This window comes from Podarcis raffonei, chromosome 6, assembly GCF_027172205.1.
Source record: "Podarcis raffonei isolate rPodRaf1 chromosome 6, rPodRaf1.pri, whole genome shotgun sequence".
Taxonomy (NCBI): Eukaryota; Metazoa; Chordata; class Lepidosauria; order Squamata; family Lacertidae; genus Podarcis; species Podarcis raffonei.
The window spans coordinates 66,350,310-66,494,488 of record NC_070607.1 but is presented as its reverse complement, the minus strand read 5'-3'; the positions used below and the strand labels follow the sequence as shown (position 1 = coordinate 66,494,488).

General features: G+C 42.7%; 3 protein-coding genes across 55 annotated transcripts; 1 reads left to right on the top strand and 2 right to left on the bottom strand.

The window, feature by feature from the left end:
• Nucleotides 1–4,921: 4,921 nt before the first annotated feature.
• IGFN1 (immunoglobulin like and fibronectin type III domain containing 1) lies at nucleotides 4,922–49,181 on the bottom strand. 50 transcript variants are annotated; one of them, XM_053393635.1, is made up of 31 exons: nucleotides 48,910–49,175; nucleotides 34,091–34,160; nucleotides 33,278–33,400; nucleotides 32,558–32,697; nucleotides 31,433–31,532; nucleotides 30,308–30,355; nucleotides 30,119–30,164; nucleotides 28,930–29,107; nucleotides 28,208–28,324; nucleotides 26,162–26,333; nucleotides 23,964–24,236; nucleotides 22,124–23,173; nucleotides 21,752–21,955; nucleotides 20,960–21,574; nucleotides 20,432–20,893; nucleotides 20,174–20,215; nucleotides 20,054–20,083; nucleotides 19,925–19,981; nucleotides 18,956–19,846; nucleotides 18,353–18,477; nucleotides 17,921–18,062; nucleotides 16,471–16,767; nucleotides 14,868–15,167; nucleotides 14,487–14,660; nucleotides 13,260–13,388; nucleotides 12,143–12,445; nucleotides 10,760–10,848; nucleotides 9,540–9,735; nucleotides 8,153–8,452; nucleotides 7,027–7,353; nucleotides 4,922–5,905 (listed from the first exon to the last, which is right to left on the bottom strand). In XM_053393635.1, the coding sequence occupies exons 2-31, from the start codon at nucleotides 34,107–34,109 to the stop codon at nucleotides 5,892–5,894; spliced, it is 6,963 nt and encodes a 2,320-aa protein (XP_053249610.1). In that variant the 5' UTR covers nucleotides 34,110–34,160; nucleotides 48,910–49,175; the 3' UTR covers nucleotides 4,922–5,891. The 50 variants fall into 50 exon arrangements, with proteins under 50 accessions (XP_053249610.1, XP_053249606.1, XP_053249622.1 ...); XM_053393631.1 differs by having other exon boundaries at nucleotides 20,054–20,425; nucleotides 20,624–20,893; nucleotides 48,910–49,177; XM_053393647.1 differs by adding an exon at nucleotides 21,575–21,604 and having other exon boundaries at nucleotides 20,054–20,902; nucleotides 21,407–21,439; nucleotides 21,806–21,955; nucleotides 48,910–49,177.
• A 6,496-nt stretch (nucleotides 49,182–55,677) lies between these two features.
• Nucleotides 55,678–89,563, bottom strand: LOC128416223 (uncharacterized). Of its 2 annotated transcripts, XM_053393602.1 has the most exons (6): nucleotides 89,350–89,562; nucleotides 62,722–62,839; nucleotides 60,166–60,225; nucleotides 57,775–57,936; nucleotides 56,726–56,810; nucleotides 55,678–56,071 (listed from the first exon to the last, which is right to left on the bottom strand). In XM_053393602.1, exons 1-6 carry the CDS (start codon nucleotides 89,508–89,510, stop codon nucleotides 55,815–55,817), a joined length of 843 nt encoding a protein of 280 aa, XP_053249577.1. In that variant the 5' UTR covers nucleotides 89,511–89,562; the 3' UTR covers nucleotides 55,678–55,814. The 2 variants fall into 2 exon arrangements, with proteins under 2 accessions (XP_053249577.1, XP_053249578.1); XM_053393603.1 differs by lacking the exon at nucleotides 60,166–60,225 and having other exon boundaries at nucleotides 89,350–89,563.
• A 51-nt stretch (nucleotides 89,564–89,614) lies between these two features.
• TMEM9 (transmembrane protein 9) lies at nucleotides 89,615–136,281 on the top strand. 3 transcript variants are annotated; one of them, XR_008331172.1, is made up of 7 exons: nucleotides 89,615–89,708; nucleotides 93,112–93,214; nucleotides 94,131–94,222; nucleotides 95,311–95,419; nucleotides 96,386–96,517; nucleotides 97,224–97,430; nucleotides 134,856–136,281. XR_008331172.1 is itself a non-coding variant. In XM_053393601.1 (7 exons), the coding sequence occupies exons 3-7, from the start codon at nucleotides 93,149–93,151 to the stop codon at nucleotides 97,371–97,373; spliced, it is 549 nt and encodes a 182-aa protein (XP_053249576.1). In that variant the 5' UTR covers nucleotides 89,693–89,708; nucleotides 90,742–90,896; nucleotides 93,112–93,148; the 3' UTR covers nucleotides 97,374–99,607. The 3 variants fall into 3 exon arrangements, 2 of the variants coding, with proteins under 2 accessions (XP_053249575.1, XP_053249576.1); XM_053393601.1 differs by lacking the exon at nucleotides 134,856–136,281 and adding an exon at nucleotides 90,742–90,896 and having other exon boundaries at nucleotides 89,693–89,708; nucleotides 97,224–99,607; XM_053393600.1 differs by lacking the exon at nucleotides 134,856–136,281 and having other exon boundaries at nucleotides 89,616–89,708; nucleotides 97,224–99,607.
• Nucleotides 136,282–144,179: the final 7,898 nt, after the last annotated feature.

Genomic DNA, 144,179 nt, shown 5'->3' with positions numbered 1-144,179 from the left:
CTATCAGACTTTAACATTATGCTAACTTGATAATATATCACACCATATATTGTTATGGCATATAATATCACTGAGTGTTGAAAATATTTGAACAATAAACAAGCAGGCAGGGTGGACCCTTCATGTATAGCTTTGGTCCTTAATATTCTAAAGCAGCATCTTGAGTCTCACATTGGTGGAAACAGGGGAGCTGGATCCTCCAATCAGGCATGGCCACCTGGGACTGGGCACACTTCTAGAGGAAGAGTTTTGACCCCAGCCCCATGGCATGTCTGTATGTGAGCAGAAGGCTACTGGCTCCTTTCAACAATCCAAGATGTTGTAAGCAAAAGGTCAGAACTGGGAGAGGTTTCCAATCTACTCCTGGTAGATTGAAAGGGGAGTGTTCTGTCTGGGAGCATAAAGAATATTTGAATGTGGCAGATAAAAAATGGAGAAGTTACATAGTATTTTTTAATTTTATTTTTTTGAAGAAGATTATGAAGAAGAAGGTGCTTTATTCCCAGGCTGTTCTCCACACTAGCCTCCCAAGTCAAGGTAGTGACAGGCTGAAAGGTGTGGGGAGGGGCCGAGAAACAAGGCTGGGTTTGCAATAATGAGCGCCAACGCCCAGCTTCTGAGCTGGAATGTTGGCATGAATGCCAAGAGCAATATTTTCCCCTCTCCCATAGGAATAACATATTGGTCTCGCTTTCGGGATGTGCTCCTTTTCAAAAGGAACTGGGGAAATTCCCAGAATGTGTTCCTCTGCTTTCTGTAACTAGCCTCAGAGACCCAACCGTTTAGGGTGGAAGCTGAGCGCGAGAATTGTTCCGAGAACTGCTGCAACAATTGTTTTCCCCTCCGCCCAAACCAAAGTGTTTGTAGGGAAGAGTTCTGCTGCTTCTCTCCTTGTGGCTGGCTTCCTCTTGCCTGGCTGAGCATGTCCTGATTCAGGGTGAAACAGAACTCACGTGGCTGCCTTGTGACACAACCTCTTGCCGATTTTATAGGATTGGCATTAGAACTTTAATTAGCTGTTTGCAAAGTGCTTGGGAATGGCCAGATGAAAAGGCAGTGTTCTGTATCCATCAAGCAGAGTGTTTTGGCTGATGAGATCAAAGATGGGAAGGAAAGTGGTGTCAGAAGGGAGTTGCTCCTGAAGCAGGCTTTTGTCTTGCAGTGTTGCATGGATGGAAGAAACTAGAGGACTCATAGATGCATCTTGGGTGGAGAATTAATTAGGAAGAATGAGGAAATTAAGCAGTCCAAGGTGGCTGTGCTGGATAACCAGCTAGCAACTGCCTAGTTCTATCTCTTGAAAATCCTCTCTTTTCTCAAATAAAAGCACTAACCCCAAGTCCAGCCTTTTACAACCTGGTGCCTTTTAGGTGTTTTGTACTATGGTTCCCACCTGCATGGGGCAGCATGGCTAATGATCAAGGGTGATGGGTGTTGTAGTAGTCCACGCCATCTGGAGGGCACCAGGTTGGGGATAACTGCTGTAGTCCAAACACCGGGTTTAGCACATCTTTTCCTCGCGGTCCTCACTTGCCCGTCAACATCACAGAGATGAGAAATTAGTGCACTGGTTTCATGTTATACAAACGAGAGAGTAAAAATAGAACAGAAAGCAAGCTGACTGCATGACTTGCTTGCGGGAGATCTTGTAGTATATCCTGAATTAAGACTTTTGGAAATATTAACTTGAATATGCAGGCAACCCCAGACCAGAGCAGCTGCTACCTTTCATGGCTTTTAAGAAGCTGAAATGGTCATATGATTGCGTGGAGGCTCTCCAGTATAAAGGGAAAGGACCTGGCATAGATCTGGAGCAGCTATGTTCTCTCTTTAAACCATAACTTTACAGATTTGCAAATGGGAATATTAAGATCATTTACTGACAATTTTGTACAACATAGCAAATGTTACATTTGATCCAGCTTATATAGACTGAAGCTGGTGTAAAGGACCATTTTGCATATTCCATGGTGGCAAACCTGTCTTTGCCTCCTAAAGGCTCAATTATTGGGAATCTGTGGTGAAACCCAACTGCATGCATAAGGGGGAATGCATAAAATACATGCATTTCTTAGTCAGGGTTCCTACTTCACTCCAGCAAGGCTATTTTTGCAAGACTATTTGCCTTTCTAACTAAATGTTAAAAGTTGCAGTTTAATTGGCTGGATATATTCAGTGTATTTTGCAAATTGAGCCTATGCAGTCAGAAGTAAGCACCACTGAGTTTAACGGAGCTTACACTCTCGGGAAACTTTGCACAGGGCTATAGTTTTACTGAACCTTTTAAATTGGGTATTATGCTATATACTCCCCCTCCACGCTCTGTGTGGAATCCACAAAGCTGTCTGCATTTTTGGACTCCTTTTTTGGCTATGGGAGCATTTGGCTATGGGAGAATTTACCACTACTGCACTGGCCAGTTTGGGTGAGTGATAAAAAGGGAGCTTTTCCTTTCCTCCTTGAAAGATGAGAAGGACCAAGTTCTGTCAGAGCAGGGTAAGTAATAAGCACAAACACATTTGGTTGATTTTTATTGCTGTGGCTCATTGCTGGTCAAGTTAAAATGGGTAAATTGTCATTTAATTAAATGAATTGACATGCAAACAACAGGCAGCAAGTTAGCCAGTGTATAATCAACGGCTAAGGAATTTTAATTTTTCATCTCTGAGAAAGACAGTATTTCTAGTACATAGCCATCACACTTTTAGCAAAAAATGACTGCTCCCTGTGGAACTGTGTGGATACTGCTGCCAGCAATGTGACCAATTTGCACGTACTTCTGCTACACCAAACCCACAGAGACAGACATGATATAATGCAAATTTGCTTGTTAAGGGGTATTAATTTCTGATAGCATGCTCACCAATACTATCACAACAAAAAGAACACCTGCAGCTGCTCCAGAAGTGTAATTGTGGTATTTTTATTAAACAAAATGGGTGGAAATGACTTCTACACATGTGTGCCTGTGTTATGTTGCAGAAACACTAAACATGAAAAACCACAGGCTGTAATGTAATAGATGTGCAGATGTAGCCTGAGTTCATCCCTTCCTGTTTTTGCTAACACCTGCACCAGGGTCCTTGCATTTTTCTCATTCACATCCACTGGTTAATAATTTAAAGACAAGAAAGCCTCCAGGAGAAAAGACATTTGCTTATGATCTCAACCATATAGTTTTTCTTCCCCACACCAAGTTTATTGAAGTCAGTTTTGACATTTCATGTTGATTCCAGTCTTACAAAAACTTTATTATGACCATCTAAAGTTGGTTACAGTGCACACCTGATTTAAAATAAATAAATAAATTGGTGCCCTAGCTGAAGTTTTTCATCTGTTTATGCATCCAGGAACAGGCTTTCCCTTCCCACTTAAAAAAAAAAAATGAACAGGAGAAGCAAACCGCTGTCATGCCTTACTCATTTTTTCAGTGAGAGAAAACAACTAACATCAGAAACGCCAGTTTCTGGCTGCTGCATATAGCCAGTAATACTGCACTTAGAATGAGTCCCCCTAGTGGGGAAATTTGGATTCTTTTCCTTCCTGGTTACATCTCTGCTAGGGATGCCCAAGGTTGGATGTTTTAACTTTTCAGATACATGACTGCCTTTTAGTCACTTTGAATTTATCGTATGTATTTTGCATACTTTTGTTGTACTGATGTGACACCTTCAGACCCTTCTGGTGTAAGGAATCAAAATAATAACACAGCCTGGGTTACGTTTTGAAGCAGGAAGATTTAAAATCAGTCCTACCTTTTCTAAAAACACTTGGGAGTCTGCATGTTTTAGTTCTGTTAGTGAAACTGAAGTGCTCAGATACAACAACGATGAGCTGATAAACTAATGTACTAATACGCTGAATGGGCATAATGGGCAGAGAAGCAGCACTGAGACACTCAGGCTTTGTGCAATACCATATTGACCCACCTATGGTCCACACTGCTCCCCCCCCCAAAAAAAAAACCCCTGGCTTGTATGAAATATGTGTGCAGCTTATATTTGCATCAATATGGTAACTATTATTAAGAAGAACCATAGCTCAGTGGTTTATAGGGTCCCAAGTCCACTCCTTGAGATCTCCAGTTAAAGGGTTTTAGGTAGTTGTGTTGGGAAAGATCCCTCCCTCCATGACGGCTGCTGCCAGTCCAAGTACTCAGTACAGGGCTAGAAAAGATGATCCAGCAGTTTGATTCAGGTTCAAAGGTTTCTGACGATGCTGGTCGTTTATTTAGGTCGTGTTTATTCAGGTTCAGTATTAAGTTTTCACTTGCCTTTGGCCCATAAAGTGCAGTTCCTTGGTAGGGAAAATGCTGAAACAAATGAAAACCTTGCACACAGACTCTTGCACACAAGACAGCAATAGTCTAAGGCCACAATAGCCCCCCACCTTCTCCCTGCCCCCACCCAGGCGATCCAATATTATCACTTAGCAATACAATTAGCATTAAGGATCCAATGTGATACCTGTGTATATTCATCACCTCGTATCTGCTTTTCGAACATCAATCATTCAGTGTGCTTTCACTAGACTTTGGTGGATTCTGACATCTCATAGAAAATCCACTAAAACAATGGAAATTCTGTCTTGGAGACTGGTAGAAATTCAGCAACAGATATGTCCTTGGTTAATTCTGAGTGCAGACAAAGATTTGGATATTATTCCCTAGAGATGTCTTGTGACATTTCAGTTAAATCTCTCACTACAATATTTTTGCTAAAGAGTCCATCTGCTGCTGAACTTGCATTTGACTTATATTTGCATTTGACATTTTCTGGACTTTCCTTATATTGCCTTACTAAACATCTTTTGCTGTTCTTGATTAGGAAACTGTTAACTGAATACTTTTTTAAAAATAATAATAGCAAGCTATTTTTCATAGCGTAAGTGAAAAACACAGAGGGCAGATATCTTTGGCAGAGGGCCTCATTTCATTGAGACATTTTGAAAAGTATGAGGCTGAAACTCAGGGTTGAGCAAACACAAAAGTATAGTCTTGCTTTGATTCTTGTTGATGAGGCAATTGCTGTAGGCCCAGGAAAAAAACTTATCTTAAAACAAACTTTTCTGTTTCAAGGTTAAGCTAATCTTGTTCAAGCATCCATCTTCAAACCTGTGAATACTAAATAGGTGGCATTGTCCCACTTCAATTCTTTGTTAAGCTTTCTAAAATTAGAGTTGGTTAAAACCCAAATGATGCTTGAAATTAGTAAGACATCTCATACATAAAATTTGGTGTTCTTGACAGAAGGATCCCAACTAGTTATAAACTCTTTTACTCCCAATACATTCATAAAGCTCATGTTTTATTACAGCCACTGTGGGCACAGCCAAGCTATTTGAAATTCATTTGCCATGGAGCTGGTTCCAAGTATTTTCTCTCACAATATCTTTATCCTACAAATAAACAATCTCAGCTACAGCCCAGTGGATATGAATATAAAATCCATTATTATTGCAGGACTATCTTTCCTTGTCATGACTTTCAGAGGGGTTGCCATGTTAGCCAGATGCAGCAGAAACAAAACAGAAAGTCCTGTGGTACCTTAAAGACCAATAAATTCATTGTGAGGATGATGACTGTGGTGGCTCACAACTTACTTCCATTAAAGTTATCATATTTCCATTAAAGTCTCAGATAAGTATACTGGGATTCTGCTCTTTGAAGGACCGTTGGACAGAATTGCATACATGTTTTCAAAGGGCTTTCCTGTTATGGAAAACTGTAAAGAAAAGAACAGTTGCTGTTTTGACCTCACTTGCCTCACCAGATAGAATCTTCAGGCTGCTTAACAGAACAGTAAATACATATTTTTGAGTAACTGTGTCTGTCTTACAGGAAAACGTTGTCACGCCACAGACTGTGCAAAGCTGGTTCCATGCAGGCCATTCTAAAAAGCAGGTTCTTCCACAGGAAAAAAGAGGAGAGAGAAAGAGACACATTACTTGACATTTCTAGATTTTATATGATTAAAAGTGGAAAGTGCACAGAAAGGAATTGCATAGATTAGTTAAAGTCCACTGATTTGTTTTTTAAAAAATAGGATGTAGCCTATAAATTGCCTTAACATAAGACATATACACTGATCATCCTAGGAATTAGGACACATACACAAGCAAATATGTTTGGTATGTATGGGGTTGGGGAGGGGCACAAGTATACGAAGACGATTCCATGCATTATTGACTTGGAGGTGCAGGAACTTTATCTTGTATTTTGCAGCTGTAAGCAACCAAAAGAACAGTCTGCATTATTGGGGGAAGTCAAAAGGAACTATGAAGGCTCAGAATGAAGAAAGAAAACACTGCATTGAATCCAATGAAGTCACTTCCCCTTCCTGAATGCAACCTCACCTTAAATGCTTTGGAGAGTTGGGGTAGCCCTGAGCAGATTTAGGGGGTAATGGGGGCATATGGGAGAGGAGAGGGAGGGAGAGTGCTATTGCCTAGGTAGAAGTTGTTCTGCTCACACAATGGCTTCATTGGAATGGTGCCCATTGTGACCTTCATGTCTTGGTTTGAAAAATATTCCAATTTCCTACTTATGTTCTAGTCTCAGCTGTCATCCACTCCCCGTCTCCTGCTATTATTGGGTGAAATCTAATTTCTGCAGGACTGTGGCACAATTCTCAGAAAGAGTCATGATGAGGGAAGGTCACAGGCTGTCATCAAAGGACCTTTTGTCTCATGGGAAGTTTCACTGTGAGGCAATCAACCAAGCAGAGACAGAACAGCAATTGAACAAAACTAATTGCTGAAGCTGGATAGTTTCCTATTGTTGGGTCAGGATTTGCCAGGGTGCTTTTAAACACCCTGTCCACACCTTAAAAAGTATTGCCACCATAGAATTAATAGCTGAAATCAGGGAAGGGCTCTAGTTTGGACCAATAATATACAGTACCAATATGTAGGGTGGCAAAATGCCCTAAGGCCAGACATTAAATGCTTATTTGCTTCATGGAGGTATACCGAGTGACTGGGATATGGGCTAACCATGCCACACCCCACCCACTCTTTAGTCTTTACCTTTTATGGTGACTTCAGCTTTGCTGACTGCTTGGCCTAGTTCATTGATGGCCACCACCTTGTACTGGCCTCCATCTGATGCTGTAACTCCTAGGATCACAAGAGAGCAGACCCCAAAGTCATTTTTGCTGAAGAAGGTAGGATCCTGAGAGATATTCTTGCCATCTTTATACCACATTACTTGAGGGACTGGATATCCAGTCACAGCACAACTCATGTGACAGTCAAATCCTAGAGTTACCACATGAGGTTTCAATGGGACAAGGAATCTTGGAGGCTGACTTTGGTTGACCCCCTTGTATTTTGGGCTTCTGACTGCAAATTTACCTGTAAGATGCACAAAATGTAGAGTTAAGGGAATGACCATCACACAGTATACTTAACATTCATGTCTCATATGCAACTGGCAATATTGGCTAAAAACGGTGAGGATGCAGTAGTTTCTTTGGCAAAGTTCTGAGGTTCTACCAATAAAAAGTCAATAGGTTTGTTGACACTTTCTGCATGGTATGCAGAACACAATGACCAGGAACTCCCCCAAATGACCTCAGACACATGGAGATGCCATTATTTGACCATGCCTACAGTTCAGGTCTGCACGTTTCCATTTGGCCTTAGTGTATAGCAACTTAGAAAGCTGCCTAATACTGAGACAGGTCATTGTTCCATCTGTTCCATATTGTCTCCATTGCCTTGCAGTAGCTCTCTAGAGCAGGAATAGCCAACTTGGTGCCCTCCAGATATTGTGGTCTACAACTGCCTGGCCAGTGGAAATGCTGGATGGGGATGATGGGACTGAGAGTCTGAAACATCTGGAGTGAAAAATGCTGGCTCTGGAGTTTCAGGCAAGAGTCATTGCCAGCCCTAGTATGTCAGAGATTGAAGCTGAGAGCTTCTGCCTTCAAAGCAGGGCTTTTTTTTTTCATCGGAAACTCACTGGAACCAATTTCTGGCACCTCTCAGGTGAATGCCATTGCCATTATAAAAGAACAAGGTGAGTTCTGACACCTCTTTTTCTAGAAAAAGCTTCAAATGCTTCAAAGCATCATTTGATTTCTTTATATGATACAGTGGATACACAGAGAGTGAACCAACAAGTACTGGTTTACTTTCAAAGCCTGTTTACCCTTTTCCCTGTGGATGATCCAGGGTTGCACTGTTTCAGAGGGCTCGCTGATTCCCATGCAATTCTTTGCCTGAACTCTGAAGTAGTATTCCCGGCCTGGGACAAAATTTGAGACAGTGCACTTGTTGGTGTAAATCAGGTCAGACACCAGTTGCCAAGATCCTTTGTAGGAGTCACGTCTCATGACCATGTAATTCAGGGTGCCCTCTCTCTTCTCTGTTGGTGAGGGCTCCCAAATCAGAGTCACCGTGTCAGGGACCTTCTCAATTAGCTGTATAGGACCAGGAGATTCTGGGACATCTGCAAAGTGAAAATAAATAAAATCAGAAGGCAGAGCCAGAATTTTAAGATGGTGCGGTATAGTAAGATACAAGAGTATTGAAAAGAGGAAATCATGCCCATAGAATTTAGTCACTCATGCTGATGGCCGTCCCTGATACAGTTAAGTGAAGAAAAATGTGTATTGCGAACCTCATTTTAAGGCTTGATATCTGCTGCAATTATACTGCTGAAATGGATAAAGTGGATGGAGACGGGTAACCAAGAGCTCATTTTTGTATAGATGGACTATAAAGTCCATTCAGTTCTGGTGCTCAAAACAAATTCCTGAGCTTAAAATTCTTTCCTTGAAGTACTGTGTGTCTTTTACACCAGGCTCTAGTTTGGATTCTAGTAAAAAAGAAAGAAAGAAAGAAAGGAGATCCCGCAATCCTGAAGTCTGTCCAAATCTACCCTAGTTTTTTCCAGGCCAGTTTGCCTATGTAGTCTAGCTGACAAACTACCTTTAGATGACCTAAACTATTGGCTACAACCAGCTACTGTCATCATCTTGTTGTTGTTTGTTAGTTAGTTAATGGCCAGCCTTGTTAAAAGTGAGGCATATAATTACCTCAAAGTTTTCACAATGCTATTGTTAGTCTTAATATTCTGCCCACCTTGAGCTGCAGAGGTAAGGAGGGCTTGGCATTTCATTTAAAAGGAATAAAAGCCAGGCAACACTAGCTTGGAGCTTGCTTGTGGAAGGAAGCCAGCTTTCACCCTCTTTGTCTCCCAGACAGAAATGCCCGTTGACAGTTGGTACAGCCATTTTTGTAAACTGTAAATGGAGGGGCTGACAGACTGTGATGCTTGCAGCTGGTGTCTTATTCCATTGCTGACAGTTGCCCATAAAGGACTCCTATGACATGTGATCCATGGTCCTTTTTTGGCATTGCTAAATATGCTGACTTGTGACCTTTCAATGCCCCCATGGTCTGTATCTCCCCTCATGGACAATAGACACCTGTCTAGCTGAAGGATTATAGAGAGTATAGTATTGAATGGATTTTCCAAAAAAGGGAATTCGAATGCAGATTGCGCAGTTGGAAACGCCTTGCATGGTCTTTACCTAGAACTTGGACTAGAAAGCTGAAAGTCTCTTTATTTCCACGCTCAGTTTGGAGGGTGATGCTATAATGGCCACTGTCAGAAAAGTCAGCTCCTGGGATGATGAGTTGGCTCAGGCCTTCTCTGGTAGCTATTGTGGCTTTTGCGGGCAGAGTAAGACCATCCTTTAGCCAAACCACTTCAAGAGGTGGGGAAGCCTGGTGAACGGAAAAGAGATAGTAAAACTTTTGTAACTGGGCTGTGGAAGAAAGTTTCAGTTTTTGCAAATTCTGGTATAAACTAACCAGACACAAACCTCCTGGACTAATGTGCAGGTCAGAACATCGTTATTTTTCAGATTATGTGCTAAACTGAATTTTGCAATTTACTTTTTGGCTCAAAAATGTATCAAAATCCATTTGAAATGGATATTTTGAGATAAAATACATCTAGAAATGTGTATTGTGTGAGAAAATGCATTCAAATATACAAATTTAAATATGTATTTAAGATGTGAATTTTCATGTAGATTTAAAAAAAACAAATCAATGGGAGAATGGGAGGAAACAGATTTATGAACAAACACATGCAAACATGACATAGATGAGAAACAGCCTGAGCCATTATCCCTATTTTTCAGCTTCTGTTTTGACTTGAAACGTTCATTTCGGGCTTCTCAGAAGTACGTAAAGGGAAGAAGCACTGGGGGGAATGAAAGGTGCCGGAACTGCACTCCGGCTGAAAAACGTAGAAGCACTGAGTAACAAAATACTGTATACATAGGACAGCGATGGACAACTTCTGTATTTCCAGAGACTACTTTATTTGCCATACAAAGATCTGAGGGCTACACAAACTCATCATTTCATAATGAAGCTACTGTCCATCCAGTAGTAAGAATCTCAAAGCAGTGGACAACACATAGACATAGAATATATTATACAGTGCTATATTACATATTTCTGGCACACAAAATCAAAAAGAAAGATGCAATATTAAACTGTATCTCTTGTTTCTTACAACTTGAACACTACCCCCCTTGAATGAACCTGTAAGCTATATATTTATGAAAAGATGAATGTAAAGTCACACACACACACACACACACACACACACACACACAATGGTCCATGTTTGTTTAGCAAAATCTAGAATGCATCTTGTGCTCTTAGGTTTTTGACAAAAAAAGTGCATGGGAATGGATCTTGTGAATGCTGTACTTCTCAGAAAGGCTATACTTACTTCAAAGGGAATGCGCACACGAATGGCATCCCCTGCTTTTACAATCATGAAGCTTTTGGTGGTGTCCTTTACCAAGAGTTTGGGAGGAACTAAAATGGGGAAAAATACATAAGTTAAAGACTTCACCTTGGATTATGAAATATGTTTGGCACTTTGCAAAAATATTGAATGCCTAGTAACACCATCCGCTGTAAGTACTTTTGAGAAGCCCTACCCGAGAAGCCCTACTTGACCTGAGAATTTTGTTTCTGTGACAGCAGGATCAGCTTCTACAAGTGATTTAACAACTGATTCTTGAGATACTTTTAAGGTATGATATATTGTGGAAGAACTGCAACTAAATAGATGGCACTTTTGTGCCTGCCAATTATTGAAGGGTTGTGTCTTTTCGCCACAATTTGATTCAGCCATCTGCAATGGCCTCTTTAGGCATGAAGCTCGATCCAAGCTTTCTCAGGTAGTGTCCTTCACTTTCTCTTTTCATGAAATGCAGGAAGAGCTGCAGTTCAGGAGCAGAGCTTCTGCTTTGCATACAGAAGGTCCCAGGTTCAGTCCCCAGCATCTCCAGATAGTGAAGACAATACTGAGCTAGATAGATCCATGGTCTGAGACAGTATAAAGTAGCTTCCTGTGTCCCTATGAACTGTCACTCCCCAGTCCTCACCACATCTTCTGGTACTCGGCTTTCTTTTTTCTTTGGGCTTCGTGTTCATTCTTATAATCTCAGCAGTTCCTCAGAATGTCTCCACTCCTATTACAGCTTTTGGTTTCTGTTTATAGTACAGTGGTACCTCGGTTTTTGAACATAATCCATTCCAGAAGACCATTCGACTTCTGAAACGCTCAAAAACTGAAGCATGCATTTCCAGAAGCATTTATGTCCAGAAAACTCAATACAGAAGCAGTGTGGCAAGTTTGGCTTCCGAAAAGGGTTCAAAAACCAAAGCAGTTACTTCCGGGTTTTTGGCATTCAAAAGCCGAAATGTTCGACTTCTGAGACATTCGAAAACTGAGGTACCACTGTATACCCTCTCAAGTTGCTGCTAGGGTCATTTCCTCAAATTCACACTCCCTGATAGATTACAAACACAAGACAACCAGCAATCACAATAGTGAATAGCAAAATTCAATTCTGTTTTTCTCTCCCCTCACACTTTTATTTTTGTTTGTTTCTGAATTCTATTCATCGCCTTTTATTGCTTCCCTGGCCATCCCTCTAGTATTTCACCATGCAACCCTTCCTCGATCTGCCATCTGTTCCCTATGGTTCATTCTCTACTGCTTTTCGCTGTCCCTAGTCTTCTACTCCTTGGGGAAATCCTACAGATTTTAGTCTCTGTATACCATCAATTACCAAAGCGAAAGCTGGACATTATGACTCACCTGTGGGAGGTACAGCTTGGACACAAGTGTCCAGTTCGACGGGCTCGCCAAAACCACCGTCATTGACTGCTCTCACTCGTAGGAAGTACATCTCCCTGGCTTTTAGCCCTCTAACTGTGTATGTAGTTATTGGGATTGGGAGGGAATTACACTGGGTCCACTTCAGAGTGTCAGTGTGCCGCATCTCTATAATGTAGCCTTTGGCATGACTTTCTTCCTCTGCTTCTGGCTTCGTCCATGACAAAGAGATGCTGCAGTAGTCAGTACTGATCACTTTAAGATCTCTCACTGCACCTGGTGGTTCTGGAAAGGGGATGATTCAAAATTCCAATCAGTTTATTTTGTCCTTGTTGTTCAATTCTGCCTCCCTTGGTTTATCTTTGCTCCCTTTACTTTTTGTAATGTGTTAGTGCAGAAGCATAATGTCATGACAAACCCCAGCCCTCTTTCTGGTAACTCTGGCAATCATTCCCTACCCTGTACCCAGTTCACTGGAAATTCTATACCATGCACTTTGTAACAAACAGTAGAATTTGAGTATCAAATATATATTTATATACCAGCATCAAGAGTGGCTTGTTCTCCCTGCAGCGGTACTGCTGCTTATCTTGAGAGTACAGAGAAGGAACAGAGATTGGAGCAGGTGCACCAGCAGAAATGCTAGGTCTTGGTTGCATTGTTGCTGTCCTGGCCCCATCATAGGGAGCAACAGTGACATCACTGCCAGGCGACTACCTTACCCTGCTGGCCATGCCTGATTAGAACCCATACAGTTTTTATAAGATAACAAGTAGAAATGTCATTATTTGGCCTGCTGTGTCCACCCTCCATATATTTACTCATGGCCATTCCCTAGTGAATGTGGAGCTAGTGATTACTGCTGTCATTTGGGCTTTTCTCAAGCAAAGGGGCACATTTTCCATTACTGAGAGGAGTAATTGAGTACCGCTGCCTGAAACCCATATCCCAATTTAAACATGAATGATGGCACTCGGCAAATGATTTGTTGAGTGGATGAACACATTGAAACATTTTGTGCAACTCTTCTCTCTCTCCCCACCTTCCCCACCTCTGGTTTTCCTGCGCCATGCCCAGTAGGATAGACTGAATCACTTACTCATGGGATCCCGAGCAAAAGCAGCTTCCGACGGTGCACTAACGTCACCCGCCCCTGCAGCATTAATGGCAGCCACACGGAATTCATACAGCAGACCCTCCTTCAGGTCAGTCACTGTGTACTTCCTGTCTGCAGAATTGAATAACATAATGAGAAATAATTAACCTGCTTTGAGTTTTGTAGTCAACAGATACAGGAGAAAAATGAAACTGAATGTTATTCCTACTCAAAGTGGTCCCACTGAAATTAATGGCCACGACTAACTTCAAGCCGTTAATTTCAGCGTGTGAGAAAAACAAAGTTGACTATATCCCAATGAACGTTGTCATGCACTCTTTTTTTTTTTAACAGAATGTAGTCCTCTATTAGAAAGAGACTTCTGTTTACACAATCCTGAAATAAAGTCGCATTATGTACTGACTGAGCTGTCCTGCACTTAGGGGACAATGAAGCTGCCAATAACAGTCATCTATGGGGTTTTTTTAAAACTGTGTGTTGAGAGGGTGGGATTGTTTTTGTTTGTAACTATGGTATGCATTTTTGTGGTTTTATATTGCAAACTGCCCTATGATCCTTGGATGGAGACATAGAAATTTAAAAAAAAAAATGATCCCAAATCCATTCAGGAAATCATATAGTGAGCATGGTGATGCCACAATATGGAGTCAGTCAACACTGGCTCCGTGTTTGCATTACTGAGAGCAAGGATAATAACGAGACCTTAACCCATAGTACATTCTTCTAACTAATTTACCTAATTATTTCCCCTACTATAAAAAAAGAAAATAGGTATAGAGATTGATGAGAACATTTGTGGTTAAGTTCAGAAGGGAATTCTAATCAACAAAACTATCCGGTGAGAAAGGTTACTTAATTTAGTAACGTATTTTAGGCAGGAGGTTAAAAGCCTTCACAAGGCAGTGAACAAAACATTTAAAATGCAAAACAGTTCATAAAATTAGAATAAAACCAAGCAGCTATTTGAGACACCATAAACGGTCAGCAGAAAAGGGCTTATTATAACCCTGCAAATATATTTTAAAATAGTTTCTACAGCATCATCCTAAAAGCATGAAGACCAGTGCCTTATTTTCCATAACACATATACTCATTTTTACTTATTCATCGCTTGCTTTACCAGAGCTAAATTGGCAACCAAAGAATACATCTCAATGTTCCAGTTCCTATTGTAATGCCCTTTAGCGACTTTGCTCTATGACTGCTTACCTGTAATGGGCACATCAGTGACAGGTGTCCAGCTGTTGCTGCCCTTCTTGCACTTCTCAATCCTGTAGCCCAAGATGCGGGAGTTGCCGGTCTTATGTGGTGCTGCCCATGAGAGTGTGACAGCACCCTTGCTGGTACTGACAATTTTGGGAGGAGCAGGAGGACCAGGAAATGCTGGGGGGACATGCAGTTGCTCATTATTTAAACATTTATACTGCCTGTTAAGACAAGAATAATTTCTAATCATAATTTCTAATTCAGCTAACAAGTACCACTAGCAGATGTCCATGCAATTTAGTTACACATCATTGGGGATCTGGTGGGATGTTGAATGTTGGCATGGCAAGCTGACAAACAAACATGCAGAAGGGTCCCTGTTACCTTTGGTAGCAGCCATCACTTCATCAGACTCCAGTGCCTCACTGGTACCTTCGGCATTCACTGCTCTCACTTTGAAGTAGTAACTTTTGTCATGTTCCACTTTGTTGGTGGTGAAGACAGTGCTGCTTCCATCGGTCTTACCCAAGGTCACCCAGGTCTTTCTGCCAACCTGCTGCCTCTCAATAATATAACTCTGGATTGGTTTGCCACCATCGTCTTTGGGGGGCTTCCACTGGATAGTTATACTATTTGTGGAGCAGTCCACAACTTCGATGGGTCCCATTGGTGGTTGAGGCTTATCTGCATGGAGGAGCAAAACAGAGCTTATGGAAAAAGGTCTTTTGTGTCTGCTTGGTATTGGCATGGTTGCCATATCTTTTGAGTTAAGTGGACAAGATAAATGCAAGGATTCACGTTTTGTGGATAGAAGTTTTAGGTTGAGACAGATGCAATATCAAAAGAGAGCTCACAATGACTTCTAGTTTGTGTGATGGCTATATCTTACTTCCGGGATGATAGGTAGCATGCCTCTGAATACCAGTTCCTGGGAAACAAAAGTAGGAGAGGGTTATTGCCCTCATGTCCTGCTTCTGAGCTTCCCAGAGGTACCTGACGCTAGCTGGCCACTGTGGGAAGTGGGATAACAAATCTGATCCAGCAAGGCTCTTCTTATGCAGTGCTAGAAAAATGATCTGTCAGCACTTTTTCTTATACTATTTATCAGTAGCATACTAATGTTAATATATCGTTCTTGTCCCTGTCCACACATTACTGCTGCTACCACTTCTGGTTTCACATGGGAAATGGAGTGCTCTGCAGCCATGGTGCTTGAATGGGAGGATGCTGGGCTGCTTCCATCTCAACGAACCTGCAGTAGGCACTGTGATTTCCAACAGGAGGAGGCAGCAGTAATAATCAAGTAAGAGAGCAAGCAGGGAGGGGCAAAAATGTTTTATTTTCTGATATGCTAGAGACAAGCATTATTATCAAAAGGCACTTTCTGTGCTATGAGCAACCTCTCTCTCTCTCTCTCTCTCTCTCTCTGTGTCTGTCTGTCTGTCTTCAACCTTAATCAAAATTGGTGCATGCCCTGCGCTGCAACTACCTGCTTATAGACACAATGTACCAATAAATAGGGATGCGGGTGGTGCTGTGGTCTAAACTACAGAGCCTAGGGCTTGCCGATCAGAAGGTCAGCGGTTCGAATCCCCGTGATGGGGTGAGCTCCCATTGCTCAGTCCCAGCTCCTGACAACCTAGCAGTTCGAAACCACATCAAAGTGCAAGTAGATTAATAGGTGCCGTTCCGGTGGGAAGGTAAATGGTGTTTCCGTGCACTGCTCTGGTTCGCCAGAAGTGGCTTTGTCATGCTGGCCACATGACCCGGAAACTGTATGCCGGCTCCCTTGGCCAGTAAAGCAAGATGTGTGCCACAACCCCAGAGTCGTCTGCGACTGGACCTAATGGTCAGGGGTCCCTTTATCTTTACCAAAAAATATGCTCTCTATGCTTCAGCTTCCAAATGTGTGACACCACATGCAGGCCTTAAAGGCCCCCATAAAGTTGTCTTATGCCTCATCGCTAAAATACTTGGGGTCTCTCACCTAGAACTACCAGCTTGAGAGTAGCTTCAGTGCTTCCACTCTCATTCTTCAGTTTCACTTTATAATCACCACAGTCCTTCCGATTAGCACTGGATATGGAGAGTCGGGTGAAGTTGTCTGAATAGTCAGTGCTGATCCTGGCATCATCCAGAAGTTCTCCTTCATCCTTTAGCCAAGTTGATCTGACTGGCTTCCGGCCTTCAAATGGGATCTTCACTATGGCATTCTTTCCTGCCTTTACTACTATAGGTTCCTTCTTCAGTTTTTCCAGAAGAGCAGAGTCAACATTTGGAGGGTCTGCACATAGAAATAAGAGGTATATGAACTAGCCCCAAAATATGGATGCTCTGCGCTTATTATTCTTTTAAATAACCCACGAGCCCACAGGAAATAGTGACGCCTAATATTTTGCCAATGAAGAAGAAGAAGAAGAGTTTGGATTTCATATCCCACTTTATCACTACCCGAAGGAGTCTCAAAGTGGCTAACATTCTCCTTTCCCTTCCTCCCCCACAACAAACACTCTGTGAGGTGAGTGGGGCTGAGAGACTTCAAAGAAGTGTGACTGGCCCAAGGTCACCCAGCAGCTGCATGTGGAGGAGCGGAGATGCGAACCCGGTTCGCCAAATTACAAGTCTACCACTCTTAACCACTACCTCAGAATTCACAGAATTCTTACTCTTTCAAAGTGCACCTCACTGAAAACTTACTGACAACGAAAGTCATTTGTCACTAATGCAAGTATTTGATGTTTTACTGCTGATAGTGTGCTTAGTACAAGTGATGCAGTCTTCACACAGAGGACATACAAACAAACTGTAATAGATCCCAGGGATGGGGAACAGGGTCAGAAGCTAAGTGGTAGCTAAGGTAGCAGGCAGCACTGCAACTGTAATGTAGGGAGTAAAGAAACAGAGGAATAGCAAGCAATGAGCCTAGTCTGATTATTATTTTTAAGTGTTAAAAATATGAATTCTCAGAAGGTATCTAAGTGAGTCAAGATTACAGAGCTGCTGCAAGTGCTGTACAACAATGTGGAAGAAGGTACAGAGGTCAATGAGGGAAAGAGAAATAAAAAAGGAAGGGAAAGTAAACATTTGGACAGCAGGTGGCATGGGAAGAAGTGCCATAGAAATGATGGAAAAGTCATGGGAGAAAAAGGGGAAGAACTAGATGTGATAGAGAGCCACTGTAGGGAAGTAAGGAGGAAGGGTAATTCGCAATCAAAGCAACTGGGGAGGATTAGTTTAGCAGAGCCATTCTGAAATGACCAAGGTTCTCTCTCTCTGCTTTTGAGACAATGAGATCTGGTTTATGTGGATTGTTAATTCAGACACTTCATCATGTTTTCCAGCACTATATGTCCCACAAAATCATATAATACTAAGAGCATAATTCAACCAGTAGCAATTTTAGCACCATTTTCTCTACTAGGCTTGATTAGACTTGCCTTCAACAAAAATAGATGCTTCTGTTCGGACTCCTCCAGCTTCGAATTTGTATTTTCCAGCATGGCTATCTTGTACTTCATCTATTAATAGTTTGTGGACTGGGCCCTCCTTCTCAATGGAGATTCCATCCTGGCCTGTTATCTTGTGGGGAGGTAGACAGAAGGTAAAGAAATATTCTCTCTCAGAAATTACATGGACCATTACAGCAAACAGAGAGAGAGAGAGTCATAAAGTCAGCTATTTTTTTCTAAACTGGTTTTAGACATGACCCATCTTTGGTTGATAACAACAAGAGGCAAAGTTAGGCATTGTGTTCCTCCTGCTTGTTGTCTGCATTATGGAAGCTTTATTTCAAGATAAAAAATTAAAGTGAAAAAGATGAGTATAAGACTAAAAATACATTCTTGAGAAGTTTACTGCTTTCAAGTTACCTTGAACCCATCTTTAAACCAAGTTCCCTCAAGCTGGTCATTGTTGAGGCTGCAAGTTAACACAGCTGGTTTTCCTTTTGGTGCATGGAGGTCAAATAACCCTTGGTTGAAACGGGGATGTGATTCTGTGCAAACAAAAGAGATAGAAGAGACTATTAAAGAAAACATCTTTAAAAACATGAGAAATGTTATAAACACAAATAAATGAAACAGGGACACAATAAATTACAGTAAGCCTGCAACTTACATGAAGGTCCGGCAAAAACACATAAAGCCAGGAATTCTCAGATGACCCTCCACTCACTCTCAGACCACATTTGCTTGCTCTCTGTGCCCTATCTCATTATCTGGTTCTCTAACTCCAACTCTCTAAAGACGCTCAAACACTCTCCCAGGGTGAGTACAAAGGCTGATGGGATTGCCAACTGTTGTTCCCTGCTCTCTTGCTTTTTTCTGAATTTTTTAAAAAAGCGTATTTGAATTCCCCCCACATTTTTCCAATTTACATATATATTTTTGATCTCCTGCATAAGGTTGTGGTCACGTAAAAAAAAGAAGTGAGCAAAAGTTGTGGGCTTACTGTGTTCATAAATATATAAATACCTCTCACATCCTCTTCAAGAAGACTTCCTCCTCTCCCTTTCCTGTCCCTGGTTCTTGAAATATCAGATGAAGTAAGTTGACTGGCATCTAAGTTAGACAGCTGTCTTCTTCTGTCACCAGCATGGGTTCCAGCGTCAGAAAGGCCAGAAGACTGTCCATAGCCTAGGAACTCTTCACCAGGAATGCCTGACATATTCTCATACAGGGATCCATCAACACCTCTAACTCCTGGACCAACACCAAATCCACCTAGCCTACCATCCCTACCATCCAACCATCCTTCACCACTAAGACCACCAGCACCAGTTCCACTAACCCTGCCATCCTTACCTATCCCTCCTTCACCATAACCCTCACCTGATACACCATACTTGGTGCCAGCTCCGCCAGTTCGATCCATCATGCCACCCATGCCTCCTAATTCAGTGCCAGCACCACCACCCTCAGTTCCATGTAAAGTACTTGCCTGACCATAAAGGTCACCGGTGCTCCCTACACCTCTTAACCCAACACCACCAACCCCAGGAAGCACACCATCCTTACCATGATGACCTCTCATACCTTCTGCACCAGAAACACCAGTACTGTCAAGCAGCCTGTCTGTGCCACCAGCACCACCAAGTCCACCAATGCCTGGTCGACTTGGCATTCCATCCTTACCATAGAGCCCACCAATGCCGCCAGCACCACCAGGTCCGCCAGCACCAGCTCCACCTAACATACCATCCTTGCCATAAAGTCCACCTACTCCACCAGCACCACCAGCACCACCAAGTCCGCCAGCACCAGCTCCACCTAGCATCCCATCCTTGCCATAAAGTCCCCCTACTCCACCAGCACCACCAACCCCACCAGCACCGCCAGGTCCGCCAGCTCCAGCTCCAGCTCCAGCTCCAGCTAACATACCATCCTTACCATAAAGTCCACCTACTCCCCCAGCACTGCCGGCTCCCCCAGCACCAGCTCCACTTAGCACCCCATCCTTGCCGTAGAGTCCACCTACTCCACCAGCACCACCAGCTCCACCTAACACACCATCCTGACCATAAAGTCCACCTACTCCCCCAGCACCGCCAGTTACCCCAGCACCGGCTCCACCTAGCATCCCATCCTTGCCATAGAGTCCACCTACTCCACCAGCACCGCCAGCTCCACCAGCACCACCAGGTCCGCCAGCAGCAGTTCCAGCTAACATACCATCCTTGCCATGAAGTCCACCTACTCCACCAGCACCACCAGGTCCACCAGCACCAGCTCCACCTAAAACACCATCCTTATCATAAAGTCCACCTACTCCACCAGTACCACCAAGTCCACCAGCACCAGCTCCACCTAACACACCATCCTGACCATATAGTCCCCCTACTCCACCAGTACCACCAGGTCCGCCAGCACCAGCACCAGCACCAGCACCAGCTCCACCTAAAACACCATCCTTACCATAAAGTCCCCCTACTCCACCAGCACCAGCTCCACCTAACACACCATCCTTGCCATAAAGTCCCCCTACTCCACCAGCACCACCAGGTCCGCCAGCACCAGCTCCATCTAGCATTCCATCCTTGCCATAAAGTCCACCTACTCCACCAGTACCACCAGGTCCGCCAATACCAGCTCCACCTAGCATTCCATCCTTCCCATAAAGTCCCCCTACTCCACCAGCACCACCAGGTCCACCAGCACCAGCTCCACCTAGCATTCCATCCTTCCCATAAAGTCCCCCTACTCCACCAGCACCACCTACTCTGCCAGCACCAGCTCCACCTAGCATTCCATCCTTCCCATAAAGTCCCCCTACTCCACCAGCACCACCAGGTCCACCAGCACCAGCTCCACCTAGCATTCCATCCTTCCCATAAAGTCCCCCTACTCCACCAGCACCACCAGGTCCACCAGCACCAGCTCCACCTAGCATTCCATCCTTGCCATAAAGTCCCCCTATTCCACCTGCACCACCAGGTCCACCAGCACCAGCTAACATACCATCCTGGCCATAAAGTCCACCTACTCCACCAGCACCACCTACTCCACCTACTCCACCAATCCCACCAGGTCCGCCAGCTCCAGCTCCACCTAGCATCCCATCCTTGCCGTAGAGTCCACCTACTCCACCAGCACCACCAGGTCCGTCAGGTCCAGTTCTGCCTAGCATTCCATCCTTACCATAAGGACCTCCTACACCACCAGCACCACCCATTCCACCAGCACCACCACTGCCTAAGAAACCATCCTTCCCATACAGTCCACCTACTCCACCAGCACCACCAAGTTGACCAGCTCCAATTGGCAGACCGTCTTTGCCACAAAGTCCACCTACTCCACCAGCACCATCAAGTCCACCAGCTCCACCTAGAAAACCATCTTTCCCGTAAAGTCCACCCACTCCACCAGCACCCTCAGTGCCAGCTCCACCTAACATACCATCCTTACCATAAGTTCCCCCTACTCCACCAGCACCACCAGGTCCACCAGCACCAGCTCCACCTAGCATCCCATCCTTGCCATAAAGTCCCCCTACTCCACCAGCACCGGTGGCTCCACCAGCACCAGCTCCACCTAACATACCATCCTTGCCATAAAGTCCCCCAAATCCACCAGCACCACCAGCACCAGCTCCACCTAACATACCATCCTTACCATAAAGTCCACCTACTCCACCAGCACTGCCAGGTCCACCAGCACCACCTAACATACCATCCTGGCCATAATGTCCCCCAAATCCACCAGGACAACCAGCTCCACCAGCCCCAGCTCCACCTAGCACCCCATCCTTGCCATGAAGTCCACCAGCACCACCAGCTCCACCAGCACCAGCACCACCTAACATACCATCCTTACCATAAAATCCACCTACACCAGCACCACCAGCTCCCCCAGCTCCAGCTCCAGCTAGCATCCCATCCTTGCCATAGAGTCCACCTGCTCCACCAGCACCAGCTCCACCTAGCATCCCATCCTTGCCGTAGAGTCCACCTGCTCCACCAGCACCACCAGCTCCACCTAACATACCATCCTTCCCATAAAGTCCACCTACTCCACCAGCACTGCCAGGTCCACCAGCACCACCTAACATACCATCCTGGCCATAATGTCCCCCAAATCCACCAGGACAACCAGCTCCACCAGCCCCAGCTCCACCTAGCACCCCATCCTTGCCATGAAGTCCACCAGCACCACCAGCTCCACCAGCACCAGCACCACCTAACATACCATCCTTACCATAAAATCCACCTACACCAGCACCACCAGCTCCCCCAGCTCCAGCTCCAGCTAGCATCCCATCCTTGCCATAGAGTCCACCTGCTCCACCAGCACCAGCTCCACCTAGCATCCCATCCTTGCCGTAGAGTCCACCTGCTCCACCAGCACCACCAGCTCCACCTAACATACCATCCTTCCCATAAAGTCCACCTACTCCCCCAGCACCGCCAGCTCCCCCAGCACCAGCTCCACCTAGCATCCCATCCTTGCCGTAGAGTCCACCTACTCCACCAGCACCAGCTCCCCCTAGCATCCCATCCTTGCCATAAAGTCCCCCTACTCCACCAGCACCACCACCTCCACCAAGCATGCCATCCTTACCATAAAGTCCACCTTCTCTGCCAGCACTGCCAGCTCCCCCAGCACCAGCTCCACCTAGCATCCCATCCTTGCCGTAGAGTCCACCTACTCCACCAGCACCAGCTCCACCTACCATCCCATCCTTGCCATAGAGGCCACCTACTCCACCAGCACCACCAAACCCAGCTCCTGGCCCACTTGCTCCATTAAGTGTGGAACCACCTGAAGTTTGCAGTCCACCTGCACCTCCAGATCCAGTTCCTGTGCCACCTAACATAGCATCTTTACCATGCAGTGAACCCATGCCACCCAAACCACCCATTCCTCCACCAGCACCATTTCCAGTATGTCCCATATGTTCACTACTACCACCAGCAAATCCAGAGAACTCATGCCCTCCTCCCATGTCTGTCCCCACCCCAGCAAACTGTCCCATCTTCCCATCTCTGTTGGCTCCTCCTCTTCCCAAAGATCCATCTTTTCCTAAGGAACCATAAGATTCTCCTTCGCCAGCTTGGCCATTCTTATACTGGCCATCCTGCTCATCACGGCCTTGTCCTTGACGAAGTTTCTTTGCGCGGTCTTCATCTAGCTGTTTCTTCCGCCATCCAGTTATATCATCACTATCTCCTTCAGTCTGTTTTCTCTTTCCTTTAGCTGCATTGTAAACATATTGCTAGTCAGCTTAAACTAGTTCACAGCCATGTACAAGAAATAAATGAGAAAACAAGGGGGAAACTAATGTAGTGCAAAATAATTTTGTTTTAATCAGAACCATATTAAGGAAATAGATATGATGCCACCGATGGTGTGTGTGGCATTTTATTCTCCATCATGATCAATATTATACATGAATTTTGTTAGTTAGTTTGTTTTAAGTGAAGGAAATCGCCTCTTATTTCCAAATAGTTACTGGCATTAACAAAAACAACCAAAATGGCATTATAGGCCACAAATCAAAGTCATGCCCACTAGATTGACTCATATCTTTAACAATGGTATGGACAAGTGAATAAAGGTTAGGGACTATCAATGAATATTGGCTATGGCAACTAAAATGGGTCCTTTATATCTCTTTCTGCTAGTGTTGGAGACAGTGTGCTGGTATAGATGAACTGTTGGCGTTTTTACAATTTAACAAAGTTTTCTACAGAACTCCTTTCCTTTAAAACAATGACATTTCTAATACATGTTAAACATGCTAGACAGGAAAGCACAAACACAATTAAAGGATTGCTATTTAAAGTTATTGGTGTAAGAAATAATGACAATAGGCCCTAAGGTTTCTTCCAATATCTATCCCATTTAGATCAGCCTGCACTCCATAGTTGGGCGCTTAACAATCAGTTTTTGGATGTAGAACCCTGAAGTGCTGCTGTGAGGGAATGGGGTACCCCACTTCACAATAGATTATAGTGTGAGAAATCAAGATTAGATCACCACTCACATTCAACCTCAAGCCAGGCACTTGAAGAGCGGTCTCCAATATCAATGGTGTACGTCCCCTTGTCAGAGGCCTGGGTGTTTTTGATGATTAGGCGATGAGTTAGGCCATCTTCCGAGACCGAAATTTCATACTTGTCATTGGACTCTAGAATACGGTCTCTGTGCAGCCACGTAGCGTTGGAGCAGGGTTCGTAGAGAGTGCACTGAAAGACAGCATTTCCTTGCTCGTGGCATCTCACCTCACCAAGAGGATAGCGAAAACTTACTGGGATGGCTGCAATACCAAATTGATGTTAAACAGACATGCAACAGATTCTGACCACAGGGCAGCTTTGGAAGAGCAGTGAGATGGATGGAACGTGGGGAAACCCAATTCCATTCAGCAGCGAGTGAGGGCTTAGTATCTGCCTTCCAAAATTACCCAAACAAATGCTAAAACCTGAACAGAACTTCCAGCCCTGATTTGGCAACAAAGCACCCTGATAGCCTGATAAGGACTGCATGTGAAAACCTCCGAGAAATTTATCTGCCCTTATTTATGCAGCAATTTTTAACCCTCAGAGTATACATTAAAGCTTGGGAGATGCTCTAATGTCAGCTGGGGCTCCATATCTAGACTGTAGCTAGGTGCTATCATGTTTTTGTTTTTTGGTATAATGAGGTCTTAAAACCTCATGTTCGATAAAATATGCACAATTATGCAATTAGAAATCAGCCCGTTCTGCCTTCTAATCAAGTTCTCAGCCTACATAGCATCTTTCTATTAAAGCTGAGCTCAGTCACAAAAGTGAGAGCTGCTTCACATCTTATGAGACATTTGATCCAACATGGGTATAAATCCCTGGCGTGTGTGTTTATGTACTATGTACATCAAAAAGACACAACTGATACATGTTATAGCCTTAAAAAGACTAACGCGTGAAGAAGCCCTGAGGCCTTAGTTTGAACATTTGTTTTATTGTTAATTTTTGTTGTTAATTTTTGACACTAGTCAGGTGGCAATCCTATGCATTCTGCAACCCTGAGGGTAAACACAAGACTTGCTTCTGAGAGACCATGCATAGGATTGAGCTGTAACTTTGAGATTTAATTACAGCTGAGACTAGGGGTGTGCAAGAATCCCCCTGGTAGTTATTTCATATTTGTTATTAAGCCCTCTCTCATTTAGTGATTCATTAATTAATAATCACATTCATTTTCATTATTATTTAATTCATTGCCATTATTCTCATTTGTTCTTGGCTTTCCCCTGCCTTCTATGGGACATCCAGTGGCACTTCTTCTCCTTGTTACTCTGTGTTTTCCAATTGGTATGAAAATATCAAGCATTTCATTCCCTTTCTAAGGAATCAGACCTTAGACTCAGACCTGCTAAATTTCAGACAGACAGGGAAAAGGGCCCCTGTTTCATGATCAGACTATGTATCAACTAATCTCTCTCTGTCAAACTACAATGGTACCTTGGTTCTTGAACTTAATCCATTCTGGGAGTCCGTTCAACTCACAAAACTGTTTGAAAACTAAGGTGCGGCTTCCAATTGGCTGCAGGAGCTTCTTGCACTTAATCGGAAGCCACATCAGACATTCAGCTTCTGAAAAACGTTTGCAAACCAGAACACTTACTTCTGGGTTTGCGGTGTTTGGGAGCTGATTTGTTCGACAACTAAGCCATTCAGGAACCAAGGTACTACTGTACAAATCATTAACTCATCCACACTCTTGCTTCTCCCATGCCCAGAAAGCATGGGTCTGGGTGGTTTTCTGCTTCTCCTGCACTTTCTAAGCATGGATCTGAGTGGTTTTGTCCTTGTCCATTCTTTAGTGATAAATCGGAGAAAACATGATTGGCATTTGCTCCAATTTAGCAGTCAAGACTTTGCATTTTTCCATGGGGAAACAAGTCTGGATGAGCCCTTTGGAAATGCGGAAGTTAGGAAAACTACCACACCTCAACCAGTAATCTTCATCTGATCTATACCTGCTGTTAGTAGGAGATGAATGGTTCCAAACAAGTCATAAATGAGCAATGAACGAATATATGACATTTGGAATTCATCCAGAACTCTGGCATTTGTTTCTTTACTAGTAATATCAAATGAAATGAGTGGCCCCCATTCATTTCAATTTTTCCATATGCTATGAAACAAATGCACACCCCCTCTAGGTTCTGTGCACAACCCCATGGTCACGAAGCCTTACATTCTGCTTCCAGCTCAGTTGAGAAAACATCTACATCTTCTACTTTGATCTGGTACACGCCAGCATCTTCTGGCTGCAGATCGTTGATGATAAAATTGTACTTTTTGCCAACCTGTCGCAGGCAGTGCTTTGTGTTTTCACTGTCAAATCCAAAATTGATCATCTGGCCATCCTGAAGGGAGGAAGGAAAGAGAATAAATTCACAGGAAGGTCGGAATCATCTTGCAAACAATATAAACCAAAGTCCAAGCAAAATGATCCTTGCAAATGTCCATTTGCAACAAATTGACAGGTGACAAAGATTTAAAGCCACTATAATTGGGAATCATTGGTGGCCCCACCAAAAAAACAAGCTAACCAGGGATTTAAAATGAACACGGATATGTAAATATTTGTAAATATTGAGTTTTGAGAATTTGGGCTGTCAGCATCAGGAATAGGCATTCATAAGAACATAAGAAGAGCCTGTTGGATCAGGCCCATGGCCCATCTAGTGCAGCATCTTGTCCTCAAAGTGGCCAACCAGTTGCCTGTGGGAAAGCAGCAAGCCAAGCACTGTTAGTTTCTGTTTTGCCACTGAGCAGCTGCTTGGAGTCACAGGACTCTGTTTACATTCCAGAGACCTTCCAGTCTCACGGGAAACGAGACGGGATGTGACGTTAGTGGTTTCCTGTTTCCTTTGTTCCTTTGTTCCCTTGTTCCTTTGTCCAGTTGCTCTCTGCTTCCATAGAGAGAGGATGTCTTTTCTGTCTGCATAGCTTAGAAATAAACTCTTTATAATGTAGCCCAAACCTCTCGTCTCTTTCCTGTGCTGGAAACTCTGCTGAAGAATGTGCCTTGGAGCCTCATCAAAGGCTCAGGTCATTAAGCACGTCGGGAGGTGATTCTGAAGACTCGGAGGAAGAAAATGAGCTTTATCAGCTTGGCCGAGCGGAGATCCCGACAAGCACAACATCACTTTCTTCTGCTGTTTCCAGCAACTGCTATTATTGCCCCTGACCATGGAGGTAGAGCAAACCCATTGATAGATCCACCATAAATTTATCTAATCCTCTTTTTTTTTGGTTAAATCATTTTTATTAATCTTCCAATAAAAAACATCCAATTAACATATCAAGTAATAATCCAATAAAAATAAAAAAACTAAAATAAAAAAGACCAAATTATCATCCAAATTATAATTATTAATTTTTCAGGGTTTCCCATAGTCTGGACCTTGAAGCGTATCTCCAAATCTCAATCCTGCCTCTCCTCTTTGTTTCCATATTTTCCACATCTCGATTTTAACGCTATAATAAGCAGCCAGGCACAACAAGCACTTTCTTCTGCTGTTTCCAGCAACTGCTATTATTGCCTCAGACCATGGAGGTAGAGCAAACCCATTGATAGATCCTCCATCAGTTTATCTAATCCTCTTTTAAAACCACCCCAGTTGGGAGCCATCACTGAGGGTCTCATTGTTGAACTATTTGTACCCCATCCTTCTGACTGGGTTGCCCTGGCCACTCTGGGTGGCTATGTGCTACATGAAAAAGTACTTTCTTTTATCTGTCCTAAATCTTCCAACATTCAAGTTCACTGGATATCCAATGAGGACTAGTATTATGAGAGGGGGAGAAAAACTTTTCGCTATCCAGTTTCAACATAACATGCGTAACTTCTGTCATGTCACCTCTTACCTTTGCTCTAAACTAAAAGGCCCAAACACTACCTCTCACCATAGGAGAGTTGTTCCATCCCCTGTTCCTTTTGACTGCCCCTTTCTGAACCTTTTCCAACTCTACAGTATCCTTTTGGAAGATTATTGTGTCATTGTTACTCCTCCTAAAGAGGAAGATGTAGATGCTGTGCTTTCACTTTAACATATTCCCTTCTGAAATTTGTTTATACTGTAGGACTATATATATATACTGTAAAGTATACCATGGAGTCAAGCAGTGCTGCTATACATTTCTCGGTTTCTCTCCTGAGCTACTTAGCTCCAGTTCAGCCCAGATGTCTGATATGGTACAACTCTGTGACTTGACTTGACTTAACCTTCCTTACCTTGTATAGGTAAATTCTACTTTCCGGATTTTTCAGTTCCATCTCTAGATCAAATGAAGCATTTCCTTGCACCTCATTGACTCTGACATGCCTCAGGTTTCTGAGGTTGAGTAGATACTGTAAAGAGCAAAGAGGAGATGAAAGCACAGGGATATAATAGTGGATTTCAAGGACTATTAACACAGCTTAAATAGGGTACCACCTGTTCTGAAGACAACCAAGTCAATTATTTCAGCAGCAGCAAGCAAGATTACCATTTCAATGCTTTTTAGATAAATCTAGGTGTTCTCCTTTCTAAGGAGAATGTGCTGTGGAAAACAAGCCCAAGCCTTGTGGCAAGTTCACGATAATACTCAGAGCCTTGGCAATGAAGTTTTAAATTTCACCTGGAGATCTGTGACTGGGTCATTTAATCCGTATGGGACCTTCAGAAAAACTTACTCAATTCTGAATTTGTGACACAGGTAACGTCATAATTCAGCGGTAAAGCATCTACTTTGCAGGCAGAATTTCCTAACAACAGTCCTCAGGCATCTCTAGATAGGACTGTGAGAGATCCCTGCCTTCAATCTTGAGGAGGTGCTGTCAGCCAGTGTAGAAAATACTGAGCCTGGTGAACCAATGAACTGACTCAGTATAAGACAATTTCTTCTTCTTTCTATGAAATGCAACAAGATGAGGATTTGCCTCCCTAGATTCTGGTGTTAAAGAAATAGCCTTACCTGTGCCTGCTTGTCCTCTCTCTCCTTCTTCATCTCCTGAAGCTTCCTCAGCATCCCACGGAAGTCAACAATGCCATACTTCAGGCAGATCTTTTCATAATCTTTCTTATCTGCATTCAGCAGTAACTGCCAGATCTGTTCCATATCCATTTCCTTCTTTGGAGCACTTGAAGGTGTTCTGAGAGAGTTAAGTACCAGGAAGAAAAACCCTGATTATATGTGAATAGCAGGAGACATCTTTCTCAATATGTATATGTGGTGGGGTGTTTTTTGGGGTGGGGTGGGGGGTTGCTTTTTATTCCAAACCCTCTTCAGAATATGAGGCAAATCCACTAGGAACATACTAGTAGGACTCCATTTGTTTTCTTTAATGACACCATATACAGCCTCCTCTGTTTATGATGGGGATGTTTGCAGCTAATGGCAGAATTGCACTCAGCGGGTGGCATTATTAAGTACAATACATTATTTCTACAAGCTAAAGTAACTCTGCATTGGAACATCTTACCTGGGGAGATGTTGGGCCTCCTACCATTTGGAATCATGTAACAGTAATTTATCAAGAAGATGATTTAAGCCTATCTGTACACACAGTATTTATTATTCACTTATTACATTTATAGTTCCCTTTTCTTCCATGGAGCTCACAGTTTACCCCTTCCTCATTTTATCCTCACACAACCCTGTGAGGTAGGTTAAGATGAGAGACTGCCACTGGCCCAAGGTCACCCCATGAGCTCCATGGCTGAGTGGAGATTCAAACTCTGGTCTCCTAGGTCCTAGTGCAGCACACTAACCAATGCACCCCACTGGCTCTCCCCTTAATATTAATTTTACGATCTTAAACAAATGGTAAAACCAGAAGACCACATTGATGTCCTACCCTCCCACCCCCAAATTTACTTAAGCAAAAAGGTTATAACTTCAGGAGAAAGAGATAAAAAACTGCAAAGCAAGACCAATTGTATAAGGAATCATACACTACTGACAGCAACATCTATTGGGGACTGATCCCTATTACTGTCAGAAGCAAGATATCTGCTTATTATATACTGATGTTCATGAACATTTTCTGCAGAATATCTGTTTATATAACACCCTCTGCAAGTGGGACTGTCAGCCATTTTTTGGAAGACAGGGACCCCCTTCTCCCTACTTTATAAAACAACCTGTTCTTGAAAACACTCACCGTTTCTTTAATGTTTTTCTGAAGTCCTGCAGCTCCTTCTTCAGGTCTGTAAGATTTTTTAAAGAAGAATTGGCATGCAATGAAAATGGGGCTTCCTTAACCCAGAGCTTAATAAGAGCGTTGATGTGGTCGATGTATTATCAAGTGGCAAAGTCTTGGCTTGTGAGCCTCCAGACCGATGCAGCTTACCTGTCTGTGGTGCAGAAGAAGTGGGCTTCGCTTTCTTCTTGAAGCCGACTGATCAGTTACGGCAAGAGAAGACAGGTGAGGAGGGAGAGAAATCAAGAGGGAAGGAGAATTCCTTAATTAGCCATGTAGTTGCAGGAATGCCTCCTCTAAGCATTGACAGTTGTTACAATTTAGATGTTAAGCACACTCAAGCCTCACAGAATTCTTAGGGCTTAAGTGTACAGTTCATACTTATACCGACTTCAGTGAGACAAGCATGGTTCTCTTTGTATTTGTCGAACTGGGAAATGCATCATCTATGTTTCTCATTTAAATATTCTATTAAAACATGACATTCAAATGCCTGATGGCAATTACAGTAATAGAGAAAGCCCTTTGTTGGCCTGTAGATTTTAATGGGTATCTTTCATGAATAAGAATACCTATAGTTGCATTATACATATCATACTGGATATTTTTTTTCTTTCTGAATGGCAGCAGTTCTCCAGGGTCTCAGGTCACTGACATCATTTGCTTCCTGATCCTTTAAACTAGAGATGCCAGAGGCTGAACTGGGAAACTTCTCCATGCAAAGTTATGTGCTCTACCACTAAGTTATTGTCCCTCCCATACTTATTATTTGCATTAATAACGCAATCCTATGCATACCACTGAGCTTAGGGCTTGCCGATCAGAAGGTCGGCAGTTTGAATCCCTGTGACGGGGTGAGCTCCTGTTGCTTGGTCCCTGCTCCTTCATCCTAGCAGTCTGAAAGTATGTCAAGTGCAAGTAGAGAAGTAGGTACCTCTCCGGTGGGAAGGTAAATGGTGTTTCCGTGTGCTGCTCTGGTTTGCCAGAAGCGGCTTAGTCATGCTGGCCACATGACCCGGAAGCTGTACACCAGCTCCCTCGGCCAGTAAAGTGAGATGAGTGCCGCAACCCCAGAGTTGTCTGCGACTGGACCTAATGGTTAGGGGTCCCTTTACCTTTTTATGCATACATACTCAGAAGTAAGTCTCATTGTACTCAGCGGTGCTTTCACCCCTGGTAAGCATGTTTAGGATTGCAACTTAAGTAATAGTTGGTCCTCAGTGCCAAAGCATTATTGTTGAGGCTGACAGCAACATGCTACCTTGACTAACCTACCCTGTATGATCTTGAGACCAGCAGTGCAGGTGGCTTCCCCATACTCATTCACAGCGGTGCAACGGTACAAGTCAGCATCATCCGCAGTGATTTTGTTTACCTTTAAAGAGAAAAGAGAAATGGAAATCAGTGCAGAAAAATTATTATTGTTGTGTGCGCTCAGGTCCTGCTTGCCGGTTTCCCACAGGTGTCTGGTTGGCCACTATGAGAACAGGAAGCTGGACAAGGTGGGCTATTGGTCTGATCCAGCAGGCTCTTCTTCTTCTTCTAAGATGCTCAATATTTTAGGGAGAAGATTCACCAGTCCTCGACATTTTACTGCGTTAAAGATTAAACAGTATATTCACAGGAAGCTGTGTATATACCATACATTAAAGCACACAACTCCCCCCCCCAAAGCATCCTGGGAACTTCAGTTTACCCATCGCAGAGCTAAAATTCCCAGCATGCTTAACAAACTGCAGTTCCCAGAATTCTTTGAGGGAAGCACATTTAAATCATAGAATCATAGAGTTGGAATGGGGCCAAAGGGTCATCTAGTCCAACCCCCTGCAATGCAGGAATCTCAACTAAAGCATCCATGAGAGATGGCCATCCAACCTCTGCTTAAAAACCTCCAAAAAAGGAGAGTTCACCACCTCTCGTGGGAGTACATTCCGCTGTCAAACAGCTCTTACTGTCAAAAAGTTCTTCCTGGTGTTTAGTTGGAATCTCCTTTCTTGCAACTCAAAGCCATTGTTTTGAGTCCTAGCCTCCAGAACAGGAGAAAACAAGCTTGCTCCCTCTTTCATGTGACAGCCTCTAAGTTATTTGAAGATGGCTATCATATCTCCTCTCAGTCTCCTCTTATCCAGCCTAAACACACCCAACTTCCTCAACCGTTCCTCATAAGGCTTGGTTTCCAGACTCTTGTGGTTCTTGGTCATCCTTCTCTGCACACGTTCCAGCTTGTCAACATCCTTCTTAAATTGTGGTGCCCAGAATTAGACACAGTATTCCAGGCGGGGTCTCACCAAGTCAGAATAGAGTGGGACTATTACTTCCCTTGACCTGGACACTATACTTCTGTTGATGCAGTCTAAATGTATAGTGTGTACATAACCATAAATAGTAGTTAATCCTCACCTGCAGGATAAACTCATTTGTGGCTGGACTGAATGATATCTGGTATTTCTGAGGATCATCCACTGCCTCATTATTGCGTTTCCAGAACACCTCTGGTTGTGGTTCACCCTTGACCACAGCTCTGAAAATGGCATTTTTACCTTGGAGGAAAAAAAGAAGGGAAATGTTTCAGTAGGAAGCAGAAATCCACAATAAAAACGGATAATGTAAAGGAATTCCCCTTTGAAATATTTGCCATGTGTTTTCTAGTTCCCTCCTAATAAGAAATAAAGCATTCCAGCAGATGCCTTAGAAAGGCCAAAAATAGTTGGTGATTAAGCTGAGGCTCCAATACTTTGGCCACCTCATGAGAAGAGAAGACTCCCTGGGAAAGACCCTGATGTTGGGAAAGATTGAGGGTACAAGGAGAAGGGGACAACAGAGGATGAGACGGTTGGACAGTGTTCTCAAAGCTACTAACATCAATTTGACCAAACTGCGGGAGGCAGTGGAAGACAGAAGTGCCTGGCGTGCTCTGGTCCAAGGGGTCATGAAGAGTCAGACATGACTAAATGACTAAACAACAACAAACTGTTTAGTTTGCTTGCATTGTACTTTTATTTGCATTTGTTCACATAAAAATCCCAGGAATTTAAAGGAAGAGACCATCTCCACACAGCCCCCCCCCCCGATATACAACAGGGCTAGTTCTCAGTTCTCAGTTCTTAGGCGATGCCTCACCTTCCTGTAATGTTAAGGTAATTGGCTTCCGCTCAAAGTCAGGTGTGCTGCACCCTTTCGGAATGTCCTCCACAAACTGTGTGATAGTCACTCCAGGGACGGCCGATCTCTTCAGAGTTTTAACTGCAAAGTAATAAATATTGACCGGAGGTGGGGCAAGAGGGCATTTATTAACTGAAACTTCTCTAATAGCTCAAATCCCATTATGCTAATTACTACAAGGCAGCAAGCTTGAAAGATAATTAGACTGTAAATGTCCCCGCACTAAAAAATGTGGTGTTTTGTTCTGACCCCTTTTTGAGAAAACATTTACTGAGCACCTGAGAGAAATAAAAATCTAGCCAACTTTAGGTGTTTCCAGATGCCTGTTTATTATGAGGCTGCTCGTCTTCCATGCAAGATGTTGCTGTTGATTGTTGCTGCACTGTTTACACAATATTGTTGGCTTCAACATGCCAACCCATCATCTCCTCACCCTTTAATCCAGATTTATTCTTTTGAGGAGAAATCCATTAAGAAAAAGAAAAAAATGCTGCCTGTGACCCATTTGCAAATTAAGCCCCATTCTGGAAACACACTTTGTATCTTCCATTCCAAGGCCGAGAAGAGATCCCCTAGAAGTAATTTTGGGTATCGTAAATTACAAACATTACTCCCATTCTAGAACATAGCTGTCAACTTCTCCCTTTTCTTCTGAGGAATCCTATTTGGAATAAGGGAATTTCCCTTTAAAAAAGGGAAACGTTGACAGCTGTGTTCTAGAATGTCTGTGTAGTTGAGGCTCTGGTCTGCCATGTTGCTTGCCTCTCTCACCTCCCCTCCGGCCTGCCATTCCTCTTCTGGCAGCAACTGGAGCTCAGCAGGAAAACCTGATGAATTTCTCCTGCAGATAAATGGCAATCACCTATTAGTATACATGGCTGGGGGACACACTAGCAATAACAATAACAGCAATAATTTTATTATTTATATGATGTTGTTCTTGAAGTGTGTGCACCCAGGAAGGCTGCAGAATGCAGACCATTCATATAATAAAAGGGTACTTGTGATAACATGGGTCTAGGGCCTCAAAACCTCTGCACCCCACGCATGAGAATTTCACACGCACACAAATTCTCCTCTGTGTTAGTTTTTAGATCCAATTTTGTTTCTCCTTAGATGGAGAATGATTGCTGGGGCTATAGGAGCCACAGGAGAAATCAGTACTGTGCTATTTGAGACTAGAAGGCTGGTCTCAGAGAAACTCATATAGCTCCCAAAGGGACAAATGAGGATCATTTTACTCCTTTGGATGAAGTACAATAAAATAAACCAGGAACAAAGAAATAGGCTCTTTGAATGTTTGGCTTTGGCTGTCTTGGCCTGCCTGCTGTTGGCTGCCTGCTGTTCCAGGCAGAATTATAACTGAAGAAATGCCTATCGCTGCTTGGAAATAAAAGCACTAGGTGGTGCTAGAGAGATCGTTCAGAATCAGAAAATGACGGAAAGTTGTTTGTTGTGCCAACACCCTCTCAAAATGAGGGTGCATGGCAGATGTTTGCGTACCCTTCCGATGTTGTTCACTTAGTCTGCCTTACAAATTAAGGATTACAGAAATAGATTTACAAATTTCTATCTGAGAAAAAAGAGAGGCAGATGCTGACATTTCAGAGGAAACCATCAAAATATTTATATTTCACCAATCCGCTGACATTCCAAAGTCATCATGCCACTTTTTCAAAAAGTTTTTAGAAAGTAATGTGCTCAATCAGAAATCGAGGGACTTCTAAGCAATAACTTGCATACCTTATGAAAGAGAGCATCTTGCTGACTTTCTATGGAAAAGTGTACCCCAAATGCCACTTATGGTGGGACCATTCAGGTAGTAGTAGTAGTAGTAGTAGTAGTAATTTATTATTTATACCCCTCCCATCTGACTGGGTTTCCCCAGCCACTCTGGGTGGCTTCCAAGAAAATATTAAAATACAATAGTCCGTAAAACATTAAAAGTTTCCCTAAACAGGGCTGCCTTCAGATGCCTTCTAAAAGTCTGGTAATTGTTTTTCTCTTTGACATCTGGTGGGAGGGCATTCCACAGGGCGGGTGCCACTACTGAGAAGGCCCTCTGCCTGGTTCCCTGTAACTTGGCTTCTCGCAGCGAGGGAACCACCAGAAGGCCCTTGGCACTGGACCTCAGTGTCTGGGTGGAACAATGGGGGTGGAGACGCTCCTTCAGGTATACTGGGCCGAGGCCGTTTAGGGCTTTAAAGGTCAGCACCAACACTTTGAATTGTGCCCGGAAACATACTGGGAGCCAATGTAGGTTTTTTGAGACTGGTGTTATGTGGTTTTGGCGGCCGCTCCCAGTCACCAGTCTAGCTGCCGCATTCTGGATTAGTTGTAGTTTCTGGGTCTCCTTCAAAGATCGCATTGCAGTAGTCCAAGCAAGAGAGAACTAGAGCATGCCCCACTCTGGCGAGACAGTCCGTGGGCAGATAGAGTCTCAGCCTGCGTACCAGATGGAGCCCTAGACACAGATTTGACCTGTGCCTCCATGGACAGCTGTGAGTCCAAAATGACTCCTAGGCTGCGCACCTGGTCTTTCAGGGGCACAGTTACCCCATTCAGTCACCAGTATGACTGCTTCTTAATTGCTAAAATCACTAGCAGCAAGCAGCAAGTATAGCCTCTCTCTTAACAGTGTATCTGACTGAATTCCTCTTCATCCCAGGTGGCCCAGCCCTTATTGGACATTGAAGCCTTAGGGTGTACACTCAGACTCTCTAAGCCAAAATCCACTATACCACCACAGGGTTCTTTACATGCCATCTGTCATTGGATGGGCATCTTGCTAGTTTGAAATAACTGCTTTGGTCACACCATATACCTCTCTGTGAATGGGTTTCAGAGAACAGATCTTGCAAAAAACAACAACCTTGACTCTCCAATGTCATTTCAATTGTAAATGTGGGACTCAGCTACATTGTCAAAAAAAAAAAGCTGTTTATATGCATTGTTTATGCATTATAACGCTGTGATACCAGATGGCACTGTGGAGTTCCGTTTTTTGCCAACCAGATTTCTCATACAAAGTTCACAACACATTTAACTGAAATGTTTCTTTGATATGTCTAGATCGAGCCCAGATTTAATTCCCACTGAATTCAATGATAATGGAGTTAAGGGGGAAGAAATCAAATGCAAGTAACTTGTTAGAAAGACACATTGCTGGAAATGCTTTATGTACCCCAACTGACCGGCAACATAAAATCAGCAATTTGAGGCAAGGGGGAAAAGCCAGAATAAAATCAGAAATAATGATGGGACCAAAAGAATTTGGGGGATTTGCAGTTCCAGATTTAAGAAGATACTTTGAAGCTGCATGCTGGAGCTGGTTGAAAGAGTGGATGCTATTAAAAAATACTGAAATCTTGGAACTAGAGGGATAAAATTTATGGTTGGCATGGCTATTTAATCTACGGGAAAGCACAAATGCATAAAGGATTCACGAAACAGTTAGTGAGAAAGGCCCTATTCGAGGTATGGGAGAGAATGAAAGAGAGAATTATAGAAAGAACCCCATGGTGGATCTCTCCAATAGAGGCAACCTCAATATTAAAAAATAATACAAAAAATGCTTGGCCAACTTATAAAGATCTGGTAGAAGGAATGAATGAAAATACCAAATTAAAAGAATATGAAGAACTTAAAAAAGGAATAAATTGGCTGGAATATTTTCAATTTAATGCTACATATGAGAAAGATATAAAGACCAGAGGATTTGGGAATAAAATATCAAAATTAGAAAAAGAGGTTTTACAGAATAACCAAAAAATACTCGCCAAAATATGTACATTATTAGAGAACATTCATCTAGATCAAGAAAACAAAGAAAAGAATATGCAAAAGTGGGAACGAGATTTAGGCTATACAATTGAATATAAAGATTGGGGGGTGGGAATTGGACAAAAAATATAAATTTCATGGCCTGCTACTCATTAAGAGAGACCTATATGAAGATGCATCACAGGTGGTACTGGGCACCAGACGGATTGGCAAAAATGAATAAATCAAGTAGCAATAAGTGCTGGAGATGTAATAGAATGATTGGTACCCTATATCATATGTGGTGGACATGCCCAGAGATTTAAAAATTCTGGGACATTCTTCTTCTTCTTCTTCTTCTTCTTCTTCTTCTTCTTCTTCTTCTTTCCCCCTTTTATATTCCTCTCTCTTCCCTTTTTCTCTCTTATCTTTCTTCTTTCTTTCTTTCTTTTCTGGCTTTTATTGTGGAAAATATGTATATAAGTTTGTCTGCAGTGTTATGTATTCTTTTATTTTATTTTATTATTTCTTTGTAACAAATAAATAAATTAATAAAATGATTTTTTAAAAATAATAATAATCAGCAACTTGAAATGAAGCCCAGTTTTGTTTTTAGTCAGAAGAACCATTGCCCCATTTGTGCTACAAACACTCATGGCTTCCCCAAAGAATCTTCTAAAGTAAAGCTTATTATAAGGGTATTTTGAGAGTTGTTAGGAGACCACATTCCCCCTGCAGAGCTAGGGTTCCCCGAGTTCACTGGGAAGAGGGATTGACTGTGAAACCACTCTGGAAATTATTGCTCTGTAAGGGGAATAGAGCTCTCCTAACAACTCTGAGGATGCTTAACAAATTAGAGTTCCCAGGATTCTTTGGGGAAGCTATGATACTGCTTTAAATGTATGTGTGAATAGGCCCTAAGTCAGGGATGGGGAACCTATGTCTCCTGCAGACGTGAAGAAGAAGAAGAGTTTGGATTTGATATCCAGCCTTTCACACCCTTTAAGGAGTCTCAAAGTGACTAACATTCTCCTTTCCCTTCCTCCCCCACAACAAACACTCTGTGAGGTGAGTGGGGCTGAGAGACTTCAAAGAAGTGTGACTGGCCCAAGGTCACCCAGCAGCTGCATGTGGAGGAGCGGAGATGCGAACCCGGATCCCCAGATTACGAGACTACCGCTCTTAACCACTACACCACACTGGAGTGCCACTATCTCCCCATTCCTGAAGTACTTTCTATGATTTCCATTTTGTCTAACACCCAGGAATATGTTCACAGGGTTACACATGCATTTTAGACCCATATGACTATGCCTATTGAATAATATGATAAACAAAGATAGCTGCCTGTATACTTCTATAGTCCCATCTAAACTGGTCAGTGCCAACACCTGCCAAGATAACACGAACCAATTGGCCAAACAGAGCAGATGATATTCCTGCTATGTCCTATTCCTTGTCCTTATCTGTCCTTATCTGTCCTTATCTCTCTATTAGCTGGTAGAATGACTTACTGAAAGATAGAATCCTGGACTTGATGATGACTATTTCAACAAGTCTGTCACAAGGTATTGTCCAGAGAGTTAAATGGACCCTCCAATCTCAGAGGTTGTAGGAGCTAACAGTAGAGGAGTGGGGTGCCTTTCACAACCTTCATGGTCTTGGTAACAACATGGAAAATTCACCAAATACATAAACGCTCGAGGTTGTTGCAAAATAAAAATAAAAAATGTGAATAAAATTACAAAGCTAAATCATTTGGTGTGTGTGTGCCAACAGGAAATAACAACCAGTAATTTTTTAAGGAAATGGGAATTACTCATTAGAGAGTGGAAATAATTTGTGAATTAGTAACAAATAGTAGGTAAAAACTCCCCCTCCCCCTGCATTATGAAACTCACCATCATTTTGCTTTTCAGGGGGGTGTGTAGTTGTGAATAGTTTTTTTTAATTATTATTATTATTATTATTATTATTATTATTATCATTATCATTATTATTAAATTTTATCTAGAATCTACTGCTTTTAAGTGAGCCATTTGGGTTAAATTCTATTTGTGGAAGGACTTTTCATACAATGGACACCTCTGCTAATGGATGAGGAGCAGAGATTATTTTTGTATAGGTGAAATTAAGATTCCACCCCCCTCCCCACTATGCATCACTTTGCACTTGTTTACACTAAATTGCATTTGGCATTTTACCACCCATTCACTCAGTTTGGATAGGTCCTTTTAGAGCTCTTCGCAATCTCTTTTCGTTAGTATAATCAGCAAAATTGGTCACCTCACTGCTCACTCTTAACTCTAGAGCATTACTTTTCAAGTTTAACTTTTCAAGTTAAAAAAGCACAATTCCCAACACCAATCTTTGGGGGGTTCTGCTTTCTACATCCCTCCATTTGGAGAACCGTCAATTTCTTCCTATTCTTTGTTTCCTTCTACTCAAACAAATCCTGGTTCACAAGAGGACTTTGTTGTACCCTCACCTGCCCAAGCCCACCACTTAGGCGCAAAAAGATACTTTAATTCAAATCACAAATCCCCTTTTGCTTGTTAAAGGTTCTCTTTCTCTCTCACACCCAGTTTCCATTTGCCATATAGGAAATACAGCTCTGGGATTCCAATACCTCCTAAACACTGATATTTTGCTGTCGCCATATGAACACGAATATCTATAACTTTCTCACAGCCTGGATAGCTTGGCCAAATATGAGGCATGGTTTGAAAGAGCAAATCTTTATTACTATAGTAAAAGCTGACTATAACTAGCTCATGTATGATTTGTTCTTAATAACAGTGTTTGGATACTTTGTATTTTATAACATGTGTTATAAAATAGTCACATACGAAATGTTACATTAATGCAAAGTTACTAATATATATAAATCAATATCAATTCATTTTCCTTCTGACAAACCCTCCCTCTCAGCCCCTGGGTTCTCACCCAGCGTCTAAACAAACTCTCATCCACAAAAGTCCCACAACGAGAAAAGAAACAGCAGGCATCAACCTAGTCTCTCACTCTAGACTTGCTCTTTATCCTTCACCGAGAGAGGATTTACTATTCGGCAACCCTTAAAACAGGGGTCAGCAAACTTTTTCAGCAGGGGGCTGGTCCACTGTCCCTCAGACTTTTGGGGGGGCCACAAATGCCCCACAAATAACCCAGAGATGCATTTTAAATAAAAGCACACATTTTACACATGTAAAAACACCAGGCAGGCCCCACAAATAACCCAGAGATGCATTTTAAATAAAAGGCACATTCTGCTCATATAAAAACATGCTGATTCCCAGTCTGTCCACGGGCCGGATTGAGAAGGTGATTGGGCCGCATCCGGCCCCTGGGCCTTAGTTTGCCTACCCATGCCTTAAAACTTGTCATTTCCATGATCTGCTTGCATGAATGTGAGCTCTGCATGCAGATTTGAGCTGATCCTCACACAGATCCATAGCCATAATAGTATTAGAAAATATTGTGCCTCACAACTGTCACTAAGAACTATGAAGTGATGAGCATTAGTAATCCAGGCTCACATGCAACACAGATCTGAGTTTTCATTGTTATCAGAAGAATCCTGGGTCTAGCTTTTCTGCTCCCTTTGGTTTAATGATTATCTGTGGTGACCTGAATCCACGAATCGATGCTGAATGGTCTAGTGAAGGACCACATAACTACATTCGGTTCGGTTTGCTTTTTTCTTAAGTGTGAGCTGACCTAACTCGCACTTCCCGAAACAATATGCAAACCAAAATGAGGCTATTCTTTGAAATTTGCACTTCTCCAAATTTTGTGATACTGTTCTTCAATCAAATAATGGGGGGGGTGTATATTAGGGGAAAGTGTGAATAAAAATAGTAGAAATCAGTTTAGAAAAAGCATGCAAAAATGCTTTCTATTATGGGAATTTGCTTTGCAAAAATGCTGTACAGTATCAGGCAAAATTGTATGCAAAAATAGGTATATTAGGAGAAATGTGCAGCGGCAAGACTCGGTCTAAAATCACATAAAAACAAACAGAGCAGGGTTATCAAAACAGGTAATCTTTGGTTCCTGACTCAAATAAAAGCCTAATAGACACAACGCCTGATATCAAGAAAGCTAATTACTATCATCACATCATATCATCTCAGCCTCATACTTTTTGTTCTTACATTTGCCTGATTTGTATACATATTTGAGAATGCAGAGACGGAATAATTGTCTGGGACTATGAGCTCACCATACCTTCCAATTTCGACTACCAAATAGCTTTAATATGTTAAACAACAAAATGTGTGTTTGGGGTGTGCGCACATGGTGCTAAAATCCAGATATAATATTCTTTTTCTATGCATCAGCCAGTCAGCCTTCCTCTAGGTCCAAAAACAATGAAGATTCTTATGGTGCCTTAAATACTAACAAATTTATTGTGGCATAAACATTTGTAGAAGACCAGAGTTCGGTTACATCCCCTTGTTTATAAAAAGAGGTAGGGGGTACGGAGAACAGGAATTAACAAGAAGCCTATTGGAATAGTTGTCAAAGGGGAAATCTCTCAGTTTTCTGATCTTTCAGGACCAGACTGTTTAAATCAATAGTCAGTCCACCTGGATTAATGGAGCTCAGCTGGTCCATGTGAAAAGCTAGACTAGACATCCTTACTAATGCTCTACCATAAATTCTTGAGTATTGTGTTCCAGATGCTAATCCTATGGCCATTTTGTATATACTGTATTCAACAAATAAATATAAATTTAATAAATCAGATAACCCTTTGGGGGGAAAACAATGAAATATACTCTTCTGGCAATTCCCTTGGCCGTAGGAACATAGGCAGCCTAACGACAATGTTGTTTGGATCTTTCTTTACAAGCAGAATATTATACTGGCTCTTGTTGTTGTTTGTTGTTGTTTAGTCGTTTAGTCGTGTCCGACTCTTCGTGACCCCATGGACCAGAGCACGCCAGGCACCTCTGTCCTCCACTACCTCCCGCAGTTTGGTCAGATATACTGGCTCAGTGACATACAAATATCCTATTGAAACCACGACTGGTTTACACAAGCAGCAGAACTTGTGTACTCCTAAGCAAGAGCCAAGTTATGTCTGATGCAGGAAATCTGACCACACTTCTCCCAGTGATTTCATTTTTACTTTAAGCAGCTATGGAGGAGAGGGCAGAGGGCTCCGATTTTTATCAGAGTAGTGGCGCTAGAGGAGGATGGGTTAATTCTGTCATGGTTTCCCTGATTTAAGTCACACATGTGACATTAAACACTGTTAAACAGTCGTGAAACCCTTGACAGAAGTTCCTGGAAAACAATTATTATTATCCCCAGCAAGCAGCATTGCTGCACTTAGTTCATTATGCCATAACATGTCACGCATGTCTTTTTAAATTTCCCATTCCCAAAGTGTAACTACGGGGTTTTTTATTATTATTCTTGCTTACTTTTCCTGTATTTTTGCCTCTGCAGAAGCCACACACACTCAGCCACTGACAACGATGGGGTACATCACTCCTAGAGTTATTTGTTTGCTTTGTTTGTTTGTTTTTAAGGACATTTATGTGCCATTTGATCCTTAGCTGAGTGGTGTACGTAAAATTGAGCCATACAGAAAATACAATAATAAAAAGTTGCAATAAAACCAATTTTTCAAAAAAACAACAACAAAACCCTTCCCACTCTAACAATACTATCATTGGGCAGCAAGGCTTAGGCCTGCCCATTTTCATGAAGTTGGGAGGGGGATATTGTTGCCCATGGCTTTGGTAGCGTTACTGTCATGAAAGTTGCAACCAGTCGGGAACGCTTAAATTTTTCTTTTCTTTTCACAGTGATTCACATTAGGCACCAGAAAACAGGTCCATCCCATTTCAGCCCTGAGACACAAAATGGAACCAGCATCTCCTATAAATGGTCTGATAAATTAAAACCGTCTGTGAGGAAGCCAAACTCTCTGAGAGACTGACCTTCTTCCATTTCACTGCTTGTCTGTCTTGCTCCTCCCAACCAAGTGCCATTAACTCGTGCGCCACTGAAACCCGAAAAGCAATGGAATATCTGGATGGTGTTGTACACATTTAGCAGCGGTCATGAATTTCAGCGCGTTTCTTTCATGTGACCAAACGCACTCTGCCAGAGTCAGTGTAAAAGGATCGGGGGAAACAACTGCCGCAAAGAGCGGTCCTCTCATCCTCCATCATCTCAGGATTAAATTTAACTGCGCTCTTGGTGAGGAGGTAAGCTTCTCCGCATCCTCCATTTTCTCTGACTCACAGACTTTGAGAGTAATAAACACAGTCCTTCGTTGTGTGCTCAAAACATCTCTGTGGCAAGAAATGGGTAGGAATCTTCCCAGGTTGTTCAAGTACCGCTGGCCTGAAGCAACGCATTCACTCAGGCTACTGATATTTCTTATACACCTACTAAATTGCTGCGGTTTGTAGAACAGTTTCCCCTACATGTTCCAAAGGCCTCAGAAGCCCTCTCCACTGTAACACAGAGCAGGGCTTTTAGTGTGGCTTCCCCTGTTCTGTGGAATAGCATTCCTGCCAAGATGCAACAGGCAACAACTATCTGCAACTTATGGAAACATCTGGAGTAATTTTTGTTCCAATAGGCTTTCCTAGCTGGATAAATATGTATTTACATTAAGTGTCTACTGCATTAGGGTTTTAGTCTTTTTTTAAAAAAGGTAATTGCTGTTTTTGTATTTTTAATGTTTTTTAATTATCTTACATGTAAATTGTCTAGTGATGGTTGTTTAGAAACTGATTATATTATTTTATTATATTATACTAATATTATATTATATTATTATATTATATTATATTATATTATATTAATGATGATGATACATCTCAAAGGGTCTTTGTCCCCTCTTAGTCTGAAGAATATAAAGTCAGGGTCAAAGTCTAATTTTTTTTCAGTCAACTGGCTCATAGGCATGTGCTTTGGCAAAAGTGTCAGATATGACCAAATTCCAGGCCTGATGGAGCTCTAGTGGGAAATGACAGCTTGGAACATTTCAGCATAAACTATTCAGAACGGAAAAAGGATCGTTAAAAACATTCACGAGGCCATCAATGGGACTTAAAAGGGTTTTGAAACCATAACCAGCTTTACAAAGTCTTCCGGCGAATTCTATACATTACATTTTTACTGCAGCAATACACACATCATTTGAATGAGCACAGGATTTATATTAGACATTTTTAGGGGCAGATGGGCATTTTCCTGAGAGTATATTTCCACTTAAAATTGATTCCCATGGCCACGCTCTGTTTCTCTTTAGGGGGTGGGAGTGGCAACTCACTATGACTTGCAATCGTTAGTGGTGTGAACAGATGCAGTTACGTCTGGGGGACAGCAAGACCCTCAGAGTTGACTTTGTGGATGAACTCAAAATTCTGATTGCATGTGCCATTGGTTTGGATGTAACTACCTTTGCTGCAAAAGTTTCTGAACTGTGAGTTTTGCTAAGAATCAACCCTAAGGGATTGAGAAATATAAATGCTTCAATTTTAGTGAAGGTCTTTGGCTGTACGGTTTGATGACTATTACTCAAGTTACTTTTAAAACACAGAAGTGTTGCCTCATGCATTGTTCCTTAAGATTCCTGGTTTTCTGTGCATGGCACTGTGTGGATTTCAGATAGACCAAGGGTGCAGAACTTGTGGACCTCCAAAAGTTGCTGGATTCCCATCAATTCCTGTGAGGATGATCAGTGGTCAGAGTTGCAACAAAACAATAACTGAAGGTCTATAGATTAATTATTATTCCCCACCTCTGAGACAGAAAACACCTAAAATAGATCTGTAGGTTGCATATCTTCCTATGAAACAGATTTATGTGATAGCCTACCAGCATCATACCAGTTCATGTACTTTAAGAGATGTCACTGAAAAATGCACATTTGTCTTTTACAAGTAGCATGAGTAGTGATTATCCAAGAAGGATTGTTACATCCTGCCCTTTGAGTCACACTTAACTTATATGCAGAATTCATCATGCGAAAGGCTGGGCTGGATGAATCCCTAGCCGGAATTAAGATTGCTGGAAGAAATATCAACAACCTCAGATATGCAGATGACACAACCTTGATGGCAGAAAGTGAGGAGGAATTAAAGAACCTTTTACTGAGGGTGAAACAGGAGAGCGCAAAATATGGTCTGAGGCTCAACATCAAAAAACGAAGCTCATGGCCACTGGTCCCATCACCTCCTGGCAAATAGAAGGGGAGGCAGTGAGAGATTTTACTTTCTTGGGCTCCATGATCACTGCAGATGGTGACAGCAGCCACGAAATTAAGAGACGCCTGCTTCTTGGGAGGAAAGCAATGACCAACCTAGACAGCATCTTAAAAAGTAGAGACATCACCTTGCCAACAAAGGTCCGTATAGTTAAAGCTATGGTTTTCCCAGTAGTGATGTATGGAAGTGAGAGCTGGACCATAAAGAAGGCTGATCGCCGAAGAATTGATGCTTTTGAATTATGGTGCTGGAGGAGACTCTTGAGAGTCCCATGGACTGCAAGAAGATCAAACCTCTCCATTCTGAAGGAAATCAGCCCTGAGTGCTCACTGGAAGGACAGATCGTGAAGCTGAGGCTCCAATACTTTGGCCACCTCATGAGAAGAGAAGACTCCCTGGAAAAGACCCTGATGTTGGGAAAGATGGAGGGCACAAGGAGAAGGGGATGACAGAGGACGAGATGGTTGGATAGTGTCTTCGAAGCTACAAACATGAGTCTGAACAAACTGCGGGAGGCAGTGGAAGACAGGAGTGCCTGGCGTGCTCTGGTCCATGGGGTCACAAAGAGTCGGACACAACTAAATGACTAAACAACAACAACAACATGGCCACCATATGATTACAGACATCCTGTAACACATTCCAATGCACACTTACTTGAAAGCGAGCCCCATTTTCTTCAGCATGCCCTATTCCCAAGCATGCATGCATAGGGCTATAGCCATAGTCAATTAATTACAGTGGTACCTCAGGTTAAGTACTTAATTCATTCCGGAGGTCCGTTCTTAACCTGAAACTGTTCTTAACCCGAAGCACCACTTTAGCTAATGGGGCCTCCCGCTGCTGCCGCGCCACCGGAGCACGATTTCTGTTCTCATCCTGAAGCAAAGTTCTTAACCTGAAGCATCTGTAACCTGAAGCGTATGTAACCCGAGGTACCACTGTATACTAGTTTTTAATTGAGCAATTACATCTGATTCCTTACACCTACATAGGTGTAACATATAACGGATCAAAAGTTTTTAGTTTATTAATATAAGCAATAAATTAACACGATGCTACAGTGCTTTTAGTTCTGGAGTTGGCGAGAAGGACGTAGCTCAGAGGTAGAGCTTCTGCTTTGCATGAAGAAGGTCCCAGGTTCAGTGCTGGATTTCTCAAGGAAAGCCTGGGAAGGGCCCCTGCCTGAAACCCAGGAGAATCACAGCCACTCAGTGTAAACAGCTCTGAGCCAAATAGACCAACGGTCTGACTCAGTGTTAGACAGCTTCCTATGTTCCCATGCTCCCTTTATTTTTTATACGGGGAGCTGTTTATATGAGGACAGCTAGCTTTTCTTCTGACAGGGCATGTTTTCAGTTTTCTTATGGGAATCATTTGGTTAAGAAAACCGTATGGTGCAGCCCTGTTGCACAGGTTTTACCACTGCCGAAATGTACATGTTAATCGACTCCTGGCAGCAACAGAAAGCCCTGGCCTAATTTGTGGCCACATTTTGACTGAAGTGAGAATACTTGGTAGGCTTCCCCACCCCAACCACTTCCAGTTTGGTGGTAAAGGAAGCTACCAATTAAAATATAACTCGCTAAAACATAAGCTTTTGAGATGAAATGTCCCCATAGGTCTGACCCCAAACCCATTGACCAAAATGAGCTGTGAATAACAAACTGGCATTCATACTGTACATTGTTTGCACAAAGAGAACAAGTTCACAGGTGGACGTCTGTCAAATGTAATAGCTTTAAATTAGGCCTTCATATTTAGAGGGTCCACGTTGGGTCTTCTAAATAACAGTTTGAATGCATTTGACACTGACTGTTCGCAGGCTTTCAGAAGCGCTTCTAAAAAAACAGGTGGCCAACTTGCAGCTTCTATGTCAGACATGGGCTGCATATCTGAAGAGTTCTAAAACTGTAGCATGCCTCTTGCACGGCGAGACCTTTCCTCCAGCAAGCAATGGCTGTCATTCTGATGTCTTTGCACACTTAAGTGGTATATGAGTGTGCCTGTGTGCCGGTCAGCGGGAGGTAAGGATTAAAATCTAACCTCACAAATGTAGAATGCGTCAACATGCAGCCTCCAAGCTATAAATTAGACCCTTCCTTCCCCCTGACGTACAGAATCTTTGCTATTCCCTCACTTAAAACTGATTTAAATGACTGTCCAGTGCTGTTTGTCAACTTGATGTCTGATTTAGATGAGGCATTGCTTGCTTTTAAATCTGACACTCACACTTCTTCCCTGACCGTCCTGCTCCTACAGCTTCCAGTCTCCCAGCACTCCTGTTCCGGAGAAAACAACAGAGGTAGAAGTGCTGTTTGGCCCTGCTACCTAGGCAGGAAGTCAGAAGGCCTGCTAGACGCATCATCCTATCTTCCTTTGCTAGAATGTGCCAAAATGCTTTTCTGTGCCTGAATATTAACAGGCGCAGAAAGTATGCTCTGCGCTACAGCTCCATATAGCCTTATATGGCTGGCGCGTCTCATCAGATGGTTTCTCGCTCCGGCTAAAATTAACAGCGGGTGTTCCAAAAGTTTCGTGTGTGGTGCTGTCTGGCACATAAGGGGTTAATCAAATAATCACATTGTTTTAAAAAATGTAAATATAGCAGAAAATATTCGGGTTTGAAGACTAATATTTTTCATATTCCCTGGAATCTGAGGGTAGTGGTGGTCTTATCAATACTATTGAGAAAGTTGTAAGCGTACTCTGTTTTTATGTGCTTCAGTTCAATGGAATTTAAAGGCACATAATTGCATGCAAGATTATCGCCATGTTCGCAGTCTGGTTCATTTATTTTATTTTTTTGGAGGAGAGAAATCTCCAATTTACAGCTTCTTGTCCTTAACTTGTTAGCCTTCTACACTTGAAATAATGGGTAGAAGTCAACTAAATGTTACTCAGAGTATGCCTGTTGGAATTAATAGACCTAAGTTACTCGTGTTCATTAATTTCAATGCGTCTACTCTGAGTAGGCCGAGTGTTGAATTCCACCCATATTTCAGAATTCTATATAAATAGAGAATATCTCCTAAAATTTATCTTGCGTTTTGGGTTAATGTTGGGTATGCTACGATGTCTGACCAAATGTTATTTTCAATTTAATTCAAGTAGCTGCATCAGCCAGTTTTATAGCCTCAGCTATGAAGAGCCAATATTTGATAAGGACAATTGCATATCAGAAGAATACAAGAATCCACGTCCTGGTTTGTACTTTCTCAGAGAAACTCCTCTTTAATCAGCAGTCCTGAGAGGGGAAGGAGGGAACCCTAAGTGAACCCATAGAACTGCCCCAAATGCTTCTAATACATTAAAAATTATACCAAGAAATCAGCCAGAAGGGAGCTCCCTCATCCCTCTCTGCACACCTCTGTTACCCCATAACACTTCATAACCATGTGGTGGTTTCGGTAGCTTTAAAGAGGCTATTTTGGAACTCATGCATTTCCCCTTTCTAGTCCTTCGAGAAGTATCACACTGGCTGCTTACCCAGCTGTCAAATGAAGAGTAATCGGCTAAAGGACGCCTCTGTGATGCAAGTACAATCTAACACGAGATGCTCCTGAGCTTCAGGAATTTGTGACTTACCTGTCCGTGAGGATACTCCCTGCCTTCTCTGCCCTTGTCACGGCTTCCTCTTTGCTGCTTCCCACAAGGGTCTATGTTGTAGTCAATACTCCTGCAACTGAACAGCTAACTTAGAATTAGGTCATCGAGAGCCCTCTGCTCCTCTCCCTCAGTCTGTCTCACTTTCCCCCTCTCGCTCTCTTAATCTCTCTCTTGCCCTCTCCCTTTCATAAGGTGAAAGCTTGTCAGAGAGCTGTTAGCCTGCAATAAATCCAAATGATTTTTTTTATTGGAAACTTATGGCATCTGCCTTGTAGCCACTATACTATTCCAGTACATGCCAGAGACGGCGCTGCACAAATTTGAGATTAACTCTAATTCTTTGGCATTTCATAAATCAATTCTGAAGTGTTAATTTTCTGCGGATCTGATTTCCTCTTCAAACTGAAACCTTCAAAGCTCCCCCCTTCTGGTAAAACCTTTAAATATTTCCATGAGGGGCACAACAATGTTTGTATACAGCGGCGAGACTTCCACATTTTCAGAAGTGGTGAGCACTCACAATTTTATCTGAACCAATAGCTAAGCACTTTCCATTTTTCCCATTTTTAAAACCTTAATTGTGGTTATTAATCTTAGAAGATTAGTTAGAACAATTAATGTTCTTATTACATACATTAGAGGGGGGACTTCTAAAAGCCAATTGTTGAAATCCAGTGTTAGTAGACCCACTGAAATCAAGAGAAAAGCAGCTTCTTGTGATTTGTATAATTCTATGCTTTGCCTTGATCCTTCAATACCAGTGTGGTGTAGTGGTTAGAGTGTCAGAATAGGACCTGGGAGACCAGGGTTCATATCCCATTCAGACATGAAGTTCACTGGGTGACCTTGGGCCAGTCACTGCCTCTCAGCCTAACTCACCTCACAGGGTTGTTGTGAGGTTTGAATGAGGATGGGGAGAGCCATACATGCCATCTTAAATTCCTGGAAGGATAAGGTGGAATATAAATACAAGAAACAATAACATAGAACTCTCTTATGGCTTTCCTGGTCACTTGAATAAAGTGACTGGATTTGCATATGCAAAAGACAACACTCATCCCTCCACTGACATGAATGAAGCAGCCTGTATTTGCAGTAGATCTCTCTGTATGTACATTTCAACACTGAAGTGCCAAAGTTTATTTTTAGTCTTTCAGATATCATCTGCCCTGGATCTTTAGGATAAGGATGTGATATAAACGGAAAATAAAATATGTTTGCTCTAAGATGTCCTCTATAAATGTTATAGTGAATGTAAACAAAGCAACATTGTATTTTAGTGTTTTGTTGGAAGCCGCCCAGAGTGGCTGGGGAAACCCAGCCAGATGGGCGGGGTATAAATAAATAATAATAATAATTATTATTATTATTATTATTATTATTATTATTATTATTATTATATTATTATTATTATTATTATTATTATTATTATTATTATTATTATTATAACAACAAAAAGCCCCTGCTGATTGCCAGCATTAACACACGAATGTTGACAATCCCAAAAAACTTTGCGAACACCTTAAAATAGATTAACTGTCTCCCTGCTTTCCAAAACATAAACAAGTAAGTGCAGGTAATCACATGCAGGTGACTGTTGGCATTATTCACCACATCTCTGAGTTTTCAGGCGTTCATAAAACTTTGCTGAGATTGTTATATGTGAAACGCTGCTACAAAATTTCAATCCCTTGTAACAAATCACTAGGGAAAGGACAATACACAGCAAAGCAGGCATACATGTACTTCATACTGATTCATAGCAGCCAGGTTGTTATAGAATACACATACAACTTTTATGAACATTTAGCTAACTACCTTAGAATTTCTGTTATCCAAACATCTGCCATTACTCCCCATTACCCCATATAAACACTACTTACTGCTTTTCTTTCTTTAAGCATTAGCAACGGTGTAAATGAAGGCAAATAAAATTGCCTACTCCACTATCCCAACTCCAGGCTAGTTTGGGGTTGCCATATTTCAAAAAGTGAAAATCTGGACACAAAAGTTGTTGAGCTCTTTTTAAGGAAATTCACCAAAAAAGCAACACTTCCAACATGGGCTTCCCCAGATATTTTTTACTGATTTTTGGAAATTCCGCTCAGATGCCATTTCTGATGGACAAATCCCAGATATGTCCAGGGAATCCCAGACGTTGGCAGCCCTTGGCTAGTTCCATAGCCTTTCTTCGGGGCCACAATCAGCACCTGGGAACCCGGCAGCAGCTGGGGTCCAAGTGCCTTGGCAGGAGCCATCAATGCTGAGGCATACTCTGCCCACTACTCCCACATTAGCACTGCCAAACAAAACTTCCCCCCTCTCCTCTAGGGGCTTACCTAGTGGTGGGTTTCCCGTGAGACTAAAACACCCCCTGAGCTGCACTTGGCTGTTTCCCAAATAGCAATGCCACAAATTACTCAGTGTATCTGCTGCTTGGCTTTCATCACTGGGCAAGGAGTGGGGAAGACCCACTCATCCTTGGTTTGGGTCCTGTCTTTCTTCTCTTTGAAATGCGTCGCTAGCAGTAATGGTTGAAGAGGATACCAAAACCCTTAATTGTGTGAAGTTGAAAGTCCACTATTTAGATGGGTAATTTGGTTCTTTGGCTTAGAACACCAAATTTCTCCATGTGGCACAATTTACATTGGTGTGCCCATAGCCTCTACCATGTTAGAAGCATACCAAGCAACTGGAATCTGATGGCATCTTATCATGTTTCTATATCATAAATCTACAAACCTCTCCAAAAATCAGAATGTTCAAAGCAAACAAGTGTGAATGATCTAACTGTTGACTAAAAATGGTACAGTGGTTCATTTTGGGCTCCATTGGAGAGGCTACACCAGTGTGGTGTAGTGGTTAAGAGCAGTAGACTCGTAATCTGGTGAACCGGGTTCGCTTCCCCGCTCCTCCACATGCAGCTGCTGGGTGACCTTGGGCTAGTCACACTTCTCTGAAGTCTCTCAGCCTCACTCACCTCACAGAGTGTTTGTTGTGGGGGAGGAAGGGAAAGGAGAATGTTAGCCGCCTTGAGACTCCTTCGGGTAGTGATAAAGGGGGATATCAAATCCAAACTCTTCTACACTGCTTCTGCACAGCGGTTTAACATCACATCTTCAATCTAACCAATACAAGCCTTATTGCCCAACTAACTTGAAATTGTCCCTCTCTGGGTTGTGCATCTTAATGGGCTGATGACTCCACAGTAACAGTCCTATAGTGCACGTGATGCTTGACATCACACGTGTTTTGAAGGACTAATTGTACACGGCTATTTCTGTTTGTTCTGGATTTGGGGGAAAAGTGGCACTACCAGTTCCAAAAGGAAACATGACAACATCTGGAAATAGTAACATGCTTCATAAAAGCAATTTGAAACCATATCCTTTACTTTTCCTGTGCCGTTTTGCCTTATTGGTATAGTACAAAGCAAATTTGTCTCAATCCAGAGTTGGCATCTCTCAGAATGGCAACAGAGCATTTCTTTGCACAGAAATTAATTTTGCCAGAAATGTTTCCAAAGAGAATGTTATTGACCGGAAAGTAGGTGTTCACCATCGAATACCATTTCCCACAAGAAAGAACTTGTGTGATCTTTAAATGCAAAACCTGCTAGCACTTAAGTTTAATTTTGTCACCTTCTGTGATCAGCTATAAATAGTAGAGCCAGAGCTGTCTGAGATAACTCTTGCTTGCACCAGCATCCTCTTGGCTGCTGACCTGGCCAAGACACTCGCAATTCTCACACAACCAAATCCAGACCTTGTGCAAGCTCTCCTAGGGTGTGTCTAGGCCAACAGCATTTCACACAATCTGGTGTGCGAAATTGCATGACGGGGGCAATGCAGGTCTCACCACATAGTCAGGTCTGCCCCCATTTAGCACTCCACATTTAGAGATACAAACCTATTCTATAGAGTTGTTTTCTACTGTCCCTCCTCTTAGCCTTGCCTTGTTCTTCTTTCTTTCTTAGAATCTCTTTCTATGTTTATATTTCAAAAGTGAATTCAGTATTTATTCAGGCGTGGGGGAAATTATGTGCTAGCCTGCAATATCTAGGAAAAGGAACCACACAGAGATTTGATTCTGGGTTAGGGCGGGTCAACACTGAAATGAAATGTCAACAGGGTGCTGCAATAAGAGTACACGGAAAAGCGACTTGGCAGGTCAGTCACTCAATCCCTCCTTCCTCATCCACTTCTCAGAGATTCTGTTCTGAGGCCTGTAGTTCCTTCAGCTGATCTGCCCTGACTGTCTCAGCTTCTCTGCATTCTACTGCCAGTGGGACTGTGGCAGAAGCAGCACTATGTAGAAATGGCATTTTGCCTGAGGTACAGAGCAGTATAAATCCCTGCTAAACTGTAGCACTTCCTCAAAGTGTGTGTGTGTGTGTGTGTGTGTGTGTGTATAGATACAGATACAGATACAGATACAGATACAGATACAGATACAGATACAGATACAGATATAGATATAAATGATTTACATACTGCCCTTCTTTAAATATCTCAGGGCTGTTCACCAGCCCATACTTTCTGGTTGCAAACCCAAGTCCCACCTTTCAGACTGAAAATATGGCTAACTTCACTTCCAACTTATAATTCTATTTGTCTGTTAAAATATTGATGTCCCACATTTTTGAACCAAAAGGTTTGCAGTATTTTTTATTTTATTTTTAAAGCAGAACCCTATATGCATATACTGTATTAGCAGCCTTGACCGCATTGCTCAGGAATTCTAAGAAACAAATGGATCAGTGCAATTTTGAAAGCAGTGGTTAATCAATGCAGTCCTGAAAGTTACAATCCACCATCTTGATTCAAAAGACTGTCCAGGTTTACCCAAACGTACATGAAAATCTGCTGCTTGATCTCAGGCACCATCGTGAATGGGGGGGGGAGGTTAAAAATCAATATAATTTTGATGCAGTCTGCTGTCTTGAATCATTTTTATTCACACATAGATGAAAAAACTGCTTCTTGATCTCAGGAACCAGGGAGAATGAGGTAGGTGAGGACTCTAAGCCCGGGTGGAGCCTTGTGGGCTGTTATTTCATCAACCCATACCAGTCCAACCCCTAGCCGCAACACTGCCTCCTGTGTACCCGGAATCTTGTTCCACTCAGCTCCCACAGGTAAGCCTCCTCCTCTAAAGGAAACATCAGCTACCAAGGCCAATTCCAAGCTGGTCCTCTCTCCTCCTCTGCCATCTAGGACATGGGAGACACCACTGCTGGCATGAACAGACAACAGACACACAAGAAGGAGTTCCTGTTTGCTTCCTCAGACCAAATATGCACCCCGCTGGCTGTGCTAAAGCTGCTCCATTCTGTTATAATAATAATAATTTATTTTTTATACCCCGCCCATCTGGCTGGGTTTCCCCGGCCACTCTGGGCGGCTTCCAACCAAATATTAAAAACAATACAGCATCAGACATTAAAAATTTCCCTAATAATAATAATTTACATAACAGGGTTCCAGGAGCGTATGAACTGTTAGATCAATGTCTCAGCTTGTGTAGCGATGCCTTGCCCCTGTTGTGCCTTTGACTCTTGCTTTGCTTATGTACTGTGCTGATTAGAGCATTAATGTTTTTGGTAGAAATCGTAATCTGAGTTCAGGCTCCTCACGCAGTGTGAAACAGGGCAACAACTGAGCTAAGGTCCTTTCAGTACTAAATAGAGAGGCAGTATGGTGTAGTGGAAACAAGAGTGTTGGACACGGACCAGAGAAACTTGTGCTTGAATCCTTGCATGGCCAGGAACCTCACTGGGTGATCCTGGCCAAGACAAAGACATTCTTCCTTCCCTTCTCAGCCTACACTACTTCACACGATTCTCATGATGTGAAAACAGGATAATTGCCATGAATGCTATCTTGCATCCTTGAAGGAAGGGTGGAATATAAATGTGACTACTAATTATTATTGTTGTGACTAAACACCATCATTATCTTAATCTGATTTCAATGTTAATATGCTTTTTATTCCTATTTTGGCTATTTGGTACTGTTATTATGCAGCCAATTTTTATTTATTATAGTATGCTATATATATAAATTGGCTTATTATTTTGATGAACTCCCTAGCATCAATCTGGAATGGAGAGTAGAAAGGAGAGTTTATTTGGATATGGGATAACAAATCAACAAGGGATCTCCATCTCTAAGGCTGCATTCACAGGCCAGTTCATTCTGTTTTCCTGACGTTCCCCTGTTACTTTCCACATTGTACCTGAGCTTTCACATGATGTAAAAGCCACTTCCAGAAAACCAGGAAAATCTAGAGCAAGTTCAGCACTTGTTTCTGTGATATTTGCTATTTTAAGAAATTCGCTTGCTGTCCTGGAAATCCAGAAAATCGTGGGAGTTTTGTGTAGGGCTGTGCATTGGATCCTTTCGGAAAGTTGCTTGTGGAGCATCACACCCCCCAGGATTGCCCCTCCCCTCAACAGCTGTTGAGGGGAGGCAGCAACCCCAATTTCTAACATCCCTTTCACACTGTAGTACCTTCTGCTGTGAATAAGAGTGAGTGCAACCCGGCAGTATATAGGTACTGAAGTGTGAAAGGAATGTCAGAAATGGCTAAAACTAACACAGTGAATACAATTTCTGAGTGTAACCTAAGTCCACCGAGGCTTGTGTAGTCACATAGTTGTAAACTATTTTGAACACTGAGGTCACTGAGGCGGAAAACAATATTTCGCCATAGTAGAAGATGGTGCCATCATTCAATGCTAATACATTATCAGTGGACCACAGATTTATTTAAGGTATCTGGCATTGACGATGACAAGTACAACAAATAGATCCTGAAGTCCAATGGTAGCACCTCAGTTAAATTCTTCTTCCACCTCATTTAAGGCTCATGCAGAGATGTCTTCATGATTTTGCGAAGGAAAATGTTGTGCCTTCGCCTTGCTTCAGCTCCCCAGTCAAACAAGCCCTTTCAGCCGCTTCGCTGTCCAGTTTGCAGATCAGAACTGGAATGGTTCCGTGACTCTGGGAAACGATATTTACAGCAGTTTGCAGCTTCAAGGACACACCTCCAGTAGTATCATGTGGCAGCACAGAGCTGAGCACAGGTGGCTCCATATTTCCATCAGGGCCGACGACAATGGAATCCACAAGCCTAGCGCCTGTTCCAAAATAAACACATGGTTCAGAATTGCTACCAGAAGGATATATGTCTCAAAACACAACATGAAAAAGTCAACCCCAAAGCATAAAGACACTGCAACATGGAAACAGTTAGTTTAATCCATGTGTCATTTCCCTGTGCCAAAGGAGGAAGCCTGGATGACATAATGGTTAGGAAGATCACACAGAAATTTGGAGGTCCAAACTGCGCCCCCCCAGCTTTCTTTAATGACTCTGCACATCACTTAAGGTACCATCTTGTTACTCTATAAGGGCATGATTGTACTCTCTCAAGTCACACATCTGTCTAAAGACATGTACAAATATGGTGCCTATTATATATGTTTCCTGGATTCTGCTTTAGTATTCCCACTGCCCTTTCAAAACACCACAGAAAATACCCTCTTTCTCCCAACCCTTCTAGATGCCTATGCTCGGAAAGAGCATGTCAAATCTGCTGAAAGATATATGTAGAACATAAATACGTCAAGACAAGACTGCATGAATAATTATGGTTATGCTTATTACAAATTGCATAGTTCAGTCACTAGTTCTTCATGCTGGTCTGGATACTGGCTAGATTTGCCCCTCATGCCAATACTTCACACCTGTGCAAAATAAATTGTCCTATTTTATACATGTGTATTCTGTACCTGGGGTATCAGGTGTACAGCTGTAAATTCCACTGACATCTGTGAGAAACACAACTCGCCTAGGAGAGAATTTCTTAGCGAGAACCTGCAAGAGGAAAAATTGAACAGGACCATGTAAATCTGCCTTATGTTGAGTCAGGTCTATCTAGCTGAGTTGGATTCTGCTCCCACTGGGCAGCATCTCTCAGTAACTCAAAAAGTGGCCTTTCTCAGTCCTCAGATGTCAGACAGGAAACCAGGGACCTTCTGTATTCAAAGCATGTGATCTACCATGGAACTATGGTTCTGTTCTAATTGTGCACCTTAAAATCTGAAGGCCACCTCTTATATTAACCTTGTATCTGAAAATGCAGAAAACGTATTATGAGAATTTGTTTACTTCAGAGGAAGAGAGAGAATAATAAGAGCAAAAGCTCCCTGCAGCTCAGGCAATAATTTCTTTAAAACTATTTGCTGATGTTCATACAAAATATTTGTGCACAGTTACAAAAGTGACATGGAAAATTATATACAACTTGTAGAATGTAAATGATCAGTTTAGGGGTGCTTGTTAATGAAAACAAGAAAGAGACTTATAGCACATTAAAGACTAACCAATGTATTGTGGCATAGGTTTTGGAGGACCACAGTTTGCTGCATTTAGTGCAGTGGACCATAGTCCACAGAAGCTTATGCCATAATAAATTTATATGTAATTTTGCATACTATGCACATTTTTATTCCCCCAAGGCAATGCATTTGTATGTTATTTTCACAAATATGGGCTTTTGGGCATATGTTGCCTTAGCAATGCATTTTTGTACACATCCCTTGGCTGGAGAACTGCATTGCAAAATTCAGAGAAGTACAAATTTCAGAGGATGGCCGTGTTTCGGTTTGAATATGGTTTTGGAAAGTGATAGGTTCACCATTAGAAGCACATTGAATCAAATGTCTTCCCCATCCCTAGCTGCCAGCTGAACTACCTGACAAAGATGAGAATGACCTATTAAGGATAAACACAGTGCTATTTACATATTGGTATGCATGAAATTGAACTCATCTCTCACCTCAATGATTTTATCTCCAGATAAGATGCAGCAGTGCTGCTCTGAGTCCAGAGCACAATCACCATGTAAAACGGGGACATAGCCCGAGTCTAAAACATCCTTCACTGTATCGAAACCAGCCTGGATGACATTCTTGCATGATGTTTTCCAGGTTCCAAAAGGCTGTGGGAGAAAGACAACAAAGGCAAACAATGCTGCTTGTCTCTGTCATTCAAGACAGCCATTTCCCCCCAAGCTGTTTCCTATGATCCAGCACTTCAGGGGCCAATCAATATATAATACAATGATTAGATTAACTGCATCTAACAATTAGACTTCCATCAAACTGTTACAAATGTAATGGAAAAGTCGTTTTGCAATACCAATACTGCTGACTACTTATGAATCAAGGAATATGAAAACTTGCTAATTAAGGCTACATGTTAATGCACTTTGGGGTGGTACGCAATGGCTTGTGCCACAGAAATTCTGATTTCTCTTTTCTCCCCCTGCCCCCAAGTCCTCGAAATTTGTTCCCTAGGTTCTTCAACTTTCCAGAGAATTTGGAATGGAGGCATTAACTGGCTGCAGGCATTAACTGACAGCAGCTCATGGTACGTTACATCTTACCCTTTGCTTTTGGGGCTGCTTTGATTCCTGTGTGTTTCCATAACAGGGCATGAAAAGTATTTTTTTTAATATAAATTCCCTTACTTTCTAACACTGAATGGTGCTATAATGATCTCTGGCAGGCAAGCAGTCTGATAAGCAATAACAACTCTCTGTCAGTTTTATGCAAGTTTATTTACAAGAAAAAACACATCCAGAGCAAAGCCTCCCGTGTGCTCTCATTAATAGTAGTTGCTCAGTCTGACTCACTGTCCCTCCCACAATAGGAAGAATGCCAAAATCCCGCCTTTTCTCTCCTTTCCTTACGTTGTTCTCTGAGCTTCTCCAGCCTCCTAGTACGGGGACTGAACAACTGACCCACCTCCTCCCCACTCCCAGAAGACAGCCTCAAGACTCTGGCTTATCTGCTAGTTGCCTGGCAATGCTCGGGCCAACTTCCAACTCTTCCTCTCCTTGGGACCTAACAGCTTCTTCCCTGGGGAATGAGGGGGGCTGGGCTGTCCTCTCTAAACTCTGACAAACAGCTCTCCTCTGCAGAGTCGACCCCTTGCTTGCTTAGCTCAATTACTGAGGCTGACCAGAGCTGTGCTATGGGGGGCCATGTTCCTGACTGGTAGCACTTGTTTATTAAATTGCAAATTGTCTTAACACATGGATATCTCAAAAGACAAGTATATAGAGATATCAGTAAGATACAAATATATTTAAATTTAATTAATTAATTAATTAATGAGTTAAAAATGATTACATTCAATTAAGTTCTTTAATAGGTTCAACATGCATTGTGAAAAACAGTTGATGTACAGCAGACCTGTACATGACCATAAACACTCCTCAGGCTAGGACAACTTCCCAATTCCTCCCATCCACTCAAATGTCCTTGCCATTCTTTTCTTCTACTCAACCTCAACCTCATTTTATGAGGTCCCTGGAACTGGAGCTGCCATCTCATTGGAGTTTAATCCCTTTTTGATCATTTCCTTTCTCTTTCTCTTTATCTCTCTCTCTCTTTTGGCTTTTAGAAATATTCCCTCCCAATTTCTAAGTAACAGTATTTTATTGGATAAAAATGATTTTATTTTTGTTACTTTTTTCTTGACTGTATGGCTTGGGGAAGCTGGGCTGTATCCAATGAACTTGTTCCGTCTGCACAAGGGTTTCCACTTGCACAACACAACTTTCCCCTCTCTCCTCTCCCCTTGTGCACCCCCACCAAATCGGCTCCAGAGGTTTGGGGAATCCTCTAGAAAAGAGTTAGGGAGTACCAGGGGAGGAGGTGAGGCAGGAAGTTCCATTGCACAAGTGGAAATACACTGACAGAACGAGTTAGTTGGATAGCATCCAATATGTTCTTTGCCCTGTTGTTCAAGAACAAATTGGTAGACTTCTGTCGTGTGTGTGTGTGTGTAGCACAAGAAAGTCAGAAAGGAATTGCTTCCGCTTGTTTTTCAGAATAGTAGCTGTATTCGTCTATTGTACTAAATATATCTGCATACTTACTCAAGAGAAACCTCACCAAACCCAGAAGTGTAGGCATGCATAGGGTTGGGAATTCTAATAGGAGGTAGCTATCGTTAAAACTGAAGCAGGGCAGTGTTTATTCCAGATTAATTAATTAATTAATTTCAAACACATTTATCTCTGGCTCCAAAAGGGGATGCACATCTCAACAGGTTAGACTGGGAGAATTCACCTCTGGACCATTTTATTATTATTTTTTGCCCACTCTTGCCCTAGAAAAACAGAATAACCTAAGAAAGGAGAAACAACAGGTGCCCTTACCGAAATGCCCACAGCTGGAATTCCATGGCTTACCAGTTCTTCCGTCACCAGATGGTTTAACTGTGAGAAGCAAAAGAGTGGCTTTGAAACCCCAAAAGCTTTCCTATCTCAGTTTCCTGTACTCAGTTTACAAAATGAGTTCTGTAACAGTGTTCTTGGATAACAAAGGCTGGGCCGGCAAAGGAGGTGGTGGCAGCGGTGGGAAGCAGGAAAGCAAAAAGTATGTTTCTTAGGTCTTGCTTCAGATCCTTCACACAGAACAGCATATCACCTTACCTGGTATGCAGTGCTGTTCTTAAACTGTTCTCACACCTGGACATGCAGGAGATTGTTCTAATAGCCAATAGCAGGGATATCCAATAACTGCGGATATCCTGGTTTTAATTTAGCATTTTCTTTTCTTTGAGCACAAAGGATGTTTTTTGGCACCAATGACATCACATACTTTTTCTAAGTGTGCCAAAAGGCAAAAACACTACAGTAATTAGGCACACATTCACAATGCACTGGGGAGAGGGGGTTGCCTCTAGATTTCTGAGCTGGAGGGGCACACCACAGCATTGATCTGATTCTATGCCAGGTCTATGGGATCCCCTGCCCCTGTCCAGAAGTGGCACCAACAACCACAGTTAGTGCCAGAATGACCCATGCTCTCGTTTCCAACACAATTAGAATTGCCTTTTGTTACATTACATATCAAAGAAACCACAGAATGCCTACAGGCAAGTTTCAAGGAAGCAGGGAGCTTGTTCTCTAGCCTTTGTCTGAAAGTAAATAGACTTCAAGATGGCTTAGCGATCTCTGGTATCCTGCACACATGCTAAGCCAATTTGGGGCTTGGATGGATGAGGTTTCAGCCCTGCTCTTTAATGCCAGCTTGAATGTAATGTAACCATTTATGGCACGGGAGGAGCCATGCCAGGTACAGGTATTAGATTCCCCTGGAATGTTTGTCTGAGGCTGGACAGTGAGCAATATCTCCAGGCTGCAGACACCTTGGACTCCAGTCAAAGTAGCATCACTGCTATGATATGATGCAATGGTTCCGAATGGAGTTATCATTCAGCGCCACCCTTGACATCTTTTCCTGCTTGTTGGAGCTGGAAATGTGTTTGTTTTTGCAGTCCAAAAAAGGACAATGCTGAAACTCTGCACAGAACCAGGATTTCTGGAATATGCTAAATTTCAGTGGTCCTTCTCTATTATTTAGGGTAAAGAACAAAGTACTTGGCAAGCAGGGAAGGAAGGGGAATTCTACCCATTTTAGTTTCTTTCCATTTCTCAGTTTTTCGGTCTTAAGTTCAGTTCCCCACATTTTCACATCAATTTGTGATTATTATTTTTTTAAGTCTTCATGTAAATTCATTAGCATTGTGGTATAAATTTCTCACAATATACACATTTTTGTATGCAGTTTTGCCCCAAACACATTTTTGCAGAGCAATTTCCGCTAATATAATGCATTTTTGTATGCCATTTTCACTAATGAATGCATTTTATGCACATTTTACCCTAACAGATGCAATTTTGTAAGCATCTTTTCATTGCAGAATTGTAGTGCAAAATTTGGAAAAGTGCAAATTTTGAAGGATAGCTGTGTTTTTATTTTCATATTGATTTGGAAAGTGTGAATTGGATAGGTTCACCGTTAAATGTAAACTGAATCCCCATCATCATTCGTATGTATTATTAAAGTGATCTTTGTAAGTCCTGGACAGTGAGTTGTACAACACTACTATTTGTTTATTGAACGTTAATCTCCTTTAACTGCACAAACCTAAAGTTTGTACCAAGATGTGTGTGAATCCCACCTGAAAAATACAGGAGGCACCCTCAGAGAAGTGGCTTGGTATTGCTATTACTCTCCATGCATTTGAAAGGCAGAAACATACTGGAAGGGATGGACTTGCACCACAAAGGCGTAGTAGGGTAGGAATTACTTCTGAATAAGAGGCTGGCTTGAATTTGCAATCCACAGGTCATAGAGCTGAGCTCAAATTAGCCCAAGAAGGGAACAGATCAACTTTGCTGTAAAGTCATAGACTCCCCATTAGCACAGAGCTTCAGATTCAGATTTCTCTCTCTTAGTTTAAGTACACTTTGATCCAGAGAGCACTGGGCTATTAACGGAACAGTGGGAGAACAGGTAGATTTCACCCTCTGTTGTTCCTTGTAAGAGATTAGTAGAAAAGTTTGGGAGAAGAGAGCAAGAGCTGTTTATCTCTATAAACCACCATGAATGAGAAGATCTGTTCTGCATTAAAGAAACTAGCTATCAGCCATGTGCACGATACTCTGGTTTCTCTTCAGATCGCACTCAGCTATGTGCACCGAATGTTGAAACATACTCCTAGCAGCACATTTGACAGTAACTGATTTCATTTGCTTTGTGAAATCTTATCTTGTTTTACAACTTGACTACCACACGATCTCTCGTCTCGTCCATTTGCCTCAGGGCCCCAGCAGGAGCTGCAGCATAGCACAGGGGTGGACAGGCGATCTGAGAACATTTACAAGGCTGCTGAATGAAGCTGTTGGATACTGGTTGCAGATTACCTTGGTGACAGAAAGCCTGGTCAGACACAGCCCACATCTCAAATTGTCATCATCAGCTGATCTTGCTGATGTCCCCGAGGCAATGCCGTGTTCCTTTGCTTGGAAATGGCCAAAGGAGCTGGAATAAAAAAGAAAAAGTTGGAGAACGATGTTGTCTCTTTTCATCTATGAGGCTACTGGAAGGCTAAATGTATAGTCTGCTCCTCTATGGCGCTCAGAGAATAAGGAAAGGTCTTGCCCCATGAGGGAAGAAACTGAATTAATGAAAGGCATGCTCACACTCGTTGTTTATGACAAGTCTCTGCTGATCTGAGGCATCTGCAATCCCTTTCTCATCTGCTTTTGTCAGAAACTATGAAATGTAGCTGAAGTGTGTGACCTATCTATGTGTAGGATTAAATGTCTTGAAAGGTAGGTAAAGGTAAAGGACCCCTGGATAGTTAAGTCCAGTCAAATGTGACTATGGGGTTGTGGCGCTCATCTTGCTTTCAGGCTGAGGGAGCCGGTGTTTGTCTGCAAACAGCTTTCGGAACACCGTGATGGAAACCAGAGCACACGGAAACACTGTTTACCTTCCAGTTGCAGTGGTACCTATTTATCTACTTGCACTGGCATGCTTTCGAACTGCTAGGTTGGCAGAAGCTGGGACAGAACAATGGGAGCTCACCCCGTGGCGGGGATTCGAACTGCCAACCTTATGATCAGCAAGCCCAAGGGGCTCAGTGGTTTAGACCACAGTGCCACCCACATCCCACTTAAATGTCTTGAACGCTACAGCAAACCCTCAAAAGATATCTAAAATGGCTATGTGAAAGCTTAATCATGTATACCAGGCAGCATCTGAGCCACAGGCAAAACCAGTATTTTGTAATCTCATGTCTAATGGCTGTATGAATTGGCTCTTAATCTTTTGCACTTGGCATAGTTTACTATTATTTGTCCCAACAAGCATTGTCATAACTATGTAAGCAGTCATCACAGCACAACAATACAAATTCCAGAGAGAGAGGAAGGCGGCCATGACTAGGGATGGGTGAGAAATACGATTTAGTTCACATTTAAAGGGCATGAGAGCTCTCGCTGCTGCCATGCTACCCTGCTCAACAGCTGTTGGGCGGGAAGCTGAATGTACTGCAGCGGGCTCCCCACTTACACACATTTTACTTAAGTGCATGGGGCCCTGGAACATATTTTCCGCTCTATAAAACACACTTTTTCCCTCCTAAAAAGTCAGGGAAAATGTGTGTGCGTCTTATGGAGTGAATGCAGGCTGCGCGGCTATCCCAGAAGCCAGAACAGTGAGAGGGATCGCTGCGCAGCGCTCCTTCTTGCTGTTCTAGCTTCTGGCTTAGCCCCTCTGTCCCTTCCCCCACCTCCCGGAAAAGCCCCCAAAAGCCGTGCTCCTTTTAAAGAGCCGCACAGAGCGTGTGTGCGGCTCTTGGGGGCTTTTCCCCAGGAGGGAAAAGGGCAGCCCGTCTCCCTCCTTGGGGAAAAGCCTGCAAGCGCCGCACACACGCTCCACGCAGCTCGTGAAAGGGAGCGCTGAGCAGAGCCTGGGATGCATACAGGCTCTGTTCAGCGCTCCCTTCAAAGAATATTTTTTTCTTGCATCCCCCCTCTAAAAATTAGGTGCGTCTTATGGTCAGGTGCATCTTATGGACCAAAAAATACGGTAAGTGGGGAGTCACCTGTATAGCTAAACAGGTACTCTGAACTGACCACTGGAAGACAACCAGTGGTCTAAGAATCCTGAGCTGACATATCATTTCAGACTGCTGGTGAATTCAACCTTTTAAATATAAAAGCCTCCCCACAACGAATAAACTAGCAGAGCAAGAAGTAAAATGGGCTAGTATCTCCCTGTTGTATTTTATTTGTAAGGATTTTAAAACAACAACATGGGAAAACATTATAAAAATTGTGACTCCTCTTGCAACCTAGAATATTTCAGTCCAGTCTGCCACCTTTTAATTACTGGACCACTTTCATTCTTCTCTATATGTAGATCAAGTATGAGCTGAAGTCCTTAGAAAACTACATTCAGGCAACACAGTATTACATTCTATTTCATATTTATTCTCTGCTCCCCCCCCCCAAGTAATAAATAAACAAATGATTTCTTAACTGCTCCGGTTGTCAAAAATAAAAAAATGCAGTATTCCTTACACAACATGTTATATATGGCTGTTTATAGCTGGGAGGGAGAAAGAAAGACCACAACGTAACAGGAAATGATTATCTACTGGGATTCTTCCAGGAAGCATTTTATTCTAATCTAGCCCAAACCTGACTGCAGAATCCGCTCCCATGTGTGAATGTAAAGAAACACTTTCCCTACTACTATGGTCTAAGAAATCTTAGACTGATAGGAAGAGAAGCTGCTTCACCTTTTGGAGCTTGCCAGGAGACAGCGATTAAGAGTAAAGGCTATCTGGTATGTACATGTAGCTTGGCCTTTTGCCAGTGGAAGCAATTGACTCAGGCCTGTCCAATTTAATAATAATAAAATAAAGAAAACCAATCTTAAACACAATCTGGATGAACTAATTTGCAACCTACTCTGTTGCCCTGAACAACATCCTGACCATGAGATTAATCCCTACGGACACAGAAAAAGACAGAAAAATAAGTAGTGTGCAGGGATCTGACAGCAATATAGATATGAAGCAGAGTAGAAATTAGGATGGGGCAGGTACTAGAAAAGTAATTATTTGTTTGGCAGGGTACAAAGTACAGATGGCTTTAATAAATGTGTGGAGGCTGTGATGTATGCTTAAGATGTTGAAGTTGATTAATAGCCCAGGAGGTATAAATCAACCCATGAGAAAGACAAAAGAGGAGAATAATGTTGGTCTCCTTTTTGTTGTCCATTTTTGACTGGTGCAAATCCACGCCTTTGAAGCGAAGATAATGGGCAGCAAACAGTTTTCCGCCTTGGGCATTAATGAAGCCCAGCAGGCTCCTGTCAATCTCTTTTATTGGCAGATCAGATGTCCCCAGATGGTCCAAAGGACCGTCTGTGACATGTTTATCTTCATGACAGTGAATGGATAATCTCCCATTCCTTAGGCCAAGTCATGTGCTTTTTAGATTCATTCAGCATACTTTTTCCCAGACATATCTCATTTTACACTCTGCATCCTTGAACTTCCATCTTTCCATCTAGCAACTGTTTTCTACTTTGAGGGGAACATGCCCAATTTGCAGCCCAGTCGCCTATTCCTGATGGGACCAGGAAAGGAAAAGGTGCAAGAATTGCAGAAGGAGGCACGGCTGATGACACATTTATGTTCAAGCGAGGCCTATCCTGTATCCAGAGAGTCCATGGAAATCTTGGACAGCGCCCTTCAGTCCCTGAGGGGTCTCAAAAAAAAGGTTCAGCTCGCTCTTCATGAAATTAATCCCCTGCCACATTAAAAAGGTGCTTCATTTGGATGATGTCATTAGCCACAGGAAGAGATAAAAATTGACAAGAGGCAGCAATTCTCATTCCCCCACTCCCAGTTTTAAACTCAGTCCTCCACATTTCCATATCAGTGTGCACTTTTAAAAAAGTCCTCATGAGAACTCAGCAGCATTGTAGTGTGGATTTCTTCTAACAGACACTTTTGGGTATGCACTTTTGCTTAATGCACACAATTTTGCAAAGCAATTTTCCAAAATATAAAGCATATTGTATGTTACTCTCATTAATATATGCACTTATATGCACAGTTTGGTGAATGCATTTTTGTACACTTGGCTAGAGAACTGCATTGCAAAATTCAGAGAAGTGCAAATTTCAAAAAAATGAGTGTATTTCAATTTGCACATTGTTTCAGAAAGTGGGAATTAGATAAGTTCACCTTTAAGTGCAATCAAATTTTGTCTCCATCCCTACCAACTTAGCTCCTCACCCTCAACAGGATTTTGTGCTTATGCTTTTGAAACTGAGGCAACACTAAGGGAAGCCTAAATCATGGGCATACCTAAAATAGCCAGATGTATCCCCAGGGCTTTTTTCCTCAGCTGTTTATGGTTTTCTTTTAAAACCATAAATTTTGCACTGGTTTTTAAGGTGTTCTTAAGGTAGAACAAACCTAGACAAACCTAGACAGCATCTTAAAAAGCAGAGACATTACCTTGCCGACAAAGGTCCGTATAGTTAAAGCTATGGTTTTCCCAGTAGTGATGTATGGAAGTGAGAGCTGGACCATAAAGAAGGCTGATCGCCAGAGATTTGATGCTTTTGAATTATGGTGCTGTAGGAGACTCTTGAGAGTCCCATGGACTGCAAGAAGATCAAACCTCTCCACTCTTAAGGAAATCAGTCCTGAGTGCTCACTGGAAGGACAGGTCCTGAGGCTAAGGCTCCAATACTTTGGCCACCTCATGAGAAGACAAGACTCCCTGGAAAAGAACCTGATGGGAAAGATTGAGGGCACAAGGAGAAGGGGATGACAGACGATGAGATGGTTAGATAGTGTTCTCGAAGCTACCAGCATGAGTTTGACCAAACTGCGGGAGGCAGTGGAAGACAGGAGTGCCTGGCATGCTCTGGTCCATGGGGTCACGAAGAGTCGGACACAACTAAATGACTAAACAACAACAACAAAGGTAGAACATAGCAAGAAGAGACTGCAATTGTAATAGATCAGGCTTTCCTACACAGCTTTCAGGTCACTCCTAGGGATGCTATGATGGCCACTGAGGGTATAGGGCGGTATACAAATTTAATAAATAATGATAATAATAATAATAGCAAGTAGGCTGTCCTAGCCCTTTCCCTTCTGTCACACAACTCCTACATACAGCTAACGAAGCAGATTCCAGCTCTGCAGAGCTGCCAACAAGGCCATAGTTTTTTTAATGCAAGATTAGACAATTGTAGATTCCAAACCACACTACGGCAGAAAGGGGACAAAATAAGGTCCTGCCTGTTTTTGCTTTTTGTGTTTTTTTTTTAAAAAAAGCCCTCTGTAAAACAGATTCTCAAATTTGGTTTAGACTTGATGATAACATGGAGCCACATCAACTTAAGAGACAGAAGTCCCATAGTGTAAAGGCTGCAAAGGGAAAAGTGAGCTCAGAATAGGGGAGGCGCTGAAGCAATTCGTCAGCAGAATGCTCAATTCCTAACCCCTGCTGGTATAGATAATCCACACAGCACTTGGCATTCCTGAGGGAGCAATCCCACAGAAGCTGCCCTTTCACACTGCCAGCAGTAGTATTTGTTTACCGTCAACATCCATACCCTTTCCATGGTGCCAGCTCTAGTAAAAATTCTTTCACTTCAGGCTTTGGGTATATGAACAATTTTTATTGGGAAACATATCGTGACCTGTGAGATCAGGCCCACGACCCACCGTACATAAACAGAAGTGGAGAAGCCAAGGGTGCGTGTGTTTGACATTGCCAACATCGGAGGTGCTAGTTTCTGTGCAATGGCACTTTTGAAGGGTGAATTGGGTGAACAGTGTAAATTACCCCAATGAATGTTTCTCACCTCTTTACATAGTTATTTATAAAAGAGTCTTCAGGCCCTGTAGCTTCTGGTTAATAACTGCTTGGTACATAGTCTTGGGAGGCTTCCTTTCCTAGAAAGGAAACGTCAGGAATAAGAATATATCTGGAATTTGTCATTCAGACTCAGACATGTTCTCTCATTCTTCAGAGAGAAGGTAACAAAATGGGTTACAGGATGTCACTGACAGACCTCCAAACAACACTGAGGAAAAATGATAAGGGTACATCTCCAAACTGAACTCCTGCTTCTATTATTTCTATAGCTGTAACTGGGATTTTACTATTTCTATAGCAGTACATTGTCAAGCATCACTGAGCTATTTCTCAAAATGTCTTGTTGTCTGATATATGGGATAAAAATGAAGAATTTTACCAGCACCTTTTGTATTTTCCTCTCCCTTTCACAGTATTACCATGGAAATCTGCAAACCTAAATTACATGAGTGATTAGAGACAGCGTATTTTTCCCCCAGGCAGCTGAACTGATGTAATAGCATCATTATTGGGTACACTAGTCCTCTTCAGGCATTCACTATCTGGGTTGAGTAAATACATGAAGCACATGCTATCTCCACCCCCACTGCCATTCCAGTTACTTTCCATGAGTGTGAAGGCAACTATCTGAAGCACGTCTCAGAGCCCTGATTTTCCAGAGTTCAAAACGTACAAGGAGCCTCCACAGGTACAGGACTCCCCTCATTGCAATCTGCCAGACTCCAACTTGTGTAGGGCAACCAGAATAGTGACAAGGCATGGAGCTAGTAGCATGTTTGTCCCCACAGTCCTCTGTTTTACAATCATGCATCAGAACAGCATAAAATGTCTGAATTCTGGTGCTCAGATGATGGGAGAGCACATACTGAAAATATTATAACATAGATAAATATCTAGATGAACCATATCTGGAGTCGAACCACTTATGTAAAACACAATTTACATCATCACTAACCATTGGCCATGTTGGCAACATCTGGAGGGCCGCAAGTTTATTGCATTTATTAATTAAATGTACACCCCCTCCCTTCCTCTTATAGAAGCCCAGGACATAAAATAACAAGTGATAAAATGATAAAAGCATATTAAAAACCATTCCAGTGCAGATACAGACTGAGAAAGATCTCGTCTTAAAAGGCTTATTGAAACAGGAAGGACTTCAGTAGCCACCATAAAGACAACAGAGACAACACATCTGCTCCCTGCTGCACAGGATCATTGATCCTTAAGCACTAACATTGAAGTTGTGTTCCTATGTTTGCATGAACATGCAAATGCAGTACTCGTGGTTGGGAGCAGGAGTGTGCACACAAATTCCACCCCCACCATGCCTATGTACATCACCCTGTGCACTTAGTCCCCAATCTTCTCTACATTGAGTTGCAAGGTCTGCAGGGGATTTCTACTCATGTTTGCGTGAACACAAGTAGAACCTACTGCATGATTAGGGATCCTGATAAGCTCAAGCCAACGTGAGTAGAAGCCCCCTTGCAAATCTTCCTGGTACAATGTGGGGAAGGAAAGGAACTGTGGGTGAGTGTGTAATCTGCACCGAGACACGGAGGGGAGCTCTGGATACAGAGTTCATGTGTTGAACCAAACACTTGATTTCACCTGAAGTTGGAAAAGATCCAGAATTCAGTGGCTTCAGCAAGGAAAAAAATAGTGCCACCACTCCAGAGCTCCACATCCCCTTCACCGCATGCGAAAATTCATGTGCACACTGCCCTACACATAGAGCAACTATAGTGCCCTACACATAGAGCTTATTCAATTATGAACGCAAGACTCCCATTACACAGAAAACATAGAGTTCTATGCAAGTAGGGAAGTTGTATCTGGAATGCCTGCGGTTTCATTGGATTGCTGGTAAGGAAATTTTTGACCAAACTAAGATAAGGACTAGAGCAGGGGTCAACAACCTCTTTCAGCTGTGGGCTGGTCCACCGTCCCTCAGACCATGTGGGGGGCTGGACTATATTTTGAAAATAATAATAATAATGAACAAATTCCTATGCCCCACAAATAACCCAAAGATGCATTTTAAATAAAAGCACACATTCTACTCATGTAAAAACACCAGGCAGACCCCACAAATAATCCAGAGGTGCAGTTTAAATAAAAGCACACGTTCTACTCATGTAAAAACATGCTGATTCCCAGACCGTCTGCAGGCCAGATTGAGAAGGCGATTGGGCCGCATCCGGCCCACGGGTCTTAGGTTGCCTAACCCTGGACTAGAGAGTCTCAACTCTTGTGGCTGATGTCCTACTGTTTTTGTTTACTTGACTGGGGGCGGGAAAACCCTGTGCAGATTCTATTGACTGTAACAAACCAACATTCAGCTTAATAGTTTCTTTACGAAGAAACAGTCACAGAAGAGCTGATTGCTTCATCCTGCAAGGACATCTCCAATTCAGCTGCTAATCTCCAGACCGCTCTATCCAACCAACTGCAGCCAACCAAAGAGTGCATCTGTGCCAACTCTTTCCCTTGAGAAGGCTTCCACAAAGAGGCCTTCAGATAGCTCCAGACAACTGATTCTCACGTTGCCAGGGATTTTCTTTTCAGCATTAAAAAATAGCAATGCAATCAATTACTAAGACAACGTAGCTATTCAAATGCAGATAATCTTTTCCCTTCCTGGGACCACACAGACTGTGCCATCTCAAGGTTCAGCTGTGGCAGTGATTTATGCCGCAGGACAGTGAGTGTCCCCCATAAAAAAGCCCCACACTGACAGTGTCGGGGAAAACTTCAAGTGTTCCAGCACTGACCACTCTTTTCAGCCTCGGTTGTTAAGGGAGGATTCCATTTCCACTGCGGCCTTAAAGTTTTCCCAAATCACAGGAAGGGAAGGAGAGAAAAAAAACAGATGGCAAAAACCAGAGATGATGAGCCTTCAGGTGGTTAATTTTCATTATGTCTGGCAATACTGATGCCGCATCATTATGAAGTTATGGGGAAAGATCACATCTCAGTGGCTGAGCTCATGCTTCAGGAAGTCCCAGGCTGGTTCCACCCCTGGCATCTACATTTAAAAGGATCTCAGGTAGCACGTAACGGGAACCATCTGTTCCCAAGACCCCAGAGAGCTTATGAGAACCAGAACAGAGTCAGTACTGGGCTAGATGGAGAAATAATCTGGCCAGGTATGACAGAGTCCTATGCTCCTAATGGTGGTTGTACATAATATTGTGCTTAGTACACACATTAGCATTACTGTACCTTTAGCTTTTGTTGCCTCGGATTTCCTCACATCAGCAACACAATTATCTGTGAACCAATCCCAAGCTAGTCGCTTTTTAGTTTCTTGTGTGCAATCCCATGAAGTTCTGAAAGTCCCAATTCAGAAACCTTCTTTGCAGTATACTCTGGTGCATAGGCCTTTAGGGAGCCTTTGTCCTTTCTGTATTTTCATTTCATAGAAATACAAGGAAAGCCATAACAGCTTGAGTAGGTACTAGAACCAATCAAAGTGACCAAGAGGCTTTTCCTGTGGGCCACTCAGCAATGGTAAGCTGTGATTCTCCTGTTTCTTCCATATATTCCTCCCCTCATGCTCCACTAATCATCTGAGACCTTGCTTCAGATTCCTTGGCTATCTGAGGCATCAAAGTGAAGGACATTTCCAGTAGAGATGCCCATGCTGTGGAATGTCCTCCTGACTGAGATTCACCAAGCCACAATATGTTATGGTTTTAGGCGTTGTTGTTTAGGAAGGCCTTCAGCCAAGACCCTTTTGCCTTCTCATTGTCAATGCTGTTTTCATTTCTGTTTCTCTACTTTGGTTTTATGAACTGCTGTTTCTGTTGATTCTGAGGTGTATGTGTGTTGTGTGTGTTTTAATAAGTGGGCTTTTTCGATGGTTATTGTTTTTTGTGGATTTGAACTTTGGTTGTTTCGGTCTTTGACAATGCCTTTTTTATTGCTGCAAGCAATGTTGAGTTTCTTGGGGGGGGAGAAGGAAGGATATAACTTTTTTTAAAAAAATGACAGTAGGAGCTGTTTGACAGTGGAACAAACTCCCTTGGGTGGCTGTGGACTCTCATTCATTGGAGCTTTTTAAGCAGAGGTTGGCTGGTCATCTGTCATGGATGCTTTAGCTGGGATTCCTGCATTGCAGGGGGTAGGAATAGATGACTCTTGGGGTCCCTCCCCACTCTACAATTCTAAGATTCTATGCTATAAAGCCTATGCTGGATGGAATGGATGCTTCTGTTTGCCTTCTGCCTTTGCCCACCATTTCTGCGTTTGAATGCCTTTTCCACATTCTTCCCTGCTAATCTCAGCAATGATTTGTGAGAACTTCAGCAAGCAGGAGTCATCCAAACCAGCCTGGCATGTGGTAAGGAGAGGAGGTTCACGGCAGACGTTGGTTCTTGGAGGAGGGGCTACAAGCATGCACCTGTTGCGAGTGAGCGGCCAAGGCTTATGTCAGAGTGCCACAAATATTCTCCCTTCACGAGGGGCCTGACCTTTTCAAGCATGTTTTATGACAGCGTGCAACCATTAAGTGCTACTTGATCCTCTGCTAATGCAGCAATTACAAAAGGACCATGGGGGCTTGCTTGACTGCTTGTCAATGGGATAAACACCTTTGCTAGGGGAGGAGGTTGCTGAAAAGGTGCACGTTCCCCATTCTCCCCAACCACACCCCTGCCCTGATTGGTCTTCTACACAATCAGACAATCTGAATTTTAACCGTATCAAAAGCCACAATGACCCTGTGCCAGAAGTGGGATTCCCCATCCCACCGCCCCCCCCCCTTGGTGGGGGTGCAGGGGGCAAGGACAGCCACACTGTTATTTCCAACTTCTTTTTTCTCCTAAGGATTTCCACCCCATCAAGTAAATGTTCCTTACAGTAAAAAAAATCAAGTAAGTAAAAATTCAATTTAAAGTTCTTAGGATGACTGAGCAGTAATTGAGAGCAGGAGACTGTCTTGATGATTTGGGAGCACTGATAATTATTACTTGCAGCAGTAGTAATACCTAGCACATAGTTCAGTTGGTTAGAATGGGGTGCTGATAATGCCCAGGTTGCAGGTTCGATTCCTGTAAGGGACAGCTGCATATTCCTGCATTGCAGGGGGTTGGACTAGATGATCCTGAGGGTTTCTTCCATCTCTACAGTTCTTCAGTTCTATATGGAGTGCTTTGGAATGTTCAAAGGACTTCACAGAATGATCTTGCAATCCTTCCAACAACCCTGTAAGATCCAGGGGATCTGAGAGAGCAGAGTGGAGGAGCCACTAGCCTTTGAGCCCAACACTTTGCCTGCCCTCCTCAGAACCTCATCCTGAGGCCAGCTCAAACCAGATCATACCAGGTTGATGAGAACGTGGTCCTGATCTACCACTCTTTAGTGACAAAGAAACAATGCATGTAGCAAACTCATCATTCCATATTGAATAGCATCTGGGATGAAGGCCATCCTGAAAGGGAAAGACGCATGTCGGGCAGGGCCTTGTCAGACAGCAGTGAAGTTAGTGGAGTCCTTTATGGGTCCAGCACCATTGTAGGAGCACTTTCACCTGCTGCATAACTGTTTGTCATGTAGAAGCTTGCCTGGAACAAGTAGGTTGTCAACAGCCTGGAGGAATAACTGAGAGCATCCTAGTCCCTGTGGATGGTCATGGGGGAGGCCTCCCACTTGGTGTATACAGAATGTGTGGGGGTGGGAGTCCCTAGTCTGTGGAACAGCAGCCTATGGAGAGCAAAGAAGCCTGAATGCAAGGTAGAGAGCAAGAAAGAAGGGTGAGTGGTGCCACTTGAGTGACAGCTAGTGCTTGTGCCTCAGCCTCCCCACCCCTGGGGGCAGGGAAGGGAATGACTGAAGTGACTGTGACTATAGTTATACCTAACATTTCCCCATTAAGTGTTACTGTATAACCCAATATGTGTGGAAACAACGTCCAAAACACAATGCCATTGTTTGTGTTTTGGAATGGTCTGGAATAGAAATCAATCTAGTCAATATGAAAAGTATCCATCCAGTGAATATGACTGGTATTTGGTCCCAACTTTCTGATTTAATTAAACAACTGATACGTTATTAATGACCTGTTTTGCCATTTCCTTTACGTTGAAACGAATAGTGTGGAAATTACGTCATTAATTATGTTCAATCCGTAAATTACATAAATAATTTTGTAATTTGCGTTAAACAGAAGAAAAGATGAATACGGTATCATTTAGAGGAAACTGAACTGCAGAGGAACAGAATCAGTGCTGATTGTGAGGAAGACTGGTCAGAACAGAAACTGCTGCAAACTTACCTGCATGTGGGGATGAGGGTCTTGCCTGTGTAGGGAACATTTCTTCCCACTATTGAGGGGGAAGAGTGTTCCAGAATACAGTTCTGGGGAGACACAGCATTCACATACAGTGGTATCCCGGGTTAAGAACTTAATTCATTCCGGAGGTCTGTTCTTAACCTGAAGCACCACTTTTAGCTAATGGGGCCTCCCGCTGCCGCCGCACCGCTGCTGCGTGATTTCTGTTCTCATCCTCAAGTAAAGTTCTTAACCCAAGGTACTATTTCTGGGTTAGCGGAGTCTGTAACCTGAAGCGTCTGTAACCTGAGGTACCACTGTACAGAAAAAGTAGTGATGGTGGTGAATACTTTGCAGCATGGTAATCCTCTTCCCTTGCTGACTTGCGGTGGGCTGCTCTGTTCTGGCGTACCCAGCTGTTGGAGTGGGATGAATGGCAATGGCAGAGTTCCAGGGTGAGGGACCTATTACAGTTCTAGGAAGAGAATATGCTGAAGTTGCTAGGAGTGTGTTGGGGACAGGCTGTTTGTGCTAAGTGCTTCCTTTTTTGCAAGCTAGCTTTCTTCCTCATTCACCTCACCAAACTTCCTCCTGTGAGCCTCAACATCAGGCCAGAGAAATATATTCCTATTCCATGTACCATATAATCTGGGTTGTGGCCTTCCTCTGTGGGATTATATAGACTAGTTGTGGTATGCTGTGATTGGCTGTTGGGTTACACCACATTCTATGCTTTGTTGTGGTGATGTCAGCAGACTGCTCATCAGTATCAAGGTGGCTATTTAAAATCTCCATCCCCTAGGATAGGAACTCTTTGCACCAGGTCCAGGGCTGGTGGAAAGTTGACCCCTCAACAGGAGCATGGTCTTGAGTAAAGACATGAAGGCTGGGGGTGGAGGGGAAACCAAGAAAAAATTCACCCGTTTTTTCTCTTTTTGCCCTATTTTCCAGAAACATTTTTTTTTAAGCTGGGAAAATTGGGGAAAACAACACAGCACCTCCATTTTTCCATTTCACCCCTGGATATAGGGCATAGTGGGTGGTTCCCCATCACAGGGTGCTGAGCCAAGGGGGCACAATATTGAGAAGATCGATAATTATGAAGGCCTATTTGGGGACGTCAAATTTTGTCCTCATACAGGGCACCATATTATGAAAGATTACCAAAGCCCACCCCTGCTTCATATCTGCAGTGGAAGTGTGCTCTGTCCCCTCCTCATTCCTGGTTCAATCCTGTTCCAGCCTAATATGTTTTTTGAGTTCTGTCAACATAGTAAGGCTTCTGCCAAACCCTACAGCTGCTTAGCCAGTATAACTTGAATACAAGATTGTTCTGTTAGTTAGTTAAAATGAATGCTGTATGGGGATGGGGATTCAATACTTCCCATTCCAGAACTGCCAACGAGGTCAGGATACTTAAAAGACTCACCTGCCTCCACATCAGCCTGTCTCTGCACCAAAATTGTTATCCAAGACCTCCAAGGGCCCTCCATCTTCATCAGGAGACTTGCAACATGCCTGGGTTGTGAGCTTGCAATCCCAAACAGATGCCTACAACTCTTGTGCAACTCCATCACAATCACAAAAGCAAGGGGTAATCTTCAGGGTGAAAGACATTTTCCCAAGGTACAAAGTCTCACTGTTAGAAATTTGTTTTAAAGACCCCCCCCCCCGATGATCCTAATGAAGGAAGATTGTAATGAAGATTGTAATAAAAGCCTAGCATTTTCATGGGAGAGACCAGGTTGACAACTGGTATGAAAGTTGTTTGGTGAACGAAGGAACAAGTGTGTGTCCAAGGCACATTCCCAGCCAGGAAAAGTTGGCATTTAACATAAAGCAGGACAGGTAATTAAACATTTTCAAAGTGGGACAAAAATGACCGGCAGAGGCCTTTAGAAAATGAGGCCAAACGCAAGGTAGATGCCAGAAAGGGAGAGAGAGAGGAATGTATAAGCAACGATGGAAAAGTCTAGGTGGCGGCAAGGGGGATGAAGCAGCGATTTCACATCCATGGCTTGGGGATCATTTTGAAAAGGGTGGAGATGTTTGTTTGAAAACTATTTTTAATGTAGCATAGAGATGGGATGAGATCGCCACAATCCCCCAAAAGACTGGCAGGGCGGCTGTTGCGTTCTCTCCTGAAAGGTTAGCATAGGAAAGGCACAAAGAGCTGAAACCAAGAGGAGGGGATATTTGTAGCCGGCTCCATAGGCTTGTGCAACCATATACAGGCATGTCCAGTGACAACATTGCGACCCTGACACCAAGTCGGCAATAAGCAGCATCCTATATATCATCTCTCGGAGTGCATTCCGTCTAGCTATTCCTAAGCACAACATTCCACTACTAGGTCATTCTGTCTAGTTTGCAATATGGGGGGTGGGGGAGGCAGGAAGGCTGACTTCCATGATGCTACTCAGCAGATCAGCACCAGAACTTATTTGGGATTAAGTTCATATCCAGGAGCCAGGTTTGGGTCAACTGACTAGTCTAACTGGTAGATCAATTGAACAAATGTTATTTGCTATTGTCAACTATTCCATGAAGTCAGCAACCTTAGTCAAGTGGTTAGTCTATTTTTATTGCACCGTGGAGTCAGTGACTGCATGATGGCTATCAATGACAGGGCTGAGGGTCACTTGCTCCTGAGCCCTGCAGGAGTGAGAACTTCATATATCATACTAGTTTAGGAGCCCCATAATGCTCTCCAGGGAGCATCTGTCGTCAAGTCACATGCCCTAGCATCTCCTCCTGGAGATGCTACACCACACTGGAGAGCCAGTGTGGTGTAGTGGTTAAGAGCGGAAGTCTTGTAATCTGGGGAACCGGGTTCGCATCTCCGCTCCTCCACATGCAGCTGCTGGGTGACCTTGGGCTTCTTTGAAGTCTCTCAGCCCCACTCACCTCACAGAGTGTTTGTTGTGGGGGAGGAAGGGAAAGGAGAATGTTAGCCACTTTGAGACTCCTGAAGGGGAGTGAAAGGTGGGATATCAAATCCAAACTCCTCTTCTTCTTCTGATCAGAGGATCAACCCAACATTATGTTTGGTTTAGGGGTGGCTCCCAATTGGGATTTCTCTCTCTCTCTCTTATTGTTTTCTTGCAAACATCAGTCTCTCTCCTCAAGCTTCTCCATATCACTATTTACTACTAACATCACCGGGTGGCAAAACACTTTGGCAGGGTGGGGAGAATCAAAGCACAGGGCATAATCCAGATGGCATCCCCACCAGCAACAAGATACATTAGCAACCAGAGCAGAGAGGACACACGTGAGACAAGGACAGAGACTGAAGTGTTTCCAGACTCGCAAACCCTCTCTGGCATTGCCCGCTGGCATGGAAGTGAAGACATTTGCCACAGAAAGATGCTTCTCAGCTGGGGCACCACACTGAGAAGCTTTTCAGAAAGGCGACTATTAGACCCAGTGGAGAGACTCTGAAGGATTTACTAAATAACAGGCTCATATTTCTTATGGAGCAGGAAAATGAATGGCAATCGGCATCTGCCTCAGTGTGAAAAGGGCCTCCAAAGCTGTTATTCCCAAACGTTAACATGGCACCCCAGATGTTCCAACTGGCCGAGGAAAGGTTATGGCACACAATGAGATTGTGCCAGTGGCTTCAATTTCTGACAACTCATTGCTTATTTAAAATACTGTCTCAGCTAGTGTACAAATGTTGTTTGTAGATAAAGTCTTTCATTGCTGAAGTCATGACCATGGTTTGGAGCCTCAGAAACAATCCATGGGCTTCAGCCCTGCTCACATAGAGTGGCCACCTTCTGAAGGTTCCATGCCAGAGGTGGACAGAACAGATACAAATGTTACCTTTGTACAGTAAGTCCACACACAATCTTCTCTATCCTCCACCCAGGCAAGCAAGTCAGAATCCAAGGATTTCAGCCTGGCAAATGCACTCAAGGAGGGTATGGAGCAGCCTGGGAAGGGTCTCAAAGGCAAGACGGTAAGGCTCAGAGGGATGCATTTGGTCCCCAGGCTTGCGGTCGCTGCTCCTGATCTACATGATTATGCCGCACACATGATGAGGGCGCTCCCCTTTCCAAAATGAAGATGGTGGGAGCCTGAAGGTGCTTTTGTTGATACAGGAAAGAAACTGAAACCATATCTCTAGGAATAAATCTAGCTTTGCAATACCTCAAACCAGTTTGCTATGATGAGACTGTGCTGAAAATCTGTCTTCGGAACAATATTACAGATGCACCTGATGTATCTCCTGAATGTTGCAACTGGTAGAGCCACTCATTCTCCTATGCAAGGTGAATTATATGGTGCTATAGGAAAGCCTGAGAGCTGTGGTTTCCTCCAGTCCTCTGGGCCAGAAGCCTTTACTTGACTTTCCTAAATGTTTGGGGTTAGCTGTCTCACACTGGAAACTCTTGCTTTCATCCTGAATACTATATCCCATGGATACTGCAAAGATGGTAGCACCTTGATATTACATCTTAATATATTACCTCTTAATTTTATCTCACATACGCTAACGCTGTGAACCTTGCTAAATAACTATCAGGAAGGAAAAAGAATTAGCACCCTCCAAGTATTCCTAGACTGCTCTCATATCTCCCTGTCTCATCACTTAAGCAAGCTACAAATATTTAGCTCTTTTAACCTTTCATCATGGATAAAGCCCTCTCTGGGTAATGTCCGGTTGTCTGGGTAAAGCAACAATCAACTAAAGAAATTTCTGACAGATACTTGACTCCCTGTCTAAGATGAAAAAAACCTCAACCGTCAGGTTCTCAGAAGCTCATTTATTTGTTATTAAGTTCTGATTGAAGCTTGAAAATTTGCAACATGGCAGCTTTTATAGATGCACTTTGTACAAAAAAGATTTTAAAGGATCGTTGATTTTGGATTGCCAAGTCAATGCAAATTTGCCATGGTAATTTATATTAATGCAGATTAATGTTAACCATTACAAATACTCATCAATTTTAACCTTTAATTTTTACCTTAAAATTGTCTTTAAATAAAATTTCTTGGTTGATATTATTTGAATGGCGAGTTTTAACAATTTGATCCAATTTGAAATTTGATCTATTTTACCAGATATCTGTGACTTGTTTAATATAACTATTTTGCTTTTTTATGTTGTTATGGCCTATGGTCACATAATAAAATTCCATTCCTCCCCCTCAACCTAGCAAAAAAGTAAGAGCGTCAGTTTACACATTTGTTAAGTGCAAATCATGCCTCTGATTTCCTGAAATAAGTTATCATTCGAAGTGGAACATATGTATCTCACTGGCAGCAAGGTCACAGGTCTTAGTATGCGTGAGATTTATGAGACCTAGTTCAAATGTTACGTTAATTGCAAGGAATCAGAAGCACGAGGTACACTGGCCTCTTTGAGCTGCACAAATAAAAGACTGTACAGTGGTACCTCGGGTTAAGTACTTAATTCGTTCTGGAGGTCCGTTCTTAACCTGAAACTGTTCTTAACCTGAAGCACCACTTTAGCTAATGGGGCCTCCCGCTGCTGCCGGAGCCCGATTTCTGTTCTTATCCTGAAGCAAAGTTCTTAACCTGAAGCACTATTTCTGGGTTAGCGGAGTCTATAACCAGATTTATTCCAGCTGTATTGCAAGTGATTGACATGAAACTTTGTGCCCAACTTCTATACGGCACACCAGTGTGGATTTCAGGTGACCTCAAGAGGTTGGATAAATTTCATGCATCCCTTCTGAGGTCATTATTAGGACTTGCAAACTCTGTAAAATATGAAACAATATGTTGTGAGCTGGGAATATTGCCTTTATCAGTAAGAGCATGGCTGAGGACCTTGAAATATTGGATCTTCCTTCATTATAGAGCCCTATCCCCTAATTCTCTACTGTACGATCTTTTAAGTGATAGTGCAATCTACAATCTATCATTGATTTGTAGGCGAAAACTGGATTCGATAGGGCTCACTTTAACTGACTTTGAAATCTCTGATCCCAAAGATACATGGGAAATTATCAGGAAGACTCTTACAGAAAAAAGTGTTCTCGTCATGCTTGAGGTTGCAAAGCACAGCACCTGCTCTCCTATCCACTTAAATCTCCCTTTGTGTAGAGATTTCCAAAAGGGATACATGACAAATCTGAAGAAACATGAATCGTGTAGGCTGTTTATGTTGGCCAGATTTAACATGTTTCCCTCGGTGGTAGTGAGAGGAAGATACTTAGCTATCCCAGAATCAGAGCGTCTCTGCAAATGCAGAAAACAGGAACCCGATACTCTAGAGCATATATTCTTTTCCTGTGATTTTGGCAGTTATGCCAGAAGACAATTATTTGAGGCCCTAAAATTTAATAGACAGATTTTTACACAACCGACTGTTCAGGACCTGCTGGCGGACAGCGATGATCAAATTACTTTAATAGTCGCTGAATTTTTAAGTGCTGTCCATGAAGAAAGAATGGGCCATGATAAAGAGACTTAGTGGTTCTTAATGGTAGGTGATGTTGCTGTGTTGTATTATATTATCTATGTACATCGATTTATTTCTTGGAGTTAAGAATAGAACTGGGAAAAATTGTGTTCGCTGAGCCCGTATTTTATACAGTTTGTATATGATGTGTGTTTGTTAATGTGTGGTGTGCTATGCCTAATAAAGGATTTTGAATCAACCTGAAGTGTATGTAACCTGAAGCGTATGTAACCCGAGGTACCACTGTAATATGTGTTTACTCAGAAAGAAGATCTACTGCATTCAGTGGTGCTTTCTTCCAGGTAAACCCACGTAGGATTACAACCTTGGAATTATCACTTTAAAATTTTCTCTTGTCTCTAGAAGCTGCTATGCTTTTCTCCCACATTTCTGGTCACATAATTTTGACAAATGTAGGAACACTTGACAAGAACCTGAATGCGTGTCAGTTTATAGCATATATAGTATATATGAAACATCATATCCATGTTTTGCAAGTTTAGTCATCAACCTAATCTACAAATTGGTTAGGCATCAGTGCACGAAGGACAGCTTCAGATGTCATGATTTTCCTTGTGCGCATGAACATGCATTGAGTGTAGAACATGAGCGGCCAACGCACAGGTGTCTATTTCCCTCTGTGCACATGCGCAGGAGAGCCATTGGTGGCATCTTCCCCACACATTAATTGCACATTATGATCTGCATTTGGTTCTCTTGCTTTTCCAGAGAGTGAGTTTCATGCTGGCAACTCCTAATGTTCAGTACTGTATGACCTTCTCGTTTTGCCATAAAGTCAGAAACATTCAAACTAGTTGAGACCATAAATTTGGGAGGGCAGGGGGGCGGAACCTGTTTGTACTTTGCAACAGGAAGCATCCTTGCCTATCTAATTCATAATACGATTCAGGAAAGCAACCTTAAGACCATTTTCCATTGCTAACAGTCCCCACACCCCCAAAACTAACATGAAATATAACACAGACATTTATTTTTTAAATGTTTGTAAGTTGCTTTCAGTTCGCCTTTCTGGAAAAAAGCCATAAATATAATAATAGAATAGGTGGCGCTGTGGGTTAAACCACAGAGCCTTGGGCTTGCTGATCAGAAGGTTGGCGGTTTGAATCCCCACGATGGGGTGAGCTCCCGTTGCTCAGTCCCTGCTCCTACCAACCTAGCAGTTCAAAAGCACGTCAAAGTGCAAGTAGTAGATTTCACCCCTCCCATATCCAAGAATCTGCTGATGTCCTCTGCTGATTCTCCAGAGAGGAGGGGGCGGTTTCTGCTCTATACTTATTCCGCTCCAGCCTCACATCAAGGAGAGAGAGAGAGAGACTGAGAGTTAGAGAGAGATCATGTGTATCGATAGGGTTGCTGCTAAGAGCAGCTGCAGACACTCAGTGCAGTTCAGCATTTTCATTTAGCTCTGTATATAGTTGTGTACTATAGTTGTAGATAGAATAAAGAAGATATTCTACAGAGCTGCTCTCCGAGTCGTTTATGCTCTGCTATACTCTGCTATACTCTGCTGTGCGACGACTGTCTTCTTGTTGGAGTGAATCCGGTGCTCACAACTCTAAGCTGTGAGTCCACAGCACTTTGACCTGTTCCTGTGCAGAAGGTGGTCTCTGGAAGTGCTACCCAGCTCGCCTAGCCCAGTCGGGGCTGAAGTGGATGAGTTCAGTCCGTGACACTGGCTCAAGGGCGATGCTGACACAAAGTGCAAGTAGATAAATAGGTACCGCTCCAGCGGGAAGGTAAACGGTTCGCCAGAAGCAGCTTAGTCATGCTGGCCACATGACCCGGAAGCTGTACGCCGGCTCCCTTGGCCAATGAAGTGAGATGAGCGTCGCAACCCCAGAGTTGGTCACGACTGGACCTAATGGTCAGGGGTCCCTTTACCTTTATAATAATAGAACCTGTGGCCTTCCAGATGTTTTTTTGGATTGCAAGTCCCATCAGCCCCAGCTATTACGACCAATGGCCAGGGATGATGGGGTTGTAGTCCAGCAACACCTGACAGTGGCCACAGGTTCCCTATCACAGGTTTGCACAATGTGTCTTATAATGGGAGGGGTATTTCCAGCTGCCCCAACAGCTGCAGGAGAGCGACCATGAGCAACATCATGGCACGGGTGTTTTTAGGACTAAGGTGAAATGCGAGCATTCTAGCGTTCTTTCCCCCCCTCCACAGGAGTAACTTATTCCAAACAATTTGGCAACTGGCAGCCTCTCCCTTGGGAAACTGTCTGCTTAAATAGGAAAATAAATGAAATTATTCACATTCTCACACCATCTCTAATCTTGGGAGTTTACAGCGGCTCAAGGGATTTTAATTTTTTTTTTTTACAAAAACTGCTGAAGCCTCCTGTTAAAATGCTGCCAATATTTACTTCCCATAATGCATGGCGGGAGCTTGCATAATTTGCTTCCCTTCTCAACTGAAAAGGGGCAGCTGTTTTGCAGTGTGCGACAGCTCTGCCTAAATGGGTCCCATAACCCACCGAAGAACAAGTGGGGATTTCAGAGGTGCCAAATGCAACTGGCCAAGTTGGAATTCAGCCAGATCGCATGAGCTAGCTAATTCCCCCTTCTCCTGCAAAATGCCTTCTGATAACCACAAGAACTCGAAGATGGGGAGCATGTCTAGAAGGCGGTGCTGACAGCAAAGAAGTGTTCCAGGAATACCATGCCTAAGGGCCACTCGAGACAATCAACGAATGAAACAACCACATTTTGCTCACAGCTCAATTTCTTCTTTGTAAGCTTTAGCTTGGTCAGAGGCAATGGATCTCCTGTCCAATTCCTTTTTATACAACACTGTCAGCCAGAAAGAGGGTGTGTGTGTGGGAGAGAAACAGAGACAAAGAGAGTGGAGAACTTTCTTTCAGCCAGAAGTTCACATTCCCCCTTCTGAGAGCCACATGTTACTGCTAGGCAGAGAAGAAGCAAAAATGGATAGAGCGTAATTAATGCAATTTTTAGCTTTGTGCAATAGGCTAGTTTCTACACCAAAAGCAAGTAATGTGGGCCAGCAGCCCAAGTTTTTTTTAAAAAAAAAATCCAAGAAAGTGAAAAATAGAGGCTGTTCCTCACATCACCATCTTGGCTTTCAGTCTCCCACCAACTTACTTTCTAGGCAAACTCTCACACTGCTCTCTATTCTCCAGCGACATGACATCCTACTCAGCTGTTCCTTTCCCCCTACAAGTGGCAGCCATTAACTGGAGTGAGAGCAAGGAATAACACTGCACACGTTTCTCTTATTGGATGGAGCCAGGGAGGTGTGGGTTGGCAGTAGTCACGTGTCTCCTGTAACGGCTAGTTAGGCCCAGAGGTGGTGAAGTGGACGCGAGAGAAGAATCAATCCCTAGAAGGAGTCGCAGGCGGACAAGAAGGTCTTCACCTTGCCTCTGATCTTTCTCCCCAGCCCTGAGAACATTACTCATCTGTGCCATCTTTGCACCTCCCCTCTGCTCCAAAAGGCTTTAAAGAACTGGCAAGCGCTGCAGCTGCAATTCTTGAGAGTCAATGCTGAGTTCCAGTGCTTAAGATTTATTTGGTCATGGCAATTAAGTTAATGGCTGTTCGCAGCCTAGTGCTGCTCCTGTGGGAGCTGTCTCCCGACACAGGGCCCTTCACATCGCCTGTCTGTCTGCATGTAACTAAAGGCCAGTCACGGATACCATAGCTGCCCTCTATGCTGCATACTGGGAAAGCCACTTTCCCCCTCCCACTTCATGAGCAAACCACCTGCTCCTGACCTTGATTAATGGCAATTAAGCGTTAAGAGTTTCCAGGCAGCCTCTGACGGAATAATGGGCTTTGAATATCTCCAGGGCCTTGTGCCACTGGAACACAAAATGCCTTAACAAGCAGCTATTAAGTAAGCAAGTCTCTTGGTAGCCTTAAAAACAATGTTCAGCTGGAGGCAATTCTATGGAAAAATTCCAGTGAGTTGACCACGGCTCTACAATGGGCGTGAGATTTTTTTGGGACGCGGGTGGCGCTGTGGTCTGAACCACTGAGCCTTGGGCTTGCCTGTCAGAAGCTTGGCGGTTCGAATCCCCGCAGCTCCCGTTGTTCAGTCCCAGCTCCTGCCAACCTAGCAGTTTGAAAGCACGTCAAAGTGCAAGTAGATAAATAGGTATCGCTCTGGCGGGAAGGTAAACAGTGTTTCTGTGTGCTGCTCTGGCTTCGCCAGAAGAGGCATAATCATGTTGACCACATGACCTGGAAAAACTGTCTGTGGACAAACGTCAGCTCCCTCGCCCAGTAAAGCGAGATGAGGGCCGCAACCCCAGAGTTTCACTTGGCTGTAAAGATGGCTGGTCTCAAACTTTAGAGCAAACAGACTTTCATCTTTGCTCAGGACTTTGCTCAGGAGTGGGGAACCTTTGGCCCTCTAGATGTTGCTGAACTATAGCTCCCATCAGTCCCAGCAAGCATGGCCAAAGGCCAGGCAAGATGGGAGTTGTAGTTCAGTAACTCCTTCCCACACCTGACTTAGACGTTGATCCGATACACCCATTCCAGAAGGTATCTTGGTCCCATGTTGTTTTTAGCACCCAGAGTTGGGCTGGTGATGCACCCAACAAGATTACCTATGGACCACTGATGGGCCCCGGCACACTACTTGAAAAGTACTGTATTCTTTTAATGACTAAGCGAGAGAGGGAAAAGATCCTTCAGTAACTTGCGTGATGCAAAAAAATGAATTCAGCTGCTCCTACACATAATCTCTGTTCAATCCTGAAGACGACATTGAAGGGAAATGTTAAAATCAAGGCACAGTGTTTCCCTAGCAGTAAGTGGAGGAAATAACCTAGAGTAGAATTCCAACTGTTGGAGTACGGCACAATCCCCCCTTCTTCACAAAAATTGGGGAGGGGGCTATTCCTGGCAATTGCTAGATCCTATATTTCCAGTCCCACAATCATCATGTTTTCAAAGGCATTTTAACATTGCATACCAATGCAAAGCCAGTCACTGACAGCAGGCTGTATCCTTGAAATAAGACCAGTCAGCCATTGTTCTCCTTCACTAGCCTTACTGAGCATTGCCAGTAACTCCACTTAAATCTAGCCGTTACCTTGGTGTAAGCCTATTACTGGAAGATGGCAGGAAGAAGAGAGCATCCTTCCTAGTGCTGTAATGAATAAGGTAAGCTTGCTGTCTATCCCTGCCTTCAACAACCTGGTGCCCCCAAAATATTTTGTACTAAAGCTCCTGTCATCGTAGATGCTGTGCTGTTTGGGGCTGATGGGAGTTGGAGTCTGAGGTGTCTAGAGTCAAAAACGTCTCTACCAGGTTGGTGAATGCTGATCTAGCCTGAGTGGTTTCTTGCCAACAGATCACACCATACTGCTGGCAGAGATACGCTGGATAGTCAAAATAGGCAAAGCCTCACTTGTGGCAGATGCACACTATGCCCGCTTGAGTCGCAGTTAGAGAGCCCTCTTTGGCTCTCAAAACCTTTGAAAGGTTTTACAGGGTGGGTGGTAATTGAAAGATCTTCACACCTGTTCATGAGACATGTTCAAAGATTTGGGCTAAGCCCTTGAGCATCAAAGCACATTTCTCTCAAGCACTGCATGTTACAGATCCTCTAGCTGGCTCCAATAATGCCACAGATGCTTCTATTCCTATGCAGATCCACCCTCTGCATACTAACCCTCAGAGTAATCCAATCGCACCAGACAATGCCCCGCTGGTCCCCATACCAACAGCATGCCAGTCATTGCAGGCCTTGGAGTCTGGCTAGGCTCTTTCCAGAGCTAATCCACATTTATCAGCAGCAAATGAGAAATGGCAAGCTGAGGACGAAAAGCTGGAGAGAGGGTGTAAAAATAAGATTGGCATGGGAGACTCGCTGGGAAAGAGAGTTTAGTCAGCTTCAGCACATCCTGTGTTACCAAACATTTGAGACGGCGCCAAGGGAAGAAAAGCCAAATGCCACTGTTCTGGGATGTAAACATGAAAATCAGCTAATTGACAACTTGATGCCCTTTAATGCCGGGACAAGGCATCTATGGCTTTCCATCATCTCTGATCACTGACCATTCTGGCTGGGACTGATGGGAGGAGGAGACCAACAAAATCCAGAGAGCTACAAGTTCCTGCTTTAATGATATCACACGCAGCCTCAGCTGCTACCCCAGCCTGTAAAACTAAGGTGGCTAAGCTATGGCCCTCTAGATGTTATTGGACTACAACTCCCATCATCCACAGTCATCCTGGGTCAGTCAAACAGCATCTGGGGAGCCATAGGTTAGCCACTCCTGCTTTATAGTATTAGTGCCAATCCTACTAGCAATCTGTGTGCATGTTTACTAAATGAGAATCACGTGAGGTGAATAAAGCAGGCAATTCTGAGCTCATCCACCATTGCTGTCTACCTGCTCCTGACGCTGCAGACACTATGAATTGATATAAGCGAAAGACTAGCACAGCGATAGAGTCGCAGGCAGGTGGGGAGTGTGCATATGGGTTGGGTGCTTCTCCATCCCCAATCACACCTATCATCTAATGCAACATTTTAAAGATAAAACTAGGTCCAATATTGTAAATGTAATTACAAAACATTATTTATTTTGCACATTTATATATACCTCTTCACCCCAGACTGTTACAGCAACAATTATGAAGAGCACATTGATGGCTTGTTGCTCCCATTCCCACTAAGTTTACTGCAATGTGCGAACTGCTTAATTTTAGGGAAGGAGCGAAGTGGGACCCAACTGCACATTCACAGTAGACCATTAACCATGGTTTACTGTGATATGCAAACACTGCCCTTGGATCTTGGCTGTCTGCAGAAAATACCTGATATATTAGGATTTTGAATTAAAACTTTATTAATGCTACTGCATTAATATCCGGAAAGAGAGCAAACACAGCCTACTGAAGCCAATCCTACACAACAACACTTTCATCAAGTTTAATTTCCCTCCCTGAGCTCAAATACTGCCATTCCAACTTAACAGATCCACCTTGGTCTTGACCTTTCAACATTTCATGTATATGCCACAGATTCTTACCCCGCAACTGAAGTTGTAAGTCCGATCTCTTTCTCGCTTGTTTGGAATCAATGGAATGAACTGAACAAATAAGATCAATATATTTTGCAAATGAGAACTACTGCCACCTGCTGGAAATTTAAAATGCACACTTATAGATACTTTTTTCAAGTAAACCTGAGTAGGTAGAGAGCAAGATCACCACAGAGAACGCTTTAAAACAGAAATTTACACACACAGACTTCGTAATCTTCCTCTAGTCAAGAAAAGGCTACAGATCCCCTGAACACAAGACAAAATACAAAGGGTGAGTCAGCTGGCAAATCTTTCCTGCATCCCTGGCTAGACATAACAGGCAGATTAAAAGAAAAAGAGATGGAGCAAGTCAGGAGCATTTACCGGTATGTTTTCAGTTCCATGAGTTGACAACTCCATGGAGCAAAACATTTCTAAGAGAGGAATGGAGAATGTACAGGACTTGTTCATGGGCTCCTGCTCAGAACTCGCTGTTCACACTTCTAGGGCCACAGATTTAGAGAATTCTTTAGCCCTATAAGAATACCATTGTGATAATCCCAGTGGGCTCAAAGCCTAGAAATTACGGGTTGTGCTGCTGCCACCAGAGTTATTATTTTCATGTTCCATGCAAGACAGAGTGCAGTAAGTGACTGTTTATATTTTAAAAATCTCATAGAACTGTTTTTCTTTTATTGTAGGATCTCTAGGGTCATCTATTCTATACAGCAATGTACAGCATAACAGATCTGTCAGGTTCTCCGAACTTCACCCTACATTATGCAATACACACTAGAAGAAATTTCCAATGGTATGAAACACAAGAAGCAACCAACATATGACATGCTTCAATGTAACTCGAAATGACTGGAGCACCCATGGGCAACCCATGCTTTAATCCTAGCATCAATAAATACAATAGCAAGCAGGACTGGTCTTGTCAGTAGGCAAAGTGAGATGACGGGTGTTCTCTCCTGTTTCCACTGCTTGAAAATCTGCCATTCATCAACTGTAAATAAAACAGTGGGCAATGGAGAGAGAGGCGGGGCAATTGTTGACAGCGGAAGGGGGAAATGCGGAAGTATTTATTTATCTTATTGAAATCAAGTTCCTTTGCAGTTTGCGATAGGTTTCATCGTCTCTAGGCATGAAGACCGTATTAGATAGAAAGCTTCCTAGGAAATCCCATTGATAATCGTGCACAGATTGCCCGTTTAGGCGGCGCTTGCTTTCGGGTCAGCACGTGGGGCACTGCAGCGGTGCGTTTCCCTGGTGGCGGCGCGCGCCTTAGGAAGGGAGGGTCTCCTCGCCACGCAACCGTGGGAGAAGCCCTGCCCAGTCTCCCCCCCCCCGCCAGTTCTGCGCTGCTATGTTCCTACCCTGCGCCGTGCACGATTATGCACCGCCTCTGTCCCGCCTCGCGGAGCTTGTGCACAAGAGCAGCCGCCCCGCGCAAGGACTCCGCTCTCAGGGTCTCTAGCTGGCTTTTGTGCGTCAATGCGCTGCCTCCTAGCTTCAGGACACAGTCCACCGCAGCCATTGCGCCGGCACAACCTCATGCCCACCAGCAGGGCACACTTCCCACCCCTGGAGCCCGCCTTCCTCGGCTACGCCACTTCCTATCTATTTCATTAACACTTTGCTCCTCGAGCAAGCTGAGCTCCCTGGCCAGCTGCAGAACTCGCGGAGCCAAGTGCCGCTGCTTACTCAGAAGGAAGACCTACCAGTCCACGGAAGGGTGCGTAAGTTTGCGCCCCCTGGTGTGGTGCGTTGCCTTCAATGAGCCGCTTTGACATGTGCCGCTCCCATCATCCCGGACCACTGGCTATGCTGGCCGGTGCTGATGGGAGCATTGGTATCCAACAACATCTGGGGGACCACAGGTTCCCTGTCGCGTTCGACTAGACTAGAACCATAGAATTGTAGAGTTGGAAGGGAGCACGAGTGTCATCTAGTCGATCTCCATGTAATGCAGAAATCTTTTGCCCAGCGTGAGGCTCGAACCTACAACGCTGAAATTAAAGAGTCTCGTGCGCTCTTACCAAACTGAGCTAACCACAGGTCTAAGAGGCTGCTTCAAAAGGAGGAGGAACGGAGCTTGATAAAAGAAGAGCAAAGTTTCGATTCCCGTGGGGCGAAAGGAACCCAGCACTTTTAAAAATTTCCATCGCATTAGACTTTTCTGCAGTGGGTTGTAAATAGCCGGTTTTTCTACTCTCCCTATATCCTCGGTTAGACGGCGATTCCTTCATACCGTTAAAAGCAGAGGGGGTGGTGATTCCCGTTACACAAGTGCAGTGAGCTCTGTACATGTTCAAAGGCACTGTTTCCTTAGGCTGCGGAAAATTATGGAACTGAATTATGGAACTGCGTTTGCGTAGGCTACTTAATCTCTTTGTGCTGTGACTCTCTTTCCTTCTTCTGCCCTCCTGTTTTCCCCTTCAGTCGAAACCTAGACTATAAATTGCCGGGACCTGGGGCTTTTTTGGGGTGGGTGCTAAAACTACTCTGTCAATTGCCATGCATATTGATACTGTGTCGTTGTTGTTAACAGCAACTGAGGCGGAGTAGACTGACATGGTTTTCCAAAACTGCAGGGTCAATCTGCAATCTGCAAAGTTGAAACAGAAGCCAGCCTGACCACCTTTTCCTGCCTTTCGAATTCGTAGGCAGTCGAATTCGTGCAGTCGCCTTGCGTGTATGTTAGCTGTCGAATCTTTTAATCCACAAGAGCGCCTCTTTTCTTCTTTACTTTTTCTTGTGAATCCAAGGGTAGGGAATTATAAACGATCCCTCAACGCGTCCTCTGGGACAAGGCTTTTGGTTGGTTGCGAGCAGTGTCTGTTTTGATGATGTCAGCAGGGGGAAAAAATACCAGTGGAGATTAGCGTGGATTCTTCTGCTTCTAGGAGCTGCTGCAGCTTCGGTGGGTATTATATTGCATAGCGAATAATTCCTCGCCCCAGTTATGGGGGGAAAGCGGGATGGGGGGAGAGCTTCGTGGCTTCGTTTGCATCCTCCAGTCGCTAAATTTGGGGTCGCCAAATTTCTGCAAACTGGTCGGTTTTCTCTATGCTGAGAGTGAATGTGCGGACATGCTCAATGAAGGGGTTTTAATTGCCGGAGAGAATATTATCTGCACGCAGGATGCTGCCGATTGATCGCTTTTCATTGCATTCCTTCGGGAGGGCATATGGAAATGTATCCCTGCTTAGTCATACGTTTCCTTTTGTTTGACCTCCGCACCAGAGGTAAACGATGTCTGAAGGTGCAGGTTCTATTCAGCTGTCATCTGCAACAGCCCTTGACGGCACAATCCTCTGTGAAGCTTCTCTCTCTTTTTTTAAGCCACCTGAGTCAGCGGCAGCGATCATCACATACTGTACTGATGAATTTTCCATGGGAATTACAAGCAGGGTCCAATTCAGGAGCATGAGACTCTCAATCTGAGGGTCATGGGTTCGAACCCCATTTGGCAAAAGATTCCCTGCATTGCAGAGGTTGGACTAAATTATCCTCATGGTCCCTTCCGACGCTACAATTCTGTGATTCTATGTTTCAGTGTGATATGAGTGAACCTTGGCCTTACACAGACCTTTCCCTAAACCAGTTTAAATAGTGGGAAATCTGGTTTGTAACAAACCCATTTGCCACGGAATATACTAAACCAGCAACCTGTCATTTACATTTGTCCTGCAAACTGGGTTCCTAGAAGCCCAGGACTCATCTCAACCATGGTTTGGCATTACAGGTAAAGAACTGCCCCAGATGACTCATTTGTATACTATTATGAGTGGCATAGGGATGCGGGTGGCGCTGTGGGTAAAACCTCAGCGCCTAGGACTTGCCGATCGCATGGTCGGCGGTTCGAATCCCCGCGGTGGGGTGCGCTCCCGTCGTTCGGTCCCAGCGCCTGCCAACCTTGCAGTTCGAAAGCACCCCCGGGTGCAAGTAGATAAATAGGGGCCGCTTACCAGCGGGAAGGTAAACGGCGTTCCGTGTGCTGCTCTGGCTCGCCAGATGCAGCTTGTCACGCTGGCCACGTGACCCGGAAGTGTCTGCGGACAGCGCTGGCTCCCGGCCTATAGAGTGAGATGAGCGCACAACCCTAGAGTCTGGCAAGACTGGCCCAAACGGGCAGGGGTACCTTTACCTTTACCTATGAGTGGCATAAGAATTCCTCACTTTCTACTTTCATAGTTTCATATACAGTAAGCCTGCAGGCTATGCAATTTTCTTTTTTTTTTACAAAATCATGCACATTCAGCTTTACATGCATGGCAAAACTAAACCAAAACATAATTTAAAAGGAGCGCAAAGGTTCTGGAAAAAAGGCTTTGGCAATCCCACCCGCCATTGAATACAATATGTTTTGACTATATGCGATTTTGGTTTTAGGCCTGATCTCCAGAACGTAACCCCCACATAAGTTGTGGGCTTGCTGTACTTCAAAAAAATTACTTAAGATTGTTTTTTGCTAAACAAATAAGCTCCATATACTTTAATCCACGCTTTACCAACCTTGTGCCCTCCAAATGTTTTGAACTACGACTCCCATTGCACAATAAATACAAGGAAAACAATATAAATCAGCAAAACAGTATGAATGAGCAAAGTCACAAAATGGATGTGTGTTTGTGAATTGCATTCGTGCTTTCACTGGAGATGCTCCCAGGCTGTCCACCTGTCATTTGGATGTCAAGTTAACTGACATTTCCCTCCCCTGCCTGTAGCTGCCCCATTCTCTCACCTGGGAGCAAACCCAAGTTGACTTTCCTATTGCTGCATTTTATGCTACTTTGTGTTTATAGGCCTGGTTCCAACATCTGCACCTAGCCTGAGGTGGCTGGAGCCAAAATATAAGGAGGAGGCATCTCTATGGTCCATGGTACACTGACAATTAAGCAGAAAAGCAGGGACAAAGGAAGAGGCCTTGTACTGAATCAAACCACTGGTCCATCTTGCCCAGTACTGTCTACACTGACAGGCAGTGTCTCTCTAGGGTTCGAGGAAGAGGACTCTCCCATCTCTGACATTCTACCTTCTGGCACTCTGTGTCAGTGAGACACAGCCTCTTCTAGGAGTTGCATGTGGAACTTCAGGAAGAGTTTGCTGACTGAACTTCTTCTTTTTTGTTTCAGGTTCCTGCAATGCTTATGTGGCATTTCTGAGGAAATCATGAAATTCGTGTTACTTGCAGCTGTTGTTTGGTGTATTGTAATACCACCATCAGAGACCAGCAAGGTAAAGGGGGTGGCAGTGGTGAAAGCACTCAATGCAAGTGAGAAATGAAAGAGACATTGCATAGGGAAGTAATTGCACAGCATTCCAGGCTAAGTTGAGAGTCCCTTTGGCTTTGGTAGTAGAGACTTTGCATGTGCATCTCTTACACTGAGTTCATCCTCCCAAAACTGTTGTCTTACCTATTTTGTATGTGCAAGGTTAGGTTAACTTGATTGCTGATAATATTATATGTGAGGCTGAGGTTCAGGACATTTAGATTTGGGAGTAAATAAAGCTCAACACTGAGCTCAACGGTACTTTTGAACAAACATCCATATAACCATGCAGTAATACTTGGATTTTTGTTGGCTGCTGTCTAGTTGTATTTTGGTTAACTTAGTTAACTAAGAACCACTTTCTGTCAGAATTTTTGACACATGGATTGCAAACCACTTCCATCCGGCTATTAGGATTTTTTTACAAAAAGATAATTTGCATTAATTATGATTATTATTGGATTTGAATACTGCTTATATTCCATAATGGCTTCTAAGTGGTTTATAAGCATAAAATCAATCATAAAATTCATACATAATTAAAATGCACAATAAAACTATTCCATCAAAATATTAAAAACACTCATATTAAAAATATACAATAAAACAAACCCATTGAATGGTATGAGAATTAAACAGTGAACTATAAAAAAGCAGTTAAAACAATTGGATTAAGAAGTTCAAATTCAGAGGAATGAAACAGGCATGTCTTCAAGATCCGGCAGGATATCAATGCGAATGGATATTGCAGTTACTAGATAGGAGAGAAAGCTCACTAGTGAAGTCAAGTGTTGACCCTGCTGCAAATCTCATTCTCTGGTGGGGCGGGATGTTTTGCCAAATAGTCTTTATTGCATTCCTATCTTACTTTGCTTCTTTAGAGCTTTGAGGACATCCGCTGCAAGTGTGTCTGCCCCCCATATAGGAATATCAGTGGACAGATTTACAAGAAGAATGTGTCACAGAAGGACTGGTGAGTCAATCTTCAACTGAAGTTTTACATCCTCTAACGGCATAGCAAATGACCTTTGCAAAAACTGTACAACATAGTTCCTCAGGGGACTGTTCCAGAAGACTCTCTGGCTCAAAACCAGCTACTGCAAAGAGTCAGGATTTGTAAATAGCTGCTTCTTACTGAGAATTAGGGCCTCCCAAAGTGCTACAATTCCCCATTCATATTTTGAAGTCATAAGGTAGGGAAACAATGAAGAAATGGTTGTTATCTTACATCTGCAACCATTTTCCAATCCCTTCCTGATGTTGCTGGGAAGGTTTGTTGGAAGCAGTGAGCTCAAGTTCAGAATGTCCTGTGCCACCTCAGAAAACTCTACCTTGGTTCCCCACTGCCGTGAACAGGGATCCCCAATGGCCACCTGCAGCACTGTCCAAGTCTAGCTGAACTCCCATCGCCTTGCCCCATAGGCACCCATTTTGATCTGCAGCATGATGTTTGCTGTGCATTTGTGAGAAATCAGTCTTTTACTGTGGCAATCAGTCTATTCTCTGGAACTCTCCACCTATTCATACTAGGACAGTGCCTTCATAGTATCCCCCCCCCCAATGCCTGCAAAAACTTTTGTTGTTGTTGTTTTGGCAAACCTACCATACATGCAATTTTATTATGTATATTTGTTTTTAAAACTGATCATTTTACAGTATTTTGCTCATTGTATTAGGTTGCATCCAACCAAGTTGTATTCCGAGTAGATCCACTGGAATTACCTAAATTACTCCGGTCCATGCATTTCAGTGGATCTGTTATGTGCATGACTAGCATGGGATGCAACCCATTAACATTTAACTTCCATTTAAAGTCTGTCGATTTTATCAGTATTTTCTAAGGAATATGTTACGTTACTTTGTGCTTTAGAGCTGGTTGGCCTTTCATTCGGCGACATATATAACGCTTGCTAAATAAAATATATAATAAACTAACCCTGATAATCGGCTGGGGCTGATGGGAACAGAAGAGTCACAGGTGACAGCCATTCCTGCTGCATTCTGTGACAGAGGAGAGCTTCGATTCCTGCTGTTGATGCTCATTTCTTGCCATCATTGCAGCAACTGCCTGCATGTGGTGGAGCCGATGCCTGTGCCGGGGAACGATGTCGAGGCATATTGCCTGCTGTGTGAGTGCAAGTATGAAGAGCGAAGCACCACCACCATCAAGGTACAAGACAAGATGAGCCTTTGCACTGCCTCTCCTTCTCACTGTATAAAACAGAATTGTGACCATTGGCAACTTTGGAGGCAGGGATGAGTAGGGTTGAGGGTCTACCCATGAAGGACATAGCGCTAATGGTTGTCTCAACCATTTCTGAAGGTCTAGTCCACTGGTTCTCATGTGGCTTTTCCAAACATAAGAGGAGCCCGGCTGGATGAGGCGAAGGGCCCCTTTTTCTCCAGCACTTGGATCAGGCAGCAGCCCACCAGATGCCCATGGGAAGCCTGTAAGCAGGACCTGAGTGCAACTCCCCACCTGTGATTCCCAGCAATTGGTATTTCGAGTTACACAGCCTCTGACAGTGGAAGCAGAACATAACCACCATGGCTGCATTGCTAGCCTTATCCTCCACAAATATATCTTATCCTCTTCTGAAGCCGTCCAAGTTGGTGGCCATCACTGGCTCTGGTGGCAGCAAATTCCATAGTTTAACTGCAAGGTGTGAATCAATACTTTGCCCCAAATCTTCCAACATCACTGGATGTCCCTGAGTTCTTGTATTATGAGAGAGAGAGAAAACTCTATCCACTTTCTCCACAACTTGAATGATTTATAGCTGGAGGTACATGCATGGGTTTATAGCAGGAGTAGTGTGTCCTGCACAAGTCCATGGAGCAAGCTTGTGCCTCAGTGGCCACATCAAAAGTCCCTGGTACTCTGGAAATTGTAGCTTAGATGAACCCTGTTGGCATTAAGGGGGTGGCGGCAAAATGAGCTGGGTTTTTTCCCACTAGTTGGGAGTTGGCTTCTGGATTGTTTAATTCCTGCTAACTTGAAGGTTAACTTGGAACTGTCACATCATGCTTCCTAAATCATTCTGAAGAGACGTATGTTGCAATATAGGCTGTGTGACTTGCAGAACCTGATGGCTTAAGAATTGCTTCATCCCGTTTCCTTGCTGACCTTTGGCAGGTCATCATCATCATTTACCTCTCAGTGATTGGAGCCCTTCTGCTCTACATGGTCTTTCTGATGGTGGTCGACCCCCTCATCCGCAAGCCTGATGCCTACACCCAGCCCCTGCACAATGAAGAGGAAAGCGAGGTGAGCATGATGCCTTCCTTTTGATAATGAGCAGACTGGGGCAAAAGTAGACTGCATGAGGCGTGAGTCCTAACCTCAGCATCTGCTAACTTAATCAGCATTCTAAAGGGGCAACAGAATAGAGGGGAATATTCCATCACATTTATGACTCATCCGCCAAAGGACAGACAATATTCTATCCAGTCCTTTGAAAACCCCAAAGATAAAAGTGCTTTGCTCCCTGACACTCAGATGCCTTCTCCACCTTACTGTGGCTTGCAATCCTTTCCCAGACATTGGCCAGACCTTCCATGATGTGCCAGATAACTGTTTCGCGTGATGAATGCTGAAACTGCAGGCACACGGTCCGTACAATCCCAACTGTGCAAAATTGGAAAAGTTTCATTGAAATTTTATCTTTCTGGCCACAGAGATCCTCCAGGTGGTTTTTCTCCATGAAGGCTTGCCAAAAGGTGTCAACACTTAAAAGGAATCCAATCAGATTTCCCCAATTTTGGGCCTCCAGATGTTATTGGACTGCAAGCCCTATTGGTCCCAGCTAGCACAGTCAGCGATGATGGGAGCTGTAGTCTAACAACACCTGGGGACTGGAAGTTGGGGGAGCCTGTTTCAGGTTTCCTTTGATGTGTCACTGTTGAGCATTCTACTTCTGAAATGCATTGCCCCTTTGTAGATCCTTGAGGCATTTATTCTTTCGGTGTTGCAGGACGCCCATTCACTGGCAGCAATACGCCCTTCGGCCGCCACCCGGGCAAACACAGTGTTGGAGAGAGTGGAGGGAGCCCAGCAACGGTGGAAGCGTCAGGTGCAGGAGCAGCGGAAGACGGTGTTTGACCGACACAAGATGCTCAGCTAGATCTCATGGAAGGTTTGCAGTCTGGGAGAGAGCAGCAGCTGCTGGTTAGCTGGGCAGGTAATTTCTGTTAGCCAGTGCAAACCCCAAGACCTGTAGCTTAAAACTTCTTGCACTTGCCCTTTCTAGTTTGTTTTGCTTGTTTTCCCCCCTTAGAAAGCAAGCTCAGTTGAAAGAAGCCACTGGCTGTGCATCCCAATCTTATTCTAGCCCATAAGGTGGAAGCCCTTTGTCTTCCCCATCATCTGAAACAGGTGTGAACTTGTGACCCCCAAGATGCTGCTTGGCTCCGTCTCCCATCATCCTTGGGCATTGGCCATGTTGGTTGGAGCTGATGGGAGTTGGAGTCCAGTGATATCTGGACAGCCACAGACAGGTTCCCAACCCTTGGTCTCAAACTATATTTCACTCACCAAGCAGTGAGTGTTGCCCCTTAATTTAAATGCGAGCTGTGGGAAGTCCAAAAAACAACCACCTTTAGCTTCTTTGTATCTTTCCAGAAGCTAAAAATAGCAGCAAATTGTGCTGTGTCTTGTAATCTGCCAGGCGAACGCCTAGTTTAACTGTGAAGAACGGGGCATTATTTTGTTGCTGAACTTTCATTATTGCAAAAGAAGAAGAAGCTGACAGTGAAGTATTCTAATCTTTCAAAGAGAAGGCTCTGGCTCTGATCATTACAAGATATCATAAATGAAATGCATTTAGATATTACATCATGAACTCTCAGAAGCACTTCCTTTGGAGACTTTAAGACTGCTTAACTTTGCACCAAACAAGTAATAAAAGTTTTGTTATGTCAACAGTAACAAACTTTGTTTAAAATAGGGTTTGTTACAATAAACCATTGTTAAAGATGACCCAAGTTCCTGGTCTGGAAGTCAAAAGAAACTGTGGTTAATCTAAGCCAGGAAGGAGATGCTTGTAATCTCTTCATTTGATCCAGAGGTACAAGATGCAGATAACTTGCAATTTACGTGCATTTAACTTGTGCACGTTCAGCTTTATGCACTTGGCAAATTTTGAATTTAAAAAATAAAAAGGGGGCACACATTTGGGGGCGGGGGGGGGCGGGGAGACTTTGGCAATGCCACCTGCCATTGCAGCCAATGTGTTTTGACTATACACAATTTTGGCTTTATGTGCTATTCCCAAAACTCCTGCGTAAGTTGAGAGTTGTCTGTATTGCTTGTTGGAGTAGGTCTAAGATTTTAAACTGGGTTCCATGGAAGCATGAGTGGGGAGAATAAATACTTGCTCACACATTTCTAGTTGCAAGCACAGAGTTTTCCACACGTTAATGAGCTTGATTTGATGTATACCCTCCAAGAATTGTGCATCTGCATACAAAATGGACCCTGCTTTTATTTATCTGTTTATTTATTTTATACTGTGATGAAAAAGTCCCCTTCAGGTAGTTCAAAAATATAACAATCTTCATAATAAAACAATACCTTTGCATTTGCTTTCATGTGTGTCTTGCGCAAGGAGAATTGTCATTCGGCTTGTGGGAATCTGTTTCAGTACAAAGAAACTGGACTCTCGATCCCAGTGCGAAATGTTGCTTATAAAAATATTGGGTGTCAAGTTTTACTCTGAGTACACCCACTGAAATTAATAGGCCTGCCTTAGTCATGTCCATTAATTTCATTGGGTCTACTCTAAGTAAGATTTAGTTGAATACTACCCTTTGGATTTCAATTTGGCTTTACAAGGTGCCAATTCAAATATGGGCAGTTGTTCATAGTGACGTTCCAGTACTCAGTGCTCAGTTTTGTTTTACTTGGTCCACAGTTGACAGCCTAGCTATGTGCAATATGGCTGCTGCATATGTAATATCACATATACCAGCCTTCCCCAAATTGGTGGTCTCCCATTGTTTTGGACTTCAGTTCACATGAGCTGGTAGTACAAGTGTCTGGAGGCTGTAGGAGACTGAGATACGCTTCCGTTTTCATGGTACCCACAGCAGGTTGTCCTGTCAGCATGGTACCACTGGTGAAGGGGGCGTAGTTTAAACCTAGTGCATTCCTGTAATGTCATGTAGTAATAATGGTTTCTCCAGTGAAAAAGCCAACAGCAAAAGGTGTTTAAGGATGACCTTTTTCCTGCTGCATGAAAGAGATGTTTATGTATTAAATGACCTGTTCTGTTCATTCCCCTTAAGGAATCTCTGGCAGATTGGGATATCCTTGTTACTATGCAGCATCTTTTCATTAAACAAAGAAACTGGTGTGTAACCCGTGTCTTTTGTGATCCATGTACCCACTGCACTTCTGCTAAGCAATAGGATCTGCCTATAGTCTATCCTCTTGTATTTTCTCAATGATGGCCTCTGTATGGTACCTTTCTGCAGCTATACTGCACTGATCTGACTCAAGTGCTCCCTCGTGTGGATTCTGTTCAGATCTCTTGAAATCTTGAAGGCCTTTTGTCATTTTAGGCCAGCCCATTTTCTCAGACAAATATTTAACAAATCAAAGTGATATTTAGATATTTTTTGTACCTGAAAATGCAACACTTTCCCAATAGAAAATGTGGCAGTGCAAGGCAAAGTTATTTTAGCTGCTGATTCTGTGAGTCCTCTGAGTAATTAAACTGAGAAACAATGCATTCAAAGAATATATGAGCTTTGATCCTACGCATGGCTACATCAAAGAAGATCCCTCAGACTTCCATTGCACTTACTCACAAATAAGATTTCAGAACATTGTGGCTGCCAAATCTGACCCATTTTAACAGACATTCTAAGACTGTACTCTCCAAGCCTCCAAGGTGGACGCAAGGCTTCAGGAAGGGGCCAATTCATTTTGAGCCACTCCTGAGACACCTTGCTTCACCTTGGACATAGCCCAAATCACTTCAGTTCTGGATCTGGACTTCATCCAAAGCAAAATCACACACCTAGTTTCAATCGTCAGATTCATTTAGCTTCTATTTGAACCATGGCGGCACCAGTATTTTGGAACGCTGTTCCTATTGAAACAAGACAGGCACCTTCAATTCTGATGTTTCATCTGCTGAAAACATTTTTGTTTTACCAAGCCTTTTTATAGCATTCATTGCTGTTAATTTGGGCTTGCGTTTTAGGTTTTTATTGCCTTTTTGCTGTGCACTGCCACAATATTTTTCTTGTGAGTTGGTGGTTTGTAAATACCCAGATAAATAAACCTCCTCCCTCTGTTTCACAATAAGCCTTTATTGTCCTAATGGGTGGTAAAGATGTTAATCAGACATATTGAGATGCAGAAGGGATAAAGGGGAATGGAAATTGCAAGAGAGTAGGGAGATCCTAACAGGCTCACCTCTCCTTCGGAAAAGTTTCCAGATGTTGCTCTTCAAGCGTGTCTTGGCATGTGCTCCTAAAGTTTCTCTTTGAGGCATAGCTGGATTCTGTCCTAATGTTTCACACAACCCTAGTAATTCAGTCCTTAAGCTCCTAAAAAAGTTATGTAGAAAGACCTTTTTGCACACACCCGAAAATTACCACAGATGTTTATAAGACAAGCTTGGCATTGTTTTGTTTAAAATGATTTTTTAAAAGCTTGAGAAATAAAATTCCCATGTGGATGCCAGATATCTATTGCATTTCGATTAGATAATGGTCACATCAATTTTAAGATGCTTTCATTTTGAGATCTTAGGCACACACATAAACACACACAGAGAGATGGAATGGTTCTCTGCAGTGGTAAATTTCAACCATCTGCCACCACACTGGAAGAGAGAGTGACAATCTTGTGAGAAGGACGCATACACTGTAACTAAATGGTACAGGGCAACAGGCAGTAGTGAATGTCATGGTGGCACTTACTTGGTCTCCTGACAGCTGAGTCACCGCTGCTTTCCAAGAAGGAGGGAGAGGGCCAAAGTGGCAGGGAGCTTAGCATGGTCCAAACACACCACCAGGAATACCATATTGGCTCTGTCGCTGTGTTTGCACTGTGCTGGCCTCCCCACCACCTTGCCCCTCTCCTTCCCAGTAAGCAGCAGTGACTCAGCTGTCAGGAGGTCAGGTGAACACTGCCGCCCCACCGCACCATCTGCTATTGACTATAGGGGAGCATCTGCCAGGCACCTGGGTGTAACTGCGAACAAAGGTGTCCTGAGGCTCCCTCTGGAGAGAGAGGCTATGCTGAAATTCTTATCATTCTTCAAGAAGTGGGGAGAGATTTTGCCAGCAGAAGATCCCAGCTTTGATCCCCAGCATCTCCAGGCAGGACTGAGAGAGACTCCTGCCTGAAACCCTGGACAGCCACTGCCAGTCTTTGTTGGCAACACTGAGCTGCATGGACCAATGGCCTGAATTGGTATAAGGCAGCTTCCTATGGTTGGGGAAATGGAGGGGGGTAGCCGTTTTTGAAAACATTTTTAATTTGTTTGGTCTATATTTGGCATTGTTTTGTTTTATCTTAATAATACTTTCATATTCCAACCTTCAGGGGTAAAAGCACCACTCAGGGCAGCTTACTACATTCAAAAATCGAATAAAAAACAAACACACCAGTAATATATACAACAACCAACCATGGAGATGGGAATAGCAGTTAATTCCAAGCATGAAAGCGTTTATCCGCCACATATAACAGAAACCTGTCAGAATAAGTCTGTTACCTCTGATACCTCCTCCTCCCAGTCTTCTCCCTCTGACTGCTTATTGTAATCCTACCACCAGTCCCCTGGCTCTGAGGCGTCTTCCTCTGGGAGTTCCCCAGCTGGTTCTTCCCACCGTTCCTCTGCGTCCCACCATTCCATGACAGAAGGGCTTTATATGTGCCTAGAAAAAGACTGGTAGCTACTGGAGCTGTCCCTTCCCATGTGGCTTGATTTGTGTGAGTTTGTGTCATGCATGCATCCTGTCTTATGGCCATTGCTACTGATGGGATCCTGAAGCTGAGGCTCCAATGCTTTGGCCACCTCATGAGAAGAGAAGACTCCCTGGAAAAGACCCTGATGTTGGGAAAGACTGAGGGCACAAGGAGAAGGGGACGACAGAGGACAAGATGGCTGGACAGTGTTCTCGAAGCTACCAGCATGAGTTTGACCAAACTGCGGGAGGCAGTGGAAGACAGGAGGGCCTGGCATGCTCTGGTCCATAGGGTCACGAAGAGTCAGACACGACTAAACGACTAAACAACAACAACTGATGGGGAAGGAGACAAGAAGTTCAACAGAAGGTGGAGCCAGAGTCGATGGCTGGCAGAGTCAACTAATTCTAGTTTTGTTTCCAACCTCCTCTTCCCTGCTGAGTCCTACAAGGCACAACATTGAGACTAAGAGAAGGAAGCTGACAGGCAACGCCACTCTCTGAACTGGTTGTAAGAAGACAGGCCTGTGGTAGCACACTGAGGGCAGACTAAGGATGGTTGGGCAGTGCCCCATTTGCCCATATGGACCAGCCTCCACCGCTTATTCCTTGGCCAAACAGGAAGCATATAACTAAATATGTAGGAGGTTTGGAAAGGCCACCATCTAGGATCCTACTTCCCACATTTCTCTCACTTCCTGATGTTTCTGGCTCATTTCCTAGTGTTTGGGGAAACTTTCTAGAATTCGCCAGGGAGGAAAGAGAAAGAATGCCCAGTTTGACACCTTCACATTTTGCTAGCAACTATTGAAAGGTGTGGGCAGATGCTAACTGTCCAAAACTGCTTCAGGGCACAAGATATTTTGAATCCATCCAATTTCGTTTTATGCAAAGGAAACCATGCATTTATTATTGCAGCTGTCAAAGGATCCTGCCAAGATCCAGTGGAGGCAGGGGGGGGGGCGGTGTCTCAGAGTTCAAGATTATTTCCTACAATGTTGCTTATGATTTATTATGTTTTTTTCTCTCTACATCTAAAATAAACCCATTAAATACTTCAATGCACATAAACGAAAATAAATTTTAAGTGATAAACTGGGAACAGAGTTCAGTGTTGAAACGGTGATATATATAGATGAGGGGAAGAAATCATCTAGGTTACAATCATACACAGACTCTGTCTGAGGGTAAGCGCAGCCAAACACAGTGGGACTTCTGAACAGACGTGCATGGTACTGCACTGCGAGTTCTGCTTTCTCTTGTATATTTCCCCTCTGTTAAATGTCAAGATATCCAACTTGGGAAGTCAATCTCAGGGCCTCAGCAAGGGCATAGTCTTATTGCACAGAAAGACAATGTTAAGAGGTCTGTAAGCATCCATCTACTGTTTTAACTATTGGTTTGCTCATTGTGCTGTTTTGTCCCCTTGGGATTAACTCCATACCAGGATGCACATTATAAATTACAAGACAAGATTACCATCGGGATCTGCTGGGGGGACAAGGTTCTTCCATCAGGAAAGAGATTTCTCCTAGAGGTGGTATCATTTGGTTCCCATCTTTCTCCTAAAAGCTTTCAAACATCATCAACGTCATCATCATCATTATTAATGCATATTAGCAGATTCCCATAAGATACATAGGCCAGATGCTTTTTTAAGGGTAGCTTCTTGAAAAATATTGTTTCTGCAGTTGGTTCCGATCCCAACCGCTCAAGAAAATATATTATGACCACCATTATATTTTAAAAGTACTATGGTAGCCAGAATATATTTTCTAAAAATACTGGCTCAAGAATGCCCTAGAGTAGCATGTTCCTGAATCTTTCAAAAATGGAAAATTTCATATAAGCCAGTAGCAATTAAATAGGAACAATAGAGATGTTGTCCCTTACAAGTAAACATGTTTATGTGCACAAAGTGGAAGTCAGTGGCTGAAGTCCAGACCACAGTTATGCATGAGGCCCAAATGAAATCCGTGTGAATCCAAGGTGGTGCAATTATGGGATGGACTACAGGCACTGACCTTTACATTTAAAGCATTAGATCTATTTAGGTCTTTTTTCCCAGCTGGAACTCACTGGGACTCAGTTCTGACACCTCACAGGTGGGAGCCATTGTAATTATAAGAGAGGCTTCCTCAACCTCAGCCCTCCAGATGTTTTTGGCCTACAACTCCTGTGTTCCCTAGCTAGCAGGACCAGTGGTCAGGGATAATGGGAATTGTAGTCTCAAAACATCTGGAGGGCCGAGTTTAAGGAAGCCTGCTATGAGAGAACAAGGGAGGCATTTATGATGAGTTCCAGCACCTCTTTTTCTGGAAAAATAGCACTGGCTCTATTTTGTATAACTTTATTGATTACCTATATGTTAAGGCTGGTTTTCTGTCTTACGAAACAGCATGGGTGTGTTACTATTTAAAGAAGACCAGCACACAATTATGACACCTGTAGGTTTGAGCTTTACAAAAGAAGCAAGTTTCTTCTTGGGGGTCGTCTTATTAGGCAACTGGAAATCTGGAGGGAAAACACTCCTTAAAACAACAATATCAATAACAACAAAATCCCAACAAGCCATTCACAAAGCAATCCACAAAATTTTGTAGAGTGTCTTAACAAACATGGAAAGCTCATCTTTTATTCCCCCAAAGACTTTACCCATCCTAATAATAAACTATTTAAATAAGGGTGGATTCCTGTGTCAGTTACTGAAGCACCCCGTGAAAGAATAATGGGAACTGTAATTTGTTACATGTACTGGGAAATGTATGGAAGTGAGAGCTGGACCATAAAGAAGGCTGATCGCCGAAGAATTGATGCTTTTGAATTATGGTGCTGGAGGAGACTCTTGAGAGTCCCATGGACTGCAAGAAGATCAAACGTATCCATTCTTCAGGAAATCAGCCCTGAGTGCTCACTGGAAGGACAGATCCTGAAGCTGAGACTCCAGTACTTTGGCCACCTCATGAGAAGAGAAGACTCCCTGGAAAAGACCCTGATGTTGGGGAAGATGGAGGGCACAAGGAGAAGGGGACGGCAGAGGACGAGATGGTTGTATAGTGTTCTCGAAGCTACCAGCATGAGTTTGACCAAACTGCAGGAGGAAGTGGAAGACAGGAGTGCCTGGCGTGCTCTGGTCCATGGGGTCACGAAGAGTCGGACACGACTAAACGACTAAACAACAACAACTGGGAAATGTATCTCTGGTGGGGAAACTACAATTCCCAGGGTATTGTTGGGCTCCAACTCTCATTAGCCCTAGCCATCATGGTCTATGGTCAGTGACGATGAGACTGGTAGCCTAGTTCCCCATCTCTGCCTCAAAACCTGCTTTTTATCGCTGTCCCATCAAGCTTCATTCTCATGTCATTTGCTACTAAAAAAGTTGCAACAGATGCAGTGCCCTTTGCTTTGATTTAGGTACCACTAATTGTATATAACATGGCAATCAGGCTGACATTGATGCCAAAATCCAGCATTGCCTGAGCTCTGCGAGTGCAGCTTTCTCCCATTTGAAGTGTAGAGTGTATGAGGACCGGGACATTCTCAGGGAAACAAAAATACTTATTTACAAAGCTATTGTACTACCAACCTTTCTGTATGCTTGTGAAACATGAGCCACTTATAAATGCCATCTTCAACTCCTCAAAAGATTCCATCAATGGTGTCGCCAGAAAATTTTACACATCACTTGGGAAGACAGGCAAACTAATGCCAGTGTACTGGAAGAAGCAAAGGTCTCCAGTGTCGAAGCAATGATTCTTCAACATTGACTTCGTTGGACTGGTCATGTTGCTCGGATGCCTGATTATCACCTTCCTAAACAAATACTCTATTCCGAACTTAAAAATGGAAAGCATAATGCTGGTGGTCAACAAAAGAGGTTTAAAGACCCTCTCAGGGCAAATCTAAAAAAATGTAGTATAAACACCAACAACTGGGAAACACTGGCCTGCAAGCACTCCAATTGGAGAACAGCCTTTACCAAAGGTGTCATGGACTTTGAAGATGCTCGAACTCAGGATGAAAGGGAGAAATGTGCTAAGAGGATGGCACGCTTGGCAAACCCTCACCTTGATCAGCTCCTGCCCAGAAACCATATCCCCACTGTGGAAGGACATGTGGATTCAGAATTGGCCTCCATAGTCACTTATGGACTCATGGAAGACAATCTTACTCAGCTACAAGTGATTGTCAAAAAAAACCATGTCATTGTCAAGATCAGAACATCAGTAACTCAACAGATTGGCATTGATCAGACTAGTAGATCTTGTACAGACTAGTCTATTCATCAGACCAGTAGATCTTGATCAGACTATCTCATATGCAATAGCTCAGATGGTAGAGCATGAGACTCTTAATCTCAGAGTTGTGGGTTTGAGCCCCATCTTGGGCCAACAATTCCTGCATTGCAGAGGGTTGGGCTAGATTACCCATGTGGTCCCTTCCAATTCTACAATTCTATTATCTTTGTACTCCTCTTATTTTCCACTAGCCAATGTGATTAAGACACATGGAAATGCAATTGCTCTTCAAATAGTAAACACAGGCATAATGTAAACATAGTGAACAGACAAACAGCTTTTCAAAATATATTGTCAATTTTGACCTAAAATTTCATTAATGGATTCAGCTAATATATAACAACTTTTGGCCATTGTTCACCCCAGTGAGGAAGCTGGCAAGACTTTACATTCAATTAAATATGTAGTAATCCACCCACTTCCCACAGGCTCTCACTGAATGCACTCAATCACATCCTCAAATGCCTTAGATTCCATGTAGGTCAAGTAAATTTATTTGGCATATCCAGGATAATGCAGTCCAAAGAACATAGAGGAGGTCCATAATCAGGTCTCTATAGGGCAAGAGCAAATTGCCAACACATTATTAAATTTGCTCTCCTAAATGGAAATACTTACTTTACAGCTACTGTTCATTATTGCTTTGAGTTTCTTCATGGAAGGTCCTAAAAAGTGCCAGCTTCCTCCAAAACCAAAAAGGTCACATTTCACCTAAAAATTTAAAGGCAAATGCATATTTCTGCAAGTCAATAAGCATGTCTGGAAATGTGAAAAAATGCCATTTGTAAATGATGATGATGTGTACAACAAGCCATCTCAGTGAGAACATGTTCAGGAGAAAAAACTTTGCAGATAAGTATTATCTGGAGACAACTCTTTCTATGCATCAAGAAATGCTGGGGATGTTTATTTGGCTGCATCATCTTGCTGACTGTCTTGGATCCCAGATCACTGTGCATCTCAGTGGAATTTTGAATTTCATCCTCCTTGGCAAACTTAGCTATTGCCGATATGATCAATAGGGTGGAATCGGATGACAATTTATTGTAACATGGCTGCTTAAAACTAAAACTCAGATTAAATAACTTGCTTTGTTTGTATTCCATCTATAAAAAAAATGGTCACCTGCTCATGATGTCATTGTGATGTCCTGTGATTGACAGCTGCACAGCCTCGTCCCCCTGCCCAATTTGGCCTCTGAGGCCAGTCCTGATAAGGATCTGACTGGTGGAACGGAAAAGCCTTCCCCATCCCTGATTTACTGCTTCTGCCAGTTTCCTTCCCATTTACTCAGTTCTTCCCATTTCTCTATGCAGTTTCCAAACCATCTTCAAAGGCGGTACTCTAACCTAGATATAGCCAGAGCATAGGCTTTAGGAGTTAAGCTTCCGTCAAGCTCATTTTGAACAAGCAAAACATGAGCAACAACCACCCAGAGGCTAAGGTCAGCCACAGAATTATTATCCTTGATCAATGTAACTGGCCATGTGAACATGTTCCTCATCCTCCCAGGGAAAGGAAGATTTCCTAGGGTGGAAGGCTAGGAAAAGAATGGGAAGCTCCCAGGTGAGAGCTGGGAGTGTCCACCCCCTTTTGTGTCAGACAAGGGTTAAGATTTACCTTTGAGAGAGGGATTTGTATTTTTATCCTCTCCTCCTCTTTTCCTTTTCCCCTCCCTTTTACTTAGATTAGTTTGTTTTTTTATTATCTTGTATGAGGAAAACTTTCAATAAAAAAATGCTAAAATAAAATAAACTAGTTCCCTTGGGATCCCTTCCAAGTCTACAATTGAGAAATTCTAAGTTCCTCATTCTCTCCACAAGGAACGCATGCAAAGGTCAAGATAGACGTAAAGGACCCCTTGACAGTTAAGTCCAGTCAAAGCTGACTATGGGGTTGTGGCATTCATCTCACTTTCAGGCTGAGGGAGCTAATGTTTGTCCATTGACAGCTTTCCGGGTCATGTGGCCAGCATGACTAAGCCACTTCTGGCACAACGGATCACCGTGATGAAAACCAGAGCGCACGGAAACACCATTTACCTTCCTGCCGCAGCAGTACCTATTTATCTACTTGCACTGGCATGGTTTCAAACTGCTAGGTTGGCAGGAGCTGAGACAGAGCAACGGGAGCCCACCCTGTCGTGGGGATTCAAACTGCTGACCTTCAGATCAGCAAGCCCCAGAGGCTCAGTGGTTTAGACTACAGCGCCACCCACGTCCCACTAACTATGCTCCATAAATGTGGGTATCCTTCAGTGGCCTTACATCTGAAGAGATGGAATGCAAAAGCACTAAGGGACATGATGATTCCTGGAAAAAATAAAGAGGCATTGGAATGCATATCATAGGATTAATCCACTTACAACATCCTTAATTTGTTATTAATTTGAAACATTGGGGTGTGTGCTAAGAATGTGCATGGGAAGATCTACTTCTACAAGTCATAACACACAAATTTATGCACTGGTGATTAAAACTGTACATGAACCCCAGCAAAGCCCTGGCTTGCTAAAGTAACTTGAACAACAACAAAAATATAGGGAAATTTCTGCTCTCTATTTTTTTATCTTCCACTTTGCTAACAACACAAAAAGGACATTGTGATAGACGTGAAAGTAAAAGCCAAATTATGACTGGCTAATGTGTCTAATGAAAGACAAAGAATAAAGACAGAACCAGTAATTTTCTAAAGGACCCCCTCCCCTCACCGCAAATACAATTACTTCATTTTTATCAAGCCCTGACATCAATCCCTAATAGCAAGACTTGACAAGTATTTTTTTTGAAATATTTTTCTTTTTTTGCCTGTTAGGGGGCTATTTCATGGATGTTGATAAAGCTCACAGTGTTAGGAGATTAATGCTCACTGTTCGATCCGTGCACTGCAATTTAATTTGAAGAAATTAGTTCCAACAATTAGAAGACAATGAGTAGAATGATATCATTCAGTGGTTGCTATCTGGATGGCAAGCCAGAGCAGAATAAAATCAGTCTGGAAAGGCTCCTGTTGCAGCCTTGATGATAGCTGTTTGTTGCAAAGCACGGACAGTCTCACACATTGCACAGTAAGAAAGCTAAGCTTGCCACCAACTGTACCCTCAAAAAAGAAGTGTGGCCAATCTTGGCTCTCTGATTAGTATCTGTATATGATGTACATATTTTCAAACACCTGTTTGTAACGTAGTTAAGAAACGCTTAAAAACTTAATGCAATAACCTAAGCAATGTAATGTATGAAGATTTCTTCAAGAATTCTCATGGCCCAGAAGGGCCAGTCAGAAGGTTTCAGGTCCCTAGGAGCGCAGGCTGGCATCTGGATTTCCCAAAATCAAGAAGTCCAGGGCTTCTTTCTGATTGCGAACTGAATTCCAGAGAGAAAATAATTTCTGAATAGGGCTAAAATGAGAGGAAAAACCCAGGGCCAAGTTATCTTAAGGATCACCTCTGCCTTTATGAAGCTGCCAGAATAATGAAAACAGCATCTATAGTTTAATACCGATTCCACTCTAGCTATGAGATTCATGTGCTTAAAAAGGCATCCTTTTCATATTCCATGCACTGCCATCCTCAAATTCATAGGATAGCAGCTGCAACAACAAAATGTCCACTGTCCAGCACAGAGAAGTTGCAGAACTGGATTCAGGACCAATTTTTAATGCCACCTGCTGGTTTATAACTAACAATGCAGAATCTATTCAATGTGTTGTAATCTGATGGAGGAATGTGCTACGTAGGCAAGTATTTCATTAGGGTCTGAAAGTACACCCCACCCACCCACCCACCACACCACCATTTTGCTCCCACTACCAAAATATTCAGCAGTGCTTTCAGAGACACAGCAACACTACTGTGGTGAGGTGAGGAACCTTCAGGCTGCGAGCCTAAGCAGGTCTTCCAGCCTAAGCAGGCCTTACCATTTTGGCCAAGCCGCAGGTACCTGATGTCATGTGCTGAGCAGATAAGGACACAGCTGAGTCCAAAGGAGGTGTGCAGGAACCATCAATCAGCATCTGCAAAGCCCAGTGTGCCTGGCTGCACAAGCTCCAGAAATCAGCTGATCTGGCTGGGCTTTGAGAAGCCCCGTGCATAGCATTCCAGAAGATCCAGAGTGCTTGCAGAGTGCTATACAAGGTTTGATTTCAAACAATGCAGGCAAAATCAGGTCATCTGACATAATGATGACATCAGGTGACATCAGGTTAAATGTGACCCCATGGAAACGGGGGGAGATAACGACCTGGCCCAGTCTCTTAACCCCGTAAAGCATAACTACCTGCAGATTAACCATGATTGTAAAATATATGCAGTATAGGACATGCAATCAACCAATAGTATTAATTTCACTATACTAACTTGGAGTCTACCATTTAATTGAATATTCTTGTTCCCGCCCCCCCGCCGCCCTGCAGGTTTTTTTCCATATTTCTTGCTTAGATTATATAATACTTTGGACAACAGGTTTTTTTTCTGGAGAGGGAAAGAGATGACAGGAAAGAGCAGAAGTTGTTCTGCTTGCACAAAGACATTGTTGAGTACAACCCTCTGTAACTCTTAGGTGCTATAGAAACAGATGCACCTCTCATTCAACAGCCTTTTATAGAGTTTTTCAACAACTTTGAAAAAGAACACTTTTAAAGATGTTCAGTCTATTCCTTCCGTCCCTTCCTTTAATAAAAATTCTTTTTTAAACCAGTCCAGGTTTCTGTCAAATGACACAATTGGAAGATGTGTCAAGACATGAACTATTCAAAATAGCTACACACACACACACATTCTTTCTTGGCTTTTGTTTTGCATTAAGAGATGGGAGGAATACAGGAACCCCTGAAAAAGTAAAATTAGGATTTAAAACTTGGCCATGGCATATTTATCTGTAATAGTAAAAAGACAAACAAAAAACCGCACCATTCTATAAAAAGAGAAAATAAATTAATTAAATAAAGCACCTGGAGAAGAAAGGGGAAGAGGGTGGAGAAAGAACTGAGAAACGCTTATTATGTCTTATCCGTGGTCTATATGAAAACACCAGGGTGAGGGTAAGATGCGATCGGTCAGGCCATCTAACTAAAGAAATTCAAACGCACTATGGGGTTAAACAAGGATGTGTCCTCGCACCAACGCTATTTAATTTTTATATCAACTCTCTAGCAGTAAATATGGCAAAAGAAAATGCCCACCCTCCCAATCTGGCAGGTATGCCCCTCCCGGTGCTTCTGTATGCGGACGACGCAGTCCTACTCTCCTTTTCCTGCGTTGGCTTGAGGAAGCTTTTGAGATCACTTGCTGACTATTGTCAAGCGGAACAACTATCAATAAATTACAGCAAATCTAAAATTATGGTGTTTTCAAAGAAAAGAAGGAAACACATATGGAGAATTAATGGTCAACCTATTGACCAGGTAGCAACTTTCAAATACCTGGGAATAACTTTTCAGGAAAGGGTCTCGTGGCACCAACAGATGAAAAACGCCATTGCCAATGCAGGAAGGGCCAATAAAGCCCTTACAAGATTTTTTCACGGGAAAGGGGGTAAATACGTTCCGGCGGCCTCCCAGGTTTTTGCTGCAAAAATACTCCCACAACTCACTTATGGATCCCAGGTTTGCAGTTTTAAAAATTTTGCGCCTATGGAGGCATTTCAAACAAAATTCTATCGGTGTTTATTGGGGATCCCCCCCTGTGTATCTAATATAGCTGTCCGCTTAGAAGTTGGACAACCACCCGTTAACGCGCGGTTGTGGATTCTAAAGATACACTACTGGTTAAAACTTATTTTTTCCCCGGCCGGTTTGGCTCCTTTAACACTCTTAGACACCTTTCATTCTACCTGGAAAGCTTCCCTGTTTGAAAAGATAAGAAGCTTGGGATTCTCCCCACAGATCTTGATAGCGGCAGGATATGAGAGAGCCAGAAGTCAAGTGCTTCAACGCATTAGGGACATAGAACTGCAATGTCATATGGGCAAAATGGATAAATATGCCACAATTAGAGACTTTGGGAGAGGGTTCTCTGGAAGTGCATGCAGAAAATGCAGCTGACTGCTTAATGGGACACAGCTGGAGGCAGCCTGAGGAAGCTCCATCCACCTTAGTGCCTGCCCATAAAAAGCAAGCCTAAAGTGGGAGACCAGAATGATGTCAGCATCAACCCTTCTCTTTGTGAGGCTTTTGCAGGTGTGCTGGGAGTTTGTTTCAACCCTTGGTGAGAGCCAGGAGGCTGAGAGGGAGGGTGTGTCCAAAGTTGAGATCATTTAGGCTGGTTCATATTCATTAGTAATTTTGTGTTAATGTACTATTTTCATATGTTAACTGCATATTTTTAAATTTGTTGTTTAAGTTGTCTGTTGTTGCTTTAGTTTTCTATAGATGTGTGTACACACACACACACACACACACACACACACACACAATATGTATAGTAAAGGTGACCCCTGACCATTAGGTCCAGTCATGTCTGACTCTGGGGTTGTGGCGCTCATCTCGCTTTATTGGCCAAGGGAGCCGGCATACAGCTTCCGGGTCATGTGGCCAGCATGACTAAGCCGCTTCTGGTGAACCAGAGCAGCGCACGGAAACGCTGTTTACCTTCCCGCCGGAGCAGTACCTACTTATCTACTTGCACTTGACGTGCTTTCAAACTGCTAGTTTGGCCAGGAACAGGGACTGAGCAATGGGAGCTCACCCTGTCATGGGGATTCAAACCGCTGACCTTCTGATCGGCAAGTCCTAGGCTCTGTGGTTTAACCCACAGCCCCACCCGCGTCCCCTAATATGTATAGAAATAGGGTAAATAAATAAGTCAAACAGTTCAAAACCATCCCACACAAACTGAGTCCAATTGTGGTGATCAACGGAATCTGCATGTCACTTGCTGGAGGATTTCAATATCCATGTGGGACCTTAAGTGGACCTGCTTGAACCTCATGGCTGCCATGAAAGCCATAGAACTTTTTCCAGAAGATTTGTAGTCACTGAAATAGGCCGGCCTGAGTGAAGAGCTTGTTGTGGGGTCTGGCCTGGGGAGAAGTGGAATAGAACCCTTGGTCACCTGCTGTGGTGAATTCACAAAGCATTTTGAAGGGGAATTTGCAAGTATCGGCTCTGAGCCTGATGCCACAATTGAGGCACCTAGAGCACCACCTAGTTAAATTTTGTAGCATTATTTTCAGTTGTCACTGTCTGAGGAAGTGGACAAGAAGATGCTTGAATCAATATCTAACCACATGTAGCCTCTTGATTAGGCCTATCCAGGGGGGTGCTAAATACCCTGTTTTGTTGGAAGAGAACCTTCCCAGATCTGGAAGAATATTAGAGTCACCACACAGTTACTAATATCTTCTTGGGCAAGCTTTGTGCATACTTAGAGGAAACAGATTATCTAGAGTGATTCTGAACTCTGGGTTTAGGCCAGGGATTGGGATTGAAGCAGTTTTGGGTACCTTGATGGTTGGTTGACCTGTTCCAGGAGACAGATTAGGATGGTAGTGAAAATGTGTGAACCTGCTAGTTCTGCTGGATCTCTCAGTGGGTGTTTTTTAAAAAAATACAATTGACCATGATAGCTTACTGGACCAGCTCTGCAGAATGGAAGTTTGGGGCACGGTTTGCAGTGGTTCTGCTGTTGTAGGTTCTCTGGGTATAGGTGAACAATCATTCTCTGAACTGCATGAATTTCAGGAGATGCATTTCTGTATGCACATTCCAACATGAAAGTGTAATGGCCTAGTTGCCTTGGCCTTTTTGGCTTTGGGCCCCAACCTGGTGGAACACTCTATTGCAGGACTTGACATCCTTCCGCAGGGCCTGCAAGACGGAGCTGTTCCGCCTGGCCTTTGGTCCATGGGACCCTGTAAGTTAACTCTTTGGCCCTTTTATCGGCTCGTGTGGGACCAACATGGATAGCTGGCCCTGATGAATACTTGAGGTTCCCAACCCCTATGGTTGTAATTCATGGTCAGTCATTTAATTTTATCCTGATTCTATTTTTTAAGCTGTATTTTAAACAACTGTTTGATTGTGTTTTAATGTATTTGATATTTGATGTTAGCCACCCTGGGCCTGGTCTTGGGTGGGGTATAAATAAAAATTTATTTACTTACATTGTCACATCTTCCCAACACCTGCCCCACCATGAGCAGATTTATACCTTTTTCAAAGTAGTGCAGCCAGGACTGAAAGAGGGAGCTCATTTAGCAGGGGATGAAAGCATTCATCAAGCAGTGCCCTCCATTTCAATTTAGTGCTAATTTTTCCAAAGGGGTTTTCCTTTCAGCCTTGCAGTACCTCCCTTCTTTTCCCCAGATGTAAGGTGTTGGTGTGTTGCTTATTTTATCAAGGCTTGGGTGACTTCAAGTCTAGCCCTGCATTAGCAGATCCACGAACAAGGATGCTAATGCACTTCTGGCTCAAAGTAAATGAGACATTATCTAAGTGCTAAGGAAATAAAATGTGAATTAAAAAATGAGGATTATTTGTTTTATCTGTTTCTGTCAAAGGGGCCAAATCTACAAAGGCAGTGAAATAATTCCGTCCTTGCCTTTGCTCCCCCTCCCTTTCAATATGACATCAGCAACATAGCGAAATGTCCCCATCTGTTATAGTAAAAGCAGATATATCAGTTCTGTTTTGTCTCTCAGAAGCTGTCAAGACTGCACACCATCGTCTTAAAAATATGGTTCACTCTAAAAACTTGTATTATTATTTTTCCTATTTTCTCCATCGGTGAATAAAAGTCTGAAAATGCAATGTCAGAGCATTTCTGGTAACTTTTAAAATGGATGTTTAGAATAGCACACATCAAATATATTTCTCTGCATCGTACGCATGCCCCAAATAGGAAGTGAAAGCTTATGTCTAGCATCCTGTTCTGTGCTCTCTTAGTGAGCCACTAAGGTTGTTCACTGAACAAGGCTGAGCTGAATGAAAATATACTTTGAAAAGCATGATCAAAATCCCATAAATTGAAGTAAGAACATTTATCCCCACAGGGAATATTCTACATGATGCATGACCTACGAGTAGAAAAAAACTAGGCCAAGCAGTTCTGTAGTTATCATTCTTTTATCTGTGACCTAATATGGTAAAATGGAGCTGTATATGTACCAGCTTGGCAAAGCATTGCAGCCAAATTTCTTCAGATTTTATTGGAAGCAACATAGTATTAACAGTTGGTTAGTCCGCAGAGTTTCATATAAGAGGCATAGAATAAGTAAGAATTAAAGGGAATACTTGGCAATCACATTAACGTATCTATAGTTAAGACACTAAACACTGTAAATCCTTTCTGAAATGAGAAAGAAAGCAAAAAGGCTGAGCCTTGTAGAATTGATTAAACACTCAACTGGTTAACAACAGAGGAGATTACGAAAAAATCTCAATATGCAGCCAGTCCAAAAAGCCTTTTATTGTTAATTTCAGGCCTCTTAGCTGTTTTCTTTCAGCACAAGGAGCAGGAAACGGTTACATTTGTAACAGATAGCAGGCATGTACAATCAGACTAACTCCCATTTTTGGAGAAGATACTTCTCAGTTACACAGGCCAAGCAAAGCACATTTTATACCTCAAATGTGGTTAGCCAGTGAGAGGACACAGTGCAAATGTGTATCCAAAACTCATCGCCGCTCACATCTCCCTGCCAAAAGGGCAGACACAGATGGTATATGTGCGCCCTTAGCTGTCAATATGGCACTATGTTATATATGTTATATATTTCTAGATCCCCATAGCACTAGAAGTGTTACTAAAGGGTTGTAGTGGGTATATGGGAAAACACATATGCCAGAGACATTTATGTGCCAATACTTGAAGCCTCTGAGCTGAGATGGGGGAGCTAGAGTGCTTGATTTTAAATGTGAAAATATGACAGAAACCTCTGTAGGAAGGACATAGGGAAGAGTGTTCTAGGGGCAGCATTGTGGGTATATCAAAATGGGGAAGACTCCTCCACACAATCACTGGCCATAATCACACCTTACATCTAAAGCATTATGATAGTACTTTTAGCAGTCATGGTTTCCTCAAAAAATTCTGGGAGCTGTAGTTTGTTAAGTTTGCAGTTTGGGAGTGGCTGCCGAGACCACATAACACCAGTCCTGAAAGACCTGCATTGGCTCCCAGTACGTTTCCAAGCACAATTCAAAGTATTGGTGCTGACCTTGAAAGCCCTAAACCCAGTATACCTGAAGGAGCGTCTCCACCCCCATTGTTCAGCCTGGACACTGAGATCCAGCTCCGAAGGCTTTCTGGCGGTTCCCTCACTGCGAGAAGTGAAGTTACAGGGAACCAGGCAGAGGGCCTTCTCAGTAGTGGTGCCCGCCCTGTGGAACACCCTCCCATCAGATGTCAAGGAAATAAACAACTGACTTTTAGAAGGCATCTGAAAGCAGCCCTGTTTAGGGAAGTTTTTAATATTTGATGTTTGTTGGAAGCTGCCCTGAGTGGCTGGGGAAACCCAGCTAGATGTGTGGGGCATAAATAATAATATGATGATGATGATGATGATGATGATGATGATGATGATGTTAAGGGTTAGGAGTCCTTCTTTTTCCTCAGAGTTACAATTCTCAGAGTGGTTTAATAGTCAATCCATCTTCCCAGATGCCAGAGATCTTCTGGATGCAAAGACAGATGTGCTACTAACTGATGTTTGGCCACTCATCACATTGAAATTGTTGGGTAAGAACAGGAGATGTCCCCTGTTTATTATGTCCAAAGTGTCTTCTATACAACTACTTTCACACTAGAGATGACAATAACAAGTAACTTTGATGTGAACATTTATGCCTTTCATAAGAGAGATCACTGAATGAAATGGGATTGTTGCTCTGGTTTTGTTTGAAAAGATAGAATAACTGGGTGTTTGCAAAACTCTTGTTTAGTTGGTCCTCTTAAAAACCACGGTCTAACATAGCCGCTATTATGCAGTTCTGCACTTTGTATGACGATATGGTGCATAAATGAATCCCAGATGGTAGAAGCTTTCATCACCTATTTATCATCCTATCGGGTCCCTTCTTTGTGAATCATTGACTCTGCAATCCTGTCAGCAGTAGGAGAATTACTGTTTGTCCATCCCATTACTCTGCCTATAATTCTAGCAGATTGGATGTGGCAAATGCGAATGCCACGGTGACCTCACTTTAAAGTTGCGAGAACATCTAAAAATTAAGACTGGAAAATATGTGAGATTAGATTAAAGGGGGGCATGTGGAGGCATTAGATAAGGATAGCATCTCATCAATGGGTACTGGGGCAAAGGAGGGAAGGATTAAGGAGGTGGAGGAGTGGTGTGGAAATAGGGTGAATAAGTAGGATAAAAAGATAGAAAGTAAGGTAGAAGGGCTGATCTTGGAGACAAATTACACATTTTTCTTAGATCAACAGTTTCACATTTGCCTTCTTTGATAACTCTTAATGTTGTCGATGCCATCTAGATGTGCAATTTGTCTCTTTTTAATTTGTCAATTTCTAGAAAAGTTTGAAAACAAGACTTTTTAAAGGTTAAGTGTAAGAATTTAGATGCTCCTCTATACAAAAATGGCAAATACAAGCACATACAGGGTACAGTTGCTTTCTCAGTAGATAAGATGAAATAGCAGGAAAGACTTTGGGTTTAAATTTCAAGCTTCAGTAGATCCGGGTTGCATGCCACTTTACATCTGGAAAAGAGCAAAAAGGAACTGTTTGAAAATTCTAGGATTATACCAGGCAATAGACGTATTCAAGACAAATGTCTTGGGCAAACAATATCCCACTTCCACTAAAAAGTTGTTTGGGCTGAGCTATCACAGTCCAAACAATGCGTACATTGAAGTGAAAGTGAGAGAGAGGTTTCCATTCATGAAGGAAGGAGGCAGGAAGCTTTCATGACCTTTAACAAGCATGCAGCTCCCATTTAATAGCTGGTGGAAGAATTTGTTTGAGATCAGCCCCCAAACAGAAATGCCTTCACAGCGTTTCCCCACAAATCAGCTGGTTCTCTTTGCACAGCTATAGGTGTCAGTCCTGCTGGAATCCACAACTCTCTGAGACTTGTTTTGAAACAAACAGCCACTCATCACTGATAATCAGACCAAGATGCTTCAAATAACATCCATTTAGGAGTTATTAATTGTTAACACGTACATCAAAATATTCAGCATTGCATAAATTCATCCTGTTCTCCAGATTTCCAGGGATATTCCACCACCAAAAGATGACAAAACCAACTTTTGTTAGAAGATAAAAGGTAAAGGTAAAGGTACCCCTGCCCGTACGGGCCAGTCTTGCCAGACTCTAGGGTTGTGCGCCCATCTCACTCAAGAGGCCGGGGGCCAGCACTGTCCGCAGACACTTCCGGGTCACGTGGCCAGCGTGACAAGCTGCATCTGGCGAGCCAGCGCAGCACACGGAACGCTGTTTACCTTCCCGCTGGTAAGCGGTCCCTATTTATCTACTTGCACCCGAAGGTGCTTTCGAACTGCTAGGTTGGCAGGCGCTGGGACCGAACGACGGGAGCGCACCCTGCCGCGGGGATTCAAACCGCCGACCTTTCGATCGGCAAGTCCTAGGCGCTGAGGCTTTAACCCACAGCGCCACCCGTGTCCCTTCATTTTGTTAGAAGATATTTCACCCCAAATTCAGAATACAATATAGCTTGCTATTTATATTTTAAAAACAGCCATAAGAATGCTAGGTAACATGAAGTACAAATTCTAGTTAGAATTGCACATTGGTTTTTCACATTAAACTTGTCTGTGAATAATTAGAGACTGTAGAGTACGTATAAAGGGGCGGGGATCAGAAATCTCCATGCCATAGATTTTTAACATAAACAAATATCATAATTAAATGCACAGGAGCACTGGTAAGCAGCTGTACATTGATCTAGATAATCTTGAACGTCTTCACGGCTTGTAACCTGGTCAGGAAATTTCACTGCAATGTAAATAAATAATTTTCCACAAGCAAGAATTTGGAGCATTCAGGAGTTAAGGGTAGGGGGAATCATTGGCAAGAGAAGGCACACAGGACAGAATTCAGTTCTATTTAGCCTTGGCAGCTTAGAGTTGGGACGATACATTTTAAATAATAATAATAATAATGGTACAAAATAGCTACCGTACAAGGAGAAGGGGATGGCAGAGGATGAGATGGTTGGACAGCGTTCTCGAAGCTACTAACATGAGTTTGACCAAACTGCAGGAGTCAGTGGAAGACAGGAGTGCCAGGCGTGCTCTGGTCTATGGGGTCACAAAGAGTCGGACATGACTGAACGACTAAACAACAATAGCTACAGTACTGCCAGTTCCATGGGGGATGCTCAGACAAGATGCTCTCAATGTGCTCCCACCCCCCCCCGCTCCTGAGTGTGTCTATCTTACCCTCCTTGCTTGTGTTATCAGTGCCCATTTGATTCTTTCTCTTTCTAAGCCAGCTCCACACCACTTCCCAGAAGGATTGGGTGAGGTGTGTGGAGACAAGTGCACATCTTCGTTCTTTTCACTGCTCACTCACTTACAGAAGCAGGTGAACAGCAGGCAGCAACAGCAGGAAGGAGAAAGTGCAAGGCCAGCAGATTGGAATGCTCTCTGGATATTGTTGGGCAACACCGACTCCCATCAGGATGGCCAATGGTCAAGGATGATGAGATCTGTAGTTCAAAAAATATGGAGGGCCCAGTGTTGGCTACCTCAGCAAATGCCCCCCAATGTTGATGCCTGGTGTCTGCTCTGGATCATAGTTTTTTCTAAAAAAAAGACACTGACAAGGGACAATCAGGATACTTGGGAAGTTTAAGGACATATTCTTCTTCATTTTTATTTTAAAAAACCAAAACCATGCTATATTTTTTATCTCCGTGGGTGCATAAACAAATACCAAAATGCGTGACTCCAAGTAGAGAGTTGGAACGATTTGCTTCCTGTCTTTATTAAGTTAAGAGACAAAGTATTTGAAGAATGATGAGCTACATAAGATGAATTGATAAGAATGTTGTCATGAGAGCTACTACCAGCGGCATGTGTGTACTTTCCAAATGGAATTCCAAACAGGGGAATAAGAGCTCAAATGAAAAAGAGCATTTAAACCCATTTCTGGGAAACGGCTACAGAATGGAATGTTGGTGTAAACTGTAAACCTTTGGGCTTGAAAGGAATTATTTTTCTACCAAAGCCTCATTTAGTGGGCATCTCTTGCGGGAAACGGCCATATCATTCCCCATCTGCTCCTTGTGCCAAATTGTCCCAAGCCATGTACCAGTTAAGCTCCTGGATCCCTCTCATAGAAATTGACCCACCACTGGAGAGCATCTGGTCCCCATTTGCAGAGGTATTGCTTCAGATCCAGGCAGCAACTTAAGTTACAAGATGAAAAACATTTCACTTTTAATTTAAATAGCTGAGGAGCAGTTTACTCTGGATTTTTCAAACTCAAGGTTGGAATCAGTTTGATTTAGAAATGAGTTCAGATTTGAACTTTCATTTACAAATACGTCTTGATTCTCACTTTAGGGTTGAACAGTGGCACGCCTTGCAACTTCAACGTGAAACAATTGGATTTAAGATAGTTAAGCTGATCTGAGGTCAATTGTATGTTTTAAGCTTAGTCCTGAGTACAGGGATTTAACTGGCTTTAAATCCCCAAGAATGTTCTAAGCAATTTGCTGCCTCAGATGGATTGGTGATGGGCAATATGCCTAAGGTCTGTGATCAACAGAGAGCCAGAATCAAAAGAAACCAATTGGTTATTTACATGAATTTGTGTTAAAAAACAATTTAGGTGTATGGTGTCTGCCTCTGAGCATGGGATTCCAGTAGATGCAATCATGGCTAATAGAGAATGTTAGCTCAATCCTTCATTATTTGTCTGTCACTGCAATCCAAACCTCTGTTTCACCTTACTAGGGTCTCCCCTCCAACCATCCCAAAATAGATCAGCTGGAGGCTGCCTGTTGAGCAACATCAGCATCTCTCCTCTGGCATGGAACCACAGCTGGATTCTTGGCAGCAGTAGCCCGCGAAAAGCTGCAAAATGGGGCATTCCAGGGATGGAGAGGGTATGAGCTAGCTCAGGACTCACTGGATCCTGAACTGGCCCCACTGCCATCACTTGATGGCATTGGCTGTCATCCAGACTAGTGCAACACAAAGCAGGGTTTGGCCTCCACCTTGTCTTCCACCTCAGATGGTGTAAGCAATAGGGTGTTGGGTGCAGCAATGCCCTAGACCACTCTATCATTATGAATCAAGCTAAACTAGTGGTCATCATCATCATACACTTGATTCCTAGCCTTGTGTTAAAATGTTGCTGTTTTTGTAGATCTGTTTTGCTGCAAATAGTGCTAAACTACACAGAATTAGCCATATTACGATGAAGGAATTGGAATTAAATGTTTTGTCAGAAGGTTTAGATCCTCCATCAATGGCATATTTTAAATCAAAAGGAGGAGACACTTGAGAACCTGGGATTTTTTTAGTAGGAAGATACATTCCTGATGTTTCAGGAACATTTTGAGAAGCTTAGGAAAGGCAAATCTTAAACAAATTGCAATAAAATGGTTTTTATTTTTTTATTTTTTGCATTGTGAGGGTTACATCAAGTACCACAAGCCTTGATGGCTGAGTTGCAGAAAACAAAACAGGAAATTGCTCTAATGGAGAAAGAAAAGAGGCTTGATTAGAGTAAGAAAAACACCTGCTCCGTACAATGGAAAAAGGCTACAATACAGAATCAAGAATTTGCCTGCCAAACTACACTTCTTACTCAGAGAGACCTTGAAGAGGGAGAGAGAAGGTCTTTACTCCAATATAGTTCTGCTATTTTTATATACCACCTTTGGTTTTCTCTTTCTCCAAAAAGTTCTAGGACAAAGTGTCTGTGGCATGAAAATGGTCAGAGAATGAGTGAAAAGAATAAATGGGTGAACTGAGTGTGACTGTGTATGTTTATAAGAGGCTGTATACTGAGGTGGAAAGTGCCACACTATTGAATGTGTATATATATATATATATATATATATATATATATATATATATATGGGAAAATCAACCCCCCCCCAAAAAAACAAAGACACCTGGAAACAAAAGAAGGATGAGAGACAACAGCCACACAGAAAGTTTGCAAGAAACAAAATTAAATTTAAATCATTGACCCAAACAGAAGATATTTACCGAATAAAAATGCTTGGTTCAGGTGGTCTGTCACACAGAGACTGTTGAGAGTTTTGCTGCAAGAGGAGGCAATCTATCAGTGTTGAAACACTTCTGGCAAATGCACAATATGGGCAGAATGTCATGAAACTCGGAAGGCTGCCATATACTGGGTCAGACTAATAGTCCATCTGCTTCAGTGTTGTTTACACTGACTGGCAGTGATACTTCAAGGTTTCAGGCTGGCCTCTTTCCCAGCCTTACCTGAAGATCCTGGGGGTTGAACTTGGAACCTTTTGCTTATGCTCTATAATTCAGCTGTGGTTGCTCCCCCCCCTCAACTCCTTCCCCCAATATCCTGTTTTACATTTCAAGCTAGAGGAGAACTTTGGAGAGGAGATACAGCTTGACTCATAATGTAGCTGAACATTATGGACCTTAAAAAAAAAATCTGCCTTCTGAACAATTACAAATGTGGTTATTTCAAATCCCAAATTCTTGACACCTGCCAAGTTTGGAAAAAGGGTGGATATATTTAAGAGATATTGAAGGAGCAAGTTTCATTTAATGTGACCCATTGTCCTTTGGCACCATGGAAATTCTCAAAAAGTTCTGTGTGTACAACTAATTTGAGGCATGATGGATTCAGTCCAACGAAGAACATATTTATAATAAGGCACACTTAAAATATTGCAAAAACAGACACTCATATCTTGGCTTGGATAGACTTTGGGAGTATGCATGAAACTTATGTCCAAAATACTTGGCCTTGTTAATTTCAGGGTGGGGAAAACCTGGCTGACTCCAAGGTTAATCTGACATTTTAGATTTTAGTAAATCACTTCATTCAAAATTTTAGCAATCAGCAGATTTTTATAAGACTGAGATAATGTCCCATAGATGCATTCTGAGTTTGAATATTAGACAAGGCTCATTTTTGCTATGAAATGGAACGTTCTAACTTTCAGAGACTTACTCTTAATGAGGATCATATTTAATTAATGGCAACTATATTGTGTGGTATAGGTATTTTTATTTATTAGTTATTAAATTTGTATATTCGGTACTTGTTCAGTTATTTACCGGTAGATTAAGCCAGCTTGCTGTTCAGAGCAAATTGTTTCAGATAGGCCAGGTGAAACTACTTTTTGTCTAGCTGGTTGCTTGCCAATAGTCAAGTTGGGTATCTTCTTCCAAATGAGAAGCAGCAGGATCTGTAACAGTGGGATCTGATACCAGAGATCTTCAGGGCAGTGGAAAATAAAAGAGTTGGCAGTTTCTGAATTTGGAAACAGACAGTACTGTGAATCTAGCTAACAGGAAGCAGCTTGTAGAACTACAGGAGTAGTTGCTTTGGGCAACTTATTCAGGATCAGTACTTTTGCAGCCTGTTTTGAGGAGTCTGCTTGCTTCCAATAGACTCTCCTATCCAATTTGTAAATAAGCAAATTCTCCCTACCCCCTCTCCCCCTCTCCCTCTATCCCTCCTCTCCCTCAAAAATGCTAAACTTTATAGCAGCTTCCCTGAAATTCTCTCAAATCTGGGGAGTGGGGTGGTAATCAAAAGACCTGATGCAGTAGCCAATGAAGTGGTTGTTAGATGAGACCCCAGAGGACTCAAAAAGGTTCACCTTTGAGTTCACCTTTTTGGGGGGGAAGCAATCAATAATTATAATAATTTTGAGTAATAGTTTGTAGATTAAAATTTGGCTCCTGATTAATAGGTTGACAATGAGGAAACGCTATGGAAGGAATTCAATGTAGCAATGAGGATATTGCTCCATCTGAGCAAACATTTTTGCTTGCCTGGGAGAACAATCACCCCTCTCTTCCCCCTATATAATTCTCTGGGAGTTATCCTACCCACTCCCAGGGCCATGGGGGAGGAGAGGGGAAACCTACTCCACCCCACTGCACTAACAGAAGCCGTCATGTGGGCTTCCACTAAGTGGAGTCTGTTAGCAGAATCTTGTACAGCGATTCTGATAATGTGAATGTATTTCAAGTTAACGAACCGACTAATCCATCAGGCAGCAGCCACAGAGTCAATTAACAGTGCAATACATGCCTACTTAGAAGTAAATCCCATTGTGTCTCAGTAGGATTACTTCTGAGTAATTGGTATACCTTTGCACTAACCACTTATTTTCTCCATTGAAATGCCTCTTGCTGCACTGAAGAGTTCAGCCCAAACATGCTTGAGCAAAGCCGATGTAATTTATGTGGAGGTTAATGCTCTTATAAAGGCATTTTGTGTGCCCCCAAGGCAATTAAATACTGTGAAAGTCAAAGAAATAAAAACTTTTGGTGCTATTTCCCAATAGCTGCCATAGGAAATTTATGAGGTGAGAATTTCATGTTTAGGCACAATGCCGTGTTTATTGTTAGCTCCCTGGAAATTAGTAGAAAGTGACTGGGGGGGGGGAATCCACTTTCTTTTCTTATTTTAATGAATTCTTTATATATTTGTTTGTGGACGTTTTGGGTTTCTTTGAAAGAGTTTGATACTGTTTTGCTTTTGCTTTTAGTAGTTATTACCAGACATCAGCAACACAGCTCAGCATGATAAATGACAATTATGAACAAAAGTGCCATTATTACCTTTGGGATAGTCGGGTTTATTTTACTTTTGGGATTTAAATACTGTTTCTGTAGGCAAAAACAACACAACCACAGTGACCTGTAACATAATAACATTAAATGTATAAAACCTCTGTGTTAGTGCAACATGTCCAGAAAAGGTCAGAAATAAGCACAGCATGCATTGTTCTTAGTTTAAACAAATGGACTTACCATTTAATAGGTCACTCCACAATAATGTAATATGATATAAATAATAGAAAGCATTTCCTTCTCCTATCTAGGTAATAAAGCATACAGTTTTCATTTGGTTCCTGATCGCAGAGCCAAGGGTGATTCAAACAATTGATTTAAAACTCGCAAGACTCACTCCCTATAAAAACCAAAATTAGTTACCGTGCCCTGCAACTGAAAACTAATTTTAAAGCACTATGTAACCTAAAGCAGTCTAAACATGACCAAATAACATTTTACCACTGAAATTTGACTCTTTTCAGTTTTGATAGGGGACAGATCCTTCGATAGAAACTGTAATAGGGAACAGTAACTTGGTATTGTTGCTCTGCAATGGACTCTAATCCAAAAAAGCTGATGCCATCCTAAATGTTAGCCATTAAGTTGCAACAAAACTCTTTGGGTTCTTTCCCCAGTACAGTGGTTTCTCGGGTTACATACGCTTCAAGTTACAGACACTTCAGGTTACAGACTCCGCTAACCCAGAAATAGTACCTCTTGTTAAGAACTTTGCTTCAGGATGAGAACAGAGATCGTGCTCTGGCAGCGGGAGGCCCCATTAACTAAAGTGGTGCTTCAGGTTAAGAGCAGTTTCAGGTTACGAACAGACCTCCGGAACAAATTAAGTTCTTAACCCAAGGTACCACTGTAATATGCTGCATTGGCCACATTCACACGTAACCCTAAAACCATGTCTTAGAACTATTTGAGTGACCTTGAATGAACCTGCACAAAGTGTTGGGCTTCTGTGGCCCCCTACTTCTTTCCTGCTAGGTGTGTTCTCCTCCTCCCATCCACCCAGGAGCAGGACCTCAGCAGAGTTTTATTGCAGCCCAGTTTAGTGTTACATTTGAACAAGGGATCTTGGTTTTAAAAAACATTCTGGTAAGTTTCATATCAAGCCAGCTTTAAACTATGGCTATAAGCGGAGCCGTCTTTCCCATTGGTCTTAGTGGTTCTTTGCGCCAGGGTGCCAGCCTCTCAAGTAGGGATGCTGCACGGTTTTGTCAGCAGCCTCCCCTTTCCCTGCATGCCCGCCAGCTGCACCCTGCCAACTATATGGCTGGCGGGCATGCAGCTTCCTTCCCAAGTCTCTGCAGGGGGAGAGTGATCCCCAGAGATTTGCATCTGCTAAAGACGGCCCTGCTCCCGGTCGTTGTTCTCCTCCTGCTTCCTAGCAAAAAACCGGCACACAGCCTTCCCGGGTGCCCCGACTCCAGAGAGCATGTCCACCAGCATGTTTTCCTGCTTGATCGCCGCCACCGCATCGGGGATCGGGGTGGGGAGGGAGGCAGAGGACATTTTCCACCTCCACCTCCCTTGTTTTGGAGTTGCTGGTGGGGCGGCGCTGGAGGGATCTTTGCACCACAGTGCTGGATATGCTTAAGACGGCCCTGGCTATAAAAGTAGCTTGTTAAACTAACCAGAGTTTGATCTGAGGTTCAAACATAACTGCTAGGCCAATGTTTAATATGAGTGAAATTAAATACTTCTGAACTCCTCACTGCTTCACTCAGACTCATTCAAGTCCCTGCAGTGCTAAAGTAATACTTAGTGTTATGTATCTATCTATCAGCAGGCAACCAGCTAGGTAACTGCTATGGTGCTAACTTGTTCTTGGGAATATATGTTCTGTTCTACATCCACATTGGTCGGGTCTTTTTTCTTTCTTTCAGGAACAATTTGATAGAAATGGGCTGTAAGATGGGTGTCCCTCAAGATATTCTTTTCAGGACCTTACGCTTCAAAATCCTTGACCCAGTGTTATGTGAACACCTTGGACCTAGAGCTGCTTGCTTTGCTGATACAATGCCAAAACAACAGCATACCTTTGGCCAAGTTGTAGAAAGGTAATTTATTGGGGCTCATGCCTCTAAAAGAAAATATCATTTAGGCAATGGGGCACATACAGACAAACACATATGCACATAACCTATATATCTCTGAAGATTCAACAATTAAGTCAAAACATCATGAAAACATTGAAAATTCAGTTTCTAATTTTATTTAACAATGTTGGTTGTTAAATAAACGAGAGCCAGTGTGGTGTAGTGGTTAAGAGCGGTAGTCTCGTAATCTGGGGAACCGGGTTCACGTCTCTGCTCCTCCGCATGCAGCTGCTGGGTGACCTTGGGCCAGTCACACTTCTTTGAAGTCTCTCAGCCCCACTCACCTCACAGAGTGTTTGTTGTGGGGGAGGAAGGGAAAGGAGAATGTTAGCCGCTTTGAGACTCCTGAAGGGGAGTGAAAGGCGGGATATCAAATGCAAACTCTTCTTCTTCTTCTTGGTTTTAAAAGAAATAGATAAATAAAAAATGAGTGGGTTCCAACTTAGAATCTAATATTAAAAATAATAAAATTAGCAATATGCAAAACATGTGCATTGATGCATTTGCCAAAGTATAATAGAAAAAGTAGTAATAAATTACCCTTAGCACCTAAATAGCACATTTTGAGAGTTCAAAGTGCATCATGTACATTATCTTAATAAGTCTTACAATTGGCCTATAAGGTACTTAGGTCAATGAAATCACCTCTATAGAAAAAAATAATAGTGGTTTGCTTAACCTAACTTAATATGATGATGGTTACAGTAAAATGTTGTCCTTGGAATTTCCAGCTCTAACTTATCCTATGCATAAAAAAGTATTTATTTAAATCATTTATTGTTACTGTTTACTAAATTTCTATGCCACCCTTCAACCAAGGATCACAGGGTGGTTTATAATAGAAAAACACAAACTCATGTAACATGTATCAATTAAATCACATTTTTTTAAAAAAGCCTCCATTTCCTGTTCTCAGGAACCTTTTAATCAAAGAGCAGCTTTGAATAGCTCCAGCTTCCACTCCATACATTTGTATTTCAGAAGAATGCAAGTGATGTAGGCTAACAAAAATTTAAATGTCTAGATAGAACCATAAGAACCATGTCATCAAAAATGCTGAATGCAAACCAGAACTTTCTCTGTGGCAATGATTTCACAGGATTCTCTCAGGCCATTTTAAATTAAAACAAAGAGCTTTTAAAATGCATTTTTGCACTTTGTAAATCTATTAATAGATGGTTCCTATTGCTGCCAGATGGCAGGGTGTTACGATTGCAGTATGTCATGATCAGGCAGGATAGCTGTTGATGGGAGACAACAACCAGGGCTTTAGCAGAGACATCTCAAAGTGTACATTTCACAATGATAATATATAACAAGGTCCTTCTCTTCCTGATGTTGCAGGAAGGGGGGGGGGTACCAAAGGCCAGCAGGAGGTGTCACAGGATTTGAAGCTGGCTTTCACATCCAAGTTTAGCACTCAAGTCATCATTGGCTCTCATACCTTAGGCAAGAGATCAGTAGTGCCTGTGAAAAGAGAAAAGGGAAATTATATTTTCCACCCAAGCCTCCAGGCAGACATAGCAGGAAGTCTGCTATTCACACCGCCCACTCCACATGAGTCCTCCCCTTCTTTGATGCCAAGGCTGGAGCTATTTGTTAAGGGAGCCCTGGCAAAGTGTTATTGATTGGCTCTACCTCCCTGACAAAGCCCCCTCCAGCCTTGGGCTGTGTTGCCATCTTGGGTGGGCACCTGTGAGCCACCTGCCATTTTTATGTCCCCACAATTTATTGACAGTGACATTCAGAGGCACTGTGGAATAGTCAAAATGGTGGCCTCCTGCTCTCCCACTGCTGCTGCTTTATAATCTGAGCCAAGGAATGTTGGAGCAGTGTTGGAACAGGGCAATGTTGGAGAAAAGCAAATACATGTCCTTCACCCGAACTTCTAGTTAAATGACACTAGGACACAGTTTGTCTAGCAATCTAGCCAGCCCTTGCTTGTAGTCTTTGCTTTGTCCAAGTTAACTCCAACACTAAAAGATGAGCTATTTTGTTTGTTGTTCTCTCCAGGCAGTATGTCTGTTATTCTCTCTCTCTCTCTCTCTCTCTCTCTCTCTCTCTCTCTCTCCTTCTCTCTCTCTCATATATCTTCACACACACTGTAAATAGTTCCTGAATGAATAAAGCCTTTAAACCTCAGGAGCTGTAAGTGACTATTCCAAACCAATTCACCCAAAGTCTGCAAGGTCTGTTAACAGGCAGATGGTCCAGTCTGAGCCCTGGTGGGTCTTTGGCAACTGCCTAGCCATGTCAGGTGCTCCAGCTGGCCCTGCTTGATATTCACATTGACTAATGGGTAGCCAGGCCTGGGCTCTGGACTTCAGGCATCAGTGGGCCTGATCCCCCAAATTGGAGCTTGCCAATGTCTTAAGCATTTCTGCATAGATTATAATACCCTGCAGCATTTACAACTCCTGTAATACTGCTCAGGAAGCAAATATAACTTTGGGTGGGTAGGGGAAGGGCCTAATTGAATGGACTTCCATTGCCAAGTGAAAAACACAGATGCAAGAAACTGATTCCCCGAGTTTGCTGCTTTTTGCTTTTTTTTTGAGTTGGTTTCAATGCAACCTCATAAAAAAGAATATCATACCTCCATGCAGATGTGTTAACTTTTTAACAATAGTCAGGGTAAACTGATATCTGGGCCGAAGATGTACAACTCTGACATTCCTTGCAAAATCAAGCTTTCTTTGAAATCCATGAAGTTTAACACACAGCCATTGAAATAACAAGCCCCAAACTATATTTAGACGTTACATTCCAAAAATTCCTATATGACAGGTAATATTGCCCCCCTCAAGCAAGTGCTTCTGTCTTGTAACTGACAGCACAGGTTGGAACATTTGTGTCAAACTTCTAGAGTTGAAATCCTGGGCGTAATTGCAAAATATACCATTGAACTCAGCGGAACTTCTAAGAAATTGTGCACAGGAATGGGCAGTACGTCAAGAAACTTGCTGTGGAAAGAAGATAAGAGCTAAACTAGACATGATGTTAAGTGCTTGTGTGTGTATATAACAGCCAAGGGGATACCTCAGCAATCTCAGGAGAGATTGGGGAGGTGGGTGGGAAGACAATTAAAACTGTGTCTCAGCCACAGTCCCAAAAATTGTCTCCCTGAAGCCGCTTTTGGTCTCCATGGATACCAGCCAAATATTATTTATTTAAAATATGTGTCCCACATTTTGATCATAGCTAACATAATCATATTTAAATCATGCTTCACTATCTGGCTTTCTCAGTGCATGTAGGCCCAAGAAGCTGGTAAAATCTAGGCTGGAAGAGGTATCTGTTAGGTGGATTTGTAGCTGGTTGGCTGACTGAACCCAATAATGGATAATGGATCTTCATCATCTGGGGTGTGTGTGTGTGTGTGTGACAAGTGAGGTGCTGCATGGTTCCGTCCTGGGCTCATTGTTCAATGTCTTTATAAACAATTTGGATGAAGGAATGCTCATCAAGTTTGCAGCAAATGACACCAAACTGAGAAGGGTAGCCAATGCCACAGAAGACAGAAACAGTATTGAAGAGAACTTTAACGGACTGGAGAACTGGGCCAGAACTAAACAAAGTGAATTTGAATAGGGACAAATGTAAGGTTTTACACTTAGGCAGGAAGAACCAGCTGCACATATATAAGATGAGACACCTGTATTGCCAGCAGTACATGGGAAAAGAATCTAGGGCTCTTGGTGGACCAAAAGCTTAACATGAATCAACAGTGTGATGTAGCACCAAAAAAAGCTAATGCTATTCTAGGCTGCATCAAAAGAAGTATAGTGTCCCAATCAAGGAAAGTAATAGTCCCACTCTATTCTGCCTTGGTCAGACCACACCAGGAGTAGTGTGTCAAGTTCTGGGCACCGCAATTTAAGAAAGATGTTGACAAGCTGGAACATGTGCAGAGGAAGGCAACCAAGACAAACAACGGTCTGGAAACCAAGCCTAAGGAGGAACAGTGGAGGGAATTGGGTATGTTTAGCCTGGAAAAGAGGAGATTGAAAGGAGATTTGATACCCATGTTCAAGTATCTCAAGGGCTGTCACATGGAAGATGGAGCAAGCTTGTTTTTTCTTGCTCCAGAGGGTAGGACCTGAACCAATGAATTCAAGTTACAAGAAAGGAGATTCCGATTAAAAATCAGGAAGAACTTTCTGATGGAAGGAGCTGTTTGACATTGGAATGGACTCCCTCAGGAGGTTGTGGACTCTCCTTCTTTAGAAGTTTTTAAGCAGAGGTTGGATGGCTATCTGTCATGGATGCTTTAGCTGAGATTCCTGCATTAGACTAGACAGCCTTTGGGGTCTTTTCCAACTCCACAATTCTGTGATTCAAAACTGGCAGTGGGATAGCACCATGCAGTGGAAGCTTGCTTTGGAGGCACAGTGCAGGCCACGCAATAAGCACATAGGTCTGTTTTCCAACACTTCGCTTTTATTATTTGCCACTTAACATAGGCTGCCTGGGCAGCTGCCTCACTCTGCCTATCGATTTATCATGCAGGCATGATAAATCCATCTTCACAGGAAAATAGGACCGGAGCTGCCTGTCAAAGACATATTCAAACTTGTCAAGGGCAAATACGTTTTGTACAATTCTGAGAGCATCTCCTACACTTCAGCCCCCTTCTATTGCTAAGCAAACTACAGGTGTACACTGAGAGTGCAGGTGAAAGGAAGTTGCTGATACACCTCTTTTGTAGTGAGGCTTTTGTTTATACAGTAAGAATGGATATCAATAGATGAATAGATATGAACCAGAAGGGCTAAGGGACTAAAGCAAACAGCCTGAATAAAAATGGACTTGCATGGGAGTCTTCTGTCTGTTTGCTATTATTTCAGTTCTATTATTTCAGTAACGTGCATTTCCAGAGCCCATAAATAGGATAATAACATAAATAATATTAACGTGTGGGGGGGGGGCTTATCCACACTTCTGCTTGTCTCCCCACGCACCCCTGGGAAAACATGAGGTTTAGCGCTGCATTGGAACAAACAGATTGTAGTTTGCTCAGATTCAGTGGTAAACAGTGGTTTTTCCTGGGAAAAGCAGTGGGATGAATGAAAAACCACTCAGACCCATACCTTCTAGGCATGGGACAAGCAAAGTGGGAACGAGCTCTCTCCTTCCCTCGCTCTCTCTCCTCCCTCCCCATAAATTGAGTATCTGCAGATGTTATAAAATTGCTAAATCCTCCCTTGCCTCTAGATGGTGCTGTGCAGCCAGAAATTTAGAGGGGGAAAAATTGCAAATAGTTTCTGACATCTTTTTCAAAAGTTTACATGGGTCTGTGATTTCAGCATCCTGTTTCAGGCAGTATATTTAACCCACGTTGTTTCTCACCGTTATCTGCTTAGTCTGTGGCGTATATGCTTCCTATGAACTGTGCAAAGGACATAAAGATTTCTTTGCCAGTGTACATAAACATACATAAATATAATCATTGTTGTATCTGAGGCTGTTCTCAAGAATCATGTTTAAACTGAATTGTCTCCAAGTTGTTCGTATATTCTTTGAGCCTGTTGGTAATATGAGAAACTTCCTTCTATAATATGCAATGAGGGGTGATGTGACCAAGAAGCTCCCACCAGGGTGACTTCTGGAAAGGGCTCCTGTCACTAACCTCTCTCTGGCTCCTACAGTCCTACAGACTGTCTTGCCAGAGTGGTGCGTGCTCTAGTTATCTCTCGCTTGGACTACTGCAATCTGCTCTATGTGGGGTTACCTTTGAAGGTGACCCAGAAACTACAACTAATCCAGAATGTGGCGGCGAGACTGGTGACTAGGAGTGGCCGCTGAGACCATATAGCACCAGTCCCGAAAGACCTACATTGACTCCCAGAACATTTCCGAGCACAATTCAAATTGTTGGTTTAAAGCCCTAAACTACCTTGGTCATGTATACCTGCAGGAGTGTCTCCACCCCCATCATTCAGCCCAGACACTGAGGTTCAGCTCCGAGGGCCTTCCCTCACTGTGAGAAGTGAGGTTACAGGGAACCAGGCAGAGGGCCTTCTTGGTAGTGGCGCCCGCCCTGTGGAATGCCCTCCCATCAGATGTCAAGGAAATAAACAACTATCTGACATTTAGAAGACATCTGAAGGCAGCCCTGTTTAGGGAAGTTTTTAATTGATGTTTTATCGTGTTTCTAATGTTCCATTGGGAGCTGCCTAGAGTGGCTGGGGAAACCCAAACAGATGGGTGGGGTATAAATAATATATTATTATTACTCACAACAAGAACCTAAGAAGAGCTTGCTGGATCAGGCCAAGGGCCCATTTAATCCACCATCTTGTTTTCACAGTGGTCAGTCAGGTGCCTGTGGGAAATCTGCAAGCAAGACCCAAGCACAAGAATCTGCTCTCCTGTGGTTTCCAGCAACTGGTATTCAGAAACCTACAGCAGCCATTGGCAAACTCGGCCCTCCAGATGTTTTGAGACTACAATTCCCATCATCCCTGACCACTGGTCCTGTTAGCTAGGGGTGATGGGAGTTGTAGTCCCAAAACATCTGGAGGGCCAAGTTTGCCCATGCCTGACCTACAGCCTCCAACTGTGAGGAAAGAGCATAGCCGTCGTGGCTAGTAGCCCTTATGCTCCAGGAATTTGTCCAATTTAGACAATCCTCTTTTAAACCCATCCAAGTTGGTGGCCATCGCTGCCTCCTGTGGGAACAAGTTCCATAGCTTAACTACAATCATTTTAAAGTTGAAATCAAGCAAAGTGCCTGCTCTTATGGAAGCCTGGGAATAGAAAATGCCAGGAAAGGATAGCCAAATCCTATGTGGACTATAATCCCTGTGGGCAGAATGTGGTAAATCCCCATCACCCCCCCCCAAAAAAAATGTATTTTCTGTGACTTCAAACTTTAGCGATCCTGCACAGCAAACAAAGTTTTTCGAGTGTAGTAAATAAATATCACAACAGAGAGTGCTCACCATCTTTCTCACAGACAGGATAAAAATAATTAGAGGGAATAACCTTTGGGACCTCTGGAAGCTTTTTAAATTAATGTTGAGTGCAGGCAAATATTCCAAAACAGGCTGATGAAGGCTTTCCATTTAACTGAGGTTACTTTTTTTTTAAAAAGCATTTGGGTTTGGAAACTTGTCCAGTCTTCAGTCATGTTTGCAATCAACTGAATGCAATCCAGTTGGTTACTCTTTTAAATTCAGGCATTTGCGTTTTATGGCGCTGCTTTCGTTTCCCCTTCTGTAGACTTTGCCATAAGATGGTCTCCCACCTCCATTAGCAATTAAATGAGTGTATTTTATATATAAAAACAAGAGTACATAGTCTGTCTCTGATTAGAATGTTTTGTGCAAAACCTTTGAAGAGAAGCTCAACGCTTTCCGCTCTAAAGGAGACGCATTGGATTGGATTGTGACACAATCCAATTGGGAGTTTGTCAAACTGTGTGTGTGTGTGTTTTTATACATGTTTCAAGATATGTAGGCAATTCAAGGGATTGTGGCAATTTGCTACTCATTGAGTTCCTCAGTTTCTCTTAATCTTCGTTTCTTATTATTTTCTTCATCTACAGATCTTGGTGGAAAGAAGCCAATGAAAAGGTGCCAAATTATCAATTGCCAAATTACATAATTCCAAGTTTCAGATACACATGTACAGTACAGTACACACTGATCTAACACTTCACACCCCCAAAAAAGAAAAAGTCAAAATGAGTTACTTTCTTATGTGGTTACATTGTCACAGCAAGCCATCATTGTGGTCTACCACAAAAATGGAAAAATTGTTTACAGACTGCGCTGGATTTGATCCATCTAACAAATTAAACTTAAAGGCTATCTGTCCACAAATAAAGAGATGGCTTTAACACGAAATAATTTGTGTGTTTACAAGTGACTAACCCTTTAGTGCCATTGGCCCAATCCTGTGGAACACCCTGTCAACAGAGATTCAGCAGACGCATTCTGTGCCAACTTAATTTTTAAAAAATATATATATTAATAAGCAAAATAAACCAAAGATAAAGAGCATAAAAATACAGGTTGAAAGCAGCATAAAGTTGGACATTATCACTGAATCTGTTCCAAAACATTACCAAAAAAACCCCCACCCATTTCCCCCATAAACCTGTTGTGCTGGGTTATATGTATTATTTTATAATACATTAGTTTAATCATAATTACTATAGAATAAATTTCTCAGTCCATTTAGATATAGTAGGAGGTATGCTTTTGTCCCAGTTTTTAGCTATTATAATCTTAGCAGCAGCTATAACACTTGATCGTTTTCCAAAATAACATCCTCTAGATAACCAAGCAGAAATATTTTAGGTTCCAAGGGTATTTTATATCCTAACATAGCAGAGATATTATCATGAATGGATATCCAGAATATGTCTATTTGAGGACAATGCCAGAAGATATGTATGCAATCTGTTTTATTTAATCCACATCTCCAACATTTAGCCAATCCTAACTTATTCATGAAATTCAATTTATAAGGTGTTAAATACCATTTAAAGTAGTTTTTTTAGGTCTGCAGAAATTATATTAGAATAGAAGTTGTCCCAAATCCAGTTCCATTGTTTCCTAGTTATTCTTTGAATTCAAATCTCACACCCATTTTCTCATATCTGTATCCTGGGTCAGATCCAAGTTTAACCTTCTGTGCCAACTTCTGAAAACTTTTTTATTATGCCAGGCCTATGCAGGAAATTAAGAATACATTACTCACAATGGTCTACTGCTGTTTGTTTTTAATTCTTTTGCTTTTAACTTGTTTTACTTTCTTATGCTTTTTTGTATGACTTTATGTTCTTATATTGTGGTAAAGCACTGTGATATAGTTCTACGATACAGCAGTAGATAAATATTTAATAAATAAATAAGAATGAAAGCAATAAGTATACCTATAGAAACAAAATCACCTAGAAGAAGACATGTAAATGTGACCCAAGCATTGAGGACTAATTTAGGCTTGTCTCTTCTCTTCTCTTCTCTTCTCTTCTCTTCTCTTCTCTTCTCTTCTTCTTTTGTTCTTTTTCTTGCAAATTTCACATTTAGAAAGATATTTAAGGGGGAAGGAAGCAAAATAGGTTTACCAGCTTGCAAATAAAAGTGTTTTTTTCTCCCAAATTATTTGAAATAGCATTACCAGCATTTTTGACTGCAATTGTAGCTGCGTATTTAGCAGAAGCTTGGTTAAAAGTGCAGGCATTAAAAAAATAATGTTTATCGCATGCTGTGAAAAGCTTCGCCTAAAGAAGTCTGTGGATCAAGCTACTGTTAAGAGAATAAGAGCAGGCCTGGCCTTTTAACTTTGGGTTAGTTGGCAACACATTGTACTTGCCTTTTTATTTCCTACATGTGCTCTCTCTTAGCTCGATATGTTCCTAACTGTCTGCTGTATCCTTTCCAAAGTATTTCTTCACTAGACTTCTTTCCTTTCCTTTTTTCAATTATGTCAAGTAATAAAACGAAATGTGTTTACTCTATAATTAAGAACTTGGAGCGAGGAAGAGTTTAATCTGGCAGTAGGGAAACCTAGCTAAAGGGTAAAAACACAGAAAATGCTTTTTAAAAAATTTAACAGTTCTTTTAATGCAGCCCACAAATAAATTCTTCAGATGAGATTACCGGTTCCAACTTTCTAATGAAGAAATCATGGTGGGTGGGTGTTTTCCCTCCGCAAATGATTATCCTCCTGTCAAATGTCACTGGTATATGAACCGCAGCTTGGATCACATTAGTGGTTCACTATGGAATGGTCTGCCTAGCCTGATCCTTAAAGGTCAAGGCTAGACCACAAACTTGTGTCAGTTTCTTATAACATTTGCTGTTGTTTCTTCTCCCAAGAAAACCTTGGGAATTTTAGTAGGGTGAGGTGGTGAGAACTCCTGTCTTTCATATAGTGCTACTGGTAATGAAGGTCTGGGAATGGGAGGAAAAACCTCATAGAATGACTCTGGTAGGGAGCCAGATGCTTAGTGAAGACTTTTTGTTTATTTTAGATTTTTTTCAGATTTTTATGGTTAATGCTATTTGAATTTGCCTTTATTTTCTTTATTCGTTGTTGCTGGGTTATTATTTTTTTGCTTCTGATCACCCCACCTTTGCTTCTCACCTCTGCAGCAGGAAAAGGAACTGTATTTCAACAGGTACTGAATTACTAGTACAATTGCTTTTGTTGTTGTTTAGTCGTTTAGTCGCGTCCGACTCTTCGTGACCCCATGGACCAGAGCACGCCAGGCACTCCTGTCTTCCACTGCCTCCCGCAGTTTGGTCAGACTCATGTTTGTAGCTTCGAGAACACTGTCCAACCATCTCGTCCTCTGTCGTCCACTTCTCCTTGTGCCCTCCATCTTTCCCAACATCAGGGTCTTTTCCAGGGAGTCTTCTGTTCTCATGAGGTGGCCAAAGTATTGGCGCCTCAGCTTCACGATCTGTCCTTCCAGTGAGCACTCAGGGCTGATTTCCTTCAGAATGGATACTGTCAGGGAATCAGGAGCAGGAGCACTGGGGAGAGAGGATTGGGAGAGTGAAGGGGAAGAATCCGAGGGCAGCGTAGGGGAGTATGACAGTGGCCCGAGAGATTCCATGAGTTTCTCCAGCGAATCAGAAGATTCCCAGAAGGGGGCGCCGATGGTCAGGGCAAGGGGGGTCCCAGGGGGGACGCACCAGAAACAAGGAGCCAGAGGGGAACCCCAAAGCAGCAGTGGAGGATCGGGACCAGTTTCCCCACCAGAGCATAGTGGGGGGGAGGAGTCACATGTGTCAGGGCCAGCGTCTCCTCCAGAGAGGGAGTCAGGGCTGACCACGCCTCCATCGGAGAGTGGGGGAACGGAAGGGAGGTCAGTTGCAGCTAGCCCCCCCGAAGGGGGAAGCAGTGGCAGCAGCAGTGAAACGGTCAGGAGGAAAGCTGCTGGCTGGGCGCGCGCGCCAAGTTCAAATGTGCAGGCGCGCGGAACAGCAGGGAAACCCGGATGGGGAACCAGCTCCTAAAGCCCGCCGGAGGGAGGGAGAAGGCTCAGGGGAATCAGCGGGAGAAGAGGCTAGAAAGGGCGGAACCCCGGCGGGCAGGCGGACCCAGAGGAGGAAGGAGCAGCGGAGAAGGTGGAGCAAGGCTAGGATCTTAAATTGGTGTCAGGGGGGAGGAGACTCAGACGGAGCATCAGTGGTCTGACACTTTAGACGTGGGGCTGCGCGCTGCGGCTCTGGAAGTGAAACTGAACTTCAATAAAGACTTTTATACTTAACAACGAAGCAGCGTTGGTCCTTTGTGAGCTGGGACCTAGGGTAGCCCTGACAGATACGTTTGATCTTCTTGCAGTCCATGGGACTCTCAAGAGTCTCCTCCAGCACCATAATTCAAAAGCATCAATTCTTCGGCGATCAGTCTTCTTTATGGTCCAGCTCTCACTTCCATACATTACTACTGGGAAAACCATGGCTTTTACTATACGGACCTTTGTTGGCAAGGTGATGTCTCTGCTTTTTAAGATGTTGTCTAGGTTTGCCATCGCCTTTCTCCCAGGAAGCAGGTGTCTTTTAATTTCGTGGCCATATTCAGTGATCATGGAGCCCAAGAAAGTTAAATCTCTCACTGCCTCCATTTCTTCCCCTTCTATTTGCCAGGAGGTGATGGGACCAGTGGCCATGATATTCGTTTTTTTGATGTTGAGCTTCAAACCATATTTTGCGCTCTCCTCTTTCACCCTCATTAAACGGTTCTTTAATTCCTCCTCACTTTCTGCCATCAATGTTGTGTCATCTGCATATCTGAGGTTGTTGATATTTCTTCTGGCAATCTTAATTCCGGCTAGGGATTCATCCAGCCCAGCCTTTCGCATGATGAATTCTGCATAAAAGGCCATAGATTGTTTAATTAGCTAAAGGTCTGAGAGAAGAGGAGTGTCTTTGCCTGGCCTCTAAATAAACGTAATGAAGGTGCCAGGCAAGTCTCCCCATCAATGCGAGTGCAATGTGAAAATGGAGGCTTAGAGATCCCCACCAGAGAACAGCAACCTCCCCATCTTTCTCTGGAAAAAGAGAATGCCTATTAAACTAGTGGTGATAGCTTGGAAATATGCTCAAAGAGTTCTGCTAGAAAAGGAGCCATCAAAATGGAAGGGGCTGGTTCCATCAGAATATTTTGTAGGCAAAAATTGAAATGAATAAACACACCAAAAGATCCAGGCATTGCACATCTCACGAGCATTAGACACTTTTCTTATTTGCAGAGCCAACATTTACCATCCCATACTAGCAAACTGATGCAAACCAGTTTTGGTGAGGCCTTCCAGTTACCTTACTTTCCCCACCCACTCCTGCAGCATAGTTGTGGATCAGAAAGTTTTGTATGTTGTAACTGTTTTAAGAACTGAAATGGCGAAGTCACATTTTTTCATATGTGGTGGGATTGTAAAATAATCAAAAGTTTTGGGGAAGTGATTTACAGTGAAATGAAAAGAATGTTTAAGATAGCCTTTGTTAAAAGACCAGAAGCCTTTTTGCTAGGCATTACAGGTCAAGACTTGCCAAAAGAGCAGAAGAAACTATTTATGTATACTACAACAGCGGCTAGGATATTACTAGCCCCAAAATGGAAAGACAGCCGGATACCAACTAAAGAAGGATGGCAAGAAAAACTGATGGAATATGCTAAAATGGCAAAGCTAACTGGAAAACATAAAGACAAGGACAATAGAGACTTTAAAGAAGACTGGGAACCATTCATGTTGTATTTACAAAAATAAAGAAAAGGACTCACTAGCAGGGTTTGAGTAAACACTTACAACCAACAAAATAAACATAGAAATTAAGATGTAAGAATGGGAAAATAACAAAGTGTAAGAGGTAATTTGAAAAAAAATTATGGTATGAAAATATAACAATATTTAAAGAATGCAATATTAAGGTATAACTAAATAAGCAGGAAAAGTAAATATATAAAGAACCAGAAGGGGAAATTGAGGGAAGTTGGGGGGGGATTTGGGGAATTGTATATTTTTTTCTTTTTGAGATAATATCATTGTGATGAATATAAAATTGTAAAATTTAATAAATTATTTTTTAAAAATTGAGATGGCAACCCTATATTCACCTACTTGGGTGTGAGCTCCATTGAATTCAATGGGACTTACTGTACTTCTGAATAGACATGAATGCATTACGCTCTTTTCTTTGTGTGACATGAATGCATTCATAGTTGTTCAGAAGAATTAAGCAACAATGGTAGTATAAATAGAAGTTTATTTTGCCACAGCAGAAATGCATGCATCTATATTTGATTTCCCAATGCAGCATAAGCAACAAACTGGTGAGGGAGGTGAGAATGGAATGAGAGGTGAGAATGGAATGAGAAACTGAAGCAGTTAATATGCTGTTGAAACAAAAACACAAATGTAAGAGCATAAAAGTCCAAAGTATTCGTATATTTTACTATTGCTCTGCTACAGACATTTTAGCTTTTATATGCACCAGGCTTTCCCTGTACATAAGACAGCATCATAAACCAATCTGGTGATTCAATTTGACATGAAAGAAAGGCAAAATGTGAATACAAAGAACTGGCACTTGTTACAACACTAAGGATCAACCCACAGCAATTTTTCTCCCCAACACATTCCACTCATGCTTAATTAAGTAAAGTTTGAACCTTTGACACATCTGGGACTGACTCCCATGCTCTGTTGCTACATAATAATCCTCAATTCAAAGAATTTGAACAAACATTGCGTCTCTCAATTTGCTGTGCAATCCTGCAAAAGTCAATGAACGGTTTAACCCAATAGAATTTTTTAAAAAATGTTTCTGACAACTGAAGATGCCAGTTTCCTACAATGAGTGGCTACACAAGGAACCAGTGTTTACATTTCTTTTTTAAAAATCCCCTTAAAAAAATATGGTATTGTTTTTGCAGTTTTGTGTTTGCCACCCTGGGCTCCTTTGGGTGGAACGACAGGATAATTTAAGGTAATCATCATCATCACCATCAACAACAACAACATCATCTGAGCCTTTAGCAACATCTCTAGCAGCATCTTCACAGTTAAAACAGAAGCTGCTTAGCCTACCTTTTTCTTTCTATCAGAAGACCAAAATTCTTGCTTTTGGGGAAAAACCAAAGCTCAGAAACTGGAAACTTCAAGGCCAAAATTTAGAACAAGTCTTGAACTACAAATACTTAGGAATGGCAGTCCAGGCATCAGGATCCAACAAAATTCATATTAACTCAAATAGGTGTGCCGGAGAAAGATATGCAAATGCTACCCTTACATTTTTTAGAACTCAAGGGGGTTTTTATGTCCCCGTGGCACTAAAATTATATAAATCCAAAACGTTGCCACAGCTCCTTTACGGTTCCTTTCTGGGCCCTCTTCTCTCCTCGTTCATTCCCCTTGAAAGAGTGCAATCTAAACTCCTCAGAGCCCTTCTACAAGTTCCTAGATGTGTTTCAAATGCATGGGTCAGACTAGAAACAGGGAAGATGAAAGTCGAAGCTCATATTAGTCTAACATCAATATATAAGTGGCTCCCCCGAGGAATAGCCCCATTGATTCTGGGCGACCAGTTTCAGTCTGGCCGGCAGACAGCAGTCTTAAACGCTCTTCAGAAACTGCTCCCTGCTCCCCAAACCCTCATAACTATGGGCCTGGGCCAAGCTAGATCTGTGGTTAGGCAAATAATCATGGACATAGAGAGACAACAGGACTGTACATGGTTCCCCGATTATAAAATCATAGAAAACAGGAGATATGTAGCCGCTCCAGCAACAAATCTCTATTTCCTCACATCCAGAAATGCAAGAAGGGCTTTCACTCTTGCTAGAAGCTTGGCCTCGTCCTCACAGGTTCTGGAAGGCTCCTTTAGAAGAGTCCCGTACGCACAGAGACTTTGCGCCTGCCCATTAGGGGAAATAGGAAGCCCCGAACATATATTTTTTAGATGTCCTTTTTATGTTGAGATTCATAGAGACACCATTGATCCTGTTCCCCACCTGTGACCTACATGTATGAAGCACATGAACAGAGCTATTCAATTCATTCCAACAGATTGTCTTCAGGGGCAAGATACCTGAGCTATGAGAGAGGCACTGTTCCATAAGTAGCTCCTGCATGGAGCTACTTGGAGTTAAATCATCCAACCAAATGAGCAGTGGAATTCTGATTCTGTGCCAAAGGCCCATGGGATCTGCACCCTGCCCATGTGGTTCTTTAATTACATGACACCCCTGTTCAAAATGAATTCCCAAGTATACCAAAGGTACAATATCACAATAACGGTTACACCATTGAGTGTGCTGAGTAAGAGTATTAGAAGACTACAGTGTTTTGTACCTGCATTTTCCTTAAAGGTCTGTAAAGCAGTTTGAAAGGACACATTTCCTATGTCACATGCCAGCTTCTTACCTGCAGTCAGCTGATCACAAATTTCTAAATCAAGTATGGAAAACTTCACTCTTCCTAATGTGTGACAGTGCCTGTATGTCACTGTATGTGACAGTGTCGGTATGTCACAGACAGGAAGTTGATGTACACCAAGCTACCATTATATACCTGAGTTGCTGCTATATAATTAAAAAACAACTGGCCATAATCAGGATCCTATAACGTTTTGCATGTGAAGTTTTAATAAGGCTACTTTTCTGCAAAAGCAATTGACTGCATTCCTCATCTCTCTACAAACTGATCATCTTCTTTCTTTGTCTTCAATCCTCACAGCTTTTACATATCACAAAAATAAGCCCTGGTAGCTGTGTGGTCAGGCCATTTCTTAGGAAGATTTTATGACATGAACATATTTGGCAGGGAAGGGATTATGTTCAAGATACAAAGCATGAATAACTGAGGAAATATTTTGATGACTGAATAACCCTAACATTTGCAAAATAGGTAAATGCAGAAAACTAAATGGTATCAAAGCTCCGGAAATCATGTGGTTGAAACTAATCACCACAATGTCTATGTTCGCTTGTAATGTTAAACCACATGGGAAATAGTTGTATAGGGAATCATTCATTATCCCCTCCAAGGAAAATGAAATCTAATTCCTCATCCGCAGCAACCTAGAGAAATAAGATACTGGCTTAGAATTTGTACATATATGTGGGGCAACAAGGACAATCCAGCAGTCCAACTTTAAGGGACTGTTCAAGGTGCAATTGTTTTGCTTCTTTATCTAATAAGAAAAAGCAAAATCCTTTTTCTATGTGTTTAAACCAGCTGGGCTAGTATGACAGTTTATGCACTGAAAATGTAGCTGCCATTAAGGAACATCCTCCATTCAGTTACTAAGCACAAATGATCATTTGGTACAGCAGAGACATTACTTGCACACATGTTCCAAATGTATTCATTTTATGCTTAACCAAGAATTTCTCACTATAATGTCTTCAACAACAAACTTGAATATAAGATGGCAAGTGGAAAAGTTTTCTTTGGCCTTAACGTGTCATGTCTTATTCTCAATAGATTGTCTGAGGAATATTTGTTTCTGCTACATTGTTCAACACCAAAGACGATGCTAGTTCCTGTATGAAACTTTCACAGTCACACCATTGCTGCTGTTGCTAAAGAAGATGAGATGGGTTGATTCCCTAAATGTAGCGTGCAGCTTGTTGCTTTAAGAATTGTCAAAGTTTGCTTGCAGTTGGCATACCATTTCATAAAGTGGATTATACTGTCAACCTACAGTTCATTTGTGGATTAGCCAGTTTCTTCCCATCTATTCATCCCCTTGCTGTGTGGGTGTGGGTGTTTATATATATATATATATATATATATATATATATATATATGTATTCCTTCGTCAACATACTTCACCCAAATGTTTTGATTGACAGCAACTCTTCAAGGTCTCTGTAGATGCCTTCCCTATTCCAGATACCAGAGATCTGT

What these genes read in the sequence shown, in the direction of transcription:
- LOC128416223 (XM_053393602.1), bottom strand. Translation starts at nt 89,510, where the DNA reads ATGGCTGCGGTGGACTGTGTCCTGAAGCTAGGAGGCAGCGCATTGACG. An exon ending in CCAGGCTTTCTGTCACCAAG is followed by an intron (nt 60,226 to 62,721) that starts GTAATCTGCAAC and finishes TGCTTCTCACAG; the next exon opens with TTAAACCATCTGGTGACGGA. An exon ending in TTCCAGCTGTGGGCATTTCG is followed by an intron (nt 57,937 to 60,165) that starts GTAAGGGCACCT and finishes TTTCTCCCACAG; the next exon opens with CCTTTTGGAACCTGGAAAAC.
- TMEM9 (XM_053393600.1), top strand. Translation starts at nt 93,149, where the DNA reads ATGAAATTCGTGTTACTTGCAGCTGTTGTTTGGTGTATTGTAATACCA. An exon ending in AATGTGTCACAGAAGGACTG is followed by an intron (nt 94,223 to 95,310) that starts GTGAGTCAATCT and finishes CCATCATTGCAG; the next exon opens with CAACTGCCTGCATGTGGTGG. An exon ending in ACAATGAAGAGGAAAGCGAG is followed by an intron (nt 96,518 to 97,223) that starts GTGAGCATGATG and finishes TCGGTGTTGCAG; the next exon opens with GACGCCCATTCACTGGCAGC.
- IGFN1 (XM_053393604.1), bottom strand. An exon ending in GAGAGGACAAGCAGGCACAG is followed by an intron (nt 28,325 to 28,929) that starts GTAAGGCTATTT and finishes TGCTCTTTACAG; the next exon opens with TATCTACTCAACCTCAGAAA. An exon ending in TGCTGGTGCTGGTGGAGCTG is followed by an intron (nt 21,575 to 21,751) that starts GTGGTGCTGGTG and finishes ATGGTATGTTAG; the next exon opens with GTGGAGCTGGTGCTGGTGGT.